This window comes from Zophobas morio, unplaced genomic scaffold (assembly GCF_036711695.1).
Source record: "Zophobas morio isolate AGI-343-1 ecotype UQ-CSIRO unplaced genomic scaffold, CSIRO_AGI_Zmor_V1 ptg000419l, whole genome shotgun sequence".
NCBI classification, from domain to species: domain Eukaryota; kingdom Metazoa; phylum Arthropoda; class Insecta; order Coleoptera; family Tenebrionidae; genus Zophobas; species Zophobas morio.
The window spans coordinates 190971-332522 of NW_026972523.1; the positions used below are offsets into that span (position 1 = coordinate 190971).

The 141552-nt window shown below is 27.7% G+C and overlaps 12 protein-coding genes and 9 long non-coding RNA genes across 24 annotated transcripts; 12 read left to right on the forward strand and 9 right to left on the reverse strand.

The window, feature by feature from the left end:
* The first annotated feature begins 1512 nt into the window (after nt 1-1512).
* Nucleotides 1513-6945, forward strand: LOC135120773 (regulator of nonsense transcripts 2-like). 2 transcript variants are annotated; one of them, XM_064045114.1, is made up of 38 exons: nt 1513-1565; nt 1688-1730; nt 1826-1896; nt 1949-2049; nt 2112-2214; nt 2263-2372; nt 2422-2515; nt 2568-2683; nt 2746-2821; nt 2875-2953; nt 3008-3089; nt 3148-3266; nt 3324-3382; nt 3438-3530; nt 3580-3612; nt 3673-3742; nt 3798-3917; nt 3973-4074; nt 4128-4248; nt 4310-4377; nt 4429-4557; nt 4620-4809; nt 4863-4918; nt 4973-5036; nt 5094-5150; nt 5206-5293; nt 5346-5403; nt 5458-5542; nt 5605-5662; nt 5710-5774; nt 5839-5921; nt 5975-6056; nt 6111-6216; nt 6268-6351; nt 6415-6500; nt 6552-6669; nt 6735-6805; nt 6864-6945. In XM_064045114.1, exons 1-38 carry the CDS (start codon nt 1556-1558, stop codon nt 6885-6887), a joined length of 3174 nt encoding a protein of 1057 aa, XP_063901184.1. In that variant the 5' UTR covers nt 1513-1555; the 3' UTR covers nt 6888-6945. The 2 variants fall into 2 exon arrangements, with proteins under 2 accessions (XP_063901184.1, XP_063901183.1); XM_064045113.1 differs by having other exon boundaries at nt 6268-6500.
* On the reverse strand, nt 6234-8033 carry LOC135120774 (uncharacterized). 2 transcript variants are annotated; one of them, XR_010278725.1, is made up of 4 exons: nt 7767-8033; nt 7646-7698; nt 7485-7572; nt 6234-6995 (listed from the first exon to the last, which is right to left on the reverse strand). It is a non-coding gene; the product is annotated as an uncharacterized LOC135120774 (long non-coding RNA). The 2 variants fall into 2 exon arrangements; XR_010278724.1 differs by having other exon boundaries at nt 6234-6998.
* A 3883-nt stretch (nt 8034-11916) lies between these two features.
* LOC135120761 (carboxypeptidase N subunit 2-like) lies at nt 11917-15101 on the forward strand. Its single transcript, XM_064045098.1, has 10 exons — nt 11917-12123; nt 12180-12245; nt 12326-12391; nt 12528-12599; nt 13153-13224; nt 13370-13441; nt 13820-13891; nt 13959-14030; nt 14828-14899; nt 15020-15101. The coding sequence occupies exons 1-10, from the start codon at nt 12104-12106 to the stop codon at nt 15099-15101; spliced, it is 666 nt and encodes a 221-aa protein (XP_063901168.1). The 5' UTR covers nt 11917-12103.
* A 1712-nt stretch (nt 15102-16813) lies between these two features.
* On the forward strand, nt 16814-17825 carry LOC135120762 (mitochondrial 2-oxoglutarate/malate carrier protein-like). Its single transcript, XM_064045099.1, has 7 exons — nt 16814-16945; nt 17002-17102; nt 17153-17263; nt 17319-17366; nt 17448-17528; nt 17631-17687; nt 17737-17825. The coding sequence occupies exons 1-7, from the start codon at nt 16890-16892 to the stop codon at nt 17823-17825; spliced, it is 543 nt and encodes a 180-aa protein (XP_063901169.1). The 5' UTR covers nt 16814-16889.
* Nucleotides 17826-26752: 8927 nt separating this feature from the next.
* Nucleotides 26753-28016, reverse strand: LOC135120743 (transcription initiation factor IIA subunit 2-like). The gene is made up of 5 exons (XM_064045074.1): nt 27927-28016; nt 27823-27874; nt 27701-27772; nt 26884-26959; nt 26753-26835 (listed from the first exon to the last, which is right to left on the reverse strand). The coding sequence occupies exons 1-5, from the start codon at nt 27986-27988 to the stop codon at nt 26777-26779; spliced, it is 321 nt and encodes a 106-aa protein (XP_063901144.1). The 5' UTR covers nt 27989-28016; the 3' UTR covers nt 26753-26776.
* Nucleotides 28017-39999: 11983 nt separating this feature from the next.
* LOC135120779 (uncharacterized) lies at nt 40000-41874 on the forward strand. The gene is made up of 11 exons (XR_010278726.1): nt 40000-40075; nt 40132-40206; nt 40414-40610; nt 40668-40720; nt 40775-40926; nt 40981-41043; nt 41119-41306; nt 41360-41397; nt 41447-41547; nt 41620-41737; nt 41790-41874. It is a non-coding gene; the product is annotated as an uncharacterized LOC135120779 (long non-coding RNA).
* Nucleotides 41875-45258: 3384 nt separating this feature from the next.
* On the forward strand, nt 45259-48194 carry LOC135120747 (UTP--glucose-1-phosphate uridylyltransferase-like). 2 transcript variants are annotated; one of them, XM_064045075.1, is made up of 15 exons: nt 45259-45598; nt 45662-45769; nt 45928-46021; nt 46319-46484; nt 46545-46670; nt 46727-46800; nt 46850-46936; nt 46997-47112; nt 47166-47245; nt 47305-47353; nt 47409-47487; nt 47541-47650; nt 47709-47831; nt 47886-47976; nt 48032-48194. In XM_064045075.1, the coding sequence occupies exons 1-15, from the start codon at nt 45479-45481 to the stop codon at nt 48085-48087; spliced, it is 1479 nt and encodes a 492-aa protein (XP_063901145.1). In that variant the 5' UTR covers nt 45259-45478; the 3' UTR covers nt 48088-48194. The 2 variants fall into 2 exon arrangements, with proteins under 2 accessions (XP_063901145.1, XP_063901146.1); XM_064045076.1 differs by having other exon boundaries at nt 46856-46936.
* A 9284-nt stretch (nt 48195-57478) lies between these two features.
* On the forward strand, nt 57479-60403 carry LOC135120754 (5'-AMP-activated protein kinase subunit beta-1-like). The gene is made up of 10 exons (XM_064045091.1): nt 57479-57506; nt 57586-57676; nt 58038-58195; nt 58256-58367; nt 59112-59218; nt 59599-59706; nt 59758-59875; nt 59934-60044; nt 60206-60285; nt 60346-60403. Exons 2-9 carry the CDS (start codon nt 57591-57593, stop codon nt 60267-60269), a joined length of 864 nt encoding a protein of 287 aa, XP_063901161.1. The 5' UTR covers nt 57479-57506; nt 57586-57590; the 3' UTR covers nt 60270-60285; nt 60346-60403.
* Nucleotides 60404-60471: 68 nt separating this feature from the next.
* Nucleotides 60472-63609, reverse strand: LOC135120755 (N6-adenosine-methyltransferase subunit METTL3-like). The gene is made up of 5 exons (XM_064045092.1): nt 63525-63609; nt 62980-63060; nt 61737-61825; nt 61048-61104; nt 60472-60673 (listed from the first exon to the last, which is right to left on the reverse strand). Exons 2-5 carry the CDS (start codon nt 63025-63027, stop codon nt 60511-60513), a joined length of 357 nt encoding a protein of 118 aa, XP_063901162.1. The 5' UTR covers nt 63028-63060; nt 63525-63609; the 3' UTR covers nt 60472-60510.
* Nucleotides 63610-67392: 3783 nt separating this feature from the next.
* LOC135120763 (THO complex subunit 3-like) lies at nt 67393-74903 on the reverse strand. The gene is made up of 12 exons (XM_064045100.1): nt 74817-74903; nt 74682-74768; nt 72937-72967; nt 71052-71144; nt 70770-70861; nt 70009-70077; nt 69870-69927; nt 69558-69657; nt 68548-68634; nt 67766-67844; nt 67506-67621; nt 67393-67453 (listed from the first exon to the last, which is right to left on the reverse strand). The coding sequence occupies exons 1-12, from the start codon at nt 74901-74903 to the stop codon at nt 67393-67395; spliced, it is 960 nt and encodes a 319-aa protein (XP_063901170.1).
* A 568-nt stretch (nt 74904-75471) lies between these two features.
* LOC135120753 (uncharacterized) lies at nt 75472-75829 on the forward strand. Its single transcript, XR_010278720.1, has 3 exons — nt 75472-75541; nt 75594-75653; nt 75758-75829. It is a non-coding gene; the product is annotated as an uncharacterized LOC135120753 (long non-coding RNA).
* Nucleotides 75830-77210: 1381 nt separating this feature from the next.
* Nucleotides 77211-79189, forward strand: LOC135120772 (uncharacterized). Its single transcript, XR_010278723.1, has 3 exons — nt 77211-77278; nt 78048-78096; nt 79141-79189. It is a non-coding gene; the product is annotated as an uncharacterized LOC135120772 (long non-coding RNA).
* A 3113-nt stretch (nt 79190-82302) lies between these two features.
* Nucleotides 82303-82941, forward strand: LOC135120742 (uncharacterized). Its single transcript, XR_010278713.1, has 4 exons — nt 82303-82368; nt 82499-82577; nt 82649-82766; nt 82834-82941. It is a non-coding gene; the product is annotated as an uncharacterized LOC135120742 (long non-coding RNA).
* A 313-nt stretch (nt 82942-83254) lies between these two features.
* LOC135120780 (uncharacterized) lies at nt 83255-84399 on the forward strand. The gene is made up of 6 exons (XM_064045118.1): nt 83255-83569; nt 83630-83688; nt 83865-83991; nt 84054-84094; nt 84145-84271; nt 84345-84399. Exons 1-5 carry the CDS (start codon nt 83290-83292, stop codon nt 84211-84213), a joined length of 576 nt encoding a protein of 191 aa, XP_063901188.1. The 5' UTR covers nt 83255-83289; the 3' UTR covers nt 84214-84271; nt 84345-84399.
* A 5520-nt stretch (nt 84400-89919) lies between these two features.
* LOC135120764 (crooked neck-like protein 1) lies at nt 89920-94941 on the reverse strand. The gene is made up of 19 exons (XM_064045101.1): nt 94902-94941; nt 94698-94831; nt 94471-94578; nt 94135-94293; nt 93917-93971; nt 93492-93603; nt 92645-92710; nt 92373-92479; nt 92142-92303; nt 91930-92058; nt 91800-91871; nt 91619-91677; nt 91445-91567; nt 91133-91284; nt 90572-90658; nt 90406-90519; nt 90297-90350; nt 90104-90243; nt 89920-90054 (listed from the first exon to the last, which is right to left on the reverse strand). Exons 1-19 carry the CDS (start codon nt 94938-94940, stop codon nt 89920-89922), a joined length of 2007 nt encoding a protein of 668 aa, XP_063901171.1. The 5' UTR covers nt 94941.
* A 5721-nt stretch (nt 94942-100662) lies between these two features.
* LOC135120744 (uncharacterized) lies at nt 100663-108549 on the forward strand. Its single transcript, XR_010278714.1, has 6 exons — nt 100663-100725; nt 102047-102085; nt 104254-104333; nt 107237-107314; nt 107715-107770; nt 108462-108549. It is a non-coding gene; the product is annotated as an uncharacterized LOC135120744 (long non-coding RNA).
* A 123-nt stretch (nt 108550-108672) lies between these two features.
* LOC135120765 (uncharacterized) lies at nt 108673-111514 on the forward strand. Its single transcript, XM_064045102.1, has 12 exons — nt 108673-108735; nt 108836-108881; nt 109210-109263; nt 110025-110142; nt 110292-110392; nt 110488-110557; nt 110618-110677; nt 110765-110861; nt 110916-111014; nt 111073-111160; nt 111223-111275; nt 111332-111514. The coding sequence occupies exons 6-12, from the start codon at nt 110544-110546 to the stop codon at nt 111512-111514; spliced, it is 594 nt and encodes a 197-aa protein (XP_063901172.1). The 5' UTR covers nt 108673-108735; nt 108836-108881; nt 109210-109263; nt 110025-110142; nt 110292-110392; nt 110488-110543.
* A 5660-nt stretch (nt 111515-117174) lies between these two features.
* On the reverse strand, nt 117175-118967 carry LOC135120769 (uncharacterized). Its single transcript, XR_010278722.1, has 3 exons — nt 118908-118967; nt 117811-117885; nt 117175-117253 (listed from the first exon to the last, which is right to left on the reverse strand). It is a non-coding gene; the product is annotated as an uncharacterized LOC135120769 (long non-coding RNA).
* A 55-nt stretch (nt 118968-119022) lies between these two features.
* LOC135120748 (uncharacterized) lies at nt 119023-120600 on the reverse strand. Its single transcript, XR_010278717.1, has 6 exons — nt 120548-120600; nt 120385-120474; nt 120252-120324; nt 120120-120181; nt 119933-120005; nt 119023-119089 (listed from the first exon to the last, which is right to left on the reverse strand). It is a non-coding gene; the product is annotated as an uncharacterized LOC135120748 (long non-coding RNA).
* A 2041-nt stretch (nt 120601-122641) lies between these two features.
* LOC135120768 (uncharacterized) lies at nt 122642-123154 on the reverse strand. Its single transcript, XR_010278721.1, has 4 exons — nt 123077-123154; nt 122914-123001; nt 122731-122814; nt 122642-122678 (listed from the first exon to the last, which is right to left on the reverse strand). It is a non-coding gene; the product is annotated as an uncharacterized LOC135120768 (long non-coding RNA).
* A 2209-nt stretch (nt 123155-125363) lies between these two features.
* LOC135120766 (uncharacterized) lies at nt 125364-128004 on the reverse strand. The gene is made up of 7 exons (XM_064045103.1): nt 127876-128004; nt 127735-127808; nt 127573-127662; nt 127418-127501; nt 127306-127357; nt 125510-125616; nt 125364-125452 (listed from the first exon to the last, which is right to left on the reverse strand). The coding sequence occupies exons 1-7, from the start codon at nt 127914-127916 to the stop codon at nt 125364-125366; spliced, it is 537 nt and encodes a 178-aa protein (XP_063901173.1). The 5' UTR covers nt 127917-128004.
* Nucleotides 128005-141552: the final 13548 nt, after the last annotated feature.

Here is a 141552-nt window from a genome sequence, read left to right on the forward strand (position 1 = left end):
TGTCTTCGGTGTTTTCGTATGCTGTGTTATTGGGTTAGTCCTAATAACTTAAGGTTTGCGTCCACTTTTTGACGTAGTGGGGGTTATAACAGCCTAATAATCAATGGTACCGATGACAGTAATTAGTATATAAACAACGTTAAACGTAACTCTATAAAAAGTAGCATTAGTAATAATACTAGCAATAGTTTTTACAATATCGGTGACTGCCAGACCACAAATTTTATTGATAAAAGTAAAACTAGCACCACTACCCGTTTTATTTAAGTAACTTTAACAGTAACAACTAAAATAGTAATTTTAACTTTACTAAAAAACACTGGTGATATAACAAGTTATTTTAAAAAAAACATTGTAGTTCCTTGTTAATATGAACAAAATTATCTTTATTTATTTGCAGACGCTAAAAGTATTACACAAGAAACCAGGGTCTATCTCCACCTAAGTGATTTAAGAAAACTTACCCTCTTATTAGATTTGTTATTCGCGGAGTTTATAAAGAATGCCCCTCCAAAATTAAATTTAAACTTATAAATTAAAGATTCCACCCCACTCAGGGTCCGTTCTTAATTTAAGTTTAGGTACTTCAGAAAAAACTGTCATTTTTAGTTTTAACAATATAGGGCTTCTTAGAATCTTAGATAAATCTATAAAAAATAGTGATAGAATTTAAATATTGCACTTCATTGACTCAATGCGTGAAATGCGGAGTAAGATCATAAGCCCAAAGCTTGCGTTAAGAGATATAAAGAAAAACCTACCTGCGCCTAATGTCAATTGTGCATTTAAAGACATATCTACGCAAGCAACAAATAAGTTGTTCTAAAAGTTCAGCATACATTCTTACTAACTATTCCCTGTTATGAAAAGGAAGGCTATGCGATCTATGGCACCCTTGTCTTCACAACCTAAAAGTTAAGTTCGAGTAAGACCAACTGGAGAATGCTCTTCTATGTTAAGCCTGGAGCTTTTCAACGGTCATGAGATCTACTCTTAATCAGTGAAGGGTTCGTAAATAAAGGGCTCTTGGCCATGTTATTCCAGTGCCATAAATATAAACATATATATAATAGTAAAGCATTATGGTAATATAAGCACAAATAAAGAAAAAAAAGTTTTTGTTTTTCTGCGTATTATATCCATATGGATGAAGGTAAAACCAGAATAAGTTTTTGCTCTTATATTATGTATGTTTTAATTTAAGTCGTGAAGAGGTTAATAACCTGAAAGCTGCTACCGTTTATTTAGTGATCAGAACAATATAACAAAGTATTAGAAGAAAACCCTCTTCTCTATCCCAGTCTGTGTGACCAGTCCCCTCCTTCCTCTTCCATCACTCGTGCAAGGGAAATTATGTGTGATAATTATTTTATCAGGTACCACAACCTCAACTATAGGAAGTAATTAGGTTAAACTTGTAAAAGACTAAGAATTATAGATTTTTTAGAATTTAACGTTGTAAACACTATCACACTTTATTACTAAGATCAAGAGAAACCTTGTATAGTAATCAGCGAAAAGTTTTTGCTAGGGGCACACCTGCTTGGATTAAAAAATGGAAGAAAGTAAACACTAAGCTTGTGTTAATTTTAATTTTTTTTTAATTATCATGAACTGAGCTACACTATTTTTGACATTTTTATATACGTGACAAGTTTATAAACATATGCTTGTGATTTCTTTATAGGTTCCCAGTTCAGCAGAGATGAAAGTGAACCACAAGTAAGCACGTAAGCTAAAAACCGCATATTTATTTACTTTTTATATATACTTTATTACTGTACAAGTAACTTGTCATTTTTAGTGATGTCTTTAACTCGTATAGTAGGGCTTTTACTATAGAATCTTTTTACAAGGAGTACGCGAGAATTAAAGAAGCCCGTGTTACCAACATAAGTATAGTTCTATATCTTTCAGCTATTCATGTACTTTACTATTTCTTTAAAAGCTGTTAAACGACCTAATGAAGATTATATGAAAAAACTTGACTCTACGATTAAAAAAAACTCGGCTTTTGTTAAAAGGCTACGCAACCTTAGCGAGGATCAAGTGATTTTCTAATATTTTCTTTTCTTATATTTAACTTTGAATATTTATTATTTTTTGGAAAGAGTAAAGCGTTGGAACATGATTTTCTAAATTTAAATCTGACCAAGTACATCAGCGAGGCAGTTAACGCCATTTGCGAAGCCAAGTTGAAGACTTCTGACGTCAGTATGTTGTTTGCAAAGTCTTTTGTTGCATCTTTATTAACTCTATCAGTTACTGCTGTTAATCTCTGTTCTCTGTTTCATCGACGTTATTCGGATTTTAAGCTTCTATTTACTACTTCTATTACCAGAATTTTTTCGGACGTTCTTTCCTTTGATAAGGTTTACCTTCTTAAAAATATATTTTTTTATACAATATTATTTAATTTAGAAAGAAAAGGGGACTTTAAAAAATGACGATCTTTCTAAAAACTTGAGGAAGTACCGAACAGCTTTACGTCTTCTCGGCGCACTCGTTGTTGAGGGTTTCTTTTTCAATTTTTTATTTTGGTGGACCATTTAACTACCGAACACTAGGAATTGTTGACGACTACCAACTTTTGATTAATATACTTTCTGACGTGTGTGGAGTTGATGAAGGACAGTACCTTTTTTTAACGGCTGTCATATCTTTTTTAAAAGGATCCGGGGAGGTTGTCTTTTTGTTTGTAGCGTGAGTGTGCGGAATTCGGATTTCTGATCTTCACCTCTACAGCTTCTTCTCAACGCCCCTTCCCGATCGACAAGGCTTCTATTGGAAAAACATTGTTGCTCTCTTCCAGCGCTTAATAGTAGTTTTTTTGCCGTTCCTTTTATGAAGCAAAATATCGGTATACTAAAATAGTTTTGCCCGAGGAGTGTAGAAGCCGTCTGAAAAGTGTATTGGGCCGGTACTTTTGCTCGGCCTCGGGCCATTTACTTCAGTTTGATGTATAACCGCACGCAGTCTCCCTTTATTTTGATAATGCCCCTTTTAGTTTGCATGAAGAGCTGCACGATATGGAACAACAAAACCATTCCGTGCTCCAGCTTAGAGGATTTCTGAGCGCAGACTCAAAAGTACTGGATGTGTCGTGCTTTCTTAATAAGAGAAAAAAACTCATGCACATTTTCTAAGGAGGCTTATGAGAAGCTTCTTGTTAGTTACGAGAAGATGATCACGAACGTTACCGCGCTGGCTGATCTACTAGATCTGGAGGTGCCCCAGTTGCCCGTTTATACTGCAGAAGCTACGCGGTTATTTTATAAGAACTGCTCACCACATATCGTAGACAGACTTATGAGCACTACCAGCCTAACAGAAGGACCCGGCCAGGGCATCGAGCTATCTGATCCCTGCGAAAATTCGGAAGGTCCTTCTACGTCTTTTATGGGCTTCTTATTAGTTTGGATGCGCTATCTATTTAGTGAGTGTCTGGGACGACTGGGAGCAGAGATCCTTTTATGAAGACCTATTAGATCTTAAGAAAGCCGTGCCTGGTGGTTTATTGGAAAAGCAGGGTAAGCTTGTGACTTTTTTTTAATATCAGCTTAATATTTTGCTTTATAGCATCCAAAAATTTAGAGGGCGAAAAACAAAAAAGTAAAGGAAAGGGGCGGGGGTTCTCACTTTATCACTCAAAACGCTGCTTTAATTAAGCAGGAGATGCTGAGGAACCCAAAGAAGCTCCGCGCACGACACTGTTGACCCAGCTCGACCAACTCCTTCTTCGGTTGACCAGTTTTTCACCTTTTTTGGGCTGCTTGCCACTAGCCTCTCTTGTACAGCATGCCTCTTTGCGTTAGTAAAGATGATGCGGATAAGATAGCTGTTGACTTTTGCTTCTTGAACGCGAAATCTACCAGGAAGAGGCTAGTCAAGGCTCTCTTTAACATCCCCAGAACTAGGTCGGGCCTTTCGACCTCCTTCCACCGTGCTATGTTTACTTATACAGCTCTTTAGATTGGATCTCATCCCGTACTACGCGAGGCTCGCTGCGGTTGTTAGCCCCCATTTGCCCGATGTAGGCTCTAAGCTCGCCCAGCTTCTTGACGAAGAGTTTCAGTGAGTGTCTTTGGTCGTGCTTGTTCGAATTTGCTACTCACCTAGTGCATCAGACAACATATGCAGAAAAAAGAGCAAGGGAACCTAGAGGCGCGCATACGCAACGTCCGCTTCATCGCCGAGCTTACAAAGTTTTCTATTGTCCCTCATCGGGTCGCTTTGGACTACTTTCAAGTATGTTCTTGCGCCTTTTTTTCTTTTGCTAAGCCGCTTCTGCCGGTATACTTTCCTGCAGGCGCTGCTCAATGATTTTACCCACCACACAGTTGACGTTACCTGCCACTTTCTAGAGAATTGCGGCAGGTTCAAAGTTCCTCTCTTCCAGCGACTGCTTTTTCTTATATATAATGGCAGATACCTTTACCGCTCCAGCCAAAGCAGTATTCGTTGCAAAAATCTTTTGGGCGTTATGATGCGAAAGCGTCGGGTTTTGCATCTGGACAACCGGCAGACCACAGCAGTGGAGAATGCTTACTACTTCTGGTCTTTTTGTTTAGTTAATCTCCTATCGCTCTTTACTACTTTGCATTCGGTTTGCCTTGTAGTAATCCTCCTGACAGGCTTGCCTATAAAAAAAGTAACCGCACCCCCACCCAGTTATACATACAGAAGCTCCTTTATAAGGACTTAAACAAAATGTCTGTGGAGCGCGTACTGAAGCAGTTGCGAAAGCTTAACTATGAAGACCTTACCACCTTGCATTACGTAATCTCCTCCTTGTCGAAGCCGTGGAAGGTTCACTTTGGTCGCCCTCATGTTGCCGGTCTGCTTTTCTAAGTCACCTGCAGGTCAAATACTACAACGTGTACTGTCTCGCTTCATTGGTTGCTGGCCTTTCAAGATGGTGCAGTTGTCTGTTTTTTCCTGTGCTTGTGGCTACTCAACGTTCTACCGACAGGTATGATGAAGTTGGGGTCTGCGTCGTCGACGATCTCCTCGAGGAAGTACGGATCGGGTTGGAGGTCCGCGTCTATCACCATGTGTCGTTTGCCCTTCTACTCAAGGCGACCCGCTCTTAGACCAACATTGTCTCCAATAATCAAAGGCGCTTGACGGTTGTTAAGTTTTTAGGCGAAGTGCGCGTTTTTTCTTTCACCTCAATTAGAATTTCGGTTATAATATTTCTGTAAGTTGTACAACTTCAGGGTCTTGGATTCCTCCACCTTGTTTGACACGATGTACACTATCCTCTTTTTTTCTCATAACGTCGTGAATTCGGGTACTTTTCACCTGTATGTTTTTTTTTATTCATTTTTAAACTTCTAGTTCAGACACCCCGTTTGCATCGCCTCTCGATGGCCCGACAGATTATTTTAGAATCCGCCTCATGTAAAATTGGTATACTAAGTATTTCACACTCACACTTAGTGGCTATTGCGTCAGTTGTGCATTCATCGACACCTGCGCTCCTTACTTTGATAGCTCATCCACTAAAAAGAAATTTAAGTACTACTTGCATTACTTTCAAGTAAGTCCCGTATAGTTCTGGCTCTCTTTTAGAACTGTGGGTCCAATAAAATTATGGTTTAGTGGTATATACTTTCAAAGAGTCAGCCGCTTCCTCTGGATATCGACTTCCTTCTGCAAGGTGTTCTCGTGCTTCCTTTTATAGGCCTGCACTCACTCTCTTTTAAGATACATTTGAAACTCTTCGGCCGCCTTTCCGGTTGTGCGAAACATATAATCAGGCCAAGGCAGAGGTTTCTCATGTTTTTCATTGATTCATGCTGTTTTCTCTTTATTTAGAAGCTTAATTACGTATAGATTGAACGGCTACAAGAGACATTTACTAAACTTACTTTAAATTGCTTAAGCAACAATGAAGTTTTAGACGAAACGGACGAAAAGTTGTGGTTTTTCTGGACTTTAGTGACACATATCTCATCTGTTGCTATGGAAGTATGAGCGACACTCTCTTGGAACCGGAGGCTAACAGCGATGAACTTACAGCGAGTCAACGCCCGTCCTCATGTGCCGATCCGGTTTTCCTACTGTGTGATTCTTTCCAGATTATTGGAGCTGTTACAAGCATTTAGGAAGGTTCCGATGATCACGAAGAGAGCATTATTCTGCGAGGAAAGGTTAAGCAAGTACTAGTGGAAGAAGATGAAGCCTTCCTATCTGAACTCGGATCATTAATTAGTAAAATTATGGAACTGTTTACGAATGCAGATTTATTTTAGGCATTTTCAGATGAATCGCATATTTCGGGGCGGAACACACCTGGTTCCTCGGTCTCGGATCTCGCGCTACCTTCCATCCACCGTAAGGAAAACGGTGTTCCTAGCTCTCTCAGCTATCATTCTCAGTCGAAAACTTATGACGCATCTCGTCTAATAGCAAGCAAATTTTCCGAGACTTCATGGAGGGTCATGACGAGAGGGAAAGGGTGCAAACACCACTTTAAGAAAATCGAGCTTCCAAAGGTTTGTTATTGATAAGCCACTCTGCCTTTTCCATCTATTTGTTCTTTCTAGGAATCTAGCTGGGTAGTAAATTTTAGAAACAGACATCAAGAAGAAGAGGCCGAGAGGGACGAGATGAAGCGCTTTATATTGGAGTATCAAGAAAGAACGGTTGAGGAGGAGAGTAGTGGTCTCCTTTGCTGATCATCAATGTCCTTTTGTATCGTAACTGGTAGCTTTCTTTTCTACTACCAGATGGTTTTATAAAAGCCTCTTTTACTCCGCAAAGTAAGCTAAACAGAAGCCAGAAAGGAAGAAAACATTTTGTACTTGTTAAAATTTCACTTTGCTGGTTTGTGTATCTGACACTCTTTTATATGTTAGACATTACGTAGATACCAGAATTAACATTCTTGCGCAGCGCTCCCCAAGACTTACTTGAGTATCTTTTACCACTGTACAGTACGACTGCTCCTGGCTTTTTTTCGTTAAACTTTATTGCGTTTAGGAAGGTATCTGCTATTAATCAGAGACGTTATAAATAAATTCGTAATGAGCTAAAATATAATTATATCTATTTTGTTTTCTTTGGCCTTAATAAGAGGCCACTGTGGTGTGCTTTTATAGGGCACGGACAGACTAATACTGTTTTGCTTTAGCAACAAACTAATAGCTTTTAGAGATTTAAAATATTAATTTTTTAAACATGCTTCGCCTTACAGTCATCGTCTTTCCGTTGATACTCGATTGATTTTTTATTTCCATCAAGTAGTTATTGTTTAAATTAATTTATAAGGTTTTTTGGTAACTAAAAGAGCCCAAATTTAAATATAATACCGAAAATATACTTAAACTGTAGTATGCTAATTTTATAGGAAAGTCTGCTTATGTGCATACCAATTATTATGTTTGATGTTCTGAATAATGCAGTACATGCAATGGCCTCATTCTAATACGCTCCTTTTAAAAAGCTCATATTAACTCTTAGTTATGCTAAGTAATTACCTCGTTTTTTCTTTGGCAGCGCCCGTTTTTTCAATATAAATTTCTTTTGGCTAGAAGGATTATGCCATGTTTAGTGACTTTTTTTCAGCTTCGAATTTTTGGATTTCAATATTAGTATGTAAATTTAATTTTTAGCGCTGTATATACGTAAAAATATTAACTTCCGACGGGTCATGAGATATTCCTGTTCACGTCAAAAATATAAATAAGCCACCTTTTATTAATGAATGTTTGCTAACAAAAAACGTCCACCAATACTAGTGTTAGTAAAAATATAATAACCAATCAGGTACTAAAGAATTTCCAAACAAGCTGAACGGGTTGAAGCGGGAGAGTGGGCTCGCCTAACAATGCTTCTACTTTTTCAAGTTTCGGAAAGAGCACGAAGTTGCAGCCGGGCAAAGGAATAGTGAAGATATTTTTATTAAAGACAGTTAAACTACTACAGTGACGAATAGAATCTGATTGCTTATGGAGAAATATACAGTAACAAGAGGTTCACATAAATATAAAAAATGGTAAGAGTCAGTAGGGTAATTCATACACAAAATGTTGACCTTTGTCTAAAAAAATGGCAAACTACTTGGTAATTAGTAAAAAATTATATTGGAAAATTGCATCCTCACGATATAAAATAAATAAACGTTAAAACATTTTTTAAAATAAAATAAAATTATCCTGTATTTTCAGTAGAAAAAGACAGCAGCAAATCATGTTTCTTATAAAGATATGCTTACCACACATAAAGAAATATATGAAGAGTAAAATTTTTAAGAAATTATAAATACGTTACACCAAAAATAATTAGTTAAATAATTAAATTTTATCAAATAGATAGTTAAGTTAAAGGAAATTACAGCGCATCCAATGGTTGCGGTACTCACGAAATCGGAGTCCGTAAAAAGTTACTTCTTCATTAGAACACGATAGAAGTGTTGTAAAATTGTTAAGGTGATCTATCAGTAAATATAAGGAAGAAATAAAGGTACCGATGTAGAGAACAGCGTACTTCTGGGGGCAAATAATGGCGGCATACTACCATTTGGCCCAGGTGTCGAAGAGAAGTGAGTTTTCCTAAGTCCTACAAAGGATAGAGCGCCTTTTGGCATCAAAAAATTCAAATATAAAATTCTTTGAGCTTAAGAAGTACTGAATGGCTGTGATTTGTAAATTAACGCCTTTGAAATACGCCATATGATTAAATGTGTAATATATGTGCATTCTGTCCTTTCAAAACTTCATTATTTAATAAACAAAGTAAAGGGCGCTCTATGTAATAGTGAATGTATACTTTGTACACCACAAACGTTTGTAATAATTGTATTAGAAAATTTCAAATGTATAAAAATTTTTTATATACCGCTTAATTTTAATAGTAAATGTATTTTAACCGCAAACACTTAAGCAGACATGAGGTTTTACTAAGTGAGTACAAAGTATACAATGAATGCGATAGATAGATAAGAGCAGCAGCAGGGAGATGCCCATTTTAGAGGTTGGGCTTGTTAGAGGCTTGAACAACCCATGAAAAAAAAAGTAAAGCGGAATTTTCGTCTGAACTATCGGGACTTTTGTGTCGTGTTCAGTTTGAATTTCCTGAAAAAGTATAATTAATGAACCTCATAACAATTATAATAATAGTATTTGTAGGTGTAGGTTTAATAAATTCTTTCCTCGTAATATTATATTATAAATATATATCACAAGTTTATAACATTTCTTAACGAATTTTTATAAAACTTTAAGCCGACTTATAAAAAACCTGATTGGCTTCTATACACTTCAACATTTCGTGCTTTTCACTTAGCCATTCCATACAATGGAGAAGCAGAAGGGATCCTTAAAGGTCGTTAACGTTTCTTAAACAACTAACGCATAACAATATCAAAACAAATATTTTGAAGTATAGTTTCATTGAATTTCCTTGTACTAACGCCTAAAAACTAAGCCAGCTAAGAAGCGCGAGTTCAAAAACTTGTAATACTAGTTGCAGGGTACACTAATAGTATTGTGATGTAAAAACATTAAAACGGAATCAAGAGTAACTATAACGAAGCGATTTGAGCATTAACGCGTAAACTTTTCAAGTACTGGGTTGAGGGTTTAATATCGCCCTTATATAATTATTTTTAAAATATACAAATACACTTGTTTACAAATCTATAAGTTCTTAATTATTAAAAATTATTTTTTTGCGAGTTATGGGTACTAGTTTTACATAAAATTAAACTTATATCTTCATTTAATGGATTGATTTATCTGTCGCCTCTTCTTAGCTTTTATAATCACATTAAGTGTCACACAATTAATACCTATATTTTATTTTTTAAATTATAAATACGATGAGTTCAAGTTTAGAATTTAATGGCTAGCATGGTGTACTATGATGTGTATATGGTAGTTTATAAAACATATTTAAAATTATTTCATAAGGTTAATTAATAAAATAATTCATGATTAGACACCGTAAATCATATAGCACAACCATAAAAAGAAGTTATATACTAGTGAAATATATACTTCACAAGTTTTTAAAACTAATATGATAAAAGTGTCTGTGCACGGTGGACTAAGTTGGAATGAGAAAGAGCGGATGCTACGAATTTTTAATAATAGGATTGATTGCTCGCTGGCTAAAAAGGGGTGGACTTCCGGATTCTTCGGACGGACTTAATTAAATCCTCTAATTTTTAAAAGATTGGAAGTTGCCTTCATGTGACTTTTATATATTTACCCTTATCCATTACTCTCGCCCACTGTAGACTAGTTACGAACTACCAAATGTTTTAAAGGATATACTAAACTTTAAAGCAAAAAAAAATTTATATATTAGCACTTCTTAGTTTCTTAAAAGATACTTAATTTCTTATAGAATTATTGATCTGGGTGTACTTGACCCGTTTTAATTATTCTCCCCTATAGAGTTGGAAGGGAATTAAAGGGGAGGGGCGTTGGATAACATACTTTATTAGGTTGCTTTACGGCCAGAGACTGCAATATATGTATAAATTAGTGGCTTTTGCATTCTCCTGCCAAGGCCAGTGATTGCAGATTATAAGCTCTCCAGCAACAACTAAAATTCTCAGAGAACGAAGCCCTGGTTACGAAGAACCCTTCAGTCCTTATATGTGAGTATCTTAACTCTAAGAATCCCACTTCTAACATTCATGCGTCGTTACCCAAACGATCATATCCGCTACACTTACATCAGCGAGCGCAGAATTCGTGTCGTATACCCACAGTATCCAACGCACATAGCGAAGACGGTAACATTAGGAGTATACGGGATATAGCTGTTTTAACGGAAATTAAGAGGTTTAATACAAACCCAATCCAATTTGTACGCCTTAACCCTGTTTGAGGCTCGTAAATTAGGTTTTCGTTACTTTTTTTCCGCACTCTAGATGTGTTGACAGGTTCTTGAGAGAATTAAAAAGTGTTGAGTAAATTAAAGTTTCTTTATTTTTTAAACTTACCTACATAACGCGTATATTTATTTTTTTTTATATATTTTAATTTTTAAAGCTAATAGCTGTTCAATTAACAAGCGTGAACTATAGTAGCTTAATGATGATTATATCGTTATTATTCTAGCATTTTAAGCTTTCTATCTTTTATATAATTTTAAAAAGAAGTCTAAGTTTTTAAAGCTAAGGGAATGAGACTTTCTAGCAACTTTGATGTTACTTAAATATAATATCAATCGGGAACCTAATTTTCTTTACAGAGTTTTTTAGCAATGGACAGAAAATATTAAGTAACTTTTTAAGTATAAACCAAAAACAGGTGGTTATTTGAAATAATCAACTATCATGTATTTCGAGGTAGTGCCAAGTAAAATGAAGGATTCGAGCGGTCCTGTGTTCGTACGCGGTTGATAATCCGTAGGAAGCAAAAAAAAACTTTCAAGGATGGCATACAAGAAATTTATTTAATTATAATATTATGAATGTTTATTTTTCTTGGGGTTTAACCGCAACGTTAACCATTTTTTTATTTAGTAACAACTTAACAGCTAAAGAAAAATTAATGGTTTCACCATTCCCTTATAACACTAGGTTTATCGTGTTGAATGTTAGCCGCGAATTGTTAGAGGATCTAATAATAAAAAACTATACTTGTTAATGTACTATAATACTAGTTGTAATTGGCAAATAATATTATAACGCAATTTTAAATACTTAATTTCTAGTTTTTTTCACTCTTCGCTGGTTAAGTTTTTATCTTCAACGCCAATTTAATAATATGGGGTTTAGGGTTTTTGTCGAATTAACAAGTTCAGTATCTATTTTACCTCCCGAACTTCTTGCCAACCTAAAATTACAGCGTAGGGTTACGCGCAATATCTTTGAGGTTATGCGCAACATCTTTGTTCTTCTGCTTTTTCTTTATTCTTCTGGGAGGTTACAGTCGCCTTATTGTGATGAATCTTTTAAGAAGTATAAGATGTGAGTATATTTTATTTGTGACTGTTAGTCCGACCCACAATACTTAATATGTTACTCGTGTTACTTACGCTCTATCTCATAACATCTGTCCCTTAAAGTGTGTAAATTTGTTGATAGCACTTTATGGTCTGTTAATAGTTAATTTACCAACGTGGGTAACTTGCACTTCAGATGACTTACAAGCCTTTACAGTAATAACTATTAAATAACTAACTAAGCACTTTATTTTATCATTAAACTTCGAAAGTATACGGATAAACTGTGAAATAAATTTTTTTTCGGGCAAGGGAATTCCCTCAGGAATTAGAACAATGTAAAATTTCAAGTATTATTTCACCTTATAGAAGAGTATGCTAATTCTTTAATTTTATATTATAAAAAATTAATCATTAGAGTTCTTCGAGGAAATTCAATCACTTCAATCGAAGCCATCTCTAACCTTAACTCTTTAGAAGAATTGTAAGTTGACTTTTAGTTTGAGTTAGGTCAGCCCATATATAAAAGTGGACTGCGGTGATCAATTTTTTGTTATTTACTTAATATGGAGTTCAACTTCTCTTAATCTATGTTCTCTGTTTTCAATTTTTTTCCTTAGGGATCTTCGAGCAAACCAATTTAGTGTAATTGACAAGAGAATGTTCAGTGGACCTAAATCTTTGACCTTTCTGTGCGTTCACTTATTATATAAGTTAATTATTTTAGAACTAAGTTTATAATTTGTTTCTTAAAATAACAAAAGTGTGCACAACACAAACAGATCAATATTTTATTCGAGCTGTTGGCGTTGACAAAAGCGTCGTGGTTTATGTATATGTTTTATGATACCAAATGATTACAAACAACTAATTATTGGTTCAGGGTTAATTCATAGACCATTTTCTGCGGAAGTAAGTAAACAGTGTGACATGGTAGCACTTTACAGATTACAAAGTGAGTTAAGAGGTTCCCGCTTTTTCCAACCAGCCATTGCTGTAGCCGCTGATTGTTAATAGGCACCTCTTTAGAATAAAGCTATAAACACTAGATGTTAATGGTAAAGAGGCGCCACTAAAGCTAAATAATATGTACGGTTACCGGGAGCTTTCCTAAGGGAGTAAAAAGTTACTTATGAAAGTGTCAAGTTCTAAGAGATTAACAACTTTAAAATTTAGAAGCACTACAATTATATTCTACTTTTAACTTATTTGAAAAAGTGACCATTATTTTATTTCTATACACAGAGATCTTGGGTATAATAATATTACCTTTGTGGAAGAAAATGCCTTTGCTAGCCTTGGTTCGTTGCAGAGCTTGTAAGTAAATCGAGAAATTTTCTTCAATATAATACTTCTTGCTTATATCTGTCCGCTTAAAATAGTTGATTTCAAGTTTCTTGCTAGTTATGTTAGCCTACCAAACTGCCTAAAAAGGGGTTATACATTTTTTAATATCTATAAGGCTTTTGGATGGCAATCAACTTGCTTTTCTTCATAAAGGCATGTTTAGAAAACTTACTTGCTTAACTTTTTTGTAAGTTTGTCGTTTAGCTTTTTTGCTTTCAATAAAATGTTTAATTTTCATTCTTAAAAACGACGGCCTTTAACGCAAGCATTATTTGAACTTTACAAAATAAACGTATTAAGTCAAATCACTACGTGCGGTTACTTTTTTATATGACTAATCGTCTCTAATGAGTGGCGGCCACCGTTTGATAGCCGGGCCACTGTTTAAAAACGTGGCTTAGTATATTCAACTGATCACTGCAACGTGTGTGTTAGTGGATAGGGATAAACCGAGGAAACGGTCGAAAAATTAAGTAAATGTTATCTATACGAGAATAGTAATAATACTTCAAATATTTGATTATATATATAATGTATTTAACCTTTCCGCCTAATTAACTGTCAGAAGCCTCCGAAACAATGTTATCCATTTCGCGGAAACTAGTGCTTTCTCTGATCTCTCTGCATTGGAGCGTCTGTAAGATTTTATATATATGAAATGACTATTGAAATCAACTGTACAATTGTTATCACCATCCATTTAGGGATATAAGCGAGAATCAACTTACCCAAGTGGAACAAGGAACGTTCAAGGGCCTTGCTAAGCTGACCACTTTGTAATATTCGCACTAAGACTTATTTAGGCTGTCAAGGCTATATATTCTGGCAATTTAAAGGGGAAAGGTCTAAAAATCTACCAAATAGATTATTACGTGTAAGCAAACTTACCCTACTCAAAAAAAGCCTGTTGCGGTCTTACTGGCTGAGCTTATTTAAGCTATTGAGTTGCCATAGATATTAACCGATTATGCATAAAAAACACTACGAACGCGAGAAGCAGCCATTTTTTCATTGTTATTAAAAAATTAATAGGATAGTTATGATAGTTCTAGCACTAATTACCTTTTTTTTAAATTTTTTATTATTGTATCTGGAGACCTGAGTCATAATAACATCCGTCGGTTTAAAAATAATCCTTTTTTTGCTACGCAAGAGATAAACAGATTATAACTTGTTAATAATATTGGTTTCAATTATAATAAAATCACAGCACCTTCTCAGCGCTCACCTACTTCCGATTATTCATAGCAGTATTATTGCCACCTTGGTACTACCAGTGGCTAAAGGGGTTGCGTCAGCGCCGTGACCTTCGTAACGTTAAGTTGTTATAGAGACGATAGTTTAGTATATCTTCTGAAGATTCCGTGCGTTTACTGCATTCTCGGGAGAAGGGAGAGGAGAGGCGTTTCTATGAAGTAAAGAGCGCATTCAGTTCACCACATCGATACCAGCAGGCAGGAGTCTGCTATAGCGTTGTACCTCCCCTCAAACTCCACTAAACTCACCATTACATCGTTGAGCCCGGTGCCCACCTCTTAGGTTATTTTTATTAACTATATATATTTGTAAATAGGCTTGTCAACGGAAATAACCTGAGCATAATACCCCCTAGTGCCTTTGTAGAGTTGAAGAATTTAAAATTTATGTAATCTAACTTTATTTTATTTTCATTTTTTTATGTACCTGTATTTTCGCTAGTTTATTCCTCTTTGTATAAAGGCTTTATTTCATCATAAATAGTTTATAATTATATCATTTTGCACAGAAATTTATGTGATAACTACATAACTGAAATGGCCCCGCTTCTTTTCATAAATCTTTCGATTTCCAGAAATTGTCATATTTAATTTCGAATTAATAAATAAAAGAACAGTTTTTATTATATGCGCATTGGAGAAGGAATATTCGATGAACTTTTCTTTGTTGGTTACGGCCTTTTTACAATGATAAATTTACCTTCCTCGAGAATACGTGCACCTTTAAGAATTCTCTTCAAAATTTAAAGTAAAATTAATTTAGTAAATTTTAACTGTAGCTAAAATTCATAGGAGCCCTTACCATAACTGCTTTATAAACTTTGTACGTTAATTCGATATTACTTATCAATGGCCCCTGCTGGCACTATTGGGCGTGAACCACTTTCTAGCATTAGCTACACAACCTTGTCATAGACAAATATAAGGTCAAATTTAAAATAGAAAAACGTAACTTTGTAAAAAGAAATGTAAAGTGGTTGGACAGGGAGCTAACAGAGAAGGGAGTAAAAATGGGGAAAGACCGCATACAAAAATTGCGGATGTCTTTCTCGACAGTAGGCGGAAACGAATAATGCACGGTTAACGTTTCATAGGGGTGTATACGGATTTGTTCAACGCTTGGGAAGCTGTAAACTCTTAAAGCTTCATTTGTAAAACCGTCTCATTGTTTTATGGCATTACTCACCGCAAGTCAACTTTTCTCTTTATTAAAACTAAGGGATGTTAACTTTTCATACTCATGCGGAGCTTGTAAAGTCTCGCCCTGGCGGAATCTCATAACTCGATTCTCTTATAGCTATCGCATAGAATCAAAGTTACTTTAATAACTTGGTATAATACCAGCGGTAGAATGTCAATTGTTGCGGCGCTAGTGACGCTGGTAAATGAGTTAAAGAATTCATCCAATATATTAAAGGTTATTGTCACGAATATTATCTTGGGGTCTCAATTTCTTTATTTCAGGCGACTCCTACAAAATTTTATTGTGGCTAAAATACTTGTCGTTTGATAAAACTAGTTATATACCAAATTATCGCTTTTGATCCTTGTCGTTTCGTCCGCTTCTCCCAGATGATTATACACCATAACCCTTTCAGAATTTGTATACCGGTAAGTTTCGGTTTTGCTTAGTAGACCTCGTCATCTGGCACTTTGAAGTTTTGGGTTTGCATCGTTAATTTTTTTTTTGTCGTTCTTCGTGATCTCGTAATAATGAGCTCGAGTGCGGTAACTACAAATTCTTCTGAAAAATGTCCCACCAGCGTTTCATTTTTTACTGCTGGGCTTGGTGGAGTTGTAGGTTTAAAGTTGTTTGTACGTTTATAATATTGTGCTATAGGTAATTAAGGTTGGATCGCTATTCATCCACTCAATACCATCGCTATCAGAATGAACTTAACCTCTTATTCTCGTATTTTATTTGTAGATTTTATTTTCTTTATAATAAAAAATCACCTTGTGAATTTTGAAATAACGTCTCGTAATATCTATATTCTTTATTTAATCTATTCATATGGCAAATTTAGTTTTAAAAAGCCTAACAAAGATCCTTTTCTCTCTTTAAGCACACTGTAAAAAATGCAAGTAGTTACTTTACAGTAGGTTGACAATTTTCTCTTATAGAAGGAGGGCCCCGTCCAAATCTTGAAAGATTTACTAGCAGTATTATTAAAGAAGAGGGAATTTTTTCACTTTACAGTGGGCTGACAGCTGGTATAACCAGGTTATATGGGCAAAGCAGCTGAAAAAGTTGTTAACAGAGTTAAAAGCTTAATTTAAACCAGGCAAATTTTTTATGCAACTTCTCGCTTTGGTCTCTATGAAGTTTTCCGAGATGCACTCTCTCGCTATCGCGATATTGATTTTGTTAGCCGCGTTATGACTGGTGTAGCTTCCGGAGCTTGCGCTGCTCTCATTTCTTGCCCTGCAGAAGTGTACTGTTCATTGCTGAATCCTTGTGTTTTTTTTACAATCAACCTTGTTCAGCTAGTGCCTTGGTGCGTATGTCAAACGATAGTTCTCTTCCGTCGGGTGATCAACGAAAATATAGACACATAATAGACTGCGCTACGAGGATCTGGCGAGAGGAAGGTTAGTTAATAATGTAGTTAACTTTAAAATGTAACAAGTCTATTACATAGGTGTGCGCACGTTCTGGCGAGGCTCCTTGCCTTTTGTTAATCGGGCGATGGTTGTCGGTGTCTGCCAGGTGGGCACCTACGATCAGTTCCTTTCGATCTTCAGCAAATTGGGTTTTTTTTTGTCGTCTAAAAAGTATACAATAAGATTATAAGAAACATTCTGCAGATATCTTGAACCCCACCTCTGTGGTTGCTTTTTCGGCTATGAGCGCCGGTAATTATATTTTCTACAATTATTTGTTTTTTTACTTTTGTAAGATGTGTGGTTTTATAAGTTTATATTTTTAAAATAAAGGGCTTATCTACTCGACTCTTACAATGCCTTTAGAGACAGCTAAGAACAGAATGGCTTTTCAAAAACCAGACCCGCGTGACGGTAGCAATATTTTATTATCAATAATTTTTTTTTTTAGGAAGTACAAGTGCTAAGCTCTTTCCTGGCGTTATTATTAAAATTAGAAATAAAAATTATATACAGGGGAAGTTGTCTACAAAAAAACGTTTCAAACGATTAAGCGGATCGCTACCACAGAAGGTTCGAACTAGCTTTTATGATATTTACAAGTTCTCATACTCCTGTAAAGGTCCCCTTTCTTTGTGGAACGGATTTTTGCCATACTTCGGGAGGTGCGGAGGTTCTAAAAAGCAATATGATTTTACTTTTGTAATTTAAAGAGAAGATCGATAAATAGGCCATACTATTTTGATGTTCTTAAGTATGGAGTATCTACGAAAACTTTACATCAAATTTTGTATTATTTCAAATTAAGAATTTTAAAAGAATATATCTTGCAAGGATACTTTCTCTGTTTCATGATAGTAGTATGTCAAAAATAAAGTTTAATTAAGGTGTTGCTTTACCTTTCTTATACTAAAAGTTGCTAGGGGTCAGGCCACAATAAGACTTATAGTCTATTATATATTTTCATCGAAGAGAAGTGACCATCAGATTATACGTTATTAAGGTGTTATATTTTAATTAATTAATACTGATATATTGCAGTTGATATGCAAACACGTCTTTACTATTAAATCCTTTTTGTCCTCTTAGTTGAAGAATAGGCAAGTTGACTCTCTGCGAAGACATATATAATAAAAATAAAAATTAAAAAAATAATAATTTTTTTAAGTTAAGATCAAATATTATTACATTTTTGTCGTTATAAATTGTATGCATAGTACAACTGTGGATATGATGCAATAGAAAACTAAATTAAAAAACTACCGCACGATAATAAGTTTTCCATATACACGGATATTAAAGCTACTAATTCAAACGTAAAGAAGATGCTTTAATATTTGGCTCTTAGAGTTATTATAACATTACATGAAGATAAACTATGAAGAAACTGCTAGCTATACCCTATACTTATACATAAAACATTAAGGGAACTAGTCCAAAGCTCCATAAACATATCATTATACCAAGATTATATAAATTACATAATAAAGTAGTTCGAACGATCTAATTTGCTACTTTGTAAAAAATTTCTATGATTTTTTCAAGGTTTAAATCAATGCGAACTATTAAAAAAAAGGGGATAAACATGAATAGTGGTAATAAAGAATCTTAAAGTTTTTTTATCTATCTCTCTTTCTATCTTTTATTTTTCCTTTCATCTTAATTTTGTTTATTCACATAGCTCATGTTTATATGTTTACTACAACCAAGAAGAGAGAAGATAAAGGGAGCACTCGCCCACACTTTTTAAATCGCTGGGTGGCCCTTGGGTAATGAACCCCCCATACATTTAAGACAAATTTAGTGAGCATTAAGAATGTCAAGTCGACCAGATTTTAAATAATTAGCAAAAATGATCTTATTAAGTTAGCTCTATTTTAATTACTAATTTACATATACATAGTAGTTAAGCATTTTTATTGTCTTTCAAGTTGAACCGATGAATCCTGAGACGACGTCAATTCTCAAATAGCTCGTTAATTAAATTATTGACCAGGGAAACAAGAGCTTTTTTTTCAAGTAAAGTTATTCTTTTGGCGACAAAACGTTATTGTCATATTCTAACGATGTTATTTATCGGGTACCTAAGATTCCAGGCGCATATAACCTCCTAAGTTGCACAGCTTTCGCAACTTTAGCAAGGTGGAATAATAAGCTTTCAGATTAGGAAATTACAACTACTCTAGCTACTTTTTAAAATCTACTAGTAAGAATTTTTTTTTGAGACAAGTATAGATCTAAGTTAATTGATCCTCCTAATAATATTGTTTAACAAAATTTATCAATACTCCTTATCCATGTTAGGTTTTCACCACGCCAGAACATTGGACGCTAATCTATCGTACTCAAGAAATCATACTCTTTACGCTAGTGTTATACAACCCTCTTTTAAGCCACTACATATAATAACATTCTCATTAAAGTCATAACTTGTTTGGTCATATATATTTAATTTTAGGGAATGGCAGAACTTAAATATTGAGCATTTTGGCCTTTTAAGCTGTTAAATCATCGACACCATAGAGTGGGGCTCCAATTCCTAGGCAGTGGTTTTCTTGGCGGTTTTCCAACCCCACTAGGCAAAATGGCGGGAGTCCGGGCCAGGTATTTTCCGCTTTTTTCAATCCTTCTGGGCAGTCCTGAGAGTGCAGACCCATCGGGTGGGCACTCATGCACGCTTAGATCAGTTAAGCGGAATATTATTCCCTCTTCTAATTAGGGCCTGGATGCAGTATGTCAGGTAATAATAAATAAGATATGAAGCAGAGATAACTTTATAGAGATTGGGGGAGATTCGCTTACGCTATGAGCTAAAATTAGTGTAAAGTCCCTTTTCCTTTATTTTAAAACTGACATACTAGTTCGAACTTTTAGGAAATTTTAATAAGCTTAACTTCTTCTAAAATGTTTCAAATGAAGAATAATATTACGAGAACTTCGGAGGATTAAGAAACGACGGAGAAATATAGTACTGAACTCCCTCCGTTGAGTTGTTCTGAACCTTTAAAAACTTACATACTTTACATATGTTATTTATGTTATATTTAAACGTAATTATTATTTGATATTTTCTTCAGCAGTTCTCTTTTATACAATGTTTATTTATTTTGGTAAGAAAAGTGAAACCTTATTTTAACTTCGCCATTATCTTCCCCTAATGACTCACTGTCTTTTGTTAAGTGGGGTACATGAAAGGGACAAACATACCACTTTGTCTCTTCTTTCTTTATTTAAATGCACTTACGGGCGTGATCTTACTAACTACCTTTTTATTAATAAACCGCTTTAGCAGAGTGAAACTAATGGCTTCTAACTAGAAATTATATTGGTTTTCTTACTTTTTATTATAGTTAAATATAGACTTTACTACCATCTTGAGTATTTTCCTTAGCGTTGGGTGGTAATCTAGTACTTCTTTCCTAGCATTAACAATCGTATGAGGAATGTGGATAACTATTTAGACTTTCTAACTTTATTGAAGCAATAATAATGTGCTATAACATAATTCATGCTATAGCTCTAACAAAGATTTTTTATAACTATTTTAGTAGAACGACCTAATTAGTAGTTCTAGACTGCTAGTTAGTTTCCTTTTACTAAAGTAGAAAGTGAAAAGTAGGACTCTTCTTAAGGTGAAACAATCTTCTCAATCGAATAGCCAGAAACTAGAAACTAGAAACTCTTAACTAGAAAGAGAATTTTGATCTTTTTGTTATAGGTAACTTGCTATTAAAATGCTAGGGTAATATCCAGCATTGGCTTACAACAGGTGTTAACGTTCTCAGTGGTTGAAAAATACTTCAATTTTTTGTACGACAAAACTGGTAAAAGAGTGTATCTATATGCATAGATATTTTAGAGAAAAAGAATCAGTAATAACAACACGGCCCGCAGTTGGGATTCAGTAGTGCAGCGTACATTAGACTCTTTGCAACGATTAAAGGCGTCTTCCGTGTGTCATAGTAAATGAGCAAATTTAAGAAAACATGCATTCGATAGGATCGTATAATAACTAAACATGTTGCAAAAATATGTACATTTTAGTTTGGGTAAGTGCTTTCTCAATAAATCTATTTCCTTAGGGCTAGCAGTAAGAATTTTAGCATGATCAGTATTACTGGTCAGGGGCTTTTTCAGGAAGCCTAATCTACCCGATAGTAATTTGTCAAGGCTATGGCCTAGAAAAAAAATAATTTGATTAGATATTATTAGTATTAACAATGATTGTAAATCTTAGTTTAAAGTTTAAAACACGTAAATAGGGTAGTTTCGCTCTCCAGGGTACAAGTCAACCAATAACGGATATGCTCTATTGATTGGTAAAAAAATGAAGTTCATATTAGAATTGTTATAAGTCTAGGACTGAATCGCATTATTATCATTTCTTTAAGTGCTAAAAGTACTTGGCTTAGCTGTATCACATACTTTGACTCAATTATATTTAGTATTGGGCTTAGAGCGAATAAATCTACATTTGTTAGGATATTATACCGGTTTCTTACTAAAAAACCATTTTCTTTAATAAATAAGTACATAAGAGGGTATTGGTCCTAACCTCAAACTCATGCGTAAATATTCTTAAATTAAAAACAGCATGGGGTGATCAGCGCAAACAGCAGTGTGTTCCTCTTTCGATCCGTGCCTCACTAACCTTACTAGGTTCCAAGATAACCTTACCTTTTCATACCAGCAATATTTTCTCTCATGCGGTAGTTAAAAATATTAAAAACACTGAAACAGTTTTATCCCCACTAAATCTCTCATGAAAGAGTACTAAAAAATATAATAAGGTAACTTTCTTAGTGTTTAAAATTTGTTCGAACCTCACATGGGAAGCTAGCTATACCGTGACAAATAGTAGATAAACAAGACAGGATTAGATGCTAAATAGTCAAAACAACCTAGCTACCTTCTTTCAAGATACTGATATGTTACCAGACATAATAGTAAACAGTATCAGTAGATCCTTGAATTAGCGCTTTAGCACTAGATTTTAATAATTATAACTCAGTAGATACTGGGGATCACGCCCATCTTTTGTTCGTCACCGTCCCTTATCAACTCAAATAATGACTCTATTTTACACCCTCTTAAGGGTTATTTTGCATGAATAAAGTCTCTAAGTTTATGTATAAACGAGAACAAACGCTAGTTTAGCTATTTTTTGTCTCCCTTTGACCAAGGCGGTGTTGGCTTTGAACGTCATCATTTAAAAATTAATGGCGAAGCGTTTGAAGCGGACCTACTCTCCTGCCTTCTTAACATAGTGGTGTAAGCGTTCGCTAAACTACCTGAGAACTACTATAGACTATAATAAGGTGTAAACGTGCTATGAAAGTTTACGAGAGGAGATTAAAGCTGTGTGAAGATAATTAATTAAAAGTTTATGTTAAATTGGTTAGAACAGTAATTATGCTCTTCTAAACAAAGGGGTCTACGAATATTAAATGCAGTGAGGAGCCACTTAAAAAAAAAAAGCTGCCCGAGTCCTAATAAACGTATCTCTTCGTTAGTTTTTGGAGCGAGTTATACAAGTTTCAGATATTAGAAAATTAAATATGATTCTGGATCGTTTGAAAACTTTAGTATTATAACACGGAGAAAGAAGGGTGGCTACGAGTTTGTAGCCAAGTTTGGTCGTTCCTGCTTAGAAAAGTTTAAAAGGTTTCTAGAATGAAATTTTATGAACACCGGATGACGATAAGTTTACTTAAAAACACGAATAAGACTTTTAAACAAAAAAAAGTCAGATGTAATGACTGATTGTGAAATTCTGAATTTAAACTTGGTTCTTTGTGATCTTTTTTTAACACTATCTTTGTTACAACAGAAATGGGGTTATGTATGTATTTTTTAAAGGTTTATTGATCGAGGGCTCAAGGATGAGAAAGAAATTGGCATCTGCACCGGACCATCTGTTTATGTTAATGTGGTGTTTGTTGTCCTCTTTAAACTACTCTAAATTATCATATGTATTTAACGAGTTTTTATAATTTCAGAAAAGGTCAAGAGATCAAGATTTACATATATGAAATTGACTATTAAATTTGTGGCTACTTACCACTGAGAGTTGGAGTATTTGAATGTTAAAGTCCCGAACGAGAATCAGGATAAATCATTTATATATAAATAATCATGTAGTAACAACCTAGGGAACATAGTTGATTAAAACGGTAGAGCATTAAGCATTTTTAAATTACTTGCTTTTAGCGTTAATATGATACAAGAACTAAGAAGAAGCACAAGATCAAGTATTCCCATGCTGAAAACAAGCGGTAGTCATAATGTTATTGGAGACCGGCATAAGAGTTTTCGCAATTATCGATACATCAGCCTTTCGTTGGCAGTAGTGGACACCCTTGAAATATAATTGTAGTTTTAGTTTGGAATTCGTAAGGTACACTCATCGACCCATAACTTCTTTCGAGTGGGCGACAGGAGCCTTTAATTTTAAGAAAGCCAATGACGCTGTCTTTTTCAACGTTGAGATCGACGTTGAGAAGGTTTTCGGCTTGAGAATGCCAAGCAGGCCTGTCATGCAAGCTGCACGCTTTGACGATCCCGCGCGGCCTTCGAGACGTGCTCGAAGCCAGCTCTTCAGCGTACGAGTGGGCGATAAACTAACGCAGCAGAAATGCCTCTGCCTCACGCGTGGTTGCCCTTAGTAACGCCCATTGTACGACGGTCAATTCATCGTCAAATTACTCATTTTTTTGTCAGTACGTATAACTTTATCTCGATGCGTCTGCTAGCTGTCGTCGTTATTAGAGTTCTCTATTAATGTAGCAAAGAGCAAGACATTCCTAATAACATAGAAACGTCTTGCACTGCTGAAAGTAAAATAAGCCTTCGTGGTAATAAGAAGTCTCGCTTCGAGAGCGACAATACAAATTTGATGCTCCTTCTAACAAACGATTCACAATTTGTGTTTTGTGTGCAGTGATACACCTCACTGCGAACTACGGCTTGAATTTTTGGTCCCAACTTTCATAAGTAATACAGTCGCCCTTTACCTTTACTAATCATATTTTAACTGATGAACTCAACCCATGAGCCTTAGAATGGCGCACAATACAACCATCCGTGTGACGGTTGAAAGCTAAGTAAAAGGATTTATATCAAACTTGAAGGATACATTCTAGTATAATTTTTTCAGGTACTTACGGGCGACTAATTAAAAGCTTGAGTAAATGAAGTTGTTAACTCGATCGAGCATAGAAAACGCCAGTTATTGATAAGGACAAGGGAAAAAAATTAGTTCCAGGGACAAGACATTTTTATTATCAGCCGGTATAGCTGTATAATTTTTATAGGAGTTATTTTTTCTCTTTATTACTTAAATACATCGAATAATAAAGATTGCGCAGCGTTGTTTACTGGATACATTGACTTATTGTTTATGAATTTTTATAAAGGTTAAAAAAAAATAAGTTAAATTTGTTTTTATATATTTATATTTAAATTCGATTTGCAATATTATAAAAAACTTTTCTAAAAATTAAGGTCCCTAACAGTATTTATATACGTTACGAAAAAGAAATGTTTCTCTTTAACTGGTTAAAATGTACAAACCAGATGTGACCCCAAATTTCGCTGTTTTGCGTAAACCGTGCACTGAAACGTAATGACTTAGGATTTAAAAAAGGTAATTAGGTGGGAGCTTAAAAAAAGGTTTAAAGCCTTTAACAAATAGTGATAAAATGTGTAGGAAAGCAACTGTGTTTAGTGCAGAAGCGATCTTCATGACATTATTAAAAATATTAATAAGGATTTGTCTTAATTATTATTCGAACAGTTAAGGTAATAACACGCAAAATAGGATTAAAGTTGACGTAATTTTTTATTATATCAATTATTTGTTTTAACACGATAATTGAGGAAATATTGGACTTTTATATATTCCTCGACGTTTATATATCTACTGGTATGAAATTTATTTAATTTTAACCCAATTTTAAAAACTCGCATCTAGTAAAATAAACTAGCCCCTTTTTATGCAATTGGTACAAAGTTTTAAATGGTGCTTTAATTACTCCTTATGTTCTACTCAGCGCTGATTTTAATCTCAGACGTGCAGTTTACAGGGACTGTGGTGGTACCCCAAAATCAGTCCAATGAAAGGACAAAGCGAACAGGTTTTCATGTATGAAATTTTTTATCTAAACTTAAACACCCCAAAAGAGGCATACAGTATGTCGCGCTATTAAATGGAATTGTGGCTATTATTATTAAAAAAAAAAAAAGTTTTGTAGGTAGTTTTTTTTCTTTTACCACAATTATGTTAGTCACCTAGGCACGCTAACTTGCTCCTTTACAGGCTCTACAAGGCCCCGATGAATTCACTTCCACTAATGTGCAGCAGTACTAATTTTTTTAAGGTATTCAAAAATCTTTTCGGCTATTGTTAGCTCGTAGCCCTTTAGACAACAAGGTAGTTATACTGATTTGGATAAAAAACAATCCACAGCCCCGAGACTAAAAACTTCGCCTTTCGGTAGTCCCAGAGGGCCAACGCCAAAGAAAATTATAAACGTACAAGAAAAAGCTGCAGACGGAAAATAGCACTTCTAAACTTTTTTTATAAAATATAAAAGTGGCCACAACGTCAATAATATAGAAGACCAGTGACCGGCCAATGAAAGAGTTTTCTAGGTAAACCTTCGTTTAACGCTACTACATAATATAAATTTATTTAGTATATTTTCAACTCTAAGCTTTCCAAAAGAGAAAGGGGAAAAAAAAGAAGGAAATTCTCAGGCAATTATTTAAAAAAAAACAATGGAAAAAAGTAACAGGCTAAATTTAAAAGTTGTGTAAGGAAGACCTAAAATTTCACAAAGTCTAATAGTTTTTACGGTGTATAATTTCTTCTAGCAAAGTACACCAACAACTATTTAGCTGCTTATAACAAGGCTGCTGTTTCCATGGACTTATTTTTAAAAAAATATAACGAGGGCATAATAAAAATAGTGGCGGAAATATTTTTTAACTAAAGAGCTAATAAATTTTAATATTACTCCAGAGGTAGTCATAAACTTCTATTAAAAAGGTAAACGTTAAAATAATACGTTCCCTTATTCAGTTTCCGATGAGCCACAGAAATTGGTCTCGCCGCTATTCCACAATATTTGAAAAATAATTAAGTGCTTTAATTTTAAAAACTAACGTTATTAATTCTTAAAATCCTATAACTGGAAAAAAAGTTTATCGTACAAAAAATTCTACAAGTGTGGTTATTCTGTTCCTTTCAAGGTAGAAGTGATAATAACTTAAACTCAAAAGGTAAGTTATAATACCATGTAGTAAGCTAAGAAAATTAGTAAGAGCAGAAATTAACCTATATATTTTGTCAAAAAACCAATGTGTCTACGGACTTTATAAAATAAAGTTGCTTGTGTCAATGTGCAAGTCCACAAAGTTTGAGTTTATATAAACAACTGCAAAACGCTTCCTATAATCTCTTATAAGGTGGTTAAAAGCTAGACATTTATAAACTAATATTCTTTATGATCCACGCCCAGTAAACCCATAAAGGCTAATGAAGAAAAAGAAAAAGAACAGTACAAAAGAGTGGAGTCTGTTATATATATTTCATAGTCCATACATTTCGCTCCAATGCAACAAGCAACAGGTCACTTATGTACAAGAGCAAAAGTAGAATTTTACTGCTTTAATTTTTTACAAGTGACAACTTTCAAACAATCGGAAGTAATTTTTTCGCCTATAATATATTATTAAGCATATGTATAATTTATTTCCTTCCAGTTACCTTCGCTCGTCATGACGACGTCTTCAAGCAAAAAGGTATAAACTTCGTCACAGCACTGATAAGTTCGCAAAGGAGCCTGCAGTAAAGTCGGGGGGTCAATAAAAGAGTTTAAGCAATTAAAAATAAGAAAACTAAAAATAAGCTAACTGGGTAAAATCCGCTTAATGAAAAACTTTATATATACGCTCGTAAAAATTTAATAAATAATAATTTCTATTAAAAATAGTAAGAAAAGAGTGCAGTAATATATATATAAATATTTTTATACCCTATTGGTTTAAAAAAACTTTAGATATATATATATATATTTCCGTTAAAATAATATATAAAACAATATATATTTTAATATAAGAATTCTCTGCTGATCTATAGAATACTTTATAGTATAATATGACCCCAGATAAACGAACAATTCCCAATAATAATGAGGGGTAATAAAAGTATTCATAATTATAAAGTTAAATCCAGTCCACATAGATAAAAACATAAATGCAGCACTATTGATAAATTTAAAAGTGGCGGATCCGCGCAGGACAAAAAGTTAAAAAAACTTACGGAATTACACATAAACGTAAAAATCCTGAGTAAAAGCTACAAAAAATATAGTCATTGGCTTATTATATAGTAGCCCTTTCTAACGGAGGAAGCTTTACTATTATTAGGTTAGTAAGTGTTTTCAAGTAAAAAAAGGGTCTCTATATAAAAATATTTTTTTTAAAAAAAATTAAATTTTATTTTTTTAACCTTGTAGTACTTTTTAAAATTATATACTTATAAAAATTTAAATAATAAACTCAAATAAATTTTATTTAAGGACCTTTATGGTTATTCTGTTTTTTAAGTGAGTAGAAAGGATAGTATTTATAGATTTATCAAACTGAAGAAGAACCTTTTGAAAAATTAATATAACAATATTCTTGAAACCTAACATTAAACTACCCTTTCGGCTAAATCAGTAGATATTTGGTGTGAAGCTACCAACTCATCGAGGCTAATTATAAGGTAAAGTATAAAAGTATATAGGATATATAATGATAAGAGACGTGTTTTGTAGGCACATTCCCACAGTAGTTTCTCTGTACAGTTCATAATAGCGCGAAGACATGCTTAAGCATAAATTCTAGTTAATAGGAGTAGCGCATCCAGCGAAACACTTTTTTTGTCCCCTTCAATCCCAACCAAGCAGTCATGTCGTCAAAAGCGTGTGGGTACTATGTCTTGTGCTCTCCAATGCGACTAAGCCTGATAAAGCTCCAGGTATCCGGACTTAGTTGACTATTGAACATTAGATTATATCAAGAAGCACTTATAAATAAATAAATTTTTTATAAAATAGGTGTATACCATTTTTGTCTGAAACGCACTGGGAAATAGGCCTTGTAGTTATCAAAAATTAATTTTACAAAACAAATGACGCTATCACTCACCTTTTATGCTTTCCAAAGAGGGCAAGTATGCTAAATTATGTAAATTTTAAAATTATTACACGAACATGATAAAACAAAAGCTTTAAATATATAAAGTGATTTGTTTGTGTACGCAGTTTGATACTACTAGTAAACTTGTCTTTTCGTTGTAGCTGTAAGGCTTATCGGGTGTGTCAGAAGGGAATCGAATGCTGAATATATTAAGCATGTTTAAGTAAAATAAAATATTGCCTGAGTAATAGTATTTTTGAGTTCCCATTACTTTTTAAGTTTTAATGCCGAGTACTAATGTTGTAACCATTTCATATCAGTACACCTGCATGGTTATAGCTTAAAATTTTTTTTGTTTCAAAGATGAAGGCATATATTGAAAGGTTACTGTCACATAGTAACTTGTGCATTGCAGTTTTACAACTTTTGAGGCCCATAAAGTAAATTTTACAATTATAAAATATTTAAAGTCTCTGTCCGTCTATGATCAAAGTTAGCTTAAGTTACTTTATTTTATATAGGTAAAAGAAACCTAGCATATTTCATATAGCCCTCTGTTGCTCTTACAACCTTAATCTTTTTTTTTCTTATACTTGAGTAGAATAAGGTAATTAAAGTTGTATTAAAAGAGCCCTTTTGAATTAACAGCTCAAGTCAATGAAAAAAGGTCGTCATGAGTTAATCTTCTTAACTTGAATTTTACCTACAAAGCTTATTAAGGTTCTACTTTGAGTAGAACGCCCCTACTTAAAGAGAGAGACTTTACGAGGTTTATTTTTAAGTCCTATGTGAGAGATTATAGTCTTAGAGAAAAACTAAGCTTCAAATTACAGTCGTTGATTCAACCCCTGCGAATCTGTACATAATTCTACTAAATGAACCAACTATGGTTCGTTCTTCGATGGGTTATTATTGGATTTAGCTGTTTTTGCTCAATACAGTATTGTGCCCTCGTGCTTTTAAAAATACTATATTAGATCCTAGGATGGATTTGCTCTTGAATTAACCCTCATCGCTTAAGGAGACTAGTCTGTTAGTATATTAATATGTATATTTGTTTAAAATTATGATTCAAAACATGATGCTTTATGTATTCCTCAACTGAGATATCTAAATTTATTAATTGTAAATTTGTAAGGAAAAGATAGATATTAATATATTAAAAGAGTCACACAGATACACCTAAACCGGATAAGGGTTGCGATATAACTACTGAAAACTCAAACGCTCAGTTCTCTATCGACCACGTATTAACAGCGAGCTCTTTGTAGAGCCAAGGAAAATATCCAGCCCATAATCGTGAAAAGCAAGGGTGACCAGACATAGTTTCTCAAGGCATTAGAGTAATGCTACCCTTCCCTGTAGACTTTAGCACAACCAATTACTATTAGAAAACGTTATGACTTCCTAAAGATAGGCCATCGAAAATGGTGCTAAGAGAAAATTTTCCAGAACTTGACTGTATTGAAGTTGTTGAAGAGGTCTTACGCCTTTAAGGATTTCACTCATTAAAGTTCGTTTTTATTTAAAAACTATAAAGAACAAAAAGTCCTCCCTTTCGTGGTTTTCATTTGCCAAAATGTGAGGTTTTTATTTACAAGTAACTTGACGTTGCTCAGTTTCGGTAGAAGGGTATAAAAAAAATTCAAACGTTACCGACCAGTGCCACCGTTCTCTGACTTTCGGATAGTGCTGCCTTTTGCACTTCTTCTAATTAATACTTCAAGTGTGCAGACTACCATGAAACCATCAGCTACACGAAGACACCAGATGATCCTCCGAAGCGCGCTAACTGACAAGGTTAGCACACTACTAACTAATGAGGCTGTCTTTATCACCCTAAAAATTCTTACTTGCGCAAACATTGTTCCCCACTTAAATTCGCATAACAGGGTCATACTCCCGGCTAAATAAATGTATCCCTTCAAAGAAAATTATAAAAAAAAATTTCTCAGAAAAAGATTAATCAATCAACAAGTTGGGCTACGCACCTACCGCGAACATATAGACAAAAACAAAAAACTATAAACAAAATTTAATTAAGATCCGAAGGACAATTTCAGCATGGCCAGGCTGTTAAACGATCTTCTTAAATAGTTATAATAACCTCCCATCGCCAGTTTAAATATGTTTGTATGTTATTTTAAATCGTGGACGGTTTTTATGCTAAAAAGAAGAGTTTAAACACTTTCTTAATAGTAAGAAAATTGATGTTGCCTTAATTTGAGATTCACATAGGACCAGAACATTTATTTAATTTTTCCAATTAAGTGCTTCTCCGGGGTCATTAGAGTTATGCGAGAAAAGAAGGGGCGGTCATTATAACTAAAGGCAGCTAGCTCATCCATTTAAAAACTTAGTAAGTTTATTGAAGCGGTGGCTCTTTATGGCAAAGGGGAGATTAGTCATTGTTTTGCATATACTCCCCCCAAATTTTATTTGTGTCATAGAAAGAGAGGAGGAGCGATCAATTTATTGTTCCGTAGAGGGAAGGTATTTACACCTTCAGGGAAAATATAATATGTGGGACAAAAATAGTAACATGTGACAATTAAGCGTACAGACGAGGTATAAGCACGTGATTTATTAGTGTTAACTTCAACAATTTTTTTACTTAAAAAATTGGATATAATTTTTGACCGTAGTAAAGGTGTAATTCTTTGCAGTGATTGGGGATCTTTCGTGGTTTATATTAGGTAAAAAGTCTTAATGGACTTGAACTTTAGAACTACACTTGAAAAGAGGTTTAGTTTTTCCGGATCCTTATAACTAACCACACATATCCCCTAAGGGACTTTAGTTATAAAAAAATTTGAATCGACTCAAACCCGGCCAAGGTAGTAGATCTCTTTTTTGAATACTCTTCCGTACTTTAAGACGTGGTCCTTTTTCATTCTAGCCCTTTGAAATATATACGAAGGTATAATAAATTTAAAGAACTAATTACTGAAGCAATAGAAAGCAATCCATTTAATCTGACTTAATTAGCTACCCTGAAAATTTTGATGTTCCGCTATTAGACTACAGTAATTCAAGCATATTAATTGCTTCGTTACCAGTAGCAACTCTCCAAGTAAAGCACGCTTGGTTGGGGAGATATATATTTCCTAAATTTAGTAGATACCCTTGACCTCCAAAAGCCCGAAGATAAACAAACTCATAACACGCTCGACCAAAAGCTCAAAAATCTTCATTAAATTACGCAAAGGAACTTGAGAATCGAAACTGCACATCCAAATAAATATTTATAAACTTTTTACGTAACAAAACACAAGCAAAAATCTACCCTAAAAATTTTTTTTACTCAAAAGGAAGGACTTAAAGTTTCGAGGTAATTGGAAAACCCCAGATGAGAAAAACTAAATATTGAATAACTTTATCTGATGGGAAGGCCTAATTCAACTAACTTATAAATCTCAAAATGGTCCACGTAAATAGGAATCGCTGTTCAAAGGTAGCAATTGACTATCTTAAGTTTCTTTGAGAAATGCATCATATTAAAATTAAGTCCATAAGATATATTTTACATTGTAAGCAATATAATATTACTAGAGGTAATGGGATTTATCATATATCCATTTTTATAATAAAAGTCTTGTAAAAATAATTTAATTTCAATAAAGTAATGTAATTGGCAATAATTTATCTTCCTTACGGAAACATAAAGCTAACTCTATCAACTATAACTACCTAATCCCAGGCTTTAGTTTCTAAGTTTTTCATACCCTAGGCAAGTCCTAGCCCAATATTTTCCAGTCATTTGTCAGTACTTCAGGCAAGGCATTATACTCAGAAAGAATACATTGGTGGCACTCGTATAATAAAACAACTGGGAAAGGGGATCCAAAATTAGAAGTTTAAGATAGTGCTCTAAAAAGGGTCGCTTATCGCATGAGCTTCCGCTTATGGTGTTATAAATTAATTAATTTTATAATAATAACTTTAGTCTAGAAGACTTGCTAGCGCTCAACGCTAAGCCTTACGATGCAAGTTAATTAGCTCGAACCGTAACACAACCCAAGTCATTATCATTGCGAGCAAGTCTGCTAACGCCCTAGTTACTTCAAAATGAGCACACTTCTAATACAGGTAAGCTAGAACCTGATTCAAGACAAAGGTCAAATCGAAGTTTTTGTCAGTTTTAAGAGCATATCTTTCGACACGTGCGTCTCTAACATAACTCAAGTTTTAGTTTGAATTAGTTAGCTATTGCAACCTACGTCTCTCCTCAGTGCTTGCCCACCCTGAATTCAGAGCCTCAGTTCAGGAAGGTACCATAGTCACGATTCGTTGGGGTTGTGAGTAATTCGCCATTAAGTTCAAGTATCAAATCGGATACTAGACATGTTTGACCTTAGGTTAATATAGAATCCGCCTAGGCAGAGGGCTTGCAGAATTGTTAATGGGCGAACGCCGCAGAATAGTAGAGGGTGACATGACCCGACCAAAGATAAATCTATATTGAACACGCCATCCATCTAAGGATGACAATCTTCCGAGCGCCCTATATCGAAACCATCGGGAACCCTCGAGAAATAACATTCGATCTGAAGCGAATTTTAATATATAGGGCCTTCTGGGACACTTGTACGACATGCACCTGGGAACCTTTAGAGTCTAGTTCTTACGAGCATGAAGAGTTTACATCAATGCTGGACAGCCAAGAAGAAAGCTGCCAATCAAGCCAACCACTAAAGGCTCGATCATCACCGCTGAGGTCTAACCCAAAGGGCCTAACTTTAAATCATGACAGAATGATAGCCTAGATCGCGATGACCACGCAAGCAAAGAAGGATGCTCGCGCTAGGCAAGCACTCGAGATAAAAAAAGACACAGATACGAGCGTGGGCACAAGCGCGAAGGCGCATCGAGAGCAGATTGCTGCTCTCTTATTACGGTGTCTTCAATCACCTAAGAGATGTAAAAAACGACCCGAAAGGTCAAAGATAGTGCTTCTACCTATTTAAATAATAAACACAAAAGTCAAAGTAAGTTCTATGAGTCTAGTATAGGCATAAGCACTAATATAAAAATTAATAAGAATTATTTCAGATATAAAAATATTTATAAAAATATGTCTAAATTTTAAGATATTATAGATATAAAATATATTAATTATTTAAGATAGGTAAGATTTAAAATATATAAGATTATTATAAATATTATTTTTAGCTTCGGCGACATGATCGAAAGCGAGAGGATGACTAGGTTGTGTTAATCACTTTAGTAGATTAGGATGTTATCAACTTTAGTCGATGAAGATAGAAAGTTAAGCTAATGATTGTATCAACTTCAGTCTACAAAGTTTAGCTGATGAATATACTAACTAAAGCTAATTTACATCCTTAGCTACAAACTAACAGCAGAGTTAGTTCATTTTTCTTGCAAACTACGCTAATTAGTCTAAAGGAAGTTAGTATATAAACAATAAAAAAATAAACCTAAAAGGCCGGTTAAGTTAAATTTAGTTATCTTAGTTGTAATTCCTTCTTATGTGGAGCTTTATACTGAAAACGCAAAAGAAATGTGAAAATAAGTAAAGGCATGCGGTTTTTATATATAAGTAAATAAAATTTGTAATTATACACAATTTGTATTTGTCCCTCTGAGTGTTAAGGTTTTAGCTCTACAATGACTTCATTATATATAGCTACTGTTCGTTATTAAAACCACCAATTATGGCGTACCGTTAAATCTAGTTAATTATACCTTTTCTAAAAGTGCATCCCTAATCAGTATTAACTCTAAGGGGCTACAAGAAGAAATAAATCTTAAAATTTTAACCGGAAATTAAACACAAAAAAGAAAAAGCGTTTGAATTGTATTTTTTTTTAATACCCTTTACCGATCAACGCGGTCTTTGAAATATAAACTATTAAGAGGTATATTTTTATAATGGGAGGTAACTCAATCTCAAAGTTCAAAACTTTTATGGTATTGTATTAATTTATTCGCTTTAGTATAGTTGGTTGTTTGTTTACAATATAAAAGAACACTAGCTATTATTTAAAAAAATTAGGGTTCAACCGAACATAGTTGGAAGAGAATGTCTAAATTTTATTTAGTTAATGAGATAAGATTTAATTTAAATGGTTTTACCAAAATTTTTTCAACTCATTTTTTCCTGGTGAAAAATAATCTAAATATTTAAATATATATTCAGCTTTAACGCGGGCTTACTTCAACAGTAACTTTTTTTTGTTAATCCTCCATTTTTTTCCGTGGGTTTTACAGACTAAAATTCGGTAAACTGTTATATTATAACCAAAGCTATTTGTTTAAATTAAATTGGGCAAAACACACTTAGCAACCAAAACGTAATGAGGGGCAGCTTTACGGCTGCCGCTTATCATATTAAGGGGTCCCGCAGGTCTAGTTAGGGGGGGGGGGGGCCTTTTTGGTATAAAATGGCGTTACAGCACTGGAGTTTATCCTACTTCGAAAGGTCAGATGAACTGTGAGCAACCAAATGAATTTTTACTGTTCATGGTGCGAAAAAAAAATTGTAACACAGCGATGCACAAAATACAAAAAAACAGTAAAAAAGAAGGAATAGCCAAATTAACACGTAAACTTTCTTATATACCTCTAGAGTAATAAATTATTCAAATAATTGATTATTACTTAAATTATTAATTATAATTTAAAATTTGTACCCCTCAAAAGCTTCATATGTCGTAATACCGAATCGTCTGAAAGCACTTGATATATAATATATATTTGTACACGATTTATTTTCTTTAAATTTTTTAAATCATATATTATTACATTTTTGATAACCATGCGGTCTAGAACATCTTTTTTTTTCAAATTTTAACTAATCTTCTTATCTTCAATAAATATGTCTGCCTTATGAAACCCAACTTATTTTCTTATGGCGTTTAAACAGTCTAGCTACTATGGCTAAACTCTAAAATTTTAATTGAAATTTTATTTTTTACGGCTAAGTTTACAATAACAGTAAGCTTAATAGCAACAGATTTTACAACTATTTATAATAATTTTATGGTTTCATTGTACATCTCGCACTAAATTTTTCAAAAAATTTATTTTTTAGGCTTAACTTCTAAATTCTATTATTAATTTCGTTTTCTTTGACTAGTCCTTCTTACAATTTGGTTTTACATTTATAGTGGGCAGTATTAAATAACTAACTGCACTTTATAAGACAATTGATTGTTACCCCCAAAAAGTTAATGTTTATTAAAATTTTCTTCTAACGTGATATTTATAACGATTTTTTGATAGTGTATATTTCTTGGGTCTTAGTAATAATTATATACTGCTAGTGTTTTTTCCCTGTATAACTTAGGATAACTCCTCTAGTCATACTCTGTATAAGCTCGATAACACCTCACGTTTTAAGTAAGGCTTATTAGCAAACTTTTGGCATACATTTAACGTTCAAGACCTTTTAAAATATATTACATTGTCCTTTCTGGGATACGACATTCTTTCCTTTATATACCCTTTTTAGTAATTTTGTAAGTAAATCGGCAATTATATTAGCATATAGGAAGATATAATCTAATTTTTTGTTTGCTTCTTCTAACCAGTTCGCTTTTGTGCTCAGCTTGGCCAACTTGCTTATATTAAAAAAAAAAAATGTAATATTTTTGTAAGTTTTAGAAACGTTAGTTAATAGGAGGCAAATACCGCGTTAGTCTATTACGATACTAAAATAAATCTCCTGCTCCCGCAAGTCGCTAACAACTACTTAAGGTGCTAGTTTTTTAATAGGGCTTTCTTTAGGCAAACTCTACATTTTCAAACATTCATAATCCTTTTTCCAAGCATTTTTTTATTTTTTATTTTTTTATTAACCTTTTAGAATTTTTTTAATAGCCTCCCTAGAGGTTTGTTATGTGTGGACTTAATAGTTAAGAGTCCATAGAAACTAGTAATTCTGATTGTCTTGCGAATAACTTATCTTTTTTGCAAAATTATACTCTCCTAAGCGAGGTCATACTATATACTTATTCTCTTTAAAACACGCAAAAATTATCTAGTCAACTTCACCTCAGGTTTTTAAATTCAAAAGTGGCAATGCAGTCACGACTAAACGCTCTTTCTCCAGCTTTTTGTACTTGAACGAAGCCTTATCACAAAAGAAAAAGCTAAACTGTCATTGGTATCGTCGTCCCTTTTACAAGAAAATAAATAATAAAACTATCTGGATTAGCATAAAAAGGCAATAAATTATAGTTTACCTCATAGAGATTAGTACTTTATACAAAACCATTAGCATATAATAAATTTAGTGGAGAGAATTATTCTGGTAAGGTTTAAAATAAATGGTCTTATATGCTTTTTATTTTAATAAAACCGTTAACTTAAAGCAAAATAGTATCGCCTACTTCAGTTTATCATGCTAATTCTACATGAAGATTTTACGTTTTTAATGAGTATTCTAATTTGCCGTTAAATAAACAAAAAATAAATATGATTCGTGAGTCTAAGCATATACCCGATTAGGCTATACAGTTGAATCAAAAAGTAAAGTAAAATTTAATATACCTCATCCATACTTGTATAGAAGAAGAAACTATAATAAACTCAGATTCACCAAATAATAATTTTTAAGTTAACTATAAAAAATTATTACTCATGCTGAAATTCAAAATATATGTAAAGTTGCCTTATCCTGTTAACAAAACAAAATTAAAATTTATCGTAATTTAGTAAATCAAGTAGTAGAGCCTTGTTAGACGATTTTTATCTTTAATCAATTGTAAAGTTATTTAAGGTTTAACACTGCATTTTTACTGGTTTAATTATTTGCTATCGTAAAAAGAAGTTTTTACCACATTAAAGACGCGTAATTACTGGTGGAATAATAAAGTTTGCCTAAACGGATAAAAGTTTATCGGACGCAGTAGATACCACTTTGGCTAACCTACTGTAAACTTTAAGTTTATGCACCTAAAGAGGGATACTAAATTTTTAGATCTTAAGCCGACCTTTATATATAAAAGGAAAAACTTTTAGTCAGTCAGGCGGTTAAGTTTTCGCTTGCGTAGAGGGACTTAGTTGTATATCTCTACTAGTACCCACAGTAAATGATACTAACATGAAGAAAGAAGTTGATGCTGCCGTAGATTTTCTTCATTCTTTTTTTGCTAATAAATTAGAGGAAAAAAAAGTAAAATATTTTTTAAGTAACATAATATATATAGTAAACTTTCTGTTGTCTATTTATAAATCATTTATAGGCTTTAGAATTTGCGACCTGTATTAAAAATCTTCTTCTTGAAAAATTTGTAACAGAAAATTGTTGGATTGAAAATCAACCTTGGAGGGGATCTGGTTTGTCTTTATGCATTTCTTATCAGTAATAGCGTTTTAAACCCCAAAGCCTTTACGCTGCTTAGTATTTTACTTTCGTTAAATTTTCTGCCGATTATTACACTTGAATTCCTTTTTACTAAAGTTTAGCAAGCTTAAATATCTATATTAATTAATCATTTTATAGTCTGATCTTATCATGCAGGGAACCGCTGCATTCGCTTAGATTCAAGAATGGACCCTACACTTGAACGCGCTGCTTCTCTATGTAACATAGCGAGAGTTAACCTGTTACTTCCGTCAGCCTTAGTTATTTGGATTGATCCCAATGAAGTGTCTTACCGACTGGCTTACAGTGATCGTACGCCTATTCTAACATTATACTCTAAGGTATTTTTTAAGCGTTCGTAATATAATTTAAATAACATATTTACTACTCACATACACCGTCGCAACAAAAATCAGAATAGTAGAGATCCCAGCGTTCCTTCATCGTCTAATTATAGGAAATCTACTATTATTGAACGCCCCAAACTGCCATCAAGGAAAACTATATACCCAATTTTATCTCTTTCTGAGGAAAAAAAGGAAGTCCAAGGAATTAAACATTGTGTTACTAATAAGTACACTAACACACCCACAAAGACACAGCTTGTAAAATATGAAGTTTTAGCAAGTTAATATGGTAATATAATTTTAACGAACAATTCTATGACCATTTACGTTCTCATAAGGCGTAAGGCTTTTGTTCAGAGTATTTCATTATAAAATAAACTACATCAAGTTTTTTTTCAAAAGATTTAACTAATTCTTGTTTATTAAACACTATGGCATACATAAGAAAATAATTTTGTGTAAAGTAAGCACCGGGTAGACCAAAAAGGAGCTTATAAATGTATTCTACTAAGAATATTGATATGATGATGAGTAACAGAACTATCTAGGATTATCTTTGATTTATAGAGATGACCGTTAAAAAATAGAAAAATTGAGCGGTAAGCATAACCCTAAATAGCAAGCTGTTAAAGGGTAGTGTGCGCGGTGGATGGAGAGCTACTTAAGTGGCTTAAGGGAAAGAAAACAAAAGACTATTGGCCTTTAAACTTTAACTATATTTTATATTTTTTTGTCTATTATTATGTATTACTGCTTTAGTTTATTGTTTATACTATATTAAATTTGATGCTGAAACCTGTAAGATTAGCATTATAAAGTAAACGAAAATTATTAAAAAGGAATATCAAAAAGAACTTTTACTAAACATCCCTTTTCTGGTCCTACTTAATTACATTAAGTTTCCAGCAGTCCACAAATATTGTTGCGCCAAAATTATATTGACCCCTTCAGAAATTGGCATCTGTGTTTTTAATGAACGGGTCTCATATAAGGCCAGTGGTCATTAATTTTTTTTTAAGTTTTTACTTTCTTTTTTCTTCTTCATAGTTCATTCAACCTTAACAGCACGTACTGAATTTTTAAATTACTGAGAATGTTTAACAAGAGCTCTTTAAGAAAAAATACCAACTTTCGTACCCCTAATTTAGATTTGACAGCAACACCAATTGCTCAGATAACGCCACTTCAAAGTTTTGTAGTGAGTAGTCCCTTAAATTATTTCTGCTTACTTTTTTTTATTAATTACTAATTAAAAATAAAGACTGTAATTGGAATTGTTATCACAAAGGAAGACTTGAAAATTATAAACAAAAAAGGTTTCTTTTATTAATAGGCTACCAATAATTTGGACCCTTAAAACGAACAATTTGGGTTTGCTGATAAAAAATCTAAAGGTGATGGAGTTCTTAAACAAGGGGCAACCGTTTAAAAAAAATGACTGTAGGTCTCTAAATCCCGAATGTTTCACTAAGTTGTAGAAGTTTTAAAAAGCGGTAGAGGCTGTTTAAAATGGAATTAGTTAAATTTAACTCGTTATTTTCTAAGTAGAAGGTTAAGGAAACACATAATCCTTAATTATCCAAAACAGCTACGATTAATTAAATTTGGTTGCAGCAAGTATATAGAGAGCATTTTTAAATTTAAACTTCTGTATCGAAATTAAGGCGATGCGTCTTTCTCCTTGTTCCCCTTTGATTATTAGATGGCACTGAAATATGCAAGACCGGGTTCCTTCTACGTGACTCATTTGAAGACGTCATTTATGTTTTTAAGTGGGATGATAAAGCTAATATAAAAAGCTGGCTACAAATCTTTGAGGCATCTGCTTTTTTGTAAAACTAGTAGTACTTTTCCTTCGTTCTTAGGTATTAGGTATAGATTGGTTCTCTCATCGATCTTCAAAGAGCACAAGTAGTCCCTAAGAAAAGCGATGATTATTCCCCCTACGCTAACAAGTTGCTCCGTGCTCTACTGTCGCAGGAGCGCCAATTATCTATTGTATTATAATAATAGAAATTTTGAACTAGCGATAAGGCCTACTTCAGTTTTTAATAACTTGACTGAAAAGGAAGGTTATCAATCTTTTTATCAAAGTAATTTCTTTTGAGTTTTAATCATTATAAAATTATTAAATAAACAATTTAATAAGTTCTAAGACCCCTTCTCAACCAACCGCTTCCTTTCAATTCAGACTTTTTTAAGCTTGCCGATCTAATAGAGGACGGTAACTTTTTGTTGCCTTTAACTTTTTATAGTACTTATCATTGCTTGTGTCCTGATTAAAATTTTTAAATAGCATCAGAAAATAATTTAAATATGTATGTTTAGAAAAATTCGTACTATTCCATAACACTGCTCATCTTTTACATAGACACAGTTGCATACTTCAACTCTGCTTTTACTTTCCTTATTGCTTTATTAAAAAAAAAAGTTAAGGGTTTTGATGGGCAGGAAGTCAATCTTTTATTGTTAGTCTCAAGGTTGCCGCAGCTTTACATCCCAAGCGTGCCCTATTCTAGTCTTCTGCCTTTAAAGTATTGGCACCCCAAAGCAATGCGGCCGTACAGGCTCTTCTCTTTGCACTGTTTATCTCTATGACGACAGCTATGGCCCCGTCAGTTTTTGTTTGTAAGCTTTCTCCGACCGCATATCCATTATTTGTCATAACTTTTAAATTGGTTATAGGTTTGGGGAGGACGTTGTTAACTATGCAGCATCCTGGGCACCTCATGAAACTGGTATGAGCTTTTCCAATATAAACTTATCATCTTACCTTTGGTTTTACTAATTAGTCCTCTTTCTGACGGACGTTCGAGTGGTAAGGGCGCGAAATGTTGCTTTGGCACTTTCGCTGACTCGTAAAGTCATTTTTGCTTTGAGGTTATTCGTAATACTAGACTGCACCTTAAAAAAACAGCAAAAACTGTAATAATTGAGTCTCCTGGTACCTTTTTTCTTTGCCTTTTCATTCCAGCTCTCTTTTGATTTTTTTATTAAGATATTGAGGAAGCTTTGTTATTACGGCGTTATGCTAAGGAAATTACCTCGAAGTTTTCAAAAGGTTGTGAACATTCTTCTGCTTTTTTTTTTATAATTAAAAAATATATGAAACTTTTTATTTCTAATATGTTCAAAGATGGCGAACTTCAAGCAGTAAATACTGCCTTTCTTCTGGAGCAATTGCGTGATCCGTATTATGTACTTTTTTTTAGAAACTTAAGCCGCTTCTCGCCCTCCCGAAAAATTATAGGAGGGGTCTGTTGTTCTCGATGGCCTCCTGACACTCTTTCCTATTGACGATCCCTCCGTTACAATAGTAACTGGGTAGATTTTATCTTTGACAGAATTTTTAAAGTCTCTGATCTTAAAATAATTAGAGGAGGTCACGTACCTATAACAGAGGAGGCGTCAAGAGGTAGCCTTTGTTTAAGACTCTTTTTTGAGACAGCTCTAATATGTAATAGAGCCTTGCACTTACAGATTTCGACTCAGCATTTCTGATCAACTCGGAACTCTGAATTGTAGAATTGGAAATTCTGCAGCTAAAGAACTTCTTAAAATTGAAGTTGCTATCTCTCATAAAAGTTTATGTCATATTTTTTTTTTAATTTTATATGCGCGTTGTATACATATTTAGGCGCCAGACTTTTTGGAAAAAGATTATAAGAAGCGGACTATTCTAAAGTACACACATTTGTTTGAAGCGTTTAAGTTTGTGCTATCTATAAGGTCTGTGCTGAGTCAAGGGCGTAGAGGTTACTGCGTTTATCGGGTTATAAAGACTTTTATTCATCTTAATATTTTAAGAAATCACTGTAGTGGAGATGCAACCCTTGGAAGGTGAGCGTCTCAAGTCTTTTATGACAAACAACCCTTAAAGTTTTCTCTTGCCATTGCGAAGTATGATATAATAAACTTATCATTTTTATAATACACACACTTATATCTCCTCGTATCTCTGTAAAAGGCTGTTATAGTTTACCTTATATATAAGGACAGTTGTAAAATAAGTTAAAGCTGCGACTTTTTGAACTGTACCCTTTTTTTTTTCGCTTAACCTTCGAGATGGGGCGCCAGACTTAGAGACAAGTCCAATTTTTTAAATATTTTAGACAGTCTAATAATTTAAATATTTCATATAGAAATTGTTGAAAAAGAAAAGTTCGTAGAACTTAGTAATTTTAATCTTGCTCCAAGAGTTTATAGCTTATAAGGAACGAAGCAGCCACTCGAAAAAAACCTAAATATCTAGAATTGCTGTACTTCTTGGTGCCAACTACTTTAGCTTCCAGGAAATATCACTTTAATAATTTATGGTTAAAGAAAATGTGAACCCTTAATAAAATCTTGACTGTTTGGGAAGGAAGATTTAGATGCATTGTTCGCTATCTGCTATTATATGCGGATGAGATCCTCATTCAGTTTAAATACAAAGTTAAAAAATTAAGTGTCGTTTAGTTTGTTAGTTTCTCAGCTTTCTACAATCTCCTTAGTTATAACAATGGTAACGTAAAGTTTTTAAAATTTAAAAGTCTTTAATTTTAATTTTCCTAGCTTTCCACAAAAGAGGTTCTATATTAAAAAATTAAAGATAGGGTGGACAGCAACAGTGTTTAAGGCCCTTTTGCAGTAGAAATCAGAAGCTATAATGCTATATATTGTATAGATAAAAGCAGTACAATAAAATTTTTTGAGAGCGCAAACAATTTTTTCAATTGTAAAAGGGGAACAAAAGTTGTTTTTGGCTCAAGATTCAGAGAGTTTAATAAGCTGAATCTTCTGGTATAAATTCTAGTAAAATAAAAAAAAGAGGAGGTAAAATATCGAAAAATTGTTAGAGGATATTCAGACTTCTATGTCTTTCGGGAGCCCGATAAAAACTTGATGCACTAGTGAAGGGGAAGTAATCTGCGATTAAAAAAGAAAAACATAGTAATTATGTACTTAGCCCCTAAAGTTTTTGGTTAAAAGGAAAACATTTTCCTAGAAGCAGGCCAAATATATCAATATTTGACAACTAAAATATGTTAGGGCCACTAAGGAAGGCTAAACTTTTGTTTACCAAATTTATATTAAACATTCAAAGACAAGCTTTTCCGAAATTGTTTGGAGTTCACCACAGTTAACACTTAGAGAAAAGTCTCTCTAAGTGGACACATTACTTGAACTTAGTTTAGAATTACATTACAATCTAATTTTTAAGGTATTGTAGATTAAAAAAAAATATAATAAATCGATTTAAACTATATTTTTATAGTCAACTTTTTCAAAAACTTGATTGGCCTTTGTCACTGAATAAATATATATTGCGGCTTTAATGTCCTTTCCTTTTTTTTGTAATGTCTATACGACTAGTGTTGTTACCTAACTACAGTGATTCGTTAAAAATAGTAACACTTGTAACTTGTTTATGCATGCGGTCTCAAATTTTTTTCAAGGTTAATTATATGTTCAACAACATATTTATTAATTTTTATATAAAATAATGTATTGCAGCTCTCGTATATATGTAAACTCTTTTAATGACCGCGTCTAACATATACTAGGTTGTTACGCGTGGGCTATTATATTTATTTTTCATCCACCCTTATTGATGGAAAAGTAAAACCTAGTATGACTTTTAAATTGTTTTTTTTATTATAATTATTCACTCTTATAATAACATGTCAAATTTATAAAGGAATAGCATTCGTAGATCCTCTTTTTTTTTCCTTAAAAAATAACAATTGTTAAGTGCTGCTGAGTTACAAAATATACTCTGATAGAAGCGTCTATAGAAGGGCTTTCTCCTCTGATTGGTTGCATGAAACTGAAGAAACTGGCTGGCAACATGCTAGCTGGTAATCAATAGCTGCGGGGTCTTCTTTCTGGGCCTCCTCCCCCAACAGTAGTTTTTAGTGTTTTGCCACCACACAAGAACATGGCCCCCGCTTAATTATTACTCCGCTGTTTTTTAGTTCATCATGACAGCTTTAACGCTAAATCCTATATAGAACAAGGAGTTATAGGCGAGCCTAATAAAAAAAAAAAATCCGTTATGGAGAATTTAAAAAGTTGGCTTTATTAAAAAATGCCCAACTTTTATACATGTAGCACAACTTTGCCCATGGCAACGAAAAATTTTCAATTCTTGGTACGACCTTTTTCTATTAAGGGATTATTTTCAGAGCTCTAAAATAACTAACTACTTTTTTTTTTATCTATTTGAACTTAGACTAGCAATTTAAAAGTATATGCTTTGATAAAGTTACTATAATATTTGGTTTTAACTTCTTAAATACTTTTAATATTGCAATCTTATATAATTATAGAAGCAAATAGAAATTGAGTGTATATATAGGTTTTTTTCGTATTTTTACTTTTTTTTCTCTATTTCTCCACTCTGAAAAATTACTATTTTAAAAAGTCACCTTATCCATGCACTTTAGGACTTTGTGATATACTTAAAAACTCTAGGTCGACAATGAAGTTTAGTAAGAACCTTATGTAATTTTTAGACTACAATAAACAATTTAAATATATGGTAAAAGGAGAGCTAGCAAGAACAAGCCTGGTATGTTTATAATTTTGCACAGTAGATTTAAATCATCCAAAATAAGTTTATTATTGTACATTAATATTATACTGCTCCCGTGGTAAAATACGACAAGACATTTATTTATTTCCATAATTTTACCATTAATCGCGAGAATTTAGAGTAATTTATCTACTTTTAGCCGTTGTTATGGTAAGGCATCTAAAACCGAAATAAAAGTTAATAGTTTTCATAAGGTAACAGGTAATATTAAGGTAAATAAATGAGTTTTTTGTATAAATTATTAACAAAGTTTTTATCTTCACAACTTGTGAAAAAAAAGTTTTATCAAACAGTATTCTAGTTTGATGTTCAATTTTTCAATTGTGTTAAGGAAAATGGCTTTTGTGATTAAATGAGAAGAGCAAATGGAACCCTTTAGTTAATTTTTATTTGCTAAACATGTGCGTTTGATATTTATCTAAGAATGCTTTTCAACTCTTGACCAATAAAAAACAGTTTTTATTATATGTAAGATTTCATATTGCTATTTAGTTTCAATAAAAAACATATTTATCATTTTTTTATTCTGAAACTGAATTTTTATGAGCATTTCATTTGTTGTTAAGAGAAAACACTTTTACAAAATAAATGCAACTCCACACCCTTTTTAGCAATATATTGGTCCTTCCTTTGTACTCTAAGCGTATAAAGAGTCAAGCTTTTTTCAATGTTACTGGAATAGGGAATAAGATAATTACGAAAGTTTTTAGGTTTTAAAAAATAGTAAAGTTACACCTTTACGTGATCTCTTTTCTTCACGAGCCTTTAACATATCTGCTTTTCAAGGGAAACGAGCGGTTTTTGTATAACCTTATATAAAATTCAAGAACCGAGAGTGTTTAAAGAGACGAACTATTTTTTATTATTATTAAAAAAGGTCACTACAGACGTTTACAATAAAATCTTCTATTGAGATATTATGGGAAAGATTAAAAGAAAAGACAGTCTGAGCGACTTTAAGGCTATAACCAGGAGCTCAGCTCTTGAGTGTCTATCACTTCATATATCGAAGCTTATAGAAACGGCCAAAAATAAAGAGGCATAGTAGATTTTTAGAATACTTAAATATAATTCATTACACAAATAATTATTTTTTATTAAGGAAGTTGCCTTGGAGCTAAAAAGATTTGAAGAGTTGTACCATCGTTTTTTGGTCTTGCAAGATTCCAAGATTGACTGGAGGAAAATTCAACCCCCTGAACAAGGACTTGTATAAAAATCTTTAATAGAACTTTAATATTGTTTCTCGTTTAAAATTTATGGGTTATTACAAAAACGCTTTTTTTTAAACCGTGATGCTCTTATTTAAAACAATTTTTTTTCTAGAAATTTGTTTACTATTAAAGATTAACTTAAAAAAAATGTAAGGTTCACAACCATGAAAGTCTTGATGATCCGCCACTAGAAAGAGCTACTGAAATGCTAAATAAACTAGTAGTTGTTAAGCTTAACGGAGGTTTAGGTAACACAGACTTAAGTAACAATATCAGTAGACGCCGATAAACTGTTTATTTCCAAGTTAATTACATAAAAAAAAATTTCTAATATATAAAAAAATGGAAGTAATGAAGGAATTTTTAGAGATTAGTGGGTTTTTGTTTTATTTTTTTTTTTAAAGCCTTAGAGAGTCGTATGACAGTTTTTGTAAGTTTTTAGTTGGACTATGTTTCAGTTTCTACTTTAATAAGAAGTATGTTAAAACTTCGTTTCCGCCTCAGTTCCATAAATAAGTTAAGAGGAGTCACTATAATGGCTTCAGGAACGACTATGGGCTGCACTGGCCCCAAATCCGCGATCGAAGTTCGAGAAGAGATGACCTTTCTGGATCTTACAGTTCAGCAGGTGAAGTGGTTAAACTATACTTACAATTGCAACGTTCCTCTAGTGTTGATGAACTCCTTTAACACTCATGAAGAAACTGAAAGGTTTATCCTCTGAACTATCCAAATTGAAGTAGTACCTCCCTCTCCTAAATTTTTTATTAGAATAATCGGAAAGTATAAGGGAGCCTTGGTTCAAATATTAACTTTTAATCAAGCTCGCTATCCCCGTATTGATAAAGAAACGTTACTACCCTGTGCGAGCGATTATGAAGAGGATGACTCTGAGTGGTTCCTTTCTACTTCTATTTCGTTGTTGGCATGCAGTTAAAGTTGTATCGTTGAAGGTATCCTCCCGGCCACGGAGACATTTACTTTGCTTTGAAATATTCAGGGCTACTGGACTCTTTTTTAAAAGAGGGTTTACTGTCTATCACTATTCATCGTTTTTTATATGATAATTTAAACAGATAAAGAGTATATATTTATTTCCAACATCGATAACCTCGGGGCGACGGTCGATCTTAAAATCTTAAATTATTTGGCCAACAGTGATTGTATAATTTATTTATTTACAAAAATAGAAAGATAAACTTTCATTTATTATATCCTCACAGGCGAATTTCTTATGGAAGTTACCAACAAGACAATGGCGGATGTCAAAGGTGGGACTCTGATCAGTTACGAAGGGCATAGTCAGCTTCTTGAACTTGCACAAGTCCCGAAAAATCACGTATTGTGGCGCGTCTTTAATAATTTTAAAGGCAAACACGTTGGGTCGAACAGGTAGACGAGTTCAAGTCTATAAAAAAGTTTAGAATTTTCAACACCAACAATTTATGGTTGAAGCTGAAAGCAATAAAGAGGTAAACACTTCTCCCAGCATTTATCCTTTTTTTCTCCTCTTTAAAGCTAGTTCTGTTAGAGTGTTAGCTAAAGACGATTTCGACTTGGACATCATCGTTAACGAGAAGGTTGTTTACCTGGCATTGCACTCGCTGCGGCGCCTTTTGATAAATGATTTTTTAGAGGGTCAAAGGAAACCAGAAAATCATACAGCTGGAGACGGCTGTAGGCGCCAGTATAAAGTACTTCAATACTGCTAAAGGTAGTTTGGGTGAAGTAGTATGAGAGCTACAGCGTGGCATGCACTATAAATAGGGATCAACGTCCCTCGCAGTCGCTTCTTGCCGGTTAAGACAACCTCTGATCTTCTCCTGGTTAAGTCGAACCTCTATTCTTTAAAACATGGGGGATTGCTTATGAATCCTGTACAGAGAAACCTTTTAGTTTCTGGCGGGTGGTGTTACTAAATACTCTATTTCTAAGGAACGGCCGTTTCCAGAAGTACCGTTAATCAAACTTGGGGAAGAACATTTCAAGAATGTCCAGCACTTTTTGCAGCGCATCCCGAACATTCCAAATATTATAGAGCTGGACCACTTGACTGTGGTTAATAACTCTTGCTTCAGTGTGCGTGCGCTGGTTACCCAAGTTATTTTTAAGACAGGAGACGTGACCTTTGGGTTCGACGTGGTCTTGAAGGGGACAGTCATTATTGTCGCCAATCACGGCGAGCGCATCGACATCCCTTCTGGTCTTCGTGCGACTTGTTAGTGAAACTTTAATTGACTTTCGATTTGATCTTCCAGGAGCAATTCTGGAAAACAAAGTTATTACTGGAAATTTACGAATTCTGGACCACTAGCCAAGAAATTAAATTATAAAAGAGGCGCCAGTGGAACAAAAAGCGCTGGATTATTAAAAGCTATACCGTGATTTTATAAATAAACGAATGGCTAGCAACTGGTAAAATTTGGAAGGTTTACTTTTAAATTAACTCGCTAATATATCAAGGACACTTCCATCTTAAGTTGTTAAGTTATTAGATAATAAAATTAGTTTACGTGATTGCTTTATAAATATAAATAGCTGATCGGGCTAAAAGATTAAAGAGCTGGTAAATTCTTTGAATCAAATATGATTCCTTATTTACTATTGTAGCAGACAAAGCTTTTTATAATAAAAAATATATTACATTTATATTCTTTTATAATGTCTGTTAAGTACTGCTATGAATATAAATAAGACAGTAAAGAGATTCACCTTATGCGGTTGTAAAGAGACAAAGTGAATGCAGTTACTTTCACCTTCCCCTCACATGGACACAATTTTTTATTAATTTAAACATCTTATGGTAAGATGAAACCGATGCATTAGGCTCATAAAATTAATTTTGTTGTGCTCCTAGCACTATGCACAGGACAAGCCAAGTACAACAATTTATAAAGCTAAAAGGTTCAATTAATTTTATAACACCCTGTTAAATAAATATTACCTTTTTAGAAAAAATGAGATATAAATTATGAGGTAAACGATTTGCTTATCTTTTATATATTCCGATAATATAACTTAATAGCATCCCCGTGTGCGCGACAAATATTTTTATTGACAGTAAATTATTTTATTTTAAACCTTTTTGTTCACTATTATGTAAGAGTGCAAAAAATTGCTAGTCACTATCTATTGGCAAAAACTTGAGCTAAGGTTCCTCCAAGCAAACTTAGTGTACAAGAATTCCAAAGCTCAAGGGCTTAATTTTAATAACTGACTCTTAAGGATCGAATAATTATCTTTTTATAAAGCTCTCCTTCTGTGTGTGTGTTCTACGTATAGATAAATAATATTTAAAATGTAAGGGAAAATATTCTGGTGAAAATTTTTTTAGTCCAAGCTAGGAAATTCTCAGTGGCTTAGGTCAACCAGCAGCGAGAGTTAGTGAACATATTAGAGGTATCTTTAAAAACTTGATCTATAGCAGCGGTGGAAATAAAAGAATTCTATAACTATATAGTAGATAACTGTAGAATTAATTTAAAAAACCCTGTAAGGCGTAATCTCTAAATTACACCTGGAGTTATTTCCATAGAAACTTATATATGTATAAAATTTTAGAAAAACGTTATACCTGCCAAAACCTAGAGTTTATTACTAGTAGACTGAGTAGGTACTATATATGATTAAAATGGTTTAGAGTATTAAAAGTAGTTAATTTTTTGGAATTTAACAGGTTACTAACTTCGAGATAATATATTATTGAAAATAAAGAAAAATTGTAGAATCATAAGTAAATAGAAAAATTAAAAAAACCGTTAATTTTTTAATATTTTTTAACTCATTCGTTAGTAGGACCATGTCCATGCTCGCTCACTCATACAGTTTTATTTAAAAGAACTTTAATGCTCTTTATTTACTTATTTTTTTTTTTAGCACTGGCATACTACGGCCTGTCTTCTTAAGGCTTATTAAACCGCTTATCTAAAATCACCTTTTCTGTAGGGGTGAGGCACGAAGGCCCACCAGTTGCGCCCTTTAGAGAGCTACAATGACTGTACCGAAGGACTGAAAAAGCGGGAGGTACTCCCGCCATTCTGCCAGATGTGATGGAAAACCGCTAAAAACCGCCACCGGCGGGGGCGGCCTTGGCATAGACCCGAGGCTACTTGGAGACACCGGTCAGCACCTCTGCCAGCCATACCTCCCCGAGAATGTGCTCCTCACCTGAAAGGAAGAAGCTGTCCAAGCTACTAAACTTTTAATGATTGATCTCTTTATAAGGTTAAATACTTTACCAATTGCAAGCCATTAGCCTTGATACTCCGTGGTCATAGATTGGAAAAACATATCATTAAAAGGGTGTTATAGCTATAAGCCGAACCACATACCGTCAACGCATCTATTAATTTTTGTTTCACCTGTTTATTGCTCTTGAAAGGTTACTACAAAAAGGTTTAAGGAACGATCGCACTGTTTTAAGTAAACAAGTCTGCACACGTCTGCACGCTTAGTTTTACGAGTTTAAAGAGTTTTAAATTTTTCTTTTATAAATTATTTTTCGGGTCTGCATTCGCCGTTAACTTGTTCTTGTTTATAGGATTTTTTGTATATTTAAACGAATATGAGGGCTAAGGTAGATTTTATTATAAAAAATTTTAAAAAAATTTGCAATTGAAAAAGTGAGTTATAAATTTAGGCGGCGCTACTTGTTAAATATAAAGGAATATGAATAATAAAGATTTGCAAGCGAACAAAGATAAACTTAAAAAAAGAAGGAAGAATTGTTATTAAAGTATTGCAACGACGCTTTTTACCTGAAGAAGATTACCGAGCTGGCTTACACCATGAGTAATATTGACCAAGACAGCTCTGCTTGGACTCTGGTCATGAGGGCATTTAAATAACTAATAAAAATTTCCATATTTCGGGGTTTGCGCTTGAATTAGGTTGTTCAAATCTTTTTACTCCCTCGCCGACCCACAAATTTTTGGAGATTACCGTACATAAGCCTGCTCACCAGGGTTTGTACTGCCGGTTAGCTATATAATTTGTTTAATTAGCAAGCAAGTCCTTAGTAGGGGAAAGCTCTATATATACGTTTTCCTTCTCAATTTCGTCCTTGACTTAACAGTACTTCACACCAATATGCTTTAATAGCTTCGTTCCACTATAATTGTTGGCAATATGTATACGGGGCTGGCCTTATACTATAATAAAAAACTTACTATGATAGTGCAGTTCTCGTAGCACTGAAAGTACTCATTTTTAGCCCTCTTAATAATTTCTACCAGGGCAACAAACTTGGCCTTTGTGGATAAATGAGCAACCACCTACAAGTTTTTTGTTTCTTAAACAATTAGAAGGTCGTTTACAATTACCACTGTAACAGAACGGGGCCTACGATCTTCCTCAGAGTCATAACTAGGTCTGAGTAAACTTGGTTACCGAGTTTGCCCTTCCTCCAAGACCTTTTTTAAAGGGGTTGGGTACCCTTGAGGTCCTTACAAGCATTTCGCTTACTCCCTATGTTCTTTGCCATATAAACTGAGGTGCAATGATAACTTATTTACCGCCAACTGTACGTTTGGTCTGGTGCATGTGGTTAAATAAGACCAGTTTTTCCAAAGTAATGGTGTGCTGAGGGTTATTCTACAGGTTTACATTTTAATAAATCATTGTTATATAGAAGTTCACCGATAAACTTTTCTTGGATCATTTTACAATGTTCTTTCAAATACCCTAAATTTAGATTCAGAAAATCAGAATGGAGGACCTCGGTGATACCATCAATTTTTTCCGTTAAATTACGGGAAAAGCTCTCCTTTTTAATATAGACTTTAAAGTCATATATTACTAAGTTTTCTCGGCGATGTTCGATCAAGAAAGGCTCGTTTTATATTTCTTTATACCGAGTCCATTGAGCTTATGCATTATGTGCTTAAACCATAATAATCCTATTTGTTAGGTGCCATATAATGCCTTTACTAGTTTAAGTCGTTTATTACCAATAACCAAAGGGTGAAGTAATGTAGAACCCACCTAAATTTTTAGGTATAATGTAATTTATATAGGTATGCCTATATGCATTATTCTCATAGAACTGTAATCGTTGGTAGTTCATCTGATGTGCCCATGATTCGAGAAGTCTAAATCGCTTTTCTAGAGATTAGGTGGCAAGTTGCTTTGATGTAGTGCATAACCTCAATTTGAGTAAAACCCTGCACGTACCATCCTGGATTGTAGAGTCCTCCGTGGAATTTAATTAAAAATTTCCGTGTGGTTGGTATAAGTGACTCAGTAACTTCCCAATTACCAGCCTCATCCAAGGCTATTAGTTCTGTTAGCCTTAATAAATTCATTCCCCGCAGGTCATGGCTTCCTGAAGGGTTCTTCGACACTGGCCAAAAGATACTTTGCCATTGTTCAACTTTGTATTTCTTCAGTTTCTGGTATTTCTTCATTACCCCTCGACGTCAAATATAACGGTGTTTGACTCTTCCATCTACAAATTGTATGTCCTGCACCGTGTCTGGGAACCACTTTGGTTTCCCACCTTTTGTTAGGAAAACTATGTAGTACGTCTACCTAGGATCCAAGTTGAAACCTGTTTTACCTTTTTTATGGCTACCTTTTTTGTGGCTTTCAATTTTGCCAGCGGAAAGGTCATTTTTATAAATGAGTTTTCCAGTTAGCTTATTATAACGCTGGAAGAACTAGGGTAAGCTGACAATAAGAATCCAAAGGTTTTATCGGGAGTGGAAAGTTTAGCTGCAGACCTGTTATTAAATATTTCAAATTTCTGCTCTTTGAACTCTTTTAGTGGAATAGTCATATATACACCCGAATCCTCCAAAAGTACTTATAGGAGGAACCTAGTAGTATCCCCCTTCTAGATTTGTGTCATTCCTTCAAAGGTCATGCCTCTAAAACACATGTATAGAGAGTCTATCTTTTGTATTACGAAACGTGATTTCTTCCAACTTCCAGAAAATGCATTTGTAACAAAAGCAGCGTAGTTGAAAGCTCCAGCCCATAAAGCGTCTAATTATTTGGCTCTGTAAATCATAACCTTAGCCATTACCATTGAGATTCCATTGTATACGGTTCTACAATTGGGTTATGCGGTGTATTTAGAGATTTAAGTAAAAATTTTATTCTTCCTTATATAATATACCAGAATTCTTATTGGTAAACAACGAAAGCCATATCTAAAGTATTCATACACCAATTCATCAAATGCCCGGACAGCAGAACATTCAAATGCAATCCGTACAATCCAGACTAATCTTACATCTTTTCATCCTGCGGTAAGGCTGTATACTTGCCTATAAGTTGTGCGCTTTCATACCCAAGCGACTAAAAGTTATATTGATAGAACAGTGGATTAAACTCTATGTAAACAACAATATATAGACCACATAAATCGATATCCAGATGAGATCTGACTGGGCGCCCATTATAATCATGACGTTACATTCTTCGCGCGGTCTAATGTAAATTCATAACTGCTCACGAAACACAGGAGAGTTTATATGTTTTATATTTGAGGCGATATATCTATTATAGAATTCTCTATGTTTGCTTTCTTTAATATTCCCCAAGACATCATTCATTTTATTCAGATATAGAGCGTAACTCTCAGGGACTATCCAGTAGTAACAACAATTTAAATTTCTAATGGCAGTAAAAATTGAAAATACTTCACATAAAAGATGATCCATGCCGTTGTTAGCATACACTTTCCCTTTTTTTTTAGAATTTAATCACTTTACAGCACGAATTTAAAATTTGTATTAGGGTAACTGTATTGTTATTAGGTACCTTTTATAGTCTAGTGCTACAATATGTATGGTATATATATATTATTTTAATAAATAGCGGGTAGCTCGTCCATATTTTTGCTCCTTCTTCCATTGTTTCTTTTTAGGTTTTTACCGCGTCTTGAATGTTTTAGTTTTACGTTAGTCTAAAGGACCAGCGCGATATTATAAACGTTATAGTATTAGTCTAGAGAGCTGGAACAAAGACCAAAACGTCTTGAGGGTGTTATAGCTGAAGTTATTAAATAGCTTAGTAGTCTAGAGGGCAACTAGGTAAATACTACGTTAACTAATTTTACTAAATATTTTAAAAAGATAAAGAAACTTAATTTAAACACCTTCTTTCGAGTCTAAAATTCTCTTTTCTTCTCATCACAAAATTGTCCCACGCTAATGAGGCCCTTTGAGGGAGTAGAGACAAATAAGGCCTTCTTATTACAAAATTTTCCAATACCTAATGTAGGTATATACCTTTTATCCCCGTAAATCTTCCAGTAGTGGTCATAAATACACCACAAACTTAGGTCGTTATGTATAAGGCAACTAGCACCCGACTCCAAGTTAATTTTATTGAGCCATTATAAACTTAAGAGCTCTCCCTTAATAGTTCACTTTCAAGTTCTCGGTTTCTGCACTGTCTTGCATTAAGCCAAGCCTTTATATACTCACATTTGAATTTTTTCTTGTAATATTGCTTTTATAGCATTATCATTGGTCATACCATATTTAGCTCCCTCGCCCTCCTTTTTTAATGGCAGCTTTGACGAGCTTGCGCACAAGGCTACATATTCATGCACCCCATACTTCAGTTGAGTTCTAACCTTCCGTAAAATTGCACAGGCTACGACGCCTGCCATGCTTAATTTACATCCAGAACAATTTCGATTAAATAATACATTCTGCCTAAAAGAGGCCCATTTACCATAATTTACTAAGACCCCTACAAATCTATTAAACTTCTTGCACTCTTGTGTCTTAATATCCAATCCTAGAGCTTAAGATATTAATGCAGTTCATTAGTGATCTGATATCTTCATCATCCAATTTCTTTATGTTCGTAAACTCCTCTTCTAAAGTCAATAACATACCCTCCGTGACACATTAAACGCATACCATAATTGATCACGGCTGCATATGCCACCCAACTTGAACGAACCGCGAACATTCCGAAGGATATACATATTCATTAACTTCCGGTCAATGCCAATTCGAGTTTCCTCGCATCGCAACATTTCTTATCAGTATTGCTTTAATAGCATCTATACTGCTCAGATAGGATCTTAAGTGAATATTTCAGTTTTTATAACGCCTTAAAAGTCATTAGGGTTCTATGAAGATAATAAAGCGCGCCAAAATTATAACTGAAAGAATAACTGAATTATAAGTGTGAAATAGGTTATTAAGTACAATTTAAAATAAACGAAATGATAATATATGAAAAAGAAAAAGAATTAGCCAATAAAAATGAGAAAGAAATAGAAAACAAGAAGGTTATAACCAGATCCAAGATCATGTAAAAGGGATGTTAGACGCGCTTCACTATAAAGAATGTAACAAGGACCAAGAAACTCTCCACTGGGCGCAAGCATTTATCTAGAGAGTTGTCCCCCGGGTAAGTGAAAAGTAGGTATCCGAGGTAATAACATGCCCGATGGTATCAGTTTGTTCAGTCCTCAACAAACTTCAATTTTTTTACTACAAATGCTGGAGAAATGTTTTGAAAAGACACATAGTTGTCAAAAGAATATGGTTGTTAAGCTGTTAGGTTACAAAGGAGTATAAAAGAAAAAAAAATATGTATACGAACACGAACAAAATAAAAGAAAAGCAAAAGGGAGTATTAACTCAAAAAGTTAGAAATTGCTTTAAATATAAATTTAATGAGATTTGCAAGCATTGACCAACTTCTTTTATCTAAATAAATAAACAAAAAAAAATTCCATATTTAGGGGCATGTATTTACATTAAATTGTCCAAAGCTATATCCCGCACCCCATGTCCACAAACAAAAGCGTATATTTGAAATGATAAGATCATAAAATCTGTATTAAAAGATTCACAAAAATGTAGCACGAAATCCGAAGTGCAATCACGTTAACAAAAAGAAGTAAGTATGTAGATGCAACTTTTAACTGGAACTTTAGATTTAGTGCGATGCTTAATAAAGTAATTTTGCAGAATTCGTGCTAGCATAATTATGAATACAGCCACTGTATATTTAAATGTCCTATTAAAGGAGATGCCCATGTAAAACATGAATTTTAAGGGCGAGTTAAAAGCTTTGTTTAAAACGATTTAAATATGTTCTTTTACTTTGAATTAATAATATTACTAAGAATAAGAGATTGTGTTTACGGGGCTTTGAAAATCTTAAACCAATGTCTTGTAGAAAATTTCTGTTTATTACTTAAAACGCGTTAATTTTTGTTAAATTTTATAATTTTTTAAAAATTTTGTCGCACAATTTGAGAATATTAAAAAATGTTTGCTTTTATAAACAGGCAATTGCGTTCTTATTTGGTCTGTGCTTTCTTCTTGGACGCGTGCGTATATCTGTTACTATATATAATATTTAAACCCGTTAATCTTTAAAGAAAAAATTTTTTATTACTGGCGTTCGAAGATTAAAATACCATACGTATTTTACCTCTAAAACAGAAAACTCACATTTATTTTAGTAATTGCGTATTATAACTATTTTTATAAAAATATAAACTAAATTATTTATTAAATATTAAGAGATATAATAATTATATTGAGTAGCTAAAGCGTTATGTTTTACTAATCACCATTCGACAATTCCTAATTTTTAATAAAAATGTTGTGGTTAAGTTTTCTGGTCAATAAAGGGCTATAGAAACTAAGTGTTAAGGATCAGTATTTGTAAAATAAAAAAAGATTTTGTTAAGCATTTTTACAATATACTTGACTATTTAAAATTAATTTAATGATTTTGATATTTGTTGCTAAAGTACTTACTAAAAAAGACCTTAATTTAGGTGTTCTAACTTTTGTTTACTTGGAAACGAATTTACTGGATGCAGCTTAACCATTTACGTCATTCATTTTTACCATCACTAATGTCTCCTTCTGAGGTTGGTTAAACCACTTTTTTTAATTATTTTCAAGTGTCCAATCATAGGGTCTTGTTAAACTTATAAGACGCAGTAAGATTGTATTTTGCGAAGTCCGCTTTTAGTTTGTATACGTGTATATCCCTGAGCTGTTCTCGGAGGGGCGGGTAAAGCAATTCAATAAACCAGTTTTCCTCTCTCTTATATAACACCTTAGTTACAGGCGCTACAGTTTAACTTTAAAACTATGCGCAGAGGGAGCTAAAACGAAAACTTAAAAAAAAAACTAGCTTTTGTACTATGTAAAGAATTTGGGGGGGGGGGGGCCTTAAAAATATCATATATATGGCACGTTACTACAAAATTCGTAATAGTAAAATTTAATCTACTCAGACTTTAAAAATTATAGAATTTATAACGAATTCTTACGAGCTGAGTTTACATCTGTAACAATTCCCAGGAACAGTTAGAAGTACCTTAGGTAGAGATTTATATGTTCAGTCCAAGTTGTTTCCTCACCTTGATATTAAATTAGAACTTTTTTGTTAGATTATATACTCATTTAACTATAAGCTTACTAAATGTTGTATTGGGTAGTCCTACAGTTAATAACAAATAATTAACAGGCAATAAAGTTTTTGGTCGAAGTAAACCAGACTGAGAATGATTAGATTAGGGTGAACATCTTGCAAAAAAAATTAAGTGGTGCGCTGCTGAAAAATAATATGAACATTTGTTCATGAGCTGTTTTTAACTATAATGACATGGTGCAGTATGCAATGGAAAAAATTTGGTTGTCTAAATGGAAGAGCAATACTGTCTTAGGAAAAGTTTAATAACAGAAAAATATGCGTCGGATGAGCCAAAACGAAGCGAGTTGAAGGGGCTTCTCCGCAGTTTGCTTTCGTTTGCTCCGAACACTTGCCCCTAAAGAATTTATAACAATAATTCTTATAAGCTTTTTTAATTTTTTAGAAGAAATGGGTAACACCAGCCTTCAATCGAGAAAGTCAGAGTCTATAATAACCGGCTATTTGCCTAATGAAGAAGTTTCGCCTTCAAAATAGTAATTTAATATATATCATAACTTATAACTTTTTGTAAAGATATATATCGTTTATTGTTTTTTGATTTAAATTTTGTTTGAACCAGTTTTTAAACTTTTATTGTCGAAGGTTTTTTTTCCGCAGAAAAAACCAAACTTACCTCGATTTCCGTTATTATCGTGGTCTTTTGTTGTTAAAAAAAAAAAAAATTAAAAGCGTCATATTGTTTTTTTTACCGTAATTCTAAGTTTTTTGTAATTATAGAATACAATGTATACAACTCTTTTTTAACGCTACCATAATTTTTATTTTACTTTTCAACTAAATTTTAAGTCTATAATAAATAAATTTTTGCTTAATTTGATTTTTAATCTTTTTAAGTAAGCAGCGGGCTATGATGGATTTTAACGTAACTGATGCCGCTGATTGCACCATTAAAGCTGAAATTCCTTTCTTTTTATCCAACTCTCCCACATTATCTCCTTTAGATTCTTCAACGCGTAACAAAGCAATAAGTAAGCTCCCTCAAGCAAGTACTGGTTAGACGATGTTTGATTCCTTTTACTTATTATTATTACCGTCAACTATTTTTTTTTTAGAAAAAGAAAATGCGTTAGTGCCCCATGTTTTCCGGTGGACGCACGGAGGGAGCCACATCTACGTGACTGGCACGTTTAATAACTGGCGCGAGAGAATCCCACTAAATAAAAGGTTTTCTCTTTAGACTAATTTTATATTTCATTTTTGTGTACGCTTTACGTATATATAGTCGCAGAGATTTTTTATTATAATTTTTTTTTGTGTAGTAATCTTTGTAATTATAGTTCTCTTTATATATTATTGCAATCCTTGTCTTATTTTGTATAAAAACGCTCTTGACTTAATTAAAAAATTGTTTAACTGTTTATCTGCTAAACTTTTTAAGTTTTTAAATCTTTTGTTATATATAAATACATAAAAAAGTTTTAACAGTTGTTTGCAAGTAAACTTGTATAATTTTTTTTTGAAACTGTTTGTTTTATAAAGTTTATTACTTACTTCTATTTCTAATTTTTGCCCTCTGAGCTGGCCAGTTTCTCTCTTCATTTTTCTGTTATTATCTTTTAAATTAAAAGATTGCCATCTTGAAAAGCTTTTTAGCTCAAAGATACCTTTAAAAATTTTTTACTTTCAATCTTTTCTTAAAGATTTATTTTTTAATAATAGGACTTATATAGCTGTTATTTGATAAATAATTTTAAAAACTTTTAAATTGTTAATAATTTTTTTTAAAGAAAAATTGAATGTTTTTAGATATCATTTATATAGTCTTCAGATATTTTACTCGTATATATATATATATTAAATCTAAATTGGGTCTAGCGTAAATGTACACTCTTCAGTTAACCTATATAAAACTAAATCTGTTATATCTAATGCGCTGACTTCGGCGCTTAACTTATTTATACTGAATAGTCGCGAAGAATTTACAACCATCATCAATCTGCCGCCGGGGACTCACCAGTTTAAGTTTATTGTCGACAACGAGTGGAAAATAAATCCGGATTTACCCACAATGCCTGGTGACTACTTAATTTAATTTTAGTTTATAAAACTTACAAACAACTAATTCATTTGAAATTATTTTCTTTTAAATATTTATTATATATAAACAGTTTATTCCCAATGCGGGTGATTATTTAACTTAATTTGTTTTTATTTTATAAAAAATTTACTAATTATAAATTTCTTCGTATTCACTATAAATTGTTAAATATATATTTGTTTCTTGTTAACAATTAACCCAAATGTCTGGTGCCTTCTGGACTTTGTTTGATTTTTATTAAAACTTACAAACTATATGAATTTTAAAGATCATTGTTAGTTTAATTATTAGGTATATGTTATATACAATAATAATTAGTCTTATAAAGATATTTATGTACAATATTTGTTTATAAAGATCGGTCTGGAGCTGTAAACAATTTCCTTGAAATCGGAGACGCAGATGAAGACGATTTCGACTTTGAGGATTTTGTATCAGCCTCCGCTCCTGCCAAAAGTCCGCCGGGTAGCAAATAATCTTTCCTCACGTGGTTAAGAAAGCATAAAAACTTTTGAGGGGACTCAGGTGGCTACAGCCAGACGATCCCCAAACTGGACGGCACCAGCAAGCCGCCGCCCGTACTGCCGCCGCATCTCATGCAAGTGCTGCTTAACTGCGCGCCAGTCTCGCAGAGGTACGGATTCCTTAATTATCCTTTGGGAGGGCATCCTAACCACTTGGTAAACCGGCAGCGATCCGTCTCTCTTGCCAATCCCGAACCACGTGTTACTGAACCACCTGTATGCATTGTCCATCAGCGACGGGGTGATGGTGCTAGGGATGACCCACCGCTACCAGAAAAAGTACGTCACCACGGTGCTCTACCGTCCGGTTTTCTAACTCCCCAGAAAATGCATCTCATTTAAAAAAAATATAATAGTATACAAATATTTACAAGAAACACCAAAAATTGTCTGGTTTAATAATCATAAAAGTATAAGTTTTTATTTAATTATTTTTATAGTTCGTTCCCGACAGACACCCAAAAGTTTCGAAGATTGTTTCTCCGTGCAAATATTTCCAAGTAGTTACCTTAAAAAAAAAGTAAGCTCAGCATAAAGATCAGAATTTTTTAAAAAAATTTTAGCAAATCTTCACCGTTAGGAACCAAATCTTCAATCACGTTATAAATTTCTTCGGGCTTCTGGCTCTGTTTTACGGCGTTTTTTTATTAGTTAATGTTTATATAAAGTATTCACGGCGCACCTGCCCTCGTCTCTTTGCATAGATCACGTCGGTGGCCTTCAAGGGCTCGTAACGTGGGCTCCCCTAAAAATATAAGATTAAGTAAAAAATAATAATAGTAGCAGAGCCACACGTAACTTTTATTCCCACCAAGCACGTTTCCTTGGCGTGCTGCAAGTAAAACCCGTGCGACTTTGCCATTCGTCGATTGACAGTTCGCTTAACCCAATCAATGCTATCGATAAACCTGCCATGGAAAGCAAAGGCTATTTATTTGGTCAAGCTTAACTTAAACCACCGTTCAGAAGAAAAAAATTACAAAACTGCTAAGTCTGCAAGGCTATATTACGAGGATTTCTAAAAACTAATAAACTTTTACTTAACCTTCACATAACTTAAACTTTTATTACCTTCTCTATAAATTTTATAATAATAAATATAATTAAAAAAGAAAAATCAATGCTAATACATAAAAATTATAAGTGCTTATAGATTTGTTTCGTTTTCTATAACATTTTATTAAAAGAAATTTATTTTACTCTTTCTTAAACTAAATGGTTAAAAATTTAAAAAGCGAGTTTAAGAAATTCTCAAGGATGAATAACATAAAATACTGCGTGCCTGTATCCCCACTTCTCCAGCATTTGCAGTCCCACCTCAAAGCGGTTATTAATGACCCTTCAAATAAGATTTATGATAAAAAAATTTTATAAAATAAAAAAATTAAAATATACAAAAATATAAAGTTTCAATAGGCGTATTCTCATGATAAGAATTAATATAAGACATTTGTAAGTGCTCTTAAAAAAAACTTTTAGTAGTTTTTTTAATATAAAAAAGAAGTCAATCAAGATTTATTAAAAATTTATTTTTTAAACAAAAAATATGAATTAAAATAAATAAAATCTTATAGAACTTGAAAACCTTGTATAGTTAGTAACAAAATACGCACTCTGCTAAATAATAATAAAAAAGCGCTGATAATATAATCTGTAACAATATAAGCCAAACATGAACAATATCAGCTACTTGAACTCTTTAATAAGTCAAAACGCAAAGTAAGAAATCTCTGCAGATTCAATAAATATAAAATAAATATTTTTTTTATTAATTTCTTAATACGTAAATTATGTTTAAATGTAAAAGAAAAATTTTAACTCATAAGTTTTAAAAAAAAGTATTAAATTAAAAATAGTACTAATAATATAAATTACAAAAGGTTCATTAAAATTACTTTATTAAAAATTGATTATATAGACATCAATATTAATAAGTAAAATCTTTTAGAATAATACGAATTTAATAATAACCATAAAAACAAGAATCCGCTTTGCGATAAAGTTTCGAGAGCGAGATCTTGAATGGCAGCGTCAGACAGCTGACAGTAGCCCAATGCCACCTGCAATAATAAATGTTAGATATAAATTGTAAAAAAAAATAATATTTCTAAAAAAAAATTTATTAAAAAAAATTGAAAAATCTACAAGGTACTACTGTAGAAGGGATTTAAAGTTGAGTAAAATAGTTTTAAAAACTTTTTATATAAAATTATTTGGAGTATTAACAAAGAATTTAAATAAGAAAGTTGAAGTTATAAAAACATAAAGGAGGAGTACGCCAATTTATAACTCAGCCACACAAAACAGAAAAATATTAATTTCGTTACTCCGAAATAAATTATTTTGCAAGAGGAAAAAAAAATTAAAAGAACCGAAAATTAAAAATACAATTTCTTAAACTAGAAAATAAATAACTTTTCGTTGAAAAAAGAAAGTACGATCAAGGATATTAACAATATATAATCTACTTAACATATTTTGTGGAGCTAAATTTAAAAATTTTTCATTCTGTCAAATAAACATATGATAATTAATTTATTATTGTTGAATCGAGCGAATAATTATTTCAAAATAACTTTATAAAAAGAATACAAAATTAAAATTATTTGTTTAATAAAACAAATACTAAATATATAATTATTTTTTAAAATATAAGTTTAAAATGAAGGAAATAAAATAAATTATATATATACTTTTCTTTAATATATCAATTTAATTGGCTATAGAAACATAAATAATAAGAAGTTTTTTTTAAGAAAAGTTATCGAAATCACACTAAATACAGCACTAATCAAGTAGTAGTCGACTAAATAAATGAAGCAAACATGTGAATTATACAGAGTTTCTCTGTTGTGAATGAAGGAATAAAAAATTCATGCAAAGTAAAGTCCTACAGAAATGATCTATTGATCAAACTTCTATTAATCAATATTGATAACATAAAACAAAAATAATAATAAAATTTAGAATCATTAAAAATATATATTTTAAAATTTGTTTATATTATTCGAATATATTTTATATGTTCTTTCTACTGAATTCTAAATAAGTGCATTTTAAATAAATCATAATATTATAAGTAAGTATAAATTATTATAACCAAATTCTTAAAAATAAATCTTTAGTAAAAATAATTAATTTAGCAGAATAAAATATAATTAATTTTGTACTTATGATCTCGAAGAAATCTAATTGGTGTAAAAAATAAACATACCCCACGTGTTGGTGTAGCGCTGGCCAGCTGCCAAGGAGGATCCAACATGATGCAATCAAATTGCACAACGGCTCCTAATTCCTAATAAAAAATTTAAAACAGTAAAATTACTTTTAAATAAATTTTTTTTTTTAGAGTTAAAAATCTTGAATAACAAAACTCACTCTTTGAATCTTTAAAAAATTCAAAAAATTATATAAAAAGTTAATTTGCAAGCTAACTTTAAACATTATATCTAAAAGTAAAAAAAATTAAACCAACTTTTGTAATTTAATTAAATAATAAATATAATAGGGGATTAGTAAAATATCAAAAACGAATAAAAAATTAAAGGCGTTATCCTAATAAATAATATATAACATTAAAAAAAATTAATTTTCTACTTTAATTTATACAAGACTTCAATAAGGTAAAGTAGTAACTTAGTAGACTTCGAATAAACTTAGTTAATAAACGGTATACACGTAATAAACAGATTAAGTATAAAATTCAACTTTAAATTTTATTAATTAATAAATTGAAATCTTTTTATAAAAAATGAGGACCTTAAAGTTAAAGTCTAAAACATCAGCACAAATGGGGACGCACCATTCAGGAGGCTTAAATTGCTCAGTGTGATATTGAACAGGAGTGCTGACTTAATTATTTCTATTTTTTAATAAGCGGTAACACTCACAAATAAATTTAATGCCTCTTTGATGAGTTAAAGATTCGGTTTCAGCAAGAACTTTGAGTTTTTCTCTGTAAGTAGTTGAAAATTTTAAAAAATTAAATTTAAAAAATGGCTCTACTTTAGAACCTCTTTTGCCTTAAACGCTCCTTTCTCTGAAAACGTAGCTGAAGTAGTGCTTCATCTGTAATTTCCTTTCTAGAATATGTTTTATTCAACTGTAGAAATAATTTCTTTTATATAGTTAGGCCAATCTAAAGGAGGGTTCTACCTTTTGAATTTCCCGCCTCAACTTTTTATTTTTTAACAGTTCGCCTTTTAACTTATTATCAATTAAAGAATATAAAGCAGTTCTCATGGTATTTTAAAAATTATTAAGAAACCTGAAAAATTTATTTGTAAAGACGTGGACATCCCTTTTTAAACGCCCGATATCTACAATACATAGGCGTAAGCAGTTTTATTTGGACAAAATCTAGCACAAATTCAACGCAAAAGGGACCTGCTTCTATGAGAAGGTCTTCATTTACTTTTAGTCTTTTCATTTAAAATATATACAGAACTTTAAAAGTAATACATCCAACTTCAATATATAGAAGAAAGAAGAGGAAACTGAAAAAAAGCCAAAAAATATTCAGGTCCCCATCCTTTGCGCGTTTGGAAGGGTAAATGCTACATTAAAACCAATTTTAGTTGTACTTAAGTTATTAATTTACACTGCTTTAAAAAAACTTAAAATTGATGTTTGCGTAGGTTGCCTTGCCACAAAAAATAAAGAGAAGATAAAATATTTCTTTTAATTCTTTAACTTTTTTTGTATATAGCTAAATCAAAGCTCTAAGCCATCCGCATTATTAAAACCTTTTGTAATTTTGTTTATGGTTTTTAAGAAAAACAATGTTAGCTTTTTTGAATCGTAGTTCTCTAATCTGACCTCTAACTTTAATAAGTATACATGAACCTAAAATCTTTTTAATTCCAGAGAAACTAATAACCTGTGAAGTTGGAATTGTGGTTTCTTTTCTTAAAAACTTTTGTTCCCCACTATCCAACCTAAAAACCTACTATGAATAATGGGTTTTGGATCATTACTTTCATTTCATAATAAAGAAAAGAAAAATAAATTTTATCTTTTATAAATCGCTGTCCTTCAAGCTGATTTAGACTTTAACAATTTATTTGAATTAATTTTTTCTGGGTTAATGTTCAAAATTTAATTTATGTCCCTCCTTTGACAAACTATAAACGCACTTCAAGTTTTAAAATTGTTTTTTTTTGTTCACTTTGTTTTTACGTTAAAGGTAGTACGTAGTAGTGAAAAACACTATGGCACTTTTAAGTAATGACACTCGATAAAAATTTGTCATTCGAAACCTAAAGTTAAACAACTTTCTGTTATACTATAAGTTCATTTGTTAAAAGTAAAATTTTCTTACCACGTTTAACCCTATACTAATTTTCAGCAGTTACTTACCTCTTCTCTTCTTTTTTGGTTTAATTTAAGTTTGTCCTTACTCGCATATAATGAGTATTGAGTAGTTAAAAATTGTTTGCAAGTTTTCTTTTAAGGAAGGTATCTATTTACTACAAAGAAAAGAGAGAAAACAATATATACTTGCCTTATAAGTAATTATATATCTGAAATGTAGTATTTTTTCGCACTTTATTTTTGCCGAAATCATTAAAATGCTAATCGGCCTTAACCCTCCTGGTAATCTATTTACATACTGTCACAAGTCTTAAAAATTGAAGACTAATAACTTAATTGAATCATTTTTATTGGGAGAAGTATAGAATATTAATATTAGCAGTTGGAATTATGATTTAAAAATTCCCAACGACAAATAATATTCTATTAATTTTAGATAGATCTCAAGTTTATATATAAAAAGTTATGCACCAACAAGTCAAATTGTTGTATTACTATTCCGCTGACGGTTTTCTTTTTAGTACTGGTGCGTTACATTTGGTATATAAAGGACCTGAATCTATTTTTATAAAATGTCCTGGGCCTTCCTACTCTTTTATGGGATCGCATCCCAGACTGAACTCTGAGAGAATACTAATCAATATATATATAAAAAAGAATGCAATAAGAGAAATTAAACTTTTTACTTTTACTTTCTTAACACGGTAATACATACAACACTGTGATAATTATTAAGATAAACAATGCTATATGCAAATGACAATATGAAAAGAACTTTATCTTTATTTTTTAATCCAATAATTAAAGAATAAACGGAAATAATTGTAAAAATTTTAAATTCAGCCAAACTGGCTACTTAATAACTGTATTGCGTCACTGCTTCTCATTTTATTATCCTTTGTGCAAATTATTATAGCTTTTACCAAAGAAGCTTCCTGCAATATTGCCAAAATAAAAAAATAAAAATAATAAAGTTTATTCAAAACTGAACCGGCTAAGCAAGGCGTCTGGTTTTGTTTATCGGCGGTATTTCGCCCTTCCGCTATACAGTATGAAAGAGATAACTCTGATCAGTTCTAAAATGTATGTATAAGGGCTCCTCCTTTCTGGGTGAGGCGCTCATAGTCGGGGAGGGTGGGCCGGGCAGCGGTTGATAGTAGGTATCTCCAGGTGACTTCTGGTCTTCTGCCTTTCTCTCCGGTAGTGATTTTTAGCGGTTTTCCACCGCAATACGCAGAAAGGCTGGAGTCCGGCGTGATTTATAATCAACTACTGTTTAACCTACTTTCTCTCTATATCAACTGAGGGTGCGGAAGCCTTGACTTCCTTAACAGAACCATAATGCCGTCAACTCGAACAAATGCGCTTTATTATCAGGGCTAAATAAGTAGAGTTAGCTACTGACAGCGCCATGAAAGTTTTTCAGCACTGAGCATTCAGCGAATTGGGGGGTACTATCTGCGTTCGAAAAAATTTTATGACCGCTTACCTTGAAAAAAGGTAACGCGGGTTCAACTTGTTCCTGAAGTGCTCGTAGTATGTTAATGATTAAATAAAAAATATTGCTGCTCTGTCGCTTTCACTACAATTTCTATAGTAATAGGTGAAATAAGGAAGAGCTGGAAGTTATATAATTCAAGGTTTCAACTTTTGTAAAGAGAAAATGAAAAAAACCACTTGGTGTATATAAAATTATTAAAAGAATACAGCGTATTTGTGTACCTATAACGCATATATCCACATCCTTTTATAAGGAGTGTTTAAAAAATTGCTATAATTTTTATGAAGCATAATACTAAGAATATTCCGACTGTTGAGCCTTTCAACCTGCTTATACTTAGATTCATTTAATGAATGAAGATGTGTCATATAATTTGAAAGTTAGTTAACAAATACCAAACTACGACCGATCTTTATACGCTTAAAAATATATTTGCTTACACTTTTTTAAAGTAATATAATAAAATTGAGAAGTTTAGTAAGTTGTACTTAAAAGTTTTAAATGTTTTAAAAGTTAAAGCAGATCGACAGAACGCCAGTTCAACCAAACCGAAACGTTATACATCCTTTCAAGGATGTGCCCAAATTATTAGCAAAGTTGGATTTACATATAAAAAAGATATATTTAGCTGAAGAGCACTTACGAGAACCTTCTGCTGAGGATGTAGCGTCTTCTATATAACAATAAGAACTTTATATAGATAAATTAATAGCAAAAGCACATAAAGTTTCCTTGAAAAAATAATATATATACTTTTTACTTTTTATATATGCTGAATAAAAAGTCGAAAGATAATACTTTATTAGATTTTGGTTAAGAAAAAGCGCTAAATACCCTCAACATGCCACGCGGTTCGTCTCTGCTGTCTCTTACGCTATTAGTTGCATAAGTGTAAGTAAACTCATATAAACCACACGTAAGACCACCTGCTGTTGTCCACGCCTGCATAGGCGAGCACGTGCTTAGACGGATGCCAGGATACGGCAGCCAATGGCCCGGGTGCTGAAAAGTCCATCACGCATTCGCCAGTTTCTACATAAGCCTAATATAAATAAGTTATACAAACTTTTTTTTAATTATTTTATAAGCAAACTATAATAGAAGATAAAGTTTTTATTTCTTAATAAATATGATAAATAACTTTATAAAATATATTAATAATAATAATAAAAAAAAAAAGAATCACCAACTCCAGCTTGTGGCTTTCAGAGGCGACAGCAATAATACTTCCATCGTAACTAAAACTCAAACTTTCAAGGGCCGTTCTTATAGTAAAATATAATAACTTTATTTTTCTTATAATTATATATATATAATAAAAAAGTCAAATTTATTATAAAACTTTAATCTCTTAGAAATTTATAAAAAAAACATTTTTTAAATGATTAATAAAATCGATATATTAATAAATTAGAGTAAAAGGAAATCTTTACAATATTAGTAAGAAATTTATAAACTAAAAAATATAAAAGTGTTAAATAAAAGTTTATTAGATAGTAAAATGATATACAACAATATATATAAAGTTAACAAACACTAAACTTTGCAATAATCATAAGAGATATATTCAAAACAATCTAAAAAGCGAGAACAATTGAGAACAGTTTTTTAAGTAAGAAAGCTTTTTTAAAGTTAATTATTATTAAAGTATCATACAATACTAAAAGGTTGCATAAGCAAATAAAAATAAAATTTAATTGTTAGATATTTAAAAAATTTAATTAAAGATATAATTATTACCAAAATTTATTATTTTATATATAATTTAGTATTTGATATAAATTATCCCCAATAAAAATTATTATCACATTAGTTTGTACTTAAGAAATATCACAAGTTTTAATAGTAATATACAAAAAAATTAATAATAATGTTTAAGAAATCAATGATAGCATATTTAGTTACAATTATGATAATAATAATAGTAATATTAATAAAATAATGATAATAATATTAATAAAAGTATACTCGTATCTAGATACGACTCGAATGGGAATGAATTCCTCAGCGTCCCATATGCAAAGTAAAGAATCCGCACCGCCTGTCGCAAAATACCTGAACAGGTAAACACGTGGAAAGCAATGTTAGCAATAATCGCGAAGGACACATGGAAAATAATGCAATGATCGCACGCGTGTGGAAGGGGCAGATGGGAGTCCCAGGGGAAGAAAATACACGTGTAAGCGTAATATGCTTTTTTATAGTCCAGATTAGCCGCACGTTGGAGCTTAATGGGCAGTACTATATATAAAGCGTAGCTGATACAGATCAATTGTACTTGCTATGGAAAGGCAAAGTACTTTCTATTGGTTTTTATAAAATCATGGGTGCCTGGCCCGCATGCTGCATTTTTTAAACATTTAAAGCACGAGAGCATGACCGTGGGAATTGATCATAATACGAGCCAATCCCCGTAGCGCATTAAAAAATTGCATAAAAATATTTGCTTATGTTTTATAATGAAAATTTTTTTAACGAGCGTTCTTCCCACAAACCGTTTGAGTGTTTATAATGTTTAAATAATGCTCGTATTATGTTTCTCATGTTATAAGCCGCTTGACTTCATTACTTTGTTCAGTTATAAACATGAGTTTATTATATTTTTTACTATTTTACTATATTTTTTAAAGGCAGAATCTATTGATATTTTAAAAAAATTGTAATAAAAAAAATATTATGAAGGCCAAATAATAATTGCAGAACTAGTTCGTTGGTTATCATTAAAAGTTGATTATTTATTATATATAAATTACGTAATTATTTACTGAGTAATGCCGGGTCAATAAGGAAAGTGAAACTACACATTTCTTTAGTATTTATTTATCTAAACTTTAATTGGTTTATATTACAATACAATATAACTTTCAATTTTTTTATAGAAAAATATCTATAATATTTCTCATCTTTTTAAATATCTTTAAAAGTTACGAAGTATTATTAAAAAAAGTTCAAGGAATTATCAATAAAGATGCTTTTACTTTCCAGTCTTATCGAAAGCAATGCACGTGCAGTCCGCCGTGTGTCCAACCACAGTGTGAAGAAGGGCCATTTGTTCGGCCTGACAGATGCAAACGCAACCTAAAAAAAAACTTTGAATAGTAACGGGAGCCAATCGAGCTTTACTATTATTATATAAACCAATCACTTTGCAACCATTTCACTAAAATAGTATTTTTATTCAAACTATTATAATTTCCTACTATTCATATATTTCTATTAAGCATTATTATTATACTTCTTAAAGTAATATATTATTACTTTATCAAATCACTAAAAAAAAATTAAAAAACCTCTTCCATTGGTTAAAAAAATACAGTTTCCGTTTTTGTTATACTTTATTTCGTTCACCTAAAAAATAAATAATTATAATATATAATAATGAGATAGTTAAAGTTATACTAATATTAATCATAAAAATATAAAAAAAACCAAAAACTGAAACTTCTGCTTCGATATGATGTGCCACTTTTTGGCATCAATAAAAATAACTTGATCATCCTTAAAAAAAAGTTAAAAGTTTGACGTAATAATAAGAAGTAAAAATAATAATAGAAGAATAAAAATTCATAACAATGAATGTATAAAAATAAAATACTGTAGTTTTATAAATGGTAACAAATAATAAAAATAACTTTTAATAAATTAGTAGAAAATATGAATTTTTGGATAATAAGTTTATAAGTAGATTATTATAAGCTATTCATATAATAATTAATAAATAAAATAATATACTCCCGAAATTAAAAAGAAGTACCTCGAATAACGCATGTTTATTATAATATTTAATAATAGTAATAATAATAATAACTAATAAATAGTAACTATTAGTAGATTTTAGTTTGTGTATATTTATAATAAAGTAATTATATAGTAAACTAAAGAAAATAAATATAATATAAAGTTTTTACGGAGACGATAATAAATAAAAAATAAATTAAGTTAATATAACATTGTATAGATGGTAGTAGTTATATTTATTTATGATTACATGTAAGTTATGAATAGTAGTTTGTAGAAAAACATAAATATTTTAAGCTGGTTATATAATATATAAATACATATAACGAAGAATATAGAGAAAAACCTATAAATAAGTAATATAAAAGTTTATATATATATAAAATATATAAGTAAACTTTTTTATAGCATAATAATAGCGAATTAATAATAATAACAAAAAAAAGTAAAACTTTATTTCCCACAGCAATAGTACTCCCATCCGGGCTCCAATCAATGTTTATATTTTCACTATTAGTTTCAATGGTTTTCACACTTTTACTTGCTATAATAATAATGATTATAATAATAATGATTATAATAATAATGATAATAATAATAGTAATGATAATAATAATAGTAATAATAATAGTATAAATAAGTTTAAATGGTGTCGTCCCTTAAATAGTAACCAAATAAACTCCTAATGAATTACAATATACCAAAATTTATGTGAAAAAGGAAAGTCAGGCGACCTCTGATGTCCCATATTCTGACGGTCCTGTCCAGAGAGGCGGTGGCCACGAGGTCAGTACTAGAAGGATTCCAGCAAAGTTTTTCAATAGGGCCTTTATTAAACATAAATATGTACATAAAAAATATGTGGAATAAAAATAATGGTAATGATAATAATAATGATAATAATAGTAATAATAATGATGTTTATGAAGTACAACAAGCTACACTTGCAAATATTTATTGAACCCGTAGCCGCCCGGCTTATGAAAAAGACGCTTTTTAATTGGCTAGTTAAAAAAAAGCAAGGCAACTAGTGCAGATGGGGAGGAGGGTCACGTAATTATTATAGCGCCGGGAAGATTTAGCAAAGAGCTACCTTAAAAGATATAAGGGTCCCGTTAAGACTCAGTTAGACCAGCTGAACTCGAGAATAGGACACGTGCTCCTCAATGGTGGCTGACCAGGTAGGCGATGCTGAAATAAGCGCACCAAGAAGAGGTACCCACGCCCCGCTATTTTGCGGAGTTTTTTAAAAGCAGTCAATTTTTTTAAATATTAAACGAGTGACTTTATTTAATTATTAATTTAATTTTATTTGCAAATGAAGTGAAAGAAAAAATAAAAAATAGTTTACAAATTTTATATAAATAATATTATAATTAAGATTAAAAAACTAATATAATTTAATTATATATAAAATATCTAAAGTTTTAAATAAAGCAAGACTTTTATAAAAATAAAAACAAGACTATTTAGTAATAATTTTTTTGTTTCTAAAATAAACTGCAAAAAAAGATTTTAGTTAATAATAATATTTTTAATTATATGTTACATATTTATATAAAGAAAGTAATTGGTAAAAATAATTCTCATTAGTAATAAATGTTTCAAAAATAATGCAGAAAAACCTTTTTATAAACAAAAGTGCACTGTAGAATAAATTAAACAAAAAAATACTATAAAAAAACCTACAAAAAATTAGTAATAAATATATTTTAAATTTATAAATATATAAAACAATTTTTTTTGGCAAAGTCAATAAACTCATTAAAAAAAACAATAAAAATAGTTTAAAGTTAGACAAATATATAAAACAAACTTTTAATAAAAATTTATAAAGTTAGTTCAAATTATAATAATTGAAAGGAAGACTTAAGTAAAAATACTAAATTTTTTTAAATTTCAAAGAACAAAAATCTTATTATAGTTTTTAAATCCTTTCTAATACAAAATTGCGAAAAGAAATTGGTAAAAATATTTATTACAATAAAAATAAAGGAAAGTTTTCAAATTGTAATAAACAACTTTTCCAAGGCAAACACAAGATATTAATCAATTAATTAAATAAAATTGCATAAATCATTTAATAAAAGTTTAGAAGGAGTTAAAGTTTTTTTTAAAAATAAAAAAAAGAAACTTAAAATTTTAAGTAAAAAAAGAGAAATTCTATAAAAATTTTAGTGTTTTATAAAAATTTAGCATAAACAGTTTTTATATAAATATTTTACTAAATTTTTATCAATAAAATAAAAAATTTGTAAAAAAATGAGTTTCGAATGAAAAATCAACCACAAAGAAAATACATAAAAAATACTTTCTGTTAACTTTATATAAAGTTATAAAAAAATATAGTTATAAAAGAATCCTTATTAATTATTACTGTAAACTCTAGAAATTCTAAAAATATTAATTTGTTTATTAAATTTTTTTTTAAATTGTTATGTATAAATAAACTTATATCTTAAACTTTTAAAAAAAATATAAACAATAATTTAACATTATTCAGAAACTTACTCGCAAAAAAAGTTTCATAAACTTCGAGTAAGTAAAGATAAAGAGATTTATTAAGTAAAAGATTTAAATAATTATTTTATATTATATAAATAATAAAGATAATATTACCGAAATGGCCGTTGTAGGTATCACCTCGACTCTGGAAAAAAAATATGTAAAAATTCAAAATACTTGAAAATTTTAGAAGTAAAAAAATTTTTACTTATTTTTTATTGAAATTTAAATAATTAGTCATCATTGAAATTTACAAAAAAAAATAGAAAAATAATTAAGTATTTTGAAAAATATTAATACAAAAGCTACTATCATTACTAAAACTTAGTATTTAAAAAAAATAAAAAGAAAATTACGAAATTATAATTTTATTTATAGTTTTAAAAATTTATTAAAAATTTTTTTTAGTAGTAAAAAATTTTAAGCATTAAAAAAAATTATAATAATTTCAATGGATTAAAAAAGACACCAAACTTTAAATAATAATCAAGTAAAACTAAAATAATATCAAAATATCTAATAAAAAATTTTAATTAAAGTAAAAAGTAAATTAACATAATTAAAAAAAACGAATAATTAGTTTACATGAAAAAGTCAATTAACCGTGATATTATATAATCCGAAAGATAATTTTTTTTTAAAAAATAATTAGAAGTATATTAAATAAAGTAATCCAAAAAAAAAATTAATTTAATATATAAAAAATTTCACTTCAGTTTTAAGTAAACTAAAAATTAATTCACCAGTAAAAAATTAATAACATAAAATTGTTAATAAAAAATGTTTAAAACAATTTTGTTACGAAATTTCCAATAAAATCGAATCAGCAATAAAAGTTTTCTTTAGTCTTAAGTATAAAATTAGTATTATTTTGATAAAAGTTAAACTATTATATATAATATAAACTAAAAAGTTTTCGATAAAGATTAAAAAAAAATTTATTAAGTTATTGGAGATTGAAAAATTAAAGTATTATTTTTATTTACACAAACATATTAAAAAATTCATTTTTAAATTAAATAATAAATAAACAAATTTAAAAAGGTTTATAAAAGATTTAAAAATTAATGGAATTTACAATAAAAAAGTTATTACTTTTAAAAAACGCGAGGGTGTAAATATTAAATTAATTGTAAGATTAATAAAAATTTACATTGACTATTAAGTATAAAATTATATAAAAAAGTTTTGTTCATTAAAAGAGTAAAGAATTCTTTAACAAGTTTTATTAAAACATTTTTTATAAGTATAGTAAGCTTATTTTTTTAATAATAAAAACTTTCTAAATAAATATTTTTCTTATAAAAATAAAAGATTAAAATTATTTCTTAATTGTAAAAGCAACTAATTCAGAACTTTAAATAAAGTTATATAAAAAAAATAAGACAAACTTTAAAAATAATATTTAAATAAGTAATAGGCTCTATAATTTTATGCTATAAAAATAGAAAATGGAATTCAACTGATTAAATTACAATTAAAGTTAATTATAAAAGTATCCATTAAAATATTGACTAATTAAAAAGAATTATTTTTTAAAATTCTTTTTTATAATTTACAATTATCTATTATGATAATATAAAGGTTAAAATATGCATCTAATTATTTGCATAATTTTTGTGAATATCCTAATAGTCTCTAAATTACATAAAAAGCAATAAAGTTTTTCTTATATTTTCTATAACTCGATAATAAAAAAATATTCCGAAACAGAAAGTTATATACTGCTGGTTTCCTTAAATAACGAATTTTTTTTTGACTAAAGTGTGATAAAAAAGTGAATAAAATATATAATTTTAATATATATTTTGTTAAAAAATATATAATAGAATTTCGTAAATTTTTTAGTAAACAGTAACCTGATTTAGATCCCAAACTCTAAGTGTGTTGTCAGAAGAACCGGAAGCTAACTTTTTCCCTTCACAATTCCAGGAAATAGAATTTACCTTGAATATTTATAAAAAAAAACTACACGATAATATAATATGTTAAACTTTTTTAGAGTGTCCTTTGAATTCTGAAGTTTTTCCTTTAACAAATACTTTTTTTATTTTTGTGATGTAAGAAGAGGCCGAAGTCATAACTTTACATACAAAACTACAAAATCAAATATATTAAAAGCCTTATATTTGGACAGTAAAGTCGGAGTCAGTGACTTGAAAAAGCTTATAACTATAGAAGTTAAAATAATAATATAAACGTTATATGAAGGGCTTCGCAAAACTTTAATAACTTTAGCAGTTAAAATAATGATAATAATATAAACTTTTATAATAATTTCTTTAATATTGATGATTATGCAATATTACTTGTACTTTATAGAATAGTGATTATAAGCAAGTATTAAAAAAAAACTTATTTTATAAACTTTTATGGAATTACTGTAATCATATGGCGTCTACAATGTGCAGAAGTATATATAGATAATCGCTATTTTTATGAAATTTTTGTTTTATTGAAGCTGTTATGAATGAAAACAGGTCCTCTTTATTAACTCTTATTAATATTTTATATTCATTCTTGTGTTTTATTTTTAGACTCCTTAAAGAGGTCAAGATGTTAGAAGAAGGTCGACTTTTTGATAGCCTTTTCTAATCAAGTTATAGGATTTTTTAAAAATGTATTTCTAATTTCTGCTTTTTTTTTACGAGAAGATGAAAAAAGTTCGTGGTCTATTCAGGATTTTAAGCAAAGCTTTGCTACTGTACTTAGTGATCCCGTAAAATTTTTCCTAAAAATTTAGATAACTTTACTTATATAACGTTTTCAAGACGGTTCGAGAAAAAATAGATCTGCTTAGCAGAGATTGGGGTTCTTCCTTTACTTCTCCTGTATTACCTTTTTTTATATACATACAAAAAATAAAAGTTAGAAGTACTATCTACTACTTTCGTTATGAATAAAAATAATTATTTTATAATTATAAATTTATTAGACAATTCCATATATAAGTTATCCCCATATTACTTTTAAGAGTTCTGTCTTTTCCCCAGCATTCCTTTTGCAGGTACTTTAGTTGAAGATTTATATTTCTATATAATAAAACTGTTTTACTTGAAGGAAGAATTTAAATTTTTTTTATCGAATTGTTTAAATAACGAATTTTCTAGGAAAGGTTTATATATATTTTCATTCCCTGAAAGTTTATTGTATCTATAAAAATTATTGTAAAGAACAAGAAATTAATCTCAGCGCAGCACTTTCCGATATTCCTGAGGTACTGTACACACTAAAAATTCTTATGTGCTTCTAAATTTCATATAATTTCCTAAGTGTATATATTATTCGCAATTTTCTTTATGTAATATACTAATTTGCTTACTCAAATTTTTGAGTTTTTTTATCTTTTAATGTTTATATTACTTTTATGAAAATTCCTTTTTTTATACTTCTCCTTTTTTTAAAAATTTTAATTTATTCAAAGGTACATTTCATAAAATTATTATTCTTATTTTATTATAATTAAGAAGTAGAGAATTATTTAATTTTTATTGGAATTTCCGCCTTAATTTTTTTTGTTTTATTATCTTCATACTTTCGTTTCTTTTCTTATATTAATTTCTTTAGAAAGTTGTGCACTTTTTAATTTTTAATTAATGTTTAACTTGAGTTTATTAATTTAACTAGGTTATTGCTTTATTAATTTAAAATTTAAGATATCTTTTTCTCTATTATTTCTTTTTTGAATTTTATAAAATTAATTAAATAAAATTATTTACTATCATTATTTTTATCACTAATTAGCTTATGAAGAAGTTAATTTTAGCACAGTTCTTTGCTTTTTTTATTAAATAAGTAATTTATTATCTTTTCTTTTTCTTTTTAAATTATTATTTCAATATTATAAGGTTCTATAAGTTATTTCTCTAAAATTAGATGAAATTCAATATTTATATAATCTCTGCGTAATTAATTTTTATTTATAGTTTTTTTTATATATCCTTTAATATTTATAAATACTTAATTCTACGAAAATTTATTATAATTTTTATAAACTCTATAGTAGTTAATACCTAAAAAATTGAAAATTAACTACTAAAGTTTAAATTTTATTTTTTTTCAATTTTGTTGAAATTTTTTAGAATCAGCTTATTCTTATTAATGAATATTTTAAAATTTTTTTGGTGTACAATTTATAAAATCTTTACTCTTTTTGTTTTTGCAGAGTTTTTTATAAAGACGATTTCATCTTTTTTTTAGAAAATATTTTAATTTCATTATTATATTTTAAAAGGTTTTTTTCTTAATTTATCAAAATTATTTTAATTCTTAAGACTTATACTGTACTTTTTTTTACAAAAAATTATTTCCATCTTTTTTTAAAGCAACCTTTTTAATTTTTTTAACTTTTTTATTTCAAAAAGGTTTTTTTTCGAGAAGATTATAATGTTAACGCTCTTGAAACTTTTGAGTTTTTAATTTCTGGCGCGGGAATTCTGCATTCGGACAATCGCTTGTACTTCTTTCTTTAATATGTTATTTTTGGTAGAAATTTTAGTAAAATTAATTTTAGTTATTATTAATTATAATAATAATAATTATTTAATATTTTTTATATATTATTGCTATAAAATATAGAAATATTATATACTTGATATATTATAATAATTATTTTTTTAATTGATTGTATTAAATTAATTTTAGAATTTATTAATTTATTTTCAATAATAGTTTTTTCTATTATTTTAATGATAATCTTATATTTAATTTTCGTTTAAATATTAATATTATCTTATTTTCGCTAAAATTTTATCAATTTTTTTATTAATATTAATAAAAAGTTTCTAAATAATTTATTATATTTATTATTTTAAAAGTTTTATTATATTTAAAAATTTTTTCCAGCTTTTCATTTATTGTTTTTTAGAATTTTTTTATGTCTATTTAGTTGATACTTTTTGATAGTTTTTTTTTTACTAAACAGTTTCAAATTTTTTTTTTGTTAGTTTTTTGATGAGTTATTATTTTTAATATTTTCGGAAGTTGTTACAATTATTTCATTTTTGTATCATTATAATTAAAATTTATATTTTCTTCATACTAGTAAAATATTTATTTTGTATTATTATTATGTTATTAACCTTTATGTATGTGATAAACATTATAATTATTATTATGTAAACTATAAAGTTTATTCAATATATATAAATTTTTTTTAAATGGATAGTTATGAAAATAATGAGAATCATTATAATAATAACTTTTCATATTAATGAATTTATTAGCGATTCACTTTCTTCCTTTTCTGAATGGCTTCAATTTTTACAAAAAAATGTAAATTTTTTTTTGTATATATTTATAAAAGTATATTTTTTATTAGTTTTTTTTTATTTATTTGTTATTTATTTATATATAAAAGTTATAATCAGTGTTAGTTTATTATTTACGAATATTTTTTGTTAGTTATTTTATTGTTATATTTAAATTTTAAGAGCTATTATTATTACTATTATATTTTTAACTACTTATAATATTTTGTTAGTTGTTTAATTTTATTTTTATTATATGTATTAAAAAGTTATTATAATTAGTTTATTACTATTTATAATGATTTTTGTAAGTTATTTATCTTGATAAATAATAATTATTTATTAATTAAAAAAATAATTTATCACCGGAATTTAAGAAGATTTGCAAGTAAAATAGAATATATATCAATATAAAGTGAATGATAGCTACTTTTTATAATAATTTATATATTAGTCATAACTATTATTTAAAGATTTTATTTTTATTTATAAAATAATTGTTATTAGCAATTTATTTGTTTGTAAAATACTTATTATCTTTTTTATATTAGAATTTAATTTGTAAATTATTTATACCTTTTCATTGAGTTATTGTTATTATTTATATATATTAATTTGTAATAAATTTATATTTCCTTATTACATTATTAATATCAGAATTTTAATTATACACAATAAATCTTTTCATTATATTTATTTTTCAAATTATTGTTATTAGAATTTTATTTATATTAAAAAATATTTAAAATTATTCATTAAATTACTATTATTAGAATTATATTAATATGTAAAAACATGTTTATATTTATATATTACAATATTATTATTAGAATTTTAATTATACGCAATAAGTCTTTTTATTAGGTTTATTTTTCAAATTATTTTTAGAATTTTATCTATTTTTTTAAAATTTTTATTTTTAGACATTCACTTATTATTATTAGAATTTTACTTATATGTAAATTTTTTTTATATATATATCATGCTTTTTTGTAGTTGACCTTTTTAAATATCAAATTTGAAATTCTTTTATAATAATAATATTGTGTATAACTATTTTCATTTTCAGTACGGTCTCGTGCTGGATCGAGTTGAGCAACTTTTGGCCTCTCAGATTTCTTCGCGGTATATTTGAAATTTTTTTTTTTAATTGTTTCTGTTTTATTCAATAGTAAAATTATTTTAATATATTTTGAAAAAACTCTTTTTTCTCTTTTTTTTTATTTTTTCTAGCTTTTAGAATTTTACTTAATACTTTTTATTAATTCATTATTACTTACGCTTTTCTTATTTTTTTTAGTAAGTAAATCCAGTATTATTATTATTTAATGAGTTTTAAATAATTTTTTAATTTTTTTCCTCATTTCTTATTAAAAAGTTTATTATTGTTTTATTTAACATTTTGTTATGATTTTATTTTTTTATAAATCTAAACTTTACTTTCTAAAGTTTTTTGTATGTTTTTATCTTTATTATAACTTTTACAGTTCTTTTTTTCGCATTAAACTTTTATATGTAAAAGTTAACTATTAGAATCCTACATTATTTTTTGTTATCATTTTTATTTATTATGACTTTATTTTTCTTACAATTTTGGATTTATTATTATTAATTAAAGTTCTTGATTATAATTCATATTATTTATAATATAAGGAAAAATGAGTTTATATATTAATAAAATAAATATATTTTTATTATATATAAACTTTTGTCACTAAGTAATTCAACTTTTATACTTTACTAACAAAAGTTCTGTTATTGCATAGAAATATGCACATAATGATAAGTATTAACTGTAATTTTTATAATGGCATCAATAGTTAATTTTAACTTTTTTTCGCATGCGGTTTTTTTATAGCTAAAAAGTTTTTATAATATAAAAGTTTTTTGGCGCAATTTTTTAGCGCTAATACAGTTTCATTATATCTAGTGCAACAAAAAAATTTTTTTTATTAAATAATTTTTGTGTTTTTAACATTTCTCTTTGGTGCTTAAATTTTATCACTATTTTTATGGCTCCTTGTAGCGCGAATTAATTTTTTAATTATTTTTCACTTCCTTACAATTAATATTATCTTTATTCTTACTTTATTCTTATATATTTTCTAAATTTTTGGTGTTCTTTTCATTATTTTCATTGAGCAGCAGCGAAGAAATTTTCCAATTACTTGATTCGTTTCGTGAGTTGACATCGAATATTTCCTCCACTTGCCTTCAAATGTCTACTATAAGGTTTCACCACACTATTATTATTTAGTGTTTATTATTATTTATTATTATTATAAAATTATTATAATAATTTTTTTTTTTTAGTATTATATATTTTATTAATGATTGTTTGGTGTTATTTTTTATTTTATTATTTTAATAAAAATATTATATTAGTATTATTTATCTTATATATTACTATTTTTGTATATTTATTTCGAAAACTTTTCTTTTTACTTTTTTATATTTAATATTATCATAAAAATTTATATATCGTATTTTTTTATTTTCATATAATTTATTAATATTTGTTTTATTTATTATTATCTTTACTAATAATTTTTTCTTTTTTTTATAAGTTTTATAATGAAAATATTTTTATTTTGTTTTTCTTATTACATATTATTATGATTATCTAAATAAAGCTCGTTTTATTTGATATTATTTTTACTATTTATAAATAATACATTAAATTTTGTTTTCATATCTTTATAATATTATAATTACAAGAGCAAATATCTTTTTCTTTATTATTTTTTTCTTTTATTTAGTTTTTATTTTTTTAAAAATTTTATTATAAAGATATTTATATCTTATTTTCTAATTATTATATATTTTTTACCTACTTTATATTTTATTGCGTTGATTAATTTTTAAGAAAATTTATTGGTCATCTATTTATTTTATATTTTTAATTTAATTGGCTGTAGAATTTCATTATTTTGTTTATTATTAATTTTCAGTTTTTATTATCTCTTAGTACAATTTTTTTATATGCAAGCTTTTTTACTTTTTTCTTTATTTATTTTTATTGAGATTTTAGTTATTACTATAATTTAAAATTTTTGAGTATTATATAAATATTTTTGTAATTATTTTGTTGCTTTTATTAATATATACTTTCCTTTTTATAACTTTTTTTAATTTTAGTATAAATAAAAAATTATTATTTATGTAAAAATTATTTTATATGATTTTGAGTTATTATTTAGTAAATAATAAGAAAAAGTTGAGGTTTTTTATATGTTATAATTTTTGTTTCTATATTTTATTATATTTAAAATTTAAAATTTATTCTTATTTTTTAGTTGTTATAGTATTTATTATTTATTTTAATATGTATACTTATATTAACGATTATTTTTACTTTTTTACGTTATTATACTCTTTTTTATTTATATTTATTATGTTTTAATATAAAAAGTTGTTTGCTATTTGTTTATCATTATTTATTTTTACTTTATTACAATTATTAATGTCATCTATTAAAAATTTTTATATAGTTATAAGTATTTTATTATTTCTATAATAGTCATTTATATATTATAACTTTGAAGTATATTTAATATATTTTTATATAGTTATTATCATATCATTTATTATAATTTTATTCACTTACTTTAGCTTAAAAATAATAATTATTATTATTATTTTAAAAAAATTTTATAAGTAAAAATGTTTTAGCAACTTTTTGTTCTCATTATTATTTATTTACAGAAATCATTTAAGAAAAGTCGATGAAAAGTTAACGTATCCAGGCGATTTATTATTTATTATCCTTTCTATTATTATTTTCATTGTCATTATTTTTATTTACTATTGTTATTAGGCTTTCAGTTATTTAAGTTATTAAGAAAAAAGAAGAACCTTGAGCTTCTACATGAGAAGGTTTTTTTTTAATAAAGTATGTATCAACAATAAAGCAAAAAGTTTAGTAAAATATAGTATAAATAAAGAATATAGCAAATTTACTAATTTTTATAATAAAATTTTATGTCAATAATAGAAAGTTATATACTTTTTATTATAAAAGAAATTACATAATAATAACTAATAAGTAAATAAAAATAACTTTTTTAGCACACAAATATAATAAAAAGCAAAATAGCAATACACTAATAAATAAAATATTTCTTCGAACACATCATTTTTATAATACCGTGAAGTAAGAAAGATAATAACAAATGTAAATATAGCAGTAATAATACTACTAATAGTACTAATATTAATAATAATTTGTTACAGCTGAAAGTAGTTTCTACTGTGCGATCCACTCAAAAAACTATAAAGGAGTTATTATCTTCCGCAGGTAATTTTTAAAAATATTGTGAATTTTTCATAAATTTTCAATGATATATTTTTTAATAATCTTAATGATGCGTATTTATTATAATTATGCTCAGTACTAAATGATTTTTACATTTCTCTTATTGGTTCAGATTATGTTGGAGCGCTTAACCTCATTTCTACGGCCAATCAAATTATAAATCATGATCTTAAGGGCGTGCAAAGTTTTAAGTTATTATTATTTTTTTTTATTATCATTATTTTCATTGTTAATAAATATTATATATTCTTATGAAACGCAGAGACTTGAGCGTCCAGCTATCCGAGATGGAAACTTTTATTCATAAACTAATAGAAACGGAATTTATTCGAATCAGTGTTGAACTTTCCACGGAATGTTCGCGGACAATCCAAGAAGACGTTACTTTTTCCTGCCGCTTTTGATGCATTTTTGTTAAAGTGTGTACATTTAAACTTCTTCTGGTAGGACAAGGCGATTCTGCAGCCGTATGTGAACGGACTAATACGATTGAAGAAAACTGAATTTCGCCCACAGTTTGAACGCTCATTGGTTGCCGCCGTAAAGACAAAAATGAAAATTGTAATAAAAGAAAGTAGCTTTTTTAAAAATTTTTATTACTTTTGAATTTTTTAACGTTTATGAAAGTTTTGTTCATTAAACATTGTTCTTATTATTTATTTCATAGAAGTTAATATTTATTTTTACTTTTATTATAGATTACACAAAACTTTCTAAACTCGAATAAAAAAAGTTCTAAAATTTTAAAGTCAGTTTTATTTTTTATTTTTCTGATTCGTCTTTATATGATTTTTGCGAATTTTTATTGGACGTTTTTATTTTTTTTGCTTTAGACTTTCCAGAGCTGTTGAGGAGATGAATAGCGAATTGTTTGTGGCTTTTCTAATCTCTCTATCAGAGCACATGGACACCTTAATATGTAACGTGAAAACTGTGCGATTTCTATTGGAAGATTTGTTTCCTCAACCTTTGGAAATGCCACGGGGCCATAGAAGTCACGTGAGCGTCGACGATAACTCGAATTTTTTCTTTCCTCGAAAAAAATTTCGCGAAAGAAACTTGAAAAAAATGGTCAATTCAGAAAATGACGTCATTGGTCTTCCCCAGATAACGAGACAAACCTCACTCGTTGGAGAGTGTCAGAGCGAATCAGATGCTTCAATTTCTGATGACTTTTCTGGCGGTTCTTATGTTTTATGCTGCTTTTATTTCACCACGTGGTCACTTTCTAGCTAAATTGTAGATATTTTAGTGGATTTGTTGAAACCAGATGGAGAAGAAATGATAAACAATATTATTGAGGTCGAAATAATGATATTAATAATCAATAATTATAATAATAATGAGTAATACATTGTGATAATAAATAATAATCGGTTTTACTCATCATTTGTTATTTATTATTTTTAAATTTATAATGAATTCTTTAACTTTACAAAATTTTATTTACTTTATATCTTAATAATAAATGATAATAGCTGATTCATAAACGTATTGCGAAGCTCCTGAAGAGCCGCACTCCGGACATATTAAAAGTTCCTTACAACCAAGCAGCGGAGCTGTATGAACGCGTGGCTACTTTTGTTGAACGCTCTACGTCCCGTGGTACCCTGTTCTGCAAAATTTATTTTTAAAAGCTTCTGTTATTTTTTTCCACTAACTTTAAGGTTCGTTGAGCTCTCCTGTTAGAAGAGAGCTACTTTCCTTGGTAACATAGTAGTGAACAACAATAATTAAGATAATATTATTATTTCTCAGCTCCGGTTGTATTTTGAGCAGTTTCATTCGAAGAGAATGACTCAACTCTCTTCGTCATTGGGACAATGAAGTGTGGAAGCGCGCTCATGTGGCATATGACTTTCAACTTTTAGTGGACGCTTTCAAGGTTTTTTATTGCTATTATTATCATTATTATTTTCCTATTATTACTACTCCCTTTATTATTATTTTAAAAAAAGAAAATAGAAGACCCCGCTGTGGACTTTTATGAATCTCTAAACTTTTCTTCTCAAAAGAAAAGGCTGTTTATAATAATAATAACTAATATGTAGTAAATAGTAAATAATATCCATAAGATGATGAAACTATTAACATTAATATTTATTATAATAATAACAACTTATAATTAGGGACCCCGCTGAGTCTGCCAGCCATTACCTCGTTGTTAATGAGCAGAGATTCGCTGTGACCGGCTCACTTCTGATGTTCCTTAAACTTTTGAGCGAGTATAGCAAGTGTTCAAAAGGTTTTTTTAATTCTTCATTCATGTTTTTTAGTTTGCCGTTATGAAAATTGCTTTATTTTTTAAGGTTTTTGGTTTCTTTTTCTTATTTATACTAACTTCTTTTAGGTGGCAGTTTTTTAAATAAACTGCTGGCAATTATTTGCTGTAATTTTTTTTATTCGTGCTATTTAGCGAATCAGGCGTTAAATATAAAAAATTATATCCCACAAAATAAATAAATATTCTTGTTTTCGTTTTTATTGGCCATTTTATATTATACTAGTTTTTTATTGGCTGTTATTAAATTATGTTTACTTTTTAGCTTTTTTGTTAATTTTTTTTAGTTTCAAATAAAGTTTTAATAAGGATTCTTCATTAAAATAATATTCATATTTATACTTTTTTTGATTGTTTTATATTTTTTCTACATATATTTTTTAAATTTTTATATAATTTTATGGACGTATCTTTGATAATATTAATATATAAATTTTTTATATATTTTTTACTTAATACAAAATTTTTTTTTCTTTAAATTCAATCTTTTTTTTATATTAAAACTTTGTTTACAGAGTATCCTCTTCTAATAATAATTATTTTAATAAACTTGATATTATTATTTTTATGAAATGACTATAATATTTTATATTTTTTCTTTATTTTATAACTTTTTATATTAAATAGAACTTCTTATTAACATAATTACTTCTATAACTTTTTTGTAGATATGATATATTTTTTTATTATTTTTTTAAACGTTTCATAGTAAATTTACTATCAAAAATTTTTTATAACTTCTTATCGACAATAATTATATAGTTTAAATATTATGCTTTACTATCTGTATATTTATTTGTTAAAATATTATTATTTACTATTTTTTTTTACTTTCATACTTGTTTTGGTTTGAAATAAGTTTATAAAATTCATTATTTTTATTACTTTATATTGTTTCTACTAAACTTTTTATTATTATCAAAGTAATTCTTTCTTTTATACTGTATAATATATATTTTATATATTATCAGTTTTTTTATATTTTTACTATTTTATAGAAAAGTTATTCTTACATATTTTATAAACTTTATGATGATTTTTATTTAGCTTGTTCAATTGATCATGGTAATATATTAAACTTATTTATACTTTATGAATATAAAACTTTTACTTATGATAATTTTTAAATTTTTTAATAATATTGCTTATCATTATTATTAAATTTTTACTTTTTGAAAAGATTTTCGAATAATTACTCTGGAAGTTTTAAACGGGCTCATCGAAATTCTAAAAGTTTATTTATTCGTATCTTTAATACTATTATTACTATTATTATTTCTTATTATTAGTTGTACAATAGCAAGTCTTACGATTTAATTTTAAGCGCCGAAGTAGTTTCTTTAAAAATATTGAAAAAAGTTACTGCCAAGCATATCGGTTCTTGCTTATATTAATAATATTAATATTATATTTGTATTATTAATATTTACATATTAAAATATATTTTATATTCAAATTTATATTATTATTATTTATATTATAACTATTAAGGTTATTAATTACAAGTTTCTATTTAGGTGTTATTTGTTATATATATATACTTACAATTTTTATTCCTTATTTAAAACATTTATGCTAGTAAATATATTATTATTAAAAGTTAAAAAAAAATTTAATTATTATAATATTTATTTATGAAATTATTAAAAATTTTAATAATTTATCATAAAATATAAAAATATTATAATATAATTAACTTTTCTATATAAATTTTTTATGTATTTATTGTTTTATTATAATAATAAATGAAAAAGTTTTATTTAAAAATTTATTATGCGACAGTTATTAGTAAAAACTTCTATAATATATATTCCTACTAGAAAATAAAAAACTTTTATAATACTTCATTTTCTTAAAAATTTAATATAAATAAAGTTATAAATTAAATTTTTAATATATTAAAAACTTTTATGAAAACTTTTTTTGTTTATATATTTACTTTTAATTACGGAATAAAATAATTATAATAATATATATAAGTTATAATTTTTTTTAAAATATTTATATTTTTTTTTAATTTTTCCATCTATTAAAAAATTATATTAAAAATTTATTTTATTATAATTTGTATTTAATTTTTTTAAATTAAATAATAAATAACATAATAATAATATCTGATTAAAAAGTTATAAAAACGTTCCCAAATTTTATTTACTTTTGATAAAGTAAGAAAGAGTTACTATACATCACATTAAGAATTTAATAAAACTTATGAAAACTTTTATATTGTTTTCTCTCTTTAACAAAAAAGATAATAATTTTTTACTAAAAAAGTTTTAAAAGTTTTTAAAAAATATTTTTATTCATTACTTTTAAAAGTTATAAAGTTTTATAAACTATAATAATAATTTATTTAAAAAGTTTTGAACTTTTATATTTTTATTATTATGTACTTTTTGAACGGAATAATAAAAATTATTAAAAAATTCATTATATTATTTATTAGACACTTTTAATCAAACTTTTATATCATATTCATTTATATATTTATTAATTATTTAACGAAATAAATTATAAAAGTTTTCAAACTTTTTATAATATTTTTTATTTTTACTTTTAAGTACTGGTGATTATTTTTTTTTCAAAACTTATAATCAAACTTTTGTATATATTTTATTTATTTACTTTTAAAAAAGAAATAAAAAAATATCCAGTAACAGTTACTCAAAAAGTTTTAAAACTCTATACTTTTAATAACAGTTATAAGATTTATGTATTATTATAGTACATTAAAAAATTTACCAGCACTTTAATATTAATTTTATATATTTTATAAAAACATATATATTATTAATATAAACTAAAAAATTGTAAAACTTTTCAAAAATATTTATTTTTTCTATATTTTTCATAATAAAAAAGTAACAAAAATATATAATAATTTTTATTATAAAGTTATTATTTTATAAATATATATATATATTTTTGAATAATAGATAAAAAAAAGTACTGTGAATAATAATTTAGTCTATTAAAAAATTTTTAATCAAACTTTTATGTATTTTTTAATTATCATTAAAAAAAAGGAAATAATTGGGCTCTTTTAATAACCATTAATACATTGAATGGATATTTTTAATATATTTAATAACGCAAAATATTTATAAATTGTTATGATTAAGGTAAAGCAGGTCTCCCAGCGTGCTGTACGCTATTATATAATACTTGCCATTTTTTTTGTATTTGACACTCTTTACTATTTATATATTTTTAATAATATAAACTAAAAAAAGTTTTTAAAATTTTTGAATATTATTTATTAGAAATTTTGTATAAAACTTGTATATTTTAAATTTAGTTATTTATTTTTATAATATTTTTAGTTTATTCATTTTTAATAAATGAAATATGTTGGAGTCCACTCTTATAAATCACGTGCTCATACCCCGTGGTACATGTAACCATGTGTCTCATTCCGTACCACGAGCTCATAGCACGTGTTTCTATATTTGTCCCACAATTTGTACGTTGCACGGGACAATAAATCGATTGCTTCTCCTCTCCTTCTCCGACATATAATTTACAATATTATTAGGAAAAACTTATATTAAAACTTTTAATAAATATATATTTATTTACTTCATATAATATAATAAAATTTCTATTTAAAATTTTTATTAAACTTTCTTTTTTACGTTTTATTAATGTTTTTTACTTTTAATAATAAATAATAAAATCTTATAAATATTATATTATAAAAAACTTTTACAACTTTTTTTCACTATTGTTTTTAGTATGCAATTGATACTACTTTTGCTTGTTTTTATTTTTATTTATTATTTTTAAATACGATTTCGATTTTACTTTTAAAGGAATTGAATTTTTTATATAAAAAAATTAATATTTTTTTTATTTTATTTAGTATAAGTATAAGTATTCAGAAAATAACGTTTTTTTCTTTTATTTTTTTTTTTGGTAAATTTTATTTTACTTATTTTTTTATTTGTATTTTTCTTGTTAAAATTATTTGTATATTATTAAATGATATTATTTTTTTGATTTTTATATAATTTATTTTAGTAGATGATACTTTTATTTTTATTTTACTTTATTATATTTTAGATAATAATACTTCACTTATATTTTTTTTTAATTTTTTGGATATTTTTATTTTTTTTATTTTATGTTATCTTTTTTTATAAACTTTTATAAAACTTATATTTTTATTTTATTTAAATATTCTTATTAGATAATTCCTTAATTTTTTATTTTAACTATCTTAGTATAAATAATATTTTGATTTATTTTTTTTTTGATATTATAATTATATTTTATTTTATTTTTTTTAGATTATAACTTTTTTAATATATCTTATATTTATTAGCATTATCATCAGAATCCCTTCAAGTAATTTTACTTCAACTTCCTCTATTAAAGTCTCTTTTATCGAAACGCTTATCGACAAAACATTTACTTTTTTTATCAGAGTTCGATAGCATTTCATTGGTTTAATTTATCAATTTTATATTACTGGTTTATTAAAAATATTTTTTTATAAGGATTACTTAAATCATATTGAAAAACTCATACAAAAAATAGTGAATATTATGGAAGACGTTCTTTTTCATCAGTGGAATACAGTATTATTTATTTATTAATTTTATTAATATTATTATTATTACATTAGAAACAAGTGAGTTGGGAAAAAGTACCAACAGATTCTGCTTCAGACTATATGAAAGGTGTAATACAATAATAATAAACAATCAAAAATAAACTAAATATTATATAAGGGATTATAGAACAAACAATTCGCCTTAATAAAGTTCTTAAAAATTTATTGGACCCTTCAAGGCAGAATGTTATCATTATTTATTATTATTAATATTATTATTTATTTTACTATTTTTGAAGGTAATACTAAGCAGAATTTATATAATGTATTCTAAACAGCTACAAAGCTTTTATGAAAAACTAAACTTCTCCGAAAATAACGTCCAAAAAAGGTAATTAAGACTATTATTATTATAAATATTATAGTTATTTCTATTATTTTTACTAGTATAATTATGAATGTTATCGTTATTATTATTATTATTATAAACTTTAGAATTCAAATGGATGTGCGATTTTTTTATAAAGAGTTTAAGAAAATCGCAGATATAAAAGAATATCCTAAAGATCTCAAACTTTTCGTAACTCAAAAGATAAACGAAGCCAACAATATATAATAGAAATAAGCAACAATAAAAATTTCTTCTAATAAAAATATTTTATTTTATTTTCTTAAAAATACCAATTATTATTCTTGTCTATTGACTTTGAAGCTGATTGGTCTGTTCCAATTGTTTTTGCTTCCACAAATGAGCCATATGAATAAAGTTCGATGCTTTACTTTTAGCGTCCGGAAATAAAAGGTCATAATATTCTTCCAATCCAGCCGAAGGCTACATAATAATAATAAATAAAATAATAAATAAAATAATAATAATTAACATCGTTGGGATCAATAAGTCGCTGTTTTTTTAATTTTTTAGGCATCATTTCTTGAAGTGCTTTAATTCGATCCAAATCGTTAGTTCCCTTTTCGAACTCCAGCCACGATTCGAGCACCAATAAGCGTTCCTCTTTAAGCTCTGTTAAATAAAATAATAAAAAATAGACAAAGTTTAATAAAATTTTATTGTACCATTTTCTTTCATGCATTGATGAGCTTGTTCAAATACTGAACGGGCTCGAACTTCTAAAGGTTATGAGTAATAAAAGTAATAAATAATAATAAAAGCAATAAAAAATACGAGCTTGGCCATCTGTTAAGGAAGCCTCGAACTTTGCATAAGATATCCATACTTTCACGTGTTGTGTTCTTTTTAATAATTTCTTATACAAATTTCGAGTTTCCTTGTAATTTTCTATAATAATAATATTATTATTATTAATAATAGTGATAATAATAATAATAACCTTCCTCGTATTCAAAGTCGATATAAGCCTTCCACAATAACTCCGGCATGTCCAAAACTTCCTGGTTAATAGCCAACTCATATAATCCTTAAAAAAAAATAACTTTTTAGAACTAATAATGATAATAAAAATTATTTTGAAACTAATAATAATATTATTAATAACTTATTTAAAACTAATAGAGATAATAATAATAACTTTTTTTAAACTTTTAATAATACAAACCAAAATAAAAAAAAATTATACTAAAATTGTTATGTAAAAGAAAAAATACATAGGAGATTAAGAAAAACAAAATTTTGATAATACTAATAATCTTTTTTTTAAATAATAAGCATATAAACGATAAAGTTTTAATACACGAAGCAATAAAAATTTACTTTTATAATATATTTTTAAAAAGTAAAAAAAAAACAAATAAAAAATAATGTAAAACAAAAGTTTTTATATAATAATAATATTTTTAAAACTAATAATAATTATAAAGAAAAATAAACAATAAAGTTTAACAAAAAATAAATGTACTCCAAATATTTTTATAATAATAATAATAAATACCACCTTTTGCGCGCTCGTAGTCGCCAAGCTCGGCCTCCATTTTAGCAAAGCTAATCCACGTGGTGCAGTTTGCTGGGTTGAACTCGAGATATTTTTCATAAATAACTCTGCAACGATCAAAGCACCTTAAGTTGGATTCTAATTCAATGTAGCCTAAAGTGATGATAGTAACAACAATAATAAATTCAATAATAAAGAAAATGATCATATAGTAAAAATCTAAGAAAAAATAAAAATATATAAAAGCCAATCGCTACAAAATAAATTTATCGATAAGCGATAGTATAAAAATAATAAAAGTATAACGAAATTCCTTTAAAAACTTTATCCTTTGGGCAGAGGCCAATGGCGTGGCCAAGAATCTTACGCGCTTTCTCAATATTTTTCTGGCGCACTTCAAAATGAGCCAATAAGAGCCAAAGTTTCCCAAATGTAAAACTATCAAAAAAATAATGAAAAATAATAAAAAAAATTATATAAAAACTAAACTTTTTTGACGGAACAATTTTTAAAGCCGCGTTGTACACATCTCTCGTGCGCTCAATATCCTGGTGGTAACATAATTATGATATAAACGAAATTTAATAAAGAATATAGAATAATAAATGTAAAGATAATATATATATATAATATCAAAAACAAAAAAAGTATAAAAAGTGGAAGTAATAACTTTTGCGACGAGCTCTTCGAAAACCGCATAATAAATCCATAAATAAATATATCGCCGCCAATATCTTTTTTCCTTTCAATAAATAAAAATAGTAATAAATAACTAAAGGTATTACAATAATAAAAAAAACCGGCTCCGGAGGAATGTTGGATATGGCACGCTCGTACACAGTTCGTATTTTTGCCAAATCGCCGTAACTTTCTTCCAACTTTGCATAATCAAACCAGGCATCATAGTTTCTTCCATTCTCTAGAACTTCCTTTATATTATTATAACTATTATTATTATATTTATTATTGTTGAAATTATTAGTATTAATATTACTATTATTCATATACAAACTTTTTCATAAGTCATTCGCTTTTTCGATAGTAAAATATCCTCAATTCCAGCGCGATCACCAAACTTTTTCTCAAAAGCGCTATATAAACTGAAAAGTTTTGGTGCGGTAAGCTTATCTAAAAATTCTAGGGCGTATTTGTATATGGCGCGTGCTCTTTCAAACTATATAGAATAGTAATAATAATAGTAACGATAACAATAACATATATTAATAGCGATAATAATAAATGCCTCGTTGCATTTTTCTTCGAATTCAGCAAATGCAATGAATAAATCTTCATTGCAGAAGTCCTTTCCGAAAAAATCAACAGCACGTTCATATATATTTCGAGCCTTAACTTTAATAATAATAATTAATAATTATAATAATAATAATAATAATAATAATAATAATAATAATAATAATAATAATAATAATAATAATAATAATAATAATAATAATAATAATAATAATAATAATAATAATAATAATAATAATAATAATAATGGGGCACATTGGTCACGCATATGCCTATATTCAAACTTTGCATATTTTATCCAATTCTTGACTTCCGGATGAACAATAATAACTGCATTTATATAAAATAAGCAAACTTACCCACAAAAAAATGTAAAATCTTCACAAGAATTATTATAGAGTAAATAATTTAAAAAAGGAAAACCGTTAATATATATAATATAAATATAAAAAAATTAAAGCATAAAAAATTTAAGATTTTTCCGCGAACATTTAAAATCTTAGCCAATCAGATTATAAAAAAAATTATTATGCCATATTGTGTGATGCTTGCGATTTTAAATATATAAATAAAATTCATGAAGTTAAATAATTTTTTGTTCTGTAAATATTTTCATTTAAGCAAAAAAAATATATAACCATATAAGTAATAAAAATTCATAAGATAAAAAAAATAATTTAATAAAAATTATGTGAATATATATAAAAAATCAACCTATAAAAATAATAAAAGTTTTACAGAAAATTATACATAAAGTTGTGCGATTTTAATCAAAAAATATATAAAATAGTAAGCATCGAATAAAAAATATTCATAAAATTATTAAACTTTTTTTATTAGAAGGATTATAACCAGTAAAAATCAAAATAATAAATTCTTTTTGTGTAAAAATTATTAAAATTACTGAATACTAAAGGTGATAATAAAAAGTTTTATAACCAGTTCAAAAAAGTTTTAATATAACATGCACAACAGTAATTCTTTTAGTAAGAAACTTTTATATTATAATTATTATAATAACTCTTCATATTTTCATTTTTTATATTGTGAATATATTCAACTGTTAAGTTATTAATATAAAAACAACTACTACAATAATAATAATAATAACATCTTTCATATATTTGTCTGGCACGTTCAGTTTCGCGATAACGAAGTTCCATTTTTATATAAGAAAGCCATGCTTGCTCTCCTGGTTCCCACTCCATCCATCTTTCAAAGACCTTTACATAATAAATAATTATAATAATAACTATAAAACTAAATAACGTATAAATTCAAAATAGCTATAAAATTTTTGTTAAATTAGTTAAATTTAAAATTAAATGGTAAAAATTATTATAATAAACTCTAAATCAAGTAAAAAAATTCAAATAAATCTAAATCTAAAGTAAAATAAAAAATAGGTTATAAATTATAAATTGCGCTAAAACGTTTAAAAATTTTAATAACGTAAATAAAAAGTGAATAATAAATAAAACAAACCAGATAAACAAAATTAAGCAAAAGCATAAATTGTTTTTAATAATAACATACTTGACGAGCGCCGCCAACGTTACCGAGGAGTTCTTCAACGTATGCATACTTGTACCTTTCCAAATAATATTATAAATAAATAAAGAAAAAGTTATAACCTTTAAAAAATAATATTTATTTTTTTAAAAAATTATTTATTACAAAATTTAATTATTATCTTCTTTAAGTAGACCGTAAATAAATAATAATTTGATAATAGTTTTTGGATATAAATCTACCAAAACTGGTCAACACGTGGCATTATCGAAACGCAACGATCAAATATGTTTCTCGCGTGATTAATATTTCTATTGCGCAATTCCATTTCGCTATATTTCATCCAGATCGTCACATTGCGGTGATTTGCGTCAATCGCTCGTTCGTAAACGGATCTCGCTCTTCACATAATATTATTTTACATTATTTTTAAAAAATAATAGTATGATAAAAAAATTTAAGTAAAAGTAGTATTATAATAATTTATGAAGTACGTGTAAAAATTTACTGTATATAGTTACTATATAAAGATAAATTATTAATAAAACTTAGTAATTAGAATTATTTAAGTAATAAACCGTGTTAGTTGATTTTGAGATTCTTCAAATCTCGCATACTTAAGCCAGTTGCCAACCACAGTTCTATTTCGGCGAAGTGCATCTTCATAACCTTTACGTTTTTCACGTCTAATATTAAAAAATATTAATACACCTAATAAAACATAATATATATTAACTAAAAAAGATATAAATCAATTTTAAATGGTAAGAAATTAAAAGAATTTTTAACGTATGGTATTTAATACCTGTACTCTTCGAGCTCCTTCGGGTCAGTTATACTTTGTTTCGGACGTTTTGGTTCCTCGACAATTCGTTCTTTCGCATCACGTAAAATTTGTTCAGCCGTAATTTGTTGCGGTGCGGGTTGTTTATTTTTAACCTTTTTTTTTATTTCAAATTAAACCAAGAAAGTTGTAAAAAACTACAAAAGAAAGAAAAATACAAAAAACCTTAGCAACTCTAGGTAAATTTGAAGATGAATTACTCATCTTTAATAGAAAATTAATATATATAAAAGGAGGAAAAAGTCAACTCAAAAGTGTAAAGCGCAAAACCCAAAATAAAGGGAAATTACCACGTGGTTGGTGGGAGGAGGTAATGATTAAAGTACTCCGACCATTTTAGGACACAGCCTTAATTTTTTTACTGATCGCTAATACTAGAGAAATTCAGTGTTTGTATTTGTTATCGGTTTTACTAACTGAAAAGCCTAAACTTTTTTTTATGTAGACCCTAATGGAAAGAAGAGTTATGTAAAGTACCGAGCCTCTACGTACTAATATTATATGATATCTGTAACCAATTTTTAAAATATGATACATTTATGTTGAAGAAAAGAAATATTTCAAAAAAAAACTATTTTGTCCTAGTATAAAAAAGTGTTGAGAGAATGGGAAAGTAACGCAATTTTTTTTTTAACCCTAAAAGTATTACTATTATTATTGTATCAACGCACAAAGGTAAATTTAATTTAATTTACAAGAGAACTAAAAAAATGTAAGGCATGGCACTTATTGGTAGTAACTTAATAGAAGAAAGTTTATTAACTTTTATTTGTTACTACTCGCTTTAATTTTTGTTTAGTTAGCCGAAAATAAGAATTGAGGAAAGCTTTATTTATTTTATTCAGAAGTTACCCTGACAAAGGAGGTGCTGAAGAAGAGAGAAAGGAAAGAAAGAATAATTGTTTAATATCTTTTGTTAGTTTCGGTTGAAAAGTGAGATAATAACGTCTGTATTTTTGCGAATCCGCGTCAACTTTGCAATTAATAGACTTAAGCTAGAGTTTTCCTGACTGCAGTTATATTACTTTTTATTAACACCTACTGAGTGTAGTCAAAGTTTCCTCTTGGGTCAATCAAATCTTTATAAATGTAAAATAATAAGGCACTGTTTCCATGTCGCAAACTCGCGCAGATTAATTGTAAATCGTTGTGTTCACGTTTGTCTGTTTTTCTTAATTGTATAACAATAACTACATTCATCGCGTCTTAGAATTTGCTTTATTTTTTAATATTTGGTTTAAGTCAAAGGTCTTATATAACTTCAGTTAAGCTCTTTTATTTATATACTAATCTCTTATAAGCACTGTTCATACTAATAGATATACTCTGTTAAATAAAAAGATTATGAAGGTTAACCAGAAAACCTATTTATATAATAAAATAGTACATAGGCAAAGTTGTATAGGCAGAGTTGTCAACTCTAGCATATTTGTAGAATAGTCCAAATACCAAAATAAGTCTAGTAAAGTACAACATAATGTATATTGACGTTGCAAAACATTTTTTTATAGCAATCAAGCGTTACTTCGATTTTTTAAAAAAATTACGATTCACGCCTTGATGCTGTTTTTATAAGTCTATTATCGTTAAAATCTTGTGTAGTTCCACCTAAACCTCTTCGCTCTAATTTTTGAATTCACTTTCTCACCACTTTGGATTTGGTTATACCTTAACTTTTTTCTCATTAAACGCTCTTTCTTGTTATTATTTTTTTTTTCCGTATATATTTGGTTTTAATTATCTAAACTTGTAGACCCGTACTAACTTTATAAAACTTACCAACTGAAGGTGCTGCCAACTTAATGTTAATGTTATAAACTTGTTAAAATATATTAATTATACATAAAAAATTATATCTGGTATATAAATTTTTAAAAACACAGTCATTAAATATTAAAATTTCATAGCTTTTTTATGCCCGATTAACTGCTCTTTTTTTAACCTTTTACTTCCTCGAACATTATTTTTTTTTGCCAACCTTAAATACCAATCATTCCTATTACTTCATTTGTTAGTCCTAAATCCCTTCTTCACGTAATTCACACTATTTATCTATATCGCCTAGACTAACTAGTAAAGAAAAAATAAACCTAGAACTTTTTCATTGAACTACATTGGAGTACTCCTGACAGAGCGGGCGCGTCATTTTAAGGTTTCGTACGCTGCACACGTGCGCACATGTTATTAACGTGTTTATAACTAGTATTTTGCCCGTATAGTACGCATTCTTTAAATCAAACTTATGGTCGGGTGCTCGTTAACCCGTAACTCCTCAATTATAAGCTCATTTAACTGAAAGTGCACAGTTAAGAAACTGAAATAACTGAAAAACCAGCAAATCTTTTTCAACTTCGGTAAAGGAGTAACTCCGTCAGCAAAATTTTAAAAAGTTAGGTATAAATTTGGAAGTTACTAAATTAATTTTGATAGATTTAATGAATACAACAGATAATTTTTTATAGGTCTATTTAAAACGAAAACGATAAACTGTTTATTACTATTTTTACGCTACAGTTTAAAATACTCAAAAGATCAAAACATACTACAAAAAAAATATTCTTACAAACTTAGTTAGCTAACTTATTATTAACTCTCGAAAATTAATTTAAAAAATTGTAAACACACCTCTTGTGTAGTTACTGTGTAACTATTTTAAAAGTTAGCGCTCAAGAATTATATTTAAATTCAAATTAGCGGTCAGCAAATACATCATATACTTGCAGTTTTGTGGATGTACAGCATAATAAAAAAATAAAAAATTAAATGAGATAATCTTTCTCAGATCAGTAGATAAGAAACAAAGATTACTCCTTTCTCATTTACTCCTCTTTAATACCTTCAAAAACTTTTTGCTCAAAAGCGAACCACGTTAATTCCATAATAAATTTTTTTAGATATCCTTTTGATTGTATTAATAGTAGAGAGTTCATTAAATAAATAAAAAATTTAAATTTTGGAAAGTAACTTAAAAAGTGGGACGAAGTATTAAAAATATCAACAAAGTGAGAGGTATATAAGTTCAGTTCAAAAACAAGGCTAACGAGGCTGTCGGTTTCCGCGAAGCCGAAGTGGGCGGCGGCGGCGAGATGCCTGGCAGCCTCACTCTTCCCATCCTTTCCTTTTGTCTTGGACAAGGCCTAGTTTTTTTTCAAACTTTATTTGGAGGAAGGGGTAAAAAGATCATATCTGTTATTATATATATTGCGGAAATTATAAGACTATAAAGGTTGTTGGGTTATAAAGTATAGTATTCGGACAGACGAAAGTTATTTGAATAAAATTTTATTAATACTTAATACCTCACTTTTCTGCTCTTTCATGTGGACGCACACTCTTGGGTTTGATGAAGACAAACATAAATGTAGGCCTAAAAATTTTACTTTATCCTCGAAATATCAGTATTGACAAGAATATATTTAGAAAATAATACATATAAAAAAACAATTATAAATTGAATTTCTTTAATAAGGAGTTGATTGTAGATATAAAACAGAGCAATATATGTATAATATTAAAAATAAAAAAATATATATTTTAATCCTTTTTATTTGCCTAAAAATAAATAACTAAAAATTAAAAAAAAAAACAAAATATTAAGATTAAATAATATATATTTTTAAAGTAATTGCTCTATTTTTTCTTGCCCACGCAAAGAAATTTTTTATTTAACTTAGCCTTAAAACCTTATTCTACAAGGAATCCTTACTACCGTTTAGCTGTTAAAAGAAATACTTTAAAAACAAATGAAAGCGCGACTTTTATGCGTGGTGCATAAACTATGTAATAAACGAAAATTAAATTGAACTTGAATCGTATAACAATTCAATCTATGTCGGCTAGTTTTATATACAATTCCTATGAAGCTTCAGTGAAGCCATCACAAGATATATTTAAAAATAATTTTTAACCACAAAGCTTTATTTCTAAAATAAAACTTCAATAGTAACCACTACAATCTTTTTTTGTGAGCGTTAAAAAGTAGGCAGTACTAATTTATTACTAGTTTTTAACTTTAATAATAGTTTGGGTTATTATGGAAATTTTACACTTCGCGAATGAATAAAATACGGATTGTCTTTAACTTTTTAGTCAACATTTCAAGAATTAGCAAATATCGCGCTTCATCAAACAAAAATGAATACATAAAGCAAGTCTTATTCAGGTTCAATTCGGCAAGTATGCAAACTTTTGCATTCGTGCTTTTAATAAAATAAAATAGAACAAGTTAAAAAATTTAAAAAAAATATTTTTTCCGATAGCTCTAGTGCAATACTAGTCCATTAGCATTTTACATCGCTGGTTCTACTATAGCTCTTTATACTTGAAAAACAAATAAACTATAAATCCGAAAAGTGTTTTACCTTAATAGTTTTATATCCTACACAAAAAAATTGATATCGGTCAACTTAAAATTCTAATCCTTGTTGGTTCCTTACTCTAGTTTTGCTAAAATTTTACTTAAATTTTTTAAAAACGAAAAATATACAATTGAGTTTGTAAGCTACACTTGAATGCAGTTGCGACTACTTATTTACTAACCCACTTTTTTTTGTTAAGATTTTTATGCTTTCTTGATGTAAAAGAACTTAATATTATTATATTCTGACAATATAATGGCGAGCAAATTTAGCATTTTTTTTTTTATTTTTATTTTTCAAAACAAAAGTGGTGTTGATTCTCTTTTCAATATGTACGACTGAATATTGTCATGATGGCTAAAGTTTATTGTTATTATTTTTAAAGAACGTATCCATGAAGGGTAAATTATTTCCTGAATATTTACTGAGGTATTAAAGTTTAATTTTTGCTACTTTTAAGAATAATATAACATATAATATCTTGTAAAAAGTAAAAACATGTTTGTAAAACACAGAAAGCAGATTAAAATTTGCTCAAAGCAGCGCTAAATTATAAAACTTTTCTTTAAAATTGAGTCTTGTAATGATAAAGTTTTATAATAAATCCTGATTTAGTTATAATTATGGAGTCCTACTAATTACCCCTTTACTCTCCCTTTTGGTTAATTTAAACTATTATTTTAAGTAAAAGAAAAAGAATTTAAATAGGTGTTTGGCAATATTATATGTTTGTTTATAACAATTTTAACGCAAATCTCTCTACTTTAACCCTGACAACCCAATTAGGGAAACCGTCTTATGGCTAAAAATATTGTTAGCGTGCTACAAGTTGCAAATTGTAGTGTGGCACAGAATAGTAGTTGGGATAATTTACCCTTGACCTTTTCTTGTATTACTAAAAATAATAAAGAAACTTTATTTTTAATAAACAATACTACATACTATTAAAACTTTTTTAAAAAAAATATATATACTATAAATGACAGCAAGTTTTTTTAAAACTAAATCTGAATATGAAGAGGTTGACTTTTTGCCTGAATTTTTACAAGAAACTGTACTGAAGACGCTCGTAGTTGGTGAATCCGAAACTTTTGAAAAAGATTTATATTATTCTAATCTTAATTATCAGGACTTTAATGATGGCAATTATATATTTACCTTTATTTAATTCTGTTTTTAGTTTTCTCACTACTATTTAATTCAATAGAAAGAGAGATTTCTTTTATTATTTTTAATGGAATAATCGTTATCTATATATATTCTCCCTTGGGTTTCATATAAAGAATTATTTAATTTATATTATTAAAGAAGTAACTTTTTAAGCTCTGGTAATTTATTAAGCCAGAATTAAGCTTCCAATTTCATTTTAATTTATTTTAAGTTTATTAGAGTAGCGTTCCTTTTATTTAAAAATTTACAGGAATAATTATAATCAAGTTGTCAAGAATAAATAGCAAATAAATTTAACTATGTATGGGATATATATAGTAAACATAATAATATTATACTATTATAATTAATGGAAAAATTCTCCCTTTTTTAGTACCGGAATTTCTAATTGAATATCTTGAAAACAAGACTTTTACTGAAAGAAAAGAAGAAGCTTCTAAATGTAAGGAGAATGGAAATAGGTAATTTGATTAAATTTATATATAAGTGTAATTTTTATTATAAACCAGTCAACTTTTTATAATAATTTAGCAGCGAGTGCTATTTTTGCGAAGATATTATTATTATATTTTTTCATCAAGCATTTATTATCTATATTCTGTAACTTTATTATTTTTAAATAAAGAAAACTTTTGTTATTTTAACATTTAAAAGTTTCATAATTTTATACTACTATAAACTTTTTTAAAATCTTAGAATGAGTTAATTAAAGAAATTTGAAACTTAATTACTTCAAAGTAGTCACAACATAATTTAAATTTTATATTTATTATTTTTTTAAATTTTATCAAAAAGTGTTTTTTATGTTATATTAAGAAGTTATTTAAAATTTTTATAAATTATAAAATAAAAAAATATTTTTATAATAAATAATTAAACAATATTAAAAATCTCTTTAACTAATATATAAATATTACTTTTTTATATATTTATAAATATTATTAGCTATTATTAAGTCATTATATGTTCATATCAATATTATTTTATTAGTAATCAATTTCTACTTTTGCCTTTTTATATTTTTAATAATAATATTATAGAATATCTTTAATTTTTTTTAGTATTTCCTCTTTTTATATTCTTATTAGTATAATTACTTTATTATTATTATTTTTATTAACGTTATTTATTTTTTAAAGTATTATTATTATTAAATATAATTCTTTATTATTTCTTTATATATTCTTATTAGTATAAAAAGTACTATCGCTTACTATATTCATAATAATTTTTTTAGTATTTATTGTTTCAAGTAACATTAATAAATATATTATTTTTTGTTGTATATATATTTTTATTATTTCTTCTTCACCAATTATTATTATAATATATACTTTTTTGCTTTTTTTATTTATGATAACTTTATAATATTATCTTATTAACCTATTTATATTATTAAATATAATTTTTTATTTATTTATATTTTTATTATGTTTTCTTTTTTATATAATATTAGTATAAAATATACTTTTGTTGTTTTTATAATAAATATTTATTTTTTTAACACTATTATTAAATGTACTTTTGATTTACTATATATCCTTTTTTATTTTTTATAACTTTATGAATATTAATGATATTAATATTATTACTTTTTTAGCTGAATATATATTTTACTTCTTTATATATTATATATTATTATTTGTATTTTTACTTCTTTATATACCACATATTTATTATTTGTATAAAATATACTTTTGCAAATATATTTTTATTATTAATTATTTTTAATTATTTTATAATATTAATATTATTATTATAATAACATTTATATTTTTTTAGAGCTTATACACAAAACAACTTTAAAGAAGCGGTTTTATGGTAACCTTTTTTACTTATAAAAAAGTTATTAGAAATATATTTTTATAAATATAAACTTTTTTTATGTAAAGAAGTGAAAAAGTTATATTTATAAAATTATATTCTTTTTATGTACGAAAACCTTTTTTTAAAAAAGGTGTAAAAGTTATTGAATAATATATTTATTTGATATATCAAACTTTTTTTTATAAAGAAGTGTAAAATAATATTGATCAATATAACCTTTAATATGGGTAAACTTTTTTAATAAAAAAGTGTTAAAGTTATTACGTAAAAGTATATTTTATTTAATATATTAAAACATTTTTTAGAAAAAAGTGTTAAATTTTATTTATAACATATATATTTATAATATAAGTAAAGTTTTTTTTATAAAGAAGTAAACACTTTTATATGTAAAATATATATTTTTTTTGAATATACTTTCTGTAAAAGTGCAAAAGTTCTTATATAAATATAATTTTCTATATATATTAATATAATTAGTAAAACTATTTAAAATAAGTATGGAAGTTTTTTTTATTAATATCAATAACTTTGTGGTTATTTTATATGTGTGCATACACTTTTTTAAATAAGGCAATAACAATTATTATAAAAAAATATAAAACCTTTTCTATATATAAATGTAGGAGTTATTATTATTTATGAAAAACTTTTACTTTGAAAAAAGTTATTTTTATAATAATTCTGGTTATTATATATTAAAAGCTTATACATTTTTTAAATATATTAAAAAAAGTTATATAAAAGTGTAAAAGTTTTTTTTTATTAAAAGTATTATATTTTTTATTTGTTGAGAACTTTTATTTTTTTTTTATATATTTATAAAAATAAAATTTTTAATATGTGCAGAAGTTATCTTTTCTAATAAAATATTAATAATTATTTATTGAAACTTTTATTTTTAATTTATATTAATAAAAAAGTTATAAATAGTGTAGAACTATCTTTCTTAAAAAAATATATTTTTTATTTAGGAATGTCTTATCTTTTTAAAATATTTATATTAAAAAAAATTATAAAAAAAAGCGTTAAGTTATTTTATTTTTAATAATATATATATATTATTATTATTAACGAAAAACTTTTAATCAAAATAAATTCCAAAAAGAAATTTTAAAAATGTGCTGAAGTCATTTTTTTATAATAAAATAATATCTTTACTATTATTTATGTAAAAAAAAAAATTTATTTTTTATAATAATATATATATATATAAAAAGTGTGCAAGTTATTTCTATTAAATAATTATTTCTAAATATAAGAACTTTTTTTTTTAAAAAACCAGAAAAGTTGTTTCTATTTATTTTATTACATATTATTTTTTAATAGAGTTTTTTTTTAAAAAAAGTGTAAAGTTTATGATTAACAATATATTTTATTATTATTACTTTTATGTACATTAACTTTTTTTATATAAAAAAGTGTAAAAGTTTTTTTTCAGAAAAGTATAAAAACTTTTATTTATCTTTACAAAGAGTGTAGAAGTTCTTTCTATTGAACACATATGCAAAATGTTTTTAACAGAACTTTATTTAATAAAGAAATGTCCAAGTTATTTTTATAAATAACATTTTTATATTACAAATATTTGTAAAAGTTATTTTGTATATAAAATTTTGTTTTTTATGAATATTAGTAGAAGGTTTATTTAGATGTAAATATTAGAAAAAGTTATTTTTATAAGTAATAACATTTTTTATTTTTATATATAAACATTTGTAAAAGTTACTTTATTTAAAATATTTTTATATTATTAGGAGTTATATGTATAATAAATTTTTTTTTTATAAAAATCTTTAAAAAAGTATAAACGTAGCCTTTCAGTTATATATTTGTAAAATTTATTTTTATATTCTTTTTATATATATTTGCGGATTTAAAAAAGTTATTGTTATAATAATTATTTATTTTTATTTATTTTTAATACTTTTAGGATTTATATAAGTTATAATATGTTTAATTTATAAATCTAGGAAAATTATTTTTTTATTTAATTATGAATATTTGTAAAAGTTATTATCATAAATATATTTTTAATTTTTATAGATACAAATATTTGTTAAAGTTATTTTTATAATATATATATTATTTATTACTTAATATTTATAAAAATATTATTTATTAAGAATATTATATTTCATATTTATTATAAAACTTTTTAGGTATAGCAGAGGCCTTCTTTTAACTCCTTTTTGCTTTTATTTTCTTTCTAATAGAAGTTTGACTTTTCTGAAGCTAAACGGTTTTTAAATTTATTTATTAATATTTATTTGTTATGATATATTTTATTATAAGTTTGAATTATAATAATATTTTTTGTATAATTTTATTTTATTTATTTTTATATTCATTTTTAGTTTATTATATTATTTTTTATTATTTATTTAATTGATTTATTATAGTAAATTTTAGTTTAAATAATATATATATAAATATTTTATTATTTATTATTTTTAAATTTAATTTTAGTATACTTTATCATTTTACTATATTTTCTTTTATTACTTATTATTTACTAATTTTATTTTTTATATTTTTCTTTTGCGTCATAATTTGAATAAACATATATGTATTATATTTTTTATTTATTCTATTTTATTATTTTTCCTGTTTATTATGTTAAATTTGAATATAAATGTATAAGATTATATTATTTTTTTAATTGTAATATTAATATAAAATTGTTATTTTTGTTTGTTAAATATACTTGATTACCTATTATTATATATTAATAATTTTAATTATTATATATCCATTTGTTATAATTAATAAATGTTATAATTTTGAATTTACATAATATTATAATGTTTTCATTGATGTTGTATTGATTATTTTATTATTTTTACTTTTTTTAACTCTTAAATAACTTTTTACATATTTTTAAATTTTTTTTGTAGTTGCTTTTTACTTATTAAAATATTTTCATTATTACTGTTATTATTACTTTTTTGTGTACTTTATTATTATATTATTATAATTAATTTTATAAAATTATTGTTTTATTATTATGAATACTTTTTTAACTTTGTAAAACCTTTTAGTGTATCTATTTATAAAGTTAAACTTACTTTTATTACTTATTGTTTATATATTTATTAGTCTGACTTTAAATACTTTACTTTATATGTATCTTTTATTTTATTATTGTACATTTTATTTACTTTTATTACTTGTTTTTTATATGTTTATTAATATCATCATTTATTTAATATAATTATTTCTATTACTTATTATTATATATATATTTAATATAATTTTCAATTATTTTATTTACTTAAATAATTTTATTTATATATTTATTATTTTATTTTAAATATTTTGAGTTACTTCCTTTTATAATTTTATTATTTAAATTTTATAATATTTTAAATTATATTTAATTTTTGCATTTTTTTTTGTAACAATTCGTATTATAAATAATTATTTATCCAACTAACAAAGCTGTAAAGTTTTTAATTATCTTTAATGAATATTTTAAATAATAAAAATTATGTAAATAATAATAATGATAATTATAATATATTTTGTTCTGTTTATGTTGTATACATTTATAAAAGCTATTGTATTGCTAATCATATAATAATTTAAATAAGTAATAATAAGGCTAACTACTATCTTCTTTTATAATAGTAATAAATAATAAATAATAAATAAAGGATAAATATAGCATGTTAATAATAATAATAAGGATAAATATAATAAACTTTTTTAATATTAATATGTAAATAATAATGATGTTTATCATAATATACTTTTTCAATAATAAATAATGATAACGTTAATTATAATATACTTTAACTTAATATAAATAAATAGTGAATAATAATAATATACTTTAATAATAATAAATTTTAAATGAATAGTAATAATGATAACTATTATATAGTTTTGTAATAAAGTAAAAATATTTTAAAAAATAAAAAAAAAGATTTATATTATCATTATAACTTATAAAACCTTAAAATAATAAATATTATAAAAAAAACTTTTACTATTATTATATTTACATTAAAAAACTTAAAAAATTTTACTTTTTATTAAAAACTTCTTTTGTTAAGAAGATAATAATCAGAATTTTATTTTATTATTCGTTTAGTATTTATATTATTATTTTTATTATTTCTTTATATATGAAGTTAAAATAAATATTGTTATTTGATATACATTTTTTTTACTTATTTTTTATTTGCAAAGTTATTATTATTACTTTATGGTAGGTAATTATAATATAATTTTTATATTATTATTAATAAAAAAATATTGAATTTTTTTCAAAATTATAATAATTTATATGGCTACTAAAGTTGAAATTTTTACTTATTATTATAAGTAAACATATACTATATTTTATTATTTATTATTTATATAAGATTTTTATAATTATTTTATTTGTTATTTATGTTTTATTATTATCTTTAATTGTTCGTCATAAATATTTTACTTTTTTTTTTAATCATTATTACAATTTATATTATTTCTAAATTTAATAAACTTTGTTAATATTATTATTCACTTTTTTTTACTTATTATTATTGTAATTTATAATATTACTGAAGTTAGTAGACATTAATATTTATTATTCATTATTTTTTTACTTATTATTTCTATTAAAAGTAAAGTTAGTTGACTCTATTAATTTTAGTTACTATTAAACTATTATTACTTAATTTCTCTTTTTACCTATTTTAAACTTTTTATCAGAAGAAAAGTTAAAACATTTTATATTTATTTATTTTTTTTATCAATATTTTTTACTTATTTTTATATTATATATTATTATTGAAGTTAAACTTAATTACTATTGTACACTTTTATCTACTTAACATTATTTACCATCTTTTTACTTAAGTATTTACTTAAATTATTATTATTTACTGTTATTAACATATTGCTATTTTTTACTTACTATTATAATAAATACTATTATTTTTACTTTTACTATTATTTACTATATTTACTGGTATATATTTTTAATTATATAATAATATATACTATTTTGAAACTTATAAATACTTATTATTACTATTTTCTTAATAATATATGTTTACATATTATAATATGTACTATTTTTACTTATTATTATTTTCTATATATTTATTATTTTTCACTGTATTTTTACTTTTTATTATTTTTTATTTACTTTAGAATATGAAATGGCGTATTCTGATGCGTCGCGTTGTATTCAGTTGGCGCCTACTTGGCCTAAAGGCTACTTTCGTCAAGGTCTTTTTTAATTTGCTTATTTTTAAAATTTTTTTCTTTGTCTTTTTTTCTTTATTATTCTTGAATATTGTATTTTTGTATTTTTTAAAAATTGTTTAGTTATCTTCATTTTTCTTGAATACCATATTTATTTATATTTTTTGTTTTCATTATTATTTTTAGTTTTTTATAATAATTTTTTCTATATTTTAAATTTTTTTTTAAAACTTTGTCCTTTTATAGTTTTCTTTAATTTTTTAAATAGTTTTCAAAATATTCAATTTACATTTTATTTTCATTAAAACTATAATAATTAGTGCTCATTTTTATTAATTTTAATATTTTATATATTTTTTTAATTTTTCTTTTAACTTTTTTTTACTTTACTTACCTATTTCTTTTTTATTATATGTACCGAAAGGAATCGCGCTTCAAAAATTAAATCTTCCACGTGATGCGGCCGTCGCCTTTTTACAAGTTATTTATAATATTATTTTATATTATTTGAAATTTTTTTTTACTTAAAGTTAGTATTTATTATTATTATGATATTTGTAGATAATTATTAATATTTTTTTAATACTAAATAGAAGAAGTTCTTATTGTATAAAGTTTTTTGTTAATATTTATTTATTATTTTTTATAAAAAAAAGTGTACATAATTTTATAGTAAATATTTTAAGTTTATATTTTTTTCTATTTTATTTAAAAGTTTTGATGTATATTTTTTATTAGTAACACATGTATTATTTAGTATTATTCTTTGAACTTTTTATTTTTTTATTCTTTTTTTAGAAAAAAGTTTTTTTATTGTAAGTTTATTTTTTATTATTATTTTTTAAAGTTTAAATTATGATATTAATTAATATTTTTTAAAAAGTTTTATTTTATAGCGAAAATAGCTTTAAAGTTTTTTATTATTTGAAACACCTAAAAGTTTTAATGTTTTATATATATATATATATTTTTTTCTTAAACTTTTAATGAATAATAAAACCTATAAATTAAGATTTGAAGAGTGAATATCAATTTTTATTAAAACTAAGTTTTTACTTTTTTTTATATATTTAATAAATATATTTGTTTTTTAATAAACTTTATTCATTTTTATATAAAAAAGTAATAAAGTTTATAATCTTTATGTAAAAAAATATATTTTTAACATAAGGGGCTTCAACACGATCCAGAGAATTATACGCTTTATATTGCTCTAAAAGGAACTTTCGATCCTGAAGATTTCGAAAACTTTTATAGAACTTTTGGTTAATAAATAATAATAATAACTAAAAAATAATATAAATTATAAAAAATAACATTATAATAAAAATAATAAAAGCAATAATAACGGTAGTGATAATAATGATGTCTTTGTAGATTCTAACGAAGTTTCTCTCTCAAGAAAGAAAACTTCTTTACTTGCATCGAAGTTAGGGATTATAGAAGTATTATATTATTATTATCTTTATTGCTATTATCACTTTTTCTGAAGTATTTATTCTTCATTTATTAATTATTATTTATTATATTTTTTTATTATTTTAGTTAAAAGATCGAAGATATGAAGTTGCTAGAGAACATTTTGTGATCGGTAAGCATTATTATTATTTTCTAAATGATAAATCATTCTTTTTGCATTCTAATAAAATTTATTTTTTTAAAATAATTATTAATATTCGTTTTAGTCTTTATTATTATTGAAAAAATTATACTTATTAACATTTCAAAATTTATTATTAAAAAAAATTATTTTTTTTGCTCTTCTCTTTTATTATTGAAAAGTTTTTGTTTTCTTTGCTAATTATATGTAATTGAGGATTGCCGTCTGAGGGCACAATCCTAATTAATGTTTTAAGGGGTGCTGTGACCGTCGCGCTCTCTCTATTTTTTTGTCGTTCATTGTTGTCAGTGTTTGTTAGGTGGTGAGCGCTGTGCTACTCGGGCGGCTCGAGAGCGCTCAAATAAATTATACGGTTTTTCTTTATTTTAACTAACTTTATTTATATTTCTTAGTGATATAATTTAACATATTACTCTCACTTTGTTTATAATTATATTAGTTCTTGAAGTTATCTAGTCTGTAAGATTAACAACCAGAAAAAATTATATATTTTATTTTATTAAATATTTTCTTTTATTATTAAAAAAAAAACTCTCGAGCAAAAAAAAAAATCTGATATATAATCTTTTATATTACTATGAAAATATAATTCAAAAGTTTTAAAAGTTTTTATAATAATACTTTTTTTTATAAAAAACTATTTTTAAAAATCTCAAAATTATTATTATTAGTTTAATAATATTTATGATAATTATGATAAATAGTATTATATTTATTCTAGTGATCAGCACATATGAGGAAAGTAAACTGAAAGTGAAATAATAATAATATAACTTTTTGTATTATTGTTTTTGTAATAATGAATTGTTATATTCTGACTAACTTTTTGTTATTGATAAAAAATAATAAGCAAAAATAATCATACTTATAACCGAATTTTGTTATAATAATGAGATGATAATATTTATAATAATAGTGTGTCTTATCAGCACTTCTTTATAATGATATCATTATTATTACAACTGTTTTTAAATAACAATATTTTAATGATAATAAAGTAATAATAATTATTGTAATAGTAATGATGAATAATAATACTAATAGTAAAATTATGAATAATAAAATAATGATAAATAATAGCAAATTATAATCAATAATAATAATGATCTCAAGGCTTTGCTCTTAATCCCAACAGTTCTGGCCTACTAACCAATCAGAGTTTGACGGAATTTTTATTAGGAAACTACGAAAGCGCTAAAACTTTAGCCATTTTGGCGCTAAAAAAAAACAGGTTTTTCTTTTCATTATATATGCTAACATTTTATCTTTAATTGGATTTTTTTATTTATTGTTTGATATTTATTTTATCATTATTATTACAATTATAAAGTCTACTTTTGCTACACATTTTAACTAAATCAAGATATTTAATTTTTTCAGCCAATTATTTATAAGTCACATCCATTTGGGCGCAGCGCTTTATGCATTGAGCGATTGGAGCAATTCCAAGACTGCCTTTACGGAAGCCCTCAAATGCTCTGGTTGGTCAAATTTTTATATTCATTCTTTTATTGGCGTATGCATTTTATAAGAATTAATGGATAATATATAATTATTATTATCTTTATTTTTATAGGACTATATAGTTTGAAGAATGAAGAAAGCCAGCAAATAGTGAAAGATTGTGAATTCATGATAAATAAATGGTGTAAATTATTATAATGTATATTCACTAAAAATCATAGGAAGTAAAATTTTATAAAAAGTTCAGAGCGAGAAGTTTATGATCGGAATTCCTTTTATAAGACACCTTTATTTTCCTTGAAGTACTTTTTTTTATAATAATATATATTAATAATTATAATTATAATAATAATAATAACAATAATAACACATTTATATAAACTTATTAGTTTCGGATCTCTCTGGCCTTCTTCAGTAATATCGGATATCCCTAATTCTCTTTTACAATTGTATCACGAAGAGCCTTCTGTATTTACCCCGCTTTCGGTAATAATTATATTAATATCATAATAATAATAGTAATATTATCAATAATAATAGACACTAGAAGATATAGAAAATCACTTTTATAAGCGAGAAGAATACACTCGCTTGTTTGTGCAGACTTATACTCGTTCTTATGTACAGAATTATCTTCAGGTTTACTATTATAAATAATAATAATAATAATAATAATAATACTATTAATTTTAAATAGAATTTACTTTATGAGGAAAGCCTGAGTGGTTCAGAACTTTCTGCCGAACGTTTTATTTCTATTATAGTTTACTTGGCTGTATACATTCGTATGTTATTTATAATAGTACTATTAATAATAACGGTTATAAAAATAATATTTTAATAATAGGAACTTTTTTAGTCGCCCATATCGGCTCTTTCATGTATTCTATGAATTATAAAGTACTTTTATATTTATATTATCACTTCATTATTATTTTATTATTATTATTATTTAGGTTTTACATGGGATGATAAGTTCCGAACTATCAAACGCAGCCAATGAAACCGGTCTTCAAGTAGACACGCAATCTATAAATAATGCGCTTGTCCCTGTCCTCTATGATTTTGACATATTATTGGCCACTCCAGCGACTGCTGTAGTCAATGAATCTGGTAGTGTGGACAATACTGGCCAATAAAAAACTTTATAATTACTATTATTATTCTATGAAACTATATATACGTCGCAAAAATAAACTTGAAATTATTTTAATCTAATTTTTTCTTTATATTCATTTGTAAACCTTTTTTAAGATTGAAAAATGCAAACATTCTACCTGCTGTCCTTTATTCGTGTAGCGCATTAATACTACTTGCTAAGTTTAAGTAAAATTAAGAGCACATAAACACTTTACTATTGTAAATAGTGATAACCAAAATTAATATAAATTCACTTGACGTCGTCTTTCCGATTAGCATATCCTGTAGTGCAGTTACTTTGTTCGTTCCACTATAATATATTAAGAGTTCTCTTGTTCCACAATTTCCGTACAACAGATAATAAAAATAACTCTTTTAACACGTCATCGCCAGCAAATTTTTAGGAATATACATATGTTTTGACTAAAAGAAAGAGAAGGTGGGCGTTCACTTTTTGGCTTGGTGGGATTTCTACAGGGAAGTGCACAAGCGAAAAGCACTTCGATGGGTGTCCAGGAGGCTAAATACGTACTACACTCTCCCCTAGAAAACCGGGACAGTTATGATATTCCTCTTGGAGATATACGGGCGCCTACTTGCACCCAGACTAAGACTATAAAGCGGTCCGACTCAACTTATCGAGCATTCGCAATATTCATTAATAATAATAAAAAAAGGTGAGGGTGCTGCTTCCAGGCGTAACCTCTACATCGCCGCTCCCTTCCGACTTCGGATAAGGTTTACAGAGGGCCTGGAAGTTTGCTTCGCTACGCCTGAGAGGTAGCGAGCGGACTCAACACACCAACCCCACTGCTCTTCTGAACTTATATACTTCTCACTATATTATTTTTGATATCCCTTCCCACTTTTTAATTATATAAAAATAAAATATGCTGAAAGTTTTTTTGGTTAATTGTCCTCTACTATTAATACAATAAAAAAGTGTATCTAAAAATTTATAATGGAAGTTGCATATACGTTTTTAATAAAAATATTTTTATGGTATCAAAAAAGGAGTAAATTAGCATTGTGCGAGCTTTTTTTTTTCTTATCTACTGGTCTACAAAAAACTATTTAATTATTTTTTGAACCCACGAATAAATCTCAAAACTTTGAATATTATAATTTATAGTGTTAACTAAATTATATTTTAAATTATAATTTTTTAATTTATAAATACGCATTTTTGTGGGTCAGTGTACCCCCTTTCATTAATACTGGCTATAAATAATTAGCCATTGTAATTATTGTAAGCCAATGTTTATTAGATAACTTTCGGTTTCACTTTTTCTTTCTATTTTAATGGTTTCTTATCTTATTTTCTAAATTTTTGTTAAGAGTTACTCATTTACCAGTCACAAAAGTAGCTGACTTCTAGTTCTTAGATTGAGATACTAGAAGCAGGCCACTATATAAGGTATGTGATATTGAGGACACCCTTGTGCTACTCCTATAAAATATTTGTGTTTGCGGTGTTGTGAATAGATAATAGTGTTTTGTCAAAAGTAAAAATTTAAATACAAGGCATTTATCCCTCTCTAAAAACTAAAGCGATCTAAAAGAAAGAGGGCCCTCTTGTACTGAGCGTAAACTTCCAGTTACCTTTATCATTTCACACTCAATAATAGAACAAAAAATTCTTTTCCTTTCTTATCGCTAGACCAACTAGACTCTACAGAGCCTTTATTTAAGTGATGAATACTGCTTTGCAGGAGCATACCAAAGCCAAAAAAAAATTCATCAGACATACATAGCGCTTATTGTATGCTTTCCCTTTGTTTAAGTAATGTCTACTGGTTAGATATGCACAATATCTCCAAGCGAACTATGCAAATACACCAGAAACTGTTAAAAAAAAATTGTTTAATAAAATAACTAAGCTCTTAATACATACAAAAATTAACTATTTTAAATCAATAGTTAACGGAGTCCTATGTAGGACTAACACCAAAAATCCAACATAAAGACAGATAGGCGTTATTCACATTTTTGCTCATGTCGCGGACTTTTTAATTAAGAAGGTCAAACTAATTCACGATATCCAAGTAAACTTGAAAGTAAGCTGAATTAAACCCAGGCAAGTCACAAAGTTAGCAAGAGAGTTAGACTACTGTTAGATAGACCTGGAAGGAAAGTAAGTTTGATACAAGTAAATTTTTCTAATACAGTCATCTTCCCTTTATTGATTCTCGTTATTATGACAAAGGTTCTTTCTTGTAAGCAAATTCAGAATCAATCTCGTTACACTGGTGGAGTGAAAGTAAGTTGAGCTAGGAAAGATTGCAACCTCGCTATAAACACAAGTTGATAATATTCAGCCTACTAAAATAAGACAATACGAAATATAAGACTCACATGTTAGCTAAGAAAATCTGAGGCATTAAAGGTAAAAATGAAAAACAAAAAAGTTTTATTTAAATAGAACCAAACTAAAGAACACTCGCGAGGCACTCATTAGCTAGTTCTACTGAACTAGAACGATAAAAAACTTCCTATTGGGAGTAAAAAATGAACTAAGTACCCTTTTTTATCGCTACACGTCGCCTATTAATCAAACTTAACCCTTTGGGAACCGCTAGTGTAGACTTCCCCATCATGTTCAGAATGATGACCGAAGGCCACCCACAAAGTTGGTGAGGATGTTGAAAAAGAGAAAACTCTTTTTTTTTTTTTGGCCTTTTTCTTAGCAACAAATAGAATGGAGAGGGAGGGAGACAGATGAATCGCTTTAAAAACATCTAAAACAGGCGCAACCCCGAAAAAGTTATGGATATGTATAGCTTTCTTTTGTCGTCCTCATAAAGAAAATACGACCAGAAAAGCTGAACGTTTGTACGGCAACGATCTTCAATCTCTCCTGCCATTCTCGGTGGAGGAATACTGCAAAACAGTGGCATTGCTGGGAGAGCGGTTTTGGTAGTCTTAAAAAGAAGCCTGTCAAGGTCGTTCTTTCCATCTTCGTGAAGCTAGCGCTTTACCAGCTGGAATGTGCAACAAGCGGTTATTTGCATGATGTGTGTCCAGCTGGTCGTGGCCTACGCTGTTCCTGCGTGGGCACTCAGTAAACGTTCGACGTGACTGCGTTGCAAGAACAACAAGCTATCGCGGTAATGACTGATGCCGTCTTTTATTATACGCAACTACTTAAAAATTTCTTTCAAACACGGAGCAGCGGCTGCTAATGAAGGTTTGCTTTGGAAAAATTTTAAAATATTTCTAGAAAAAGACACAAGAAACATAAGATTATTGGAAATTTTTTTAAACACTTCATAAATAATAAATTTTGAACTCCAAGCCACAGGTTATCGATAAAACCGATTTTATACTGGTAACAAAAAAGGGCAGGAAGCAATTTCTTTTGGAATTTAAACTACAGAATATTAAAGAAACTGGTATATATGTCTCTATATAAGGCCCTACGCGTTAAACACTTAAAGAAGTTATGTTATCTTTTTAGTGATTGAAAGTGGCCCCTTATACTACAAATCCCTCATAAAACAGCAAATGCTACGTTTCTAAAGGCAAAATGGTGGAACTATGTGCGGCGAAAACGCTGCTTTACTCTTAACTCCACCTGAATATATACACATCTATTAACCCTATTAACTCTTTGCTTTTTGTTTGTACTGAATGTAGTTTACTAAAGATACATTGTAATAGAAACGCAGCAAAACTTTTTTACGATTTTATTTATCTAAGCGTTCTTTCGCTGAAGTTGAAGATTTTTTTTTTAATTAATACTTTTAGTTGGAAAAAGCTACTGATGGAAATCTTTTATGCAACTCAAAAAGCCACACCTTCGCTCTTCCCCTTCCCAATTTTGTATATCGAAATTGACAGGACTATTATACATAAGCGACCACCTTGAAACTCATCTAAAATTATTAATATTATATTTCTTTGAACATGAAATGCTCTCGTTGAACGGCATCTAAGAAGCATTACATGGATAGATAAGCCTCTAACGTAAAATTGCTCTTCAAAAGATCGTCTTTTATTAAACAAGAACTGCGAGTTTTACGTAACAAAGGTAAAAAAAAAATACATTCTCTAAACCCCTCTAATTCTTTTTGTGGAAATGACAATTGCTTTTTATCCCTAAAAGAAAATATCGGAGGTTCTTACATTAAAGTCCGGAGAGATCGCCAACGGGAATACCAAAAAAGCCGACATCTTTCCTGATTTTATAATAATTATAAAAAAATTAAAATTATGGTAAGATTAATAATTTAACCAATAAGGAATTCTTTACTTATATAAAAGAAACACACCAAAATTTCAAACAAAAATGACGCAATTTAAAGAGGCTATGAAAGTAACAACTGAATATATAATTAGAAGCCTAGAATAAAAAGCTTAAAATTGACGTCTTAATGGTTACACAGTAATTATATTACTTCAGTATCGGCATGTAAAGCACATGAAAATTAATGTATACGCCCTTTTTTAAAAAGCTTTAAAGATCTGTTTTTAAAACCTTCTTGGATTAGTATTTTTACCCTTTTTTGTGTATAACTTTCTTTTTAGTTTATACTGATCTCTTAATTTTTTTATTATTTAATCAGTAAATGTTTCTTATTACAGACGCTTTTAAAAAGTTGCTTAAATTTCCTTTATTAGTTTCTATCCGGGTTAACTCTGATGATTTAGTAAGTTGTGTTACATATATTAAATTAGGATACGATGGTTACATTTAGGCGGAGTAACATCGGCTTACGTACTTGTTTTTTATAAAATACCTTGTCTTTACCTTTTCAACGAACTCTAAGTTTTGAAATCTCCTTTGCTTTCTGATTTCCGCATCTAATTTACACTCTGTCCATCAATACTTTATTCATAAACTCTATTTTTTACTAGTCTGTTGTAGTCTTTCATTTTCTAAATTCAATTTCCTTTCTTAATTTTTTATTATTTATTAATTTAAACTATTACTTTTACATATTTTTATATTGTTCATAATTTTCTATAAATTTCTATTAACTCCAGCACTACTTATTAGGGCAAAAGCTCTGGGCCTGCTTGGAGAGTTTCCTAAGGTATCAATGGAGCTTTCTCTACTGCAGGAGCAGCCGACAGGGTTTAAACATATGCAAAAAAAAGAACATTAATAATAAAAGATTTCTATTATATAAATTTGGGGAAGAAGTTCTGGTCCCTACGAATAGTTTTGCATACGACAATTTCTTCTTAGGAGCTTTTCGCTTTTACAATCACTTTATTATTATCGCAATTAATTATATTAATACATTTACTTAAAACGATTATAAGTTTATGTGAGTTGCCACAATTAATTTTTTGTGTTTTCAACGCAGCGACCAAAACCTTTAACTACTTATTTGCTTAAATCCTTCAGTTATAAATTCATTTAGGCTAATTTAAAATATATAGGGAAAATTCGTTCTTGATAGGTAATTGTGCTATTTTTAATATTTTTTATTAAAACTCTGACTTATGCGTAGAGATTAGCTATAATCAAGTTAAGATAAACTATTTATTATTGAAAATGCTATACTTATAAAATTAATAATGAAAAATAATTTCATTAAAATCTCTAGTAATATTATAATACATTTGTGAGTATTTTATACGTTTCAAATTAATACTAAATGGAGGTAAAATCCATTTTTAATCAATTTTATTAAAATTAAATTTTTCTTTTTGCTTGAACAATCATTGGTCAGTTATAAAACATGTAAGAAATTCTCATTTTTTCCCGATTTCAACAGTAGAAGTTTCACCTAAATTTATATATAAATATATTAATTGTAAATCTTTTTATTGATAAAATTCATTACATTATTAAATTTATGTAATATAAAAAATAAATAAAACTAAAGAATCCACCTAACGAAGTTAAAATTATAAAATGCTTAAAATTAAATATCCAAAAATATATCACTATTTTTCCAGTAAATAAAACTAAATTTACTGATTAATTATTTTTTAATAATCAACAAAAAACGCAATGAACAGCATTACTTTTCTTAATATTATTATAAACTACTTCATAAAAATTTTGTACCTTTTTTTTAAAGGAAAAACTAAATAAACAGTAATTGGCTAGTTTTAACCAAAAAATATAGAATGGTAATTTATTTATTCTTATGAGAACATTAATAGAAAGTTGTTTTATTCACTATTTCTATATAGTAAAAAATTGAAACCAATAATAATTGGATATTTATAAATTTACAAACAAACATTTAAAAACTAAATTTTGTCACATTATTTTTGGTAGATACTTTAAGCGAGGGGATTGGTTAATTTTTATAAAGGAAAAAAATTATATTTGAACCATATTTAATGTAAACTTCAATTGTTCGCTCCGGCCCGTATTCCTCCACCACGTGTTCGTTATTATTTTTGAATTCTTGAAAAGTTATGTATATTAGTTTATTTCTTTTTTATTAAATTCATTAAATCTTTTGTACACATAACATTTTGACTACCATATGAATTACTTATTATTAATATTCAATATTTAATACCATTTTGTTTTTTTAATATGAATTTATTATGAAAATCATTAAAATTATGTATAAAAAAATATGTAGACTACCACGTGTTTATTATTACATTAGTATTACCTCTAATTTTTTTATTTTTCATGATAATCATTAACTATTTTGTACGGTTAAAACATATTGACCGGCACGCGGCTTACTTATTGTTATATAAATACTCTATTTTTTTATTATATTATAATAGCCATAAAATATTGTGAATAAAAAAAGAATACATGCATCCATTATTATATATAATATATTATTATTGTTTTTAATTTTTTATTATACTTTTATTATAATAATTACTAAATATTACGTATATGGAATATAGTGATTACGCGTGGTTTCCCTTATTATCAATACATCAAAATATTATTTCTTATTCATATTTATTTAATACCATTAAATTTTTGTAAAAAGAAAGTTAAACTGCCGTGTTTATTTTAATATTTTTCTTATTTTTTATAATATAATAAGCATTGAATATTCCGTATAAAATTGTTGAAGCACGTGGCGTCCTTATTATTATCATATTATTTTTTGTTTTATTTTTAAAAATATAGTTGTCTTTAGTAAACAAAAAAATTGACGACCACATGTTTACTATTATAATAGTAATTCTCTTTTCTATTGTACTATTATTATTAAAGTCATTAAATATTTCGTATAAAAAATTACCATGTGGCATTTGAATAAAAATAATATTTAATTGTTAAATATTATAAAAATAAATATTTAAACTACCACGTGGTTTTTTCTTTCTATTATTATGATTCATGTTATTTCTTTTTTATTAATTTTTAAAGTAATCATTAAATATTTAGCCTAAAAAATGATTGGAACCACCACGTGAATCTCTTATTTTTTAATGAATATTTAGTATAACCAAAAATTTTCTTGATAACAGTCAAGACAGCCACGCACTCGGGTTGATTATCGTTTCCTCCTTTTTTTATGATCAAATAGTGAATAGCAAATATTATAGTACTTAAAAAATCGTGCCTTTTATACGAACACTTTGAATTTCGTTGTTGGAAAATTTAGCAAAGGCTTCAATATCGCAGTTGTCTATTAATCATAAGAAATAAATAAAAATAATGAAAATATAAAAGAAAACAAGAGAAGTTGGCATAAAAAAATTTTGGAGAAAATATTTATAAATAATAAAAATATATTGAGAATAAAAAAAAGTTTGCAAAAAAAAATATTCATAAGAGTTGAAAAGTATAAATAACAAATTTAATAATGATATGAATTAAAGTAATAACAATATATATTTAAAGAAAGATAAAAAGTTTGCATAATAATAGACAGTAAAGATATTTATGAATAAAAAAATGAAATTTTTATAAAAATAAGAAAGTAAAAAATATAAAATATAAACTAATTAGAAAAGTTTGCGTAATAAGCTATTCAGAATAAAAATATATTTCTAAAAAATAAGTATATATTATTAAAAGAATTATAAAGTATACACATTAAGTAAATAATTAATATAAAAAAAGAAGTCAATAATCTGTTTGAAAAATATTTATAAATAATAAAATTGGAATTTTAAAAATGAGAAAGTGAGCGTATGAAAAAAATACTAAAGATATAAATATAATAAAAAAATGGAGAAGTATATAAAAGAGATTTATATTATGAAAAACAACCATAAAGTGTCCATACAAACAAATAATAATAATGAGTTAAAAAAATTGACTTAATAAAATATTTAAAGAAATATTAAAAATAAACAATATAATATTAAAAAATAATACATAAAAAAAGAATAATTATAAATATATGAAAAGAACACATACATTTAAATTATAGCGCTCTTATAAATTTTTTTTATTAGAAATAAAACTAAAAAGTAAACATGAACAAAAAATAATAATTTACTGAAAATAATGATAATAATGAAACCTCTTCTCATTCTTGCTCTAAAAAAGTTTCCGAGGTCATCCATTTTAATAGAAACAATAGGAAGTTTGTTTATCTATAATAGTAATAATAGTAATAATAGTAATAATAGTATAATAATAATAATAATATTAATAATAATAATATTAATAATAATAATATTAATAATAATAATAATAATAATAATTACGTATTGTAATAACAAGTTCAAACTTTCATCAGCCCACAAACTAACCAGCGACTGGTTTTTGTCTACCGCAAAAAAAAAAACAATCCGTTACCAAAACTCAAAAAGGTATCATTATAAATTTAATTAGGTTACTTTTATATTTAAATGGGTTCATATTGGCTTGATGAAACATAAACGGGTCGGCGCGAAATTGTAGCCAGGGAGCCTATTGGTGTATTTTTTTTACCAAATTATTTTAGCGAATAGAATGGTGAATTGAGTGTACAGTAGTCGCTTTTGCTTGACGGAGGATGGCTTCTTCAAAAGACTGATGACCACTTTTAGGGCAGGGCGGCCCATCCGACCATAAGCAGGCCTGATAATAATAATAATAATAATAATAATAATAATAATAATAAGAAGAAGAAGAAGAAGAAGAAGAAGAAAACCTTTTTTTCATTATATTCTTTCATATAAGAATGAGGGTCTTTCGTCTATTATTGAGTACAAAATAATTATAATATATAATAAATATATAGTAAATAAATATGTAAAATACATGATAATAATAATTAATAATAAGCAAATAAAATATATAATATTAATAAAAGATTAAAAAAATGAAAAAATAACTGATATAACAATAATAATATATATATAATTTTTAATATATAAGTAAATATATATAAGTTTAAAATAAAAAATAATAATAAAAATTTATAATATACGAAAATAATATACGAAACCAAAAAAAAAGTAGAAATAAAAAATATTATAATTATGAATAAAAAAAAAGTATTATTATACAAAAATAAAAAATAAAAATATAATAAAAATCTTGTAAATATATTTATTAAGTAAGAAAAGTTATAATAAAATATATATAAATAATAAATATTACATATAATGAAAATAAATATATAAAAATATAAAGTTATTTAAATAACAATAGTAGCATAAAATAATAATGAATAAGTAAAGTAAATAGTAATAATATTAAGTAAATATATAAAATTAAATATTATAATAATAACGAAATCAAAATAATAATAAAAATGTAAATAACAATAAGAATAAAAAATTAATAAAAGAAAAAATTAATACACAAAATAATAAATATATAATATTAATAATAAATAAACATAAAAATATTTATAATAATAGTCCATAAAAAATATTAATAAATAGTACTAAATAAATAATTATCAATTATATTTTATTCATAATAAAAATTATATTACAAATTATATATATTGTAAAAAAGATAAATAAGTTAAATATAACAATAATAAAGAAATGCATAAAAATTATATAATTGAAATAAAAAAGATATATAATACAGAAAAATAAATTATAATAAATATATATAAAGTATTATAATAAAGAAGTATATTAAAATTATTTACAAAAATAGAAATAGAATACAAAAATATGAAAATAATAATAATAAATAAACATACCAAATATATAAAATAATATTTTATAATAGTACTAAAAAAATATAATACACATAAAAATAATAAGAAACATATATAAAAATTTTTTTAAAATAGTACTAAAAAATATTATACAAAGTTAAATAAAAATATTAAGTAAAATGAATTTTCTTAAATAAATAAGTTATATAAAATAATAATAATAAATGAATATATAAAAAATTATTGATAATAGTAATAAAAAATAATATATAATATAATTATAATATAAATAAGTTATATATAATAATAAAATAAGAAATAATATATATAAAACCATTATAAAAATAACTTATAAAATAATAATAAATAAATACATAAAAAATATTTTATAATAGTAATAATAAAAGTAAAATAAAAATACATAAATAAAATATTAAATAATATATGAAAATCATTATATAATAGTAATAATAAAAAATTAAAATAATAATAAATTAAAATAATTTTTTGAAAGGGCAGTTAAATATAGATTACTAAATATAAATAATAATAAATAAATATAATGAAAGTTAATAAATAAATAAATAATATAAAATAACAAAATATAAATAATATAATAATAGCAATAAAGAAATATGTATATAATATTAGATATTAAAAATTATTGTTCACTTAATAAATAATAGAAAATATAATACTAAAATATAAATGGATACATAAATATTATTTTGAAAAAAAATATTTTTATATAAATTAATGAAGTAAATAAACATTAAGTATAATAATTAAGAAAAAATTAATAATTATACTGTAATAGAAAAAAATAGTATAACACAATCAATAAAGAAAAAGTTAAGTAAATATAAAGTAATAATAAAACTTTAACAAAATAAATACATAAGAAAGTAGAATAATAATAAATAAATATTTTTATAATATTATTACAATAGTTATTAAAAAAGCATGACAATAATTTTTAATAATAATAATTTAAACTAGCAAAATATACATTAATGTTTTCAAAAATAAATAAATAAATCTAATAAAAGTAAAAAAAAACTTTAACTAAAAAAAATAATAAAGAAATAAAATAAAAACTATAATAGTAATAATAATACATCATAAAAAACATTGACTGCCCATCTTGGAATGATAAGAATTCCTAGTAAAAATCTTTTATAATGAAAAGATTATAGAATAGTCAATAAAAAAACCTTCAACACCATAATCCCGAATGCTCGTGTATACACCATGATGAGGATTTTTTTGTGAAAGTAGCTCTTTTCTAGAGTTGTCTCCTAAAGTTTATTATGAATAAGTTTTTGTGGCGAAAATAAATACAAAATACGTATAAAAAGCTTTTATAAATATAAAAAATATGCATTAAAGTAAAAAACCTGTTACGGTTGTAATATTTCTCGACTTCAAAACTTTTAGTATTTTGGTATTTTTTGGTAAAGCTCTTGGAATTCTATCAGATGGAGCCTACAATAATAATAATAATAATAATAATAATAATAATAATAATAATAATAATAATAATTGTAATAATAATAAAACTTTTGCAGAAGCGGGCCAAAGTCCCGATATTTCGGGAGGGACGAGAGAATTAGGAGAATACAACATGCGTAATCCGTCGGGCTCATTTTTGAAAAATATATTTTCTATTATTATCATTAATACAAAATTAACATTATTAATACAGAAAAACGTTTGTGATACGGCAATAATTTGACACCAGTTATAAATATTTATTATAATCTACCAATTCAGTTATAAAAAATTTTTGGTTCAACTGATTAAGTACGGCAGCACAAAAAGTTCATTAGTTCCTTTTATATAACGGACGAATCAAATTAATTTTATTACCGTCAATAAAGAATGCAATGGCTGAAGCATTTATTTATATTTAGTATAAATAAGTTTCAAAGTTATATTTACTGTTGCATTAAACATAATGATAAAAATAATAATAAATTGTAATAATAATAATTCATAATAATTGATATATAAACAATTTTTTATAATAAGGATTAATGAAATGTTATTATAATCTACCAAATTAGTTAGAACAGAATTTAGTACGGTTTATATAAAAATGTGCTCAGAAAAATTAATTGGTTTCTATTAAAAATGGACGAATCACTTTCAATTTATTTTCGTTTATAATAATACAATTGGCTAAAGCAGAAACATTTTTATTATTTTAATTTTAAGAATATTTATTATCATATAAAATACAATATAATAAAAATAATAGTAATAATAGTAATAATAGTAATAATAAAAGTTTACTTACTAGTTGTGTTATTCATTTCTCCATTTTTAAAGTGTTCTTTCATATCACTAAAATAAATTGGTTCTCCTTTTATTATTATTTATTTTAATTTAATATTATTATTGTTATTATTATTAACCTTTAATAAGTTTAATATTAGCGTCTAACTCCCATTCAATCCTGTTGACTATAAAAAAAATAATGAATAAAACATAAAAAGTATAGAAAATTAAATAAAAAAAAAAGTTCACTTGAAGTCTGGCAAACGTCCTCCCCTTTGCTGCACTCTTCGGGTTCCAGCCAATCCAAATTCTTAAATAAAATTATGGTTATTTTTTTTTAATGCTATTGTATTGCCTTTTTAAAAATACAAAAGAGCAAGAAAAATGATGAAACCTGGTGTGTCCACGTGTGAGAAACCCAATAGAAAAACCATTTGAAAGATTCAGCAGCCGCGCTTAAGCCAGCGCCTTTACCTTCATAAAATAATAATAATAAAAGAAATGTTAAAAATTTTATTATAGTAATATTAAATAATAAATAATAATATACTTTTATTGTCATATAAAGTAATAGAGTTTAATAATTATAATATAAAAGTACATTCATTATAAAAATTCAGTAGAATATAGCTTTTTAGTAGTAATATAACAATAAATAATAAGTATAAAATCTTATATAGTTTAAAAAATATTCTATAACCAGTAAAATTTATAATAAAAAGTTATTAAAAATAAGTTAAAATAATAATAATAAAATAGTTAATACTACATAATAAAAAATACTTTTTTACATAATATTAAAATATAAGTAAATTTAGTATAGAAAATTTAGTATATTGAAAGCTTTATTAATAATAAATCAGTTATATATAAAACTATATTTAGTATTAAAGTTTTAATAATAATAATAAATAAATGCATTTTGTAACATTAGAGATTTATAATTATAATATAAATATAAATTTAGTATAAAAGTTAATAAACTGAAAGTTTATGAATAATAATAATAAATAAATAATATGTATAAAGTTTCATAATTATAATATAAATATTAAATTTAGTATAGAAAAAAATAAATTAAAAGTAAATATAGTAATAAATATTAAGTATATAAATTTTTATATAATATAAAATAATATAGTAAATAATTATAATAAAGTTTCAATAATAATTATAATAATAAAGTTTATTAATATTTATATAATAAGTTTAAAGTTTTAGCAATAATAATAAATGTATAAATTTTTATGTTTTTGCAATACGGATTAAGATAGTATAATGATTATATAACGTTTTTTAAAATAAGTAAATAGAAATATATTATTTTTAAGCAATATATATATTAACAAAAAAGTTTCATAATTATTATATAAAAAATAAAATTAGCATAGAAAGTTTTTATTATAATAATAATAATAAAACACGTACTTTTTATATTATTGCAATATTAAGTAATATAGTATAACAATTATATCGAAAGTTTTAATAATAATAATATTAAGGAAATAATAAATATATCATTTTTATGCAATATATATTAATATAAAAAGTTAATTGATTGAAAGTTTTAATAATAATAATAATAAAAACTAGGCTCAAAGTTTAAAGCTTCATATCCAGCGCCGTTATAGGCCAGCTCAAATCGAACATTCGAACCTATCGAATGTCCACGTGTTTACAAGGACATCTAAGATCGAGAAGGAGATCGAGTACCGGAAGGCAGTCTTTGATTGGTCGCCTGAATCCACTCGACTGCCGCATGAACGGCGTCCTCGCCGATTCGAAAATCGGTGCTGCGGTATATTTGCGTAGCGGCAAAACTATATAATAATAATCTTGAAAAAACTATTTTGCTGGATAATAACGAATAAAAAAGTAAATTAAATAAATTACTTTATTATTATATTTACGTTATTATGAATCCATTTAACTCCAATAATAAAAATGGTGATAAGTTTTTAAAAAAAAAATTCTTTTACAGAATAAATTTAATTTAAAAATAAGTGTTCAAGCTTACTCACGCTAATAATAATAATAAATTTGTAATCAAATTAAAAATAAATTAAGAAACTTTGTACCGGCGCAATACTACTTAAATTAAAGTATACATCTCTCCAAAATATCTGTATATAATAATTATTTTTTAAAAATTTATTATTAATGTGAATCAAAATTTAATGTTCTTAAAAAATTTTCCAAACCAAAAATAAATTACGTAAACCAGTAAAAAATATAATTTAAAAATTAGTGGTGCAATTTTGTAAAACAACAAAAAATATTAAATTAATACAAATAATTTAGAAAAAAAATAAATTTTTAAAATAAATATAAAATTAAATAATTAAAAGTATATTAAAAAATAAAATAGAATAAAAAGTTATAAATTAAAATATATAAAAAATGTATTAGTTAAAATATGGATATTAAAATAAGAATTAAAAATAATATTAAACATTATTTAAGATTTAATTGAAATTGATAATCTTGAAAAAATTTAAAAATAGATTTAATTTAATATATAAATTGTAAATCAGTACAGTAAAAATAATTATCAACACTCCTGCGCTGCACTTTATAAAATAATTAAAAATTAAATAATCTTTAAAATATATTCAGAAGTAAAAAAAATTAATTATTAAAGTACAAATCAGTAAAGTAAGAATAATTAATTCTAAATCTGTGCTGCATTTTTAAAAACAATAAGAATAAATTATAAAATTAAATTAAAATTGAATAACTTCTAGAACATACTTAAAAGTAAAAATAAATAAATTATTTAAGGTAAATCAGTAAAGTAAAAATAAAATAAATAAATCGCCACTGCACATTAAAAAAAAATAATAATTCATAAGATTTTTAACATAATTTATAAAATTTACGTCAATAAATTATAACTTACGGCACGTTCTAGAACGTTTTAGAGTAAAAATTATAAATTATAAATTTAATCTTTAAAGCATTTTAAGAAAAATATAATTAATAAAATTATAATTTACTGCACTTTAGAAAAAAAACTATGAAGTATAATAAATAAATTTATCAATAATTTTTAGACAAAATTTCCCCTTTAAAAAAATTTTATAATAATAATTATAAACGAAAAAATCGTTATAATCGTTAAATTCTTTGGAGGCTTATAAAAATTGCCACTTTTATAAAAAATAATAATTAATCAATTTAATAAAAAAATAATCAAAATTAAATACCACTCGAATTATTATAATAGAAATAATTAAATTAAAAATATCTTGTTACAAGTGAACTTTATACCGCTTATGAAAAAATATTATTTATTAATTAGTTAGTAAATGCTAATCATCAAAATTATTTATTTACCTATTAAAATTACCATTAAAAATTCGGAATGAAAATTATAATCATTTTTATAAAATATAAATTATAACTAAACCCCAGTCGGATTATAAAATCTTTGAAAAAGATTAATTTATGAAAAAAGTAAAGTTGATATCGTTTATAAAATATTAGCAAAATTAATTTTAGATAATTACAAATCATCGATATGGATGCAAAGAAAAATTCTCCTTTTTCCCAAGTAAATCCCTATATTATATTTAAAAAATTAATTTTCTAAAAATCCTTCAGTAGACTAAAAGAATTTACCTTTTGTTACCCACTCAAACCAAAGATTGCCAAGTGCAAGATTTAATTTAGTGTATTCGTAACGTTGTACAAAATTTAAAGTACCTGTGAATTTCGTCAAATTGAAAAAAAATGAATAAATTAAAAAGAAATTAATTTATATATAGAAAAAGGACCAAAGTCATTTTCAACTTCAAGCAATAACGTGTTAAAAAAGAAATGCATTTCTTCGTGATTCCCTTTTTTAAATATTGCTGCGACCACGCCTGTTACACAAATATTTAATTAAAAAAATCATCTAAATTGTAAAAGATTTTTGTATTTTAATTATTAATAACCATTAGTATTTGGAGATTTGACTTCCAGCAAAGGCAAGAAATCTTCGAGGTTGTCTCCTTTAACCGCTCTAATACTTTTTATAAGAAAATAAAAGTATTATTAACAAATATTTTAATATTCAGAATTTGTTTTAGGCTTACGGATTAATTCCATTCATACTCCAGGTGCATTGCTCGCACATAATTCCTTGAAGCTCTTTAAAAAATATTAAAAAAATTTAAATTTTTACAAAATTTATATTTGAAAATATTTATGCCTTTTTCCTTCGCTTGAGGAGTAAAAGAAAGCATTGTTTTCTCCTGATCGCCATTAATTTCAATATAATTTACTAAAATGTTCATAAATGTGTAGGATGAATAATGTTTGGAATATATTAAACCTCCTAAAAGCGATGGTTCCGAGTTTAAAACAACAAGTCTTATATTATATTTATCGCAATAATTTCTAATTTCCTTCCACTCGTCCAAAGACAAATTATAAGAATTGGATATAACTATTGAACTTGAGTACGTTATATAATAAACCATTATTAAGCTAATAGTTTATCAAATTCAGGCTAATTATAACCTAAAAGAAGATTTTGAATACGTAGAAAAATTTTCAGCGATATCAAAATCAGTACTCACACCTTATTTTTGTATTTTACATCATTTTTTTTAAATTTTAATCTCGTGGTACTAACTAACCTTGTAAATAAAGGCGAGGTAATGTAACTTCATTCTTATTCTTGGCAATTAGCAAAGTTTTTAAGCGAAGTTCAACTTTTTTATAAAAGAGTATGTTATAGCAATATAAAAGTCTAAAGGATAGTTATAAAAAGTAATCTGTTATGTTTTATTATTATAAGCAATAGAATATGCAGCGTTTAATAATAATAAAAATTTTGGATTAGATTGAAAGTATACATTGGCTTTATCAGGCGTTTATGTAAAGGTAAGCTAAATATAAAATCGCTACTTCTAAAATAAATAAAATCTTTTCTGTAGCAATCCTTTCAGTAGCTTTCATAAACTTCACTACTTTTAGTTATTCGTTAAACTTCCGTTTTTGTAGGGCACGCGCTGATAAACCAACTCTAGAGGCTTGCCGAAATAAAGGCGGCATTCTCCATTAAACTTTTATTTATAATTTCCTTTGAATAATTGTTACTAAAATAGCTTTCACTTAACAAGTTTATATACTTTTTGTTAAGAATTGAAATATAAAGCATTTATTACATTGGTGTCAAAGATGACAGATAATTTTAATTTACTCGATAATAAATTTTGTCACACTATTTAATATTTTTAAAAAATTAGTAAAAGTTACAGAGAGCCATATAAATTGAGGCTAAAACTATAAATAGATAGTTATAATAAAAAGTAATAAACATACAATTTTCTTGAGTATTTTTGTTTTTCATTAGCAAGTCGTTAAATTCTATCTCAGACTCTCCTACTACAAATAAACAACAAAATAAATAAATTTTAAAATTTAACTTTTAAAAATTAGATAAACAGATAATAAATATTTATATATTTTTTTAATTTTAATAACCATTCTCTGCGTTAGTAGTACTTTGAAAGGTCTCTTCGTCCAAGTCATTTGTTTCATCTGTAAATTATATATTAATTATGTTCATAAACTTGAGTATAACGGCGGTGCAACCGTTATCAATATGCTCTATAGTTGGAGGATCTGCTTGGTAGTATCTCGCTGCTTGAAGTCTCCGAAAACTTTTTTCAAATTCTTTAAATAATATATTATTACTAAAAAACAAGCCGTAAAACTTTTACATTTCTTAGCCCAGATATATATTATATAAAATCTATATATTTAATTCTTGAATATAATTTTTTTTTCTAGAAGTCTTCAGGAAATACTTTGAAAGAGAGAAAAAAAGTAATTATAATAATTACTCTTCTATGATACAAATAGTAATTTATATGAAGTTATTGCGATATGTTTGTTACTACCATTATATTTTATTCCCAGCTCGCGATTTACTTTACTGTAAGCCTTAGCATTTAGACTTTTAATGATAAAAAGTAAAAAAAATGATAATATTAATTTCATAATTTTAAGTTTTAGATTTTAGGTGAATCTGTATTAACGATTTAAATATGAGGTATTTACTATTTATAATGGTCAGTATGCAAATATACATTTAACATATTCACTCTTGGAATTTATAAAATTTGTAGACATATTAAGAGTTCAGTAAAAAGAATATTTAAATAAGTTTCCATATATAAGAATTAATTTTTTTCACATCCCAATACAGTTATCTAAAAAATGGATTTGCCAATTGCTTAGTTTAAAAGTTTGTTACCTAAATTGAGGTTTATAATGTTGGGCACAACGTAATTTATTTAAGTAGTGAATAACTTTATTTACTATACCAACAAATGTAAACGAGTTATTACTGAGAAACCATTATTTCTACGCTATGTCACTTCAATAATACTTATGCTTTATGGTTACTATTTTTTCGGAAATTAGGATAACAAAAACTTTAAGCAAACTGAAATATACTTCATTGCTGTAAAGATTTTAAGTGGCACTAAAAAAGTAATATATTAGTTAATAATTGAGCTTAAAGTATTATAATGAACAAAGCCTTATTAGAGTATAAAAATGGAACAAAATATAGACACTAGATGTGAGTAAAAAGCTTGTACTTAAGTAACAGCTATTTATAATTATATTCCTTTACTCCTTCTTTATAGGTAAAGTGAATTAAAAGTTCTAAAAACTTGTAAATCTAAAAAAGTTATGAAACATAAAAAATGATGTAGTATTAAGTTTTCTTCTGCCACGGTATGAGCAACAGCGAGAAATTAAGTAAAAGTTCATTTGTCACACTTTGATATTATTTGTGGTCTTATTCCAAGGAAGGTAAGTTTTTATTATTGTTATTAGGTGGATTTTTACTTAGTAGCTGTTCAGGGGGGGCCCCAACTTTTAAAGGTTAAGGTATACCATTAAACTCTAATTTTTGTAAAAATATGAAGTAAATTCAGAAGTGTGTATTCGAGGTGAATTTAGGTGTTAATTTCAATTGCTTTTCCAGATTATGTTTTTAAAATTATATATATAATTTTTTAATGTCTAAAGAATTTTAAATTTAAGTTTTAATTTTTTTTTGGTAAAATCTGACTGACAAACGAAGGAAGAGGATTTCAATTTAACTTGTGGTTATCAATGTTTGTAAAGTATTGTTCATAGAAGAACCATAATACAAATATAGACGAAATTGGAATATGATATAATTATTATTTAACTTTATATCTCATAAACAAAAATGATATATAATATAAGGTTTTTTGATGATCAATAGAATTTTATTTTTTTCATTTTAAGCACTAGCTTACTATAGGCATGAGTTATAATCAATTGCTGCTTAATCTACTTCTCTATTAAAAAGGGTGCGGAAGCCACAACTTCCTTAACAATTCATTACGACATCAACGGGAAAAAACGAATGCACTTATCAACACAAATAGTATAAATTAATAACAATGTAACAGCAGAGTCAAAACAATCTCACTTTAATGGATAGTTAAGTTTCAAAACCATTATATTTTTTAAATGTATACATTAATAAGCAAATAAAATAAACCATAATTTTAGCCATATTTCCCCTCTAATAGATCTAAGAATTGTTCTGGTCCCGAGTACTTGGTGTACCAATGAGAGTCATAGTCATGAGCCTGCTTAATAAGTATGTTGTAGGGACTACTAGCTCTATTAAACCAGTTCCGTAAAATTTTATAGTTATTCTTTAATAGGCTTGAGGTTACACTCTTTATAGTTAACTATTGCGCACAAACAAAGGGGCGTCCACCACCATTCTCAGGACGCGATTTGAAGTATATATTGATGATAGACAGAATTGTTTTTTTAAAGAATAAAAATAATGCGCAGTTTACTAGTATACCTGCACTACAAAAGTAGATTTGAAGGTCATAAGCTACAAAAAATTATAATAAAGTTCCTGTGTATAACACAATAAGTAGCGAACTGTGTTATACCGAACGCAAAAAAAAATTTTCAACGTTAGCATCTCTAGAAATTTCCTTTTATTACAACTTTTGTTTCCAATCCAGACATATCGTTTTGTTAGGTATATGAAAGAATTTTCGTTTCATTAAGCTAAAGCTGGGTGAAGTTTATCTTTTAATAGAAGTTTCTAAGGGACTTAACTTCATAAACTATCGTTCTCTACTTAACTGTCATTTCTTTAATTTTAAAGCTAATTACTTTTTTTTAAAAAAAAAATTATTAAACTTTTATTAAATAAACTTTAATTTGTCATAAAAATATATATAAATTATTTTATTTATTATTTTTATGAATAACTTCTACTCTAATTATTCAATTTTTTAATAAACTTTTATTATTATTTTATTATGGTGGACTTTGATTATTATCTCTTATAATTTTTGTACCTATTTTAGATATTATTTTATTCTGCTGACGTGGTATAACTACTTACTAATTTTACAACTATTTATAAATAGTAATTGAAAATTAGTTGGTTTTTGAATTTTAAATTATTAGTCTTAATAAGATTAACAATAATCTCTTAATTCTTTCCGCTTTAATTCAATACTAAAACTTTTTTTGGACTTTCACAGTTTCTCTCCACTCTAGTCTCTTTTTTATCGATTTTGCTCTGTGGGCTGCTTATCAAACTCTTTACGTTATTCTATCTACAGCAGTCCCCTTTAACCTGGAGGTACAGCCTTTAAGAATCGCAAACGTATGAAATTTATAAAGTGAAAGAAAATATATTTAAGCATTTAATTAATATGAAATAATTAATTAAAAATATTAGCTATTAAGGGTTGTAAATATTTAAATTTTTATTAGTTACTATAATAAACCAAAGGTCAATGAAAGTAGCTGGTTCCGACTTTTTTCTTTATTTCTTTATCTGTATATATGAAAACGCATTTAATCAAAGCATTTTTACTGTTTATCGTGTAGTATTAGAAAGGGTAATTATAACTTCACTTAATTTAGTTATTTGTTTAAACTTTGATACATTATAACTTAATCTCAAAACTGGTAGGTATATAATGAGGAGTTTTGCGACCAACTGTAACGTTCACAAAGGATGTTACTTCTATAGCGATAAAAAGGACGTTGTGCAACCAGGAACAAGTGTAAATAACTCCTAAAATTATATGTTTATTCAAATACTTTTATTACACAATAGAAACAAAAAGAATCAGACTAAAAACCAGAACGAGGGGTGACACCTGACTTAAAGAGAGTAAACGAAACTCATGCTTTTCTGTCCATTAATTATTTATATATGACTTTTCCTAATGCGTGACCGAGTTCACAACTTCAAATACACGAGTTGTCTAACTAGTTTTAAGTCCAAGAGTACAAGTAAAAATATATTCAGGAGTGTGCCTCTCACTTCCGATCTAAAGCGCCGTCCCAAGACTTGTAAGTGGGTTTTTTCGCTAAATGATGGGTAGTGTGTCCGGCTATCCGTTCGTAGAGGTCGAAGGCACCATGTAAAGCTAATGGTCAGCAGCTCAAGCTTTAGTTCTTAACGAATTGCATTATAGCGCACAAAGCACGGCGCGTTTGTTAAAGACGCAACAGTTTATATGGTTGCACTTAAAGCGGGCACAGTATTGCCGTAGAGTCCTAGGCACAGGCAGGAGATCCATATGACATAATCGGCCGAATGCACAATACCTAAAGCCTTCGCTAATGGCGCAACGAAAGTTTACTTCCGCTGTATAATAAAGGATATAGCATCTGGGTCATTGCCTTCACCTACGCCTCCACGTAATATACGTGTGGACGCCATACCAACATAGAATCTATAAGGACCCCAGTGTATCTACCTGAGAACAACACGGAATTTCTATGCCGTTAAAAGTTAACGGAGTCGGCAGCGCACGGCATTTCTTCATTATAAAAAGCCCCTTGTTCTTTGCTGCGATATGGAGAGGGTCCATTGACGAAGCTAGCAAGCGCTTCGACATAAAATTGTAGGTGCTGACATAATAATACGGTGGCTTTGAAGGTGAATAACATCATATTATCGGCGTAAATGGCGACCAGCATGTGTAGTGGAGTGGCAAAGGATATCGCTTGATTGAGCGCAGATAGCAGCGGTAATGAAAGAAAGCCTTTTGGGCCCCCACTCTAAGATAGCGAGACAACGACATTGCAGCACCTACTCGTACTCTTAAGACTTTGCCGTTTAGGTACGACTCGCGAACTTCTTTAAAGCCGCGTAGCGCCAAAGCATCTAGTTGCTTAACTGGCGCCCATGTTATATTTACTCTAAGACCTTCACAACATCAAGAAAGGTAGCGCAGATGGCGTTCATAGAATATAAACCTCTGGTCGTCCACTTAGTTCGGTCAAGAATTTGCGAGCCCTTCAGGGTCCCTTGCAAAATCCAAACTGAAACTCGGTAAAATTCCACGAGCGTCCACAACCGCCTTCAAACGTTTAAGTATCACTGCGTCAGCTATCTTACCAACTGCCGACAAAAGGTTGATGGCCCGATAGTTGAAAGGCTCCGAAGCCAGACGCGATGTCTCTGGTAACATAACGCCTACCGCCATTTTTTATCGCCCGGGAAAATAGCCAAAGGTCAACACTGAGGGACGAGGCCTGCATGAATGATTCATAGAAGTCTGGCAGCTATTTTAACATCGTGTTAGTGATGCCGTCAGGTCCGGAAGTCTTTCGCTTCGGTGTTAATTTAACAATTGATTTGAGCTCAGCTATAGTAGACAACTCCAGAAAATCAGTTGTATCAGAGACAAGGTTAGGCACAAGGGGGCGTTATCGACGGTTGAGGGGGTAGACGGCGAACTCTGGGCAGCTAGATGATCGGCAAAGAGCTTCGTTTTGTCTTCATCGCATTCGGCTACGGTATCGCCGTTTCGAAGTGGTGGCCGAATCGAATGCTCGCGATTTCTAGCTCACTTAACAAATTTTCAGGAGGAGCGACCGATGTCACCAGCTTCCGATAGTTTGTTTAATTGTTATCTTAATACAGTTTATATGGGCCATCAGCTTTTTTCCTGATGTACCGGTGAAGGCGATTTAGAATTAGTTTTTTTTCTATGCATTGAAAGGCAATAACTACTCGGATGTATCTCAACGCTCGCATATTAACACCTTTGGTTACTCAGGGAGGCTAATAGAGCGGTACACAACTACACCTGTCGTCCTTGCTCTGCTGTGAGATTCTGTCACCGTGAGCTCAAATTCGACAGCAGCACTATTCAGTTTAGCGGAAGTTTTTAGTGGTGTCGTAAACGATGGGAGCGACTTCTCGAGCAATTTCGGTAAAATATTTCCAATTCGTGTACGATTAGAAGAAGGTCTTTATTTGCTTCCTTTTCGTCGCAGGACATGCAAATGATATGGGACAGACATCCAACGCCTCAATGGCCGTTGGATAGCGCGATAATGCAAAAACCGCTGAGCTACAGGACAACTCTCAGATTCGGTCGATAAATTACGCATAAAACTTTTGTTACATTAATGCCTGTCTTTCCCGCCATGTGTGTTGTCAACTTTAGTCCTAGGACTCTCAACCCACATCCTTGGTGAAAGCCTCAAGAATATAGTCGACAGTTTGCACCAGACTTTCCACACAGGGTTTTTGCAGTTAAAATCCACGCAAAGAATGACCGGAAAGTCATGCACTAAAAGATTGTATAGATTGCACAACGTGAGTGATGACTGAGCGGTTTATAGAGCGTAAGCACCGTCATGGTCAACTTCCTCAATCCTTGCAGAGCTAATATTGCTAATAAATTGGGTTGGTTGCTTCGTTTGTTCAGCGTAGCTATTCCTCCACCACTGGTGTACAAACCGATCCTAGAGTTACGTCGCAAGGTTGCAGATGTTAGATGGTACATTTGAAGAGAACTGTGTCTCTAAGGACATAAATACCTATTCTTTTGCGTTGCATTAACTCCTGCAACTCGAATTTATTTACTGGACGTCCTCCGCATTCCAAAACAGTAATAATATGTAGGTAAGCGTTTGAAATTGAGGATCATTACAAACAAATTCTAAGCTTCTCACAGTCTCGACCATGGTCAAGAGATCCGTGGTCACAAAGGCTAACATTTTTCCGGAAAGGTCGATTGCTATCGCTGTTCTTGTTGCTGAGTATTATAATTGTGAGTAGGTAATTCGCAGAGGGCGTTTGGTGCAGTCTCTCGTTCTCAGGCGGAAGCATAAGATATATTCGGGATAACTTTAGCAGCCTCGGTAGTTTGCGGTATCAGCCTCACCGTAGTTCGTACATCTAGCAGGCGAGACTCGTATTTTGATATACTCCTCAGTCGAACAACCCCTCCCCCTCCCCCCCACATTTGACGCACCGAATTGCCATGGCGCAACAAGTTTCAGTGTGACCAAAGCTTTGCAGCGAGGGCACGCATTTCAAAATTTTACTATTTTAATTTAAAAATGAAAAATAATGTTCAGTTTCGATAGTTTTTTTGGTTCGGTTGTGGGTATATGCACCAGCACTAATGTTAACGGAAGCTTCTTCCGTTAGCCTTTGCATCCGCGCCCCTTGTAGGAGCGTGATGCCTTACGCGCGTAGGTTTGCCTCGACGGTAAAAATGTCGCGTTCACAATCAAGCCCTCGATAACAAATTTAAATAGCTAGTCTTCATGCAATTAATAGGTAAAATGTTGTGATTCTTAATTGCGCAATATCTCTGTGACAGCGCGGTATTCTTCAGCTGTTTCCGGAGATATTTAATTTCAAGACGCGTATCTCTTGACCTCAATGGTTGCTCCGTTGGATTGCTGAACTTGTACTAGAAGGGGCTACTTGTATTTTCCTCAAGGGACGGGTGGGATTCTCTCTTTACGGATTTGCAGGGGGGTCACCACAGTATATGGTGGTAAGCTTTTCTGTAGATGACTAAGTCCATATGTACATGTGAGTAATGCAAAAAATAAGTATGCGGACTATCCGTGGGGTTACCTAAAATTTTGTCCCGAGTCTCATTATTATTGTTTAAGCAACATTATCTAAGATGCTGCCAGTTAAAAAAATAGTGTAAAATAGTTCTCAAACATTATCTTTATATTATATATACATTTATATTATTAATGAAGCTAGTTCTGTTTCTGCATTGTGCTTTATTGTCGTTTGTTTATAGTTTTTAAAACCGCATTCTATAGGGCTGCAGATCATAAAGTTAGAATATCAATTGTTTTAATCTATAGAGCTAAAACTACAAGGAATTTAAAAAATAATCATATGTGCACCATCACAAAACACTTATTACCAATTACCAGCTCTAAATAAGGGAATGGCGTGTTATATACATATTTTTGTTAAGCGGAAAACTGGTGCTTTTTAAAGCTCGAAAATTATTAAATAAATTAATATACTGCTTTAAGCTTCTTTAAGCTTTAATCTTTAGCATCAGCAATTATATATAAATTCTATATAACCAGTATATTAAGGTTTACGAGTAATGTTTTTATTTCTTTAAATGGGTTTTATGGTATTCTTTTAAAACTAAAGCAAGGTCATAAGACGTGGGTCTAAAAATTTAGCAATTTTTTTTGTTTGACAATTAAGCTCCAATTTTTTTAAAAATGTGAAGTTACATTATGAATATTATTGTGAGAAAGGGCTACTTATATTAAGACTATTTGCTGGTACTTTATGTATACTTTTTACAGCGATAAAAAGTCGATAAATTAAAGGTTTCTTCTAGTAGCACTTTTAGGTCATATTTGTGGTTAAGAACCTCCGGATTGCTACTATAATTAAGTTAATGTGAATGTTTGGCCATAATATGGCAAGTTGAATTATGAAAGTTAACGCTATAGTTTTGTTTAGGTCAATAACCCTTAATGTGTGGAAGAGGGCCTTAGATTGTACCGTTTTTAAATTTGCTACACCAAATAGTTCAACCTACTGTAAAATTGCTATGTATCTTTTAAGTTGCCTATTCATGTTGCTTAATTCTTTAAGCTGTACGCACATGATGCTAATTTTTTTCTCTTCCAAAAAATATTTATTATAATCAACTTTAATATTATCGTTTGAATAAAGTACAAAAAGTTAATATCCGCAAGCTATCTTAAAGGTTAGTCATCATTTGTAATGCTTGTCCATATAGATTTCTTGAAGTGAGCACAAGTTAAATACTTGACTCTACCTTATGCATCTCCCGGTGTGGGTAGAAGACGACTACTGTGTAATGCTACGAGGACCCTACCACCAGCTCTATTCTAAAAAAAGCAGTCGTGGAGACACACAATCCTTTTCCAGAGGGCCAATTTATAAATGCTGCTTAACGACGTAGCAGCTTTTCCGTATCATAAAATGGACGACTTTTGCCTTAAGCTCAGTTAGCTGAAAGACTTGTGCAACATACCGTGAGCCCTGACCCTCCCATTTGGCTCTGTGCGGGTAATCGTTCTTCAGGATCTCTCCTTCTAAATAAGAGGTTAAATACGTCAATCTCATACCGGGCTTAGAAGGTGTCATCGTAGTTCAGCAGTTTAGATTACAACACGCAAAATCAACCTTCGATTCTTATAGTGACTCACTTTTTTCGGTTGTGTGGCGTTAAAATTCTATTATAGTGCTCTGTTAAACGTCCCTTCCTCTCCATCGATGGCACTAATTGACAAAAGTAACTAATAGGCGACTTTGACGGGGTTAACAATTATGTCAGCTTCGTAATATTCGGTAACGTCGGTGTGTAGTTTGAGTGGAAGTGGTACCCGCTCGCAAGTGGGGGCGAGTATACACTTACGGGCAATATCTTGACGATGGATGGCACGCACAAGCCCATGAGTTCGGGCGTCCAAGCTCCAAGCCTCTGAGCTTCGATTACAATGCTCAAGCACTTATTATGATGAACGTTTCACCTTGCCGACCTTTAACGACGTGGGGAATTCATGGGCTGTTCCCTAGTTAAAAACGTAGGTTTATTATTAAAAATTAACCGTTGTGGCGCTTCCACGACGTGGGCTACAAATTTACGAATATTATCCTAAGCCGGCTCAAGCGCTTTAACTCCTACTTTGCGCCTAAAACAAACTCGATGCGTGGCAATAGATTGTTTTACTGTGTCTTTATCTGGTATATACACCCTATACCTACTTTATGGGTCTAAAATAATTTAGCGATAAGTTATTGTATAAAGTGCAACAATATAAGCGGATCCTTATTGTGGTACGTGCGGAAAATGTTTTACAGCTAAAAACTCTACCAACCGTTTTTAAACGTCGAACTATTTTTTCAACTCGCTAATCCAAACTAATTGTTTGTCGACATAAAAACCCTCTTACGGGAGAGAGGTGGGGAAAAGGAGGGGAGGGTGGAGATGTAATGAGAACTAATTTATATGTTAATCTCATAATCTGTTTAAGAGCTTTAATAATAGGTGCTAGTTGACTCGATTGAGCTGCAGGAAGAATCAGGTAGGAATGCATAGAAAGTGTTTACCCACTTGCAGAGATAACTAATCACATCTTATTCTTTATTACTAATTTATTGTGCATTACAATTTCCAACTTTAAAACTATAAATAATGAAACTTAAAACCAATAAAAAAAAATTGGTTTGCTTTAATAAAGTCGTACGTTAGTTATGAACTTTTTCCAATATGTAATGATAACAAATTAGTATTAAAAATAAATTTTATTGTATGAAATTTCCATGTTTATTAACCTTGCAGCTCGTCAAAATCTTTTGCCTGAATATTTAAAATGAAGATAACATTAACATGTTTATTGTAATTATAACCAGCTGCTGAACTTCCAGAGCGGCTAACTCCTGCAATTTTTGCTTAAGATGCAGTTTTCGTTTTTGATAATCGTGTCTACAAATAAAAATATTTTTAATAAATGATAAAAATTTTTAATTAAGATTTTTTTAATTATACATAATGAGCTATTTTTATTAAAGGAAACTTTTATTATGTAAAATTATTATTCAATTAATAATAATTTTTTTTTAGCTAAAAAGTTTAAAGAAAGTAAGGTTACTGGAAATCTGTGTTTATAGATATAGGAAGATTCCATCATAAAAAACTTTGTGTTTTTTTAGCAAAAACAACGTTTTTAATAATTTGGATGCTTTCAAAGTACTTCATACTATAACGGTAAAATTAAAATAAAACCTAAACTAGAAAATTTTTATATGTAAAAAAATAAATAAAACTTTGCTTATAACACATAAAAATTCTAAAACTTTATAACTGGCAAGTTTGAAAACAATAATATATTGTAATATTAAGAAAATTACTGCTAAGAAGTAAACAATATGGCAAATATTTCATAAATTTAAATTTTAGAAATTTTGCTAGCGACCTAAAAATATATATATAAACTAATTCTTGACTAAAATTATAAGACAAGTAAAAATAAGTTGTCTTCATTAATAGAATACTTTAACCAATTATTAACTAAAAAGTAATTTTTAAGATATATGAATATTTTTCAATTTATCTTTATTTTTTATAGAATACTATTAAACAATAAATTTAATCTGCTCTACAAAGAAACTTTCTACACTAAATAAAATATATTTTTATTTAACAAAAAAAATTAAATTTTTTATAAAGTTTTGAATTAAGTAACAAAAATTTATTAATTTAACTATTACATATTTTTAAATCGATTTAAAATTGGCTATCTGACAGAAAAAGATAGAATATACTTAATAAAGTTGTGTATATCAGTGTAAGAACTGTCACTATAAAGAAAAAATATTTTTACGATGACACTAAAAATATTCCATTTAAATATTGTTTTCCTTAGTGCAATACCTCTTCCAAAAAAATTAATGTAAGAAAACATACCAAAATATATCGATTGTTTCCACTAATAGTTAAAAATTTTTATATATCTAGGTAGATGGGCGATGCAATTGATAATATTAGAGCTTTTATTATAATACATACTTGAATACTTAATGTGCTTCTAAAAATGATTTTCAAGTTTATTTACTTTAAAATAAAATTTAATATATAAAAAAATATCAAGCTAGTTATCTTAAAATACTAATATGTAGAGAATTTTTACATCTATGAATAGTTTTATATTAACTAGCTAAAATACAAAGCTATTACGGCAAATTTTAAAAGCTCTGCAAATTTTGCGGCCCTTATGCATAAAGAAAAATATTATAAAAAATAGTGTTGCTTAAGTTAATATAACATACAAAAAAATTACAAATTCAATAAATCAAGACTATCAGGATGCACGTACATTTCTTCTAATTTGTAGGCTAACAATTCTTCTCGAGCGCTTAAACGATCTTTTGCTGATACCTTAGAACATATAACGGTAAGTAAATTAGCTAATACTAATTGTAAATAATAATTAAATTTATTTTACAATAAGTACTAAAGCCTTTCTATCATAAATTCGAGGTGAGTAGGTAAAAAAGACTTTTACTTTTTGTGCAAATTGAACCCTATCATAAAATTAGAAAGGTAAATAGGACATGATGAAGTATTATACCTCTTTTTATCTGCTTTCAGTGATTTTGCGAAAGAATCTTTATCAAGTAATAATTTTATATAACAAAATTTTTTATTTATCGAGATTATAAACTAATAACCTACCTTGCGAAGGAAATACACATGGCAGGGATATAATGCTATCAGTTTTTAAAGCATTAGTATTAGATTTAATACTAATACTATCTTCTAGTTGTCCTGTATATTTTATGAAGTTTGACTGTATCAAAAAATTTAAAAAATATTCTTAGAACTAGTAAATAAGTTTTAGTACCGGTACCTTTGGGTTTTCCTTAATTAACTTTTTAAATATATTTCCAACTT

Bases quoted from the DNA above. Each gene is read 5' to 3' on its own strand.
- LOC135120773 (XM_064045113.1), top strand. The intron at 2,954-3,007 runs GTTTGATGTATA...TGCCCCTTTTAG, and splicing joins GCCTCGGGCCATTTACTTCA to TTTGCATGAAGAGCTGCACG. The intron at 5,151-5,205 runs GTGCGCGTTTTT...TATTTCTGTAAG, and splicing joins TTGTTAAGTTTTTAGGCGAA to TTGTACAACTTCAGGGTCTT.
- LOC135120761 (XM_064045098.1), top strand. From the start codon at position 12,104: ATGACTTACAAGCCTTTACA. The intron at 13,892-13,958 runs GTAAGATTTTAT...CCATCCATTTAG, and splicing joins CTCTCTGCATTGGAGCGTCT to GGATATAAGCGAGAATCAAC. The intron at 14,900-15,019 runs GTAATCTAACTT...CATTTTGCACAG, and splicing joins TTGAAGAATTTAAAATTTAT to AAATTTATGTGATAACTACA.
- LOC135120762 (XM_064045099.1), top strand. From the start codon at position 16,890: ATGACTGGTGTAGCTTCCGGAGCTTGCGCTGCTCTCATTTCTTGCCCT. The intron at 17,264-17,318 runs GTTTTTTTTTGT...AACATTCTGCAG, and splicing joins TTCGATCTTCAGCAAATTGG to ATATCTTGAACCCCACCTCT. The intron at 17,529-17,630 runs GTAGCAATATTT...AATTATATACAG, and splicing joins AAAACCAGACCCGCGTGACG to GGGAAGTTGTCTACAAAAAA.
- LOC135120743 (XM_064045074.1), bottom strand. From the start codon at position 27,988: ATGTCTTCGCGCTATTATGAACTGTACAGAGAAACTACTGTGGGAATG. The intron at 27,875-27,926 runs GTCTCTTATCAT...CCTTATAATTAG, and splicing joins GGAATGTGCCTACAAAACAC to CCTCGATGAGTTGGTAGCTT. The intron at 26,960-27,700 runs GTCCTTAAATAA...ACTTTACTGCAG, and splicing joins AAAACAGAATAACCATAAAG to GCTCCTTTGCGAACTTATCA.
- LOC135120747 (XM_064045075.1), top strand. From the start codon at position 45,479: ATGGGAAAGATTAAAAGAAAAGACAGTCTGAGCGACTTTAAGGCTATA. The intron at 45,599-45,661 runs GCATAGTAGATT...TTTTTTATTAAG, and splicing joins AAACGGCCAAAAATAAAGAG to GAAGTTGCCTTGGAGCTAAA. The intron at 47,246-47,304 runs GTAAACACTTCT...TAGTTCTGTTAG, and splicing joins AAGCTGAAAGCAATAAAGAG to AGTGTTAGCTAAAGACGATT.
- LOC135120754 (XM_064045091.1), top strand. From the start codon at position 57,591: ATGGGTAACACCAGCCTTCAATCGAGAAAGTCAGAGTCTATAATAACC. The intron at 57,677-58,037 runs GTAATTTAATAT...AATCTTTTTAAG, and splicing joins GAAGTTTCGCCTTCAAAATA to TAAGCAGCGGGCTATGATGG. The intron at 58,196-58,255 runs GTTAGACGATGT...TTTTTTTTTTAG, and splicing joins GCTCCCTCAAGCAAGTACTG to AAAAAGAAAATGCGTTAGTG.
- LOC135120755 (XM_064045092.1), bottom strand. From the start codon at position 63,027: ATGTTGGATCCTCCTTGGCAGCTGGCCAGCGCTACACCAACACGTGGG. The intron at 61,826-62,979 runs GTATGTTTATTT...TTATTATTGCAG, and splicing joins GCGCTACACCAACACGTGGG to GTGGCATTGGGCTACTGTCA. The intron at 60,674-61,047 runs GCACGCAGTATT...TTTCCATGGCAG, and splicing joins CTGGAGAAGTGGGGATACAG to GTTTATCGATAGCATTGATT.
- LOC135120763 (XM_064045100.1), bottom strand. From the start codon at position 74,903: ATGACTTCGGCCTCTTCTTACATCACAAAAATAAAAAAAGTATTTGTT. The intron at 70,862-71,051 runs GTCGCCTGACTT...TTATTATTATAG, and splicing joins CAGAATATGGGACATCAGAG to CAAGTAAAAGTGTGAAAACC. The intron at 70,078-70,769 runs GTTTTACTTTTT...CTTTTTTTTAAG, and splicing joins CTATTGCTGTGGGAAATAAA to GATGATCAAGTTATTTTTAT.
- LOC135120780 (XM_064045118.1), top strand. From the start codon at position 83,290: ATGGACACCTTAATATGTAACGTGAAAACTGTGCGATTTCTATTGGAA. The intron at 83,570-83,629 runs GTTCTTATGTTT...GCTAAATTGTAG, and splicing joins TTCTGATGACTTTTCTGGCG to ATATTTTAGTGGATTTGTTG. The intron at 84,095-84,144 runs GTAACATAGTAG...ATTATTTCTCAG, and splicing joins GAAGAGAGCTACTTTCCTTG to CTCCGGTTGTATTTTGAGCA.
- LOC135120764 (XM_064045101.1), bottom strand. From the start codon at position 94,940: ATGAGTAATTCATCTTCAAATTTACCTAGAGTTGCTAAG. The intron at 94,294-94,470 runs GTTTATTACTTA...TATTATGTGAAG, and splicing joins TCTCAAAATCAACTAACACG to AGCGAGATCCGTTTACGAAC. The intron at 91,568-91,618 runs GTTTAGTTTTTA...TTTTTTTGATAG, and splicing joins AAAATTGTTCCGTCAAAAAA to TTTTACATTTGGGAAACTTT.
- LOC135120765 (XM_064045102.1), top strand. The intron at 111,015-111,072 runs GTTTACTATTAT...AATTTTAAATAG, and splicing joins ATGTACAGAATTATCTTCAG to AATTTACTTTATGAGGAAAG. The intron at 111,276-111,331 runs GTACTTTTATAT...ATTATTATTTAG, and splicing joins TGTATTCTATGAATTATAAA to GTTTTACATGGGATGATAAG.
- LOC135120766 (XM_064045103.1), bottom strand. From the start codon at position 127,916: ATGTGCGAGCAATGCACCTGGAGTATGAATGGAATTAATCC. The intron at 127,809-127,875 runs GTAAGCCTAAAA...TCTTATAAAAAG, and splicing joins AGTATGAATGGAATTAATCC to TATTAGAGCGGTTAAAGGAG. The intron at 125,617-127,305 runs GTAATTATCTAA...ATTATTATATAG, and splicing joins TGCATCCATATCGATGATTT to TTTTGCCGCTACGCAAATAT.